Here is a 144,179-nt window from a genome sequence, read left to right as displayed (position 1 = left end):
CTGTGATCACGTTTTGTAGAGTAAACATGTCAAGGAAGTCTCTAACTAATTACGCGACTTTCGGCCGCAGAACAATCCGTTGACAGTTATGAAAATTATTATACATGCTGACGATAATAAATATTAAAATTTCAATAGCAATAGCCACAGAGACTAGGCAAAGAGTTTATAGTTTCTCAGCATTTTGCAAGGAATTCACCTTATTAGATACAATACGGTATTAAATATCAAGTACTTCACACAGGCCAAGACGTTATGGAAGTAAGAATTTCTCTATGCTCTGCGCTCTACCCTTGTTCACAATGTTTGACTTTAAGAGAGTAAGCCACAAGCAACCAAAAAAAAATATATCTTTGTGTCGCTGGCACTTATACGCAGTGGAAGCCTGGCCATTCTAGAGGCGATGTTCTTTTAATCTTACAGTAATGAAATGCAGCAATCTATATGTAGTTACGATACCCAAAAAAACTTTGAACGCGGTGGACCTACTCGAACGAAAGCATTCATTAACCATCTTCATAAACAAGGATGTTAAACGAGAAGTACCCGCCGTTACTTGTTAATGCCATTAATGAAAAATGAGCTTTTATCACGAAATCCCTGACCAACGAAGGTTTTTTTCTTTTAACTTAATTTTTCCTCTGGCCCTTTTGAAAAATTTATAAGCAATATTTAATAAATAAAAACAAAGGACGCAGATATCTCGAAAACCTCCTTTACATGTAATTGTTAGAGAAGTCAGTGCAGCATACGACTCTCTTTAAATGTCTAAGAACTCGAAAATTAATCAGTAAAGGGCTTTTATTAAAAGCAAATAAAGCATTTCCTACATAACGTGTTGGGGCGTCAATAGAATCTAGTAAGAGACTAACAGTGAAAGCTTCTAAGCGGGCATCCTTCTTCCATTCACATTTTTAAAAAGCCTTAAGAGTGATCAGTATAGAATTTCCCCTTTCTTCTCAGTGTTTTATAGAACAGAGTTGTCACGAGAACTTAGGAAATGATCACGAAAGATCATAAATGAATTTAACCGACATTTTAACAACTTCCTATCACTACTTCTACAGGATATACCTAAAGGCAACAGAGGAGAATTGAAACTTTGATATATCAGAGTTTAAAGGGTTAAACGCGCATGACAGTCAGGATCTCACTCTTTAATTTTCACTTCGTCTGCAGAATAACCTCAAAAAAGAAGACAGATAGATAAACTTTCCTTCCCATTCTTTCTTTATACTCTTATTCAGCGCGGCTCTGCTAATGTTGAGTGCCCTGCGAGTGATCGCTTATTGAGGGTTTCACTGCATATGCAATAAAGATATCAAGATATTTACGACAGTCAAACGGCTTAGCGACTTGGTGGTGCATGAGTTCCATCCCATATGGGTATCGATCGGTTCATTAATACAGTTTTAATAAAACTAGGGATGATGATATTTTGTTGTTAGGGAGCTTAAGCAACAATGACGGCCACGGCAAAGCGAATGCCACTTAAATCAGCAGTAAAATCGCGCTGCTTCAAAATTTTAGCACCCTTATTCCTCCTCGTTCAATTCTTCAAATGTTGGCAAATTTTTCTGGAGCTGAATTCGAGACTGAATCGAAGTTCAGGAGAAGAAAAAGAAGGTCGTTCTCTTGTGTTCACGTCCTGCACAAAACGTGAAATTTAGGCACTTTCAAGTCGTAGTCATGCAATGACGGCAAAGAAATGTACAAAAAAAGAGTGATGCACGTGCAAAGTTGTTGTTTTACCAATCTAGACCTAATGCTTTTTTAACGTTCTCGTTGCCATCGCCGTTTTTTTTTCTTAAGCCCCCTGGAAACACATCGCAAGCGATTCCATTCCCTTAAATGCGAAGCCCACGCACACGCTTTTGTAACTTTGTAGAGTAAAGCGCTTAGAAGCGGCTTGTCAAGTCAACCTTTTTTCTTGTAATAAATTAAAGAGTAACAAACGGTCAAGTCATGAAAACATCCATAGTTTTACATTTAACCTGATTGCAGTTTGTTTTCAAGGTTGGCTTAATAGCTTGGTAATTTGTCTCATCAACATTTGCATTAAGTCCATTTAGGGGGTAATGCAATATGTTTCAATATGTTTCACTCTTTTTTACGTGACACTGGAGCGTTTTATTTTTCATAATCTTCTATTAACTTGTAAGGAGATGTGATAGTTTCTTGACTTGCCTTCAGAAAATCCTAGACGTAATCCATGGTTAGAAATTACTTGATCACGTTTGCTTACCTTTATGAACCACAACGACTCGAGAGTTGGCATGCCAACACCTTTTCAGAATACTTAAACAAAATAAATCGTCGATAAAGTTTTCCAAGGTGACCACTTGCAATCGCGTCTATGATTTTAGTCTTTAAAACATCAGCAGCGGACGACCTGACTAGCACGCACTAAACTGTGAAAACGTTAGGCGAATATTTGAAACCTTGCATCGTAAAGTTGAAGCCGTTCTGAAACTGCCTGTCAATTAACTTTGAAACGTCAACAGTGGACAATTAAGGGCGGCAGGTGGGTTTACAAATACAGAATATGTTTATAAGAATTTAGAACTGTAAGCTTTTAGGACGTTTTGAAATTTTGTCCCGTGGTGAATTATTTTGGATATATTACACTCTTAACAGATTGCATGTGTCGAGCTCTACAGCAAGTTGATCTGGTTGATGTAAATAATGCATCACAAGAATGGAAAAGGCGCTGTCGAAACTTATGACGTCATACAAAATGGCCGTAAACCGCCTTCTTACATTTTTACTTTGTTGCAAATACAGTCGAACTTTCCTGCAATAACACCTTGGTGACGAAGATAAGACGCCGTTATTGAAGCCAGGTGGCGTTACTAAGGGAGGTAAGGAGTGTAAAGCAACGCTAAACAAGTTTGGTTGACACCAATTTTCTAAGAAAACTAGAACAGTTTTTAATTTTTGAAAATAATGACTATAGAGCGTTTCCACTTGACGTCACAGCGGCTATATTGATGTTTCAAAACATTGAAACTGAACGGCGGGCATGTTGGTGTCCGAAAACAATTCCGTGGGAGTTGAAGTCTTTTCTTATGAAAACGATTTCCTTTTCTTGCAACTTGTTTGGCATAAAAGCTGGTCACGTGACTGAAAACGCTATGTAGCATATTGATAAACATCTGTAACTCCTGTTCCAATCGAAATGAAAGACTAGAGAATGATGTGTTCGTGGTTTGCAACCACGTGATAAGGCGGCCATGTTGGGGTCATACAATTCACTACTTTAACATAGACCATAACGCACTTTGTCTATCCCCACCCGCCAAAGTTTGAATAACCATTGTTTCCAATTTCTTCTGAGTGTAACAGTCGTCTTAGCAGAAATCAAAGACAATGGTTTTGCAAAATTTGTGGGGAGGTGGGGGGAGGTGGGGCTAAACAAGGTGCATTATGGTCTATGCAAAAATGGTGAATAGAATTTTTTCTCGAACTTTGGAGATGCTTTTCGCTGCCCATACTTTGGGTGCTTGCCTTCCATTATGCGAAGTTCCACAACAGATATCTTGGAATTTCTTAAAAATGTATTTATTATGCATGAACTGAAGACTGGACTTTATGCAGACAAATTGACTCTTTTTGGATGTTTCCGGAAAGGTTTTATCGCTCATTCGTTTTGCAAATGACCCTTATACACGGCTCAATCGGATAAACGCAAGTAGACTTGCGCTAGTTCGAAAAACACGAAAACACGTGAATCGGGGTCAAACGCAATGCGGAACTCTTTTTGTAATTTCTAAGGCTTCTTTCACGAAAACAGCGGTTAAACCAAACTTGGACGACAGATTTTCTTTAAAAAATTTCGATGCTGCAATTGATCAGTGTACTATAAAATGCATAGATTTGGATAATTTTTTGCTTTGGGATTTTCTATTGTCTCGAGTTTAGCACTGAAAACATCAAATTCCCATGCAGCACGCGAGAATTGACTGTGGTTGGTTGCCCGGAGTCCGTAATCTATTCACTATCGTTTTCTCCGTTCTACGACACGAACCTCTCGTGTGTTTCGGCCTTACACACGAGGGGTTTCGTTCCCGGAGCATGCTCCAGGTTCATTTTGCACGGCCAGTACACACAAGGGTTTATACTGCGGGAGCTTGCTCCATGTTATGGTACACACGAGGGAGCAAACGAAAGATACTTGGTGTAGGATAGCTGATATTCGCCAGATGAGGGTTTGGGAACTAGTTCAAAATTATACATGGCGATGTCCTTGTGGTCCAGATCAAAACAGAAAAAGTTGATTCTTTTGATGATGATGATGATGATGATGATGATGATAATGATGATGATGATGATACTTGAAGATGAATCATCAGTAAGTAACTGAAAAAGTTGCCAGGAAAACATGTGCTCGCATGTGGCTTCTGAGAAGACGGGAGAAAGGAGCTTTTTATACTAGTTTTCGAGAAGTGTCCGTGGAAGATTCAGACGGATTTTGTGAATACATGAGAACTCCATACGCAACAGTCGACGCCATGTTGATTTTTGAGCGCGAGTCAAGGGTTCCAAAGGAATTGTGGATGAAAATATTGGCTAATTTGATTGGCTAATGTTCTACATTTGCTGTATTAATCCACGCGCAACAAAAAGTTTCAGAACACGCGAGGGAGCGTTTTCAAGTTCGCTCAATATGCCGCGGGAGCGTCTAAATATTTAACCGGTTAAATGTCGACGAGCATTTTGCAGGGTGGAAATTCTGCTCCCAAGGATAAAGTATACCTATGAAATAGTTGATACATACGGAGGAGCTTTGCCCCCGGAGCGTGCCCCTGGCACATGGAGCGCGTCCCTGGAGCATGGAGCGCGCCCCTGGAGCATGCTCTGGGAGCAAAACCCCTCGTGTGTATCCGCCTTAATTCGGAAAAAGTACTGAGGGCAACCAAGTGTTGTAATTTCTTCGCGTTCTGCATGGGAATTTGTGTTTTGTCTCATAAGGTGATATTATGGTGTCCACGTATACTGCATCAGTGTATTTATACCTTGGTGCATTTGTGTATACAACATCATTAAACAACATACCTAGGCCTTTTTCAAAGAAAAGCAGTCTCAGAAAAAATTTCGAATTTTTGATCAAAACCCCTTTGGAAAAAATGCAAAATTTTCGACTAGCTTCGACAGTGTTTAAATGACATTTTTATCGTGTAGAAAGCCTTTTTTTGTAAATCGGAACATCACAAAAATACACATCTAGCTCTTTTTCAAAGAAAAGCAGACACGATGAAACTTTAAATTTTTGCCCAAAATCATGGGTCAACCCCTTTGGAAAAATGCAAATTTTCCGACCATGTGAAAATGACCTTTTTATAGTCTAAAAAGCCTTCTATACACCATCACATTATACAAATTTTTCGACTACGTGAAAATGATACATAGACAAATGCCTTTTTCAAAGAAAAACGAACTCGAGAGAAATTTCAAATTTTTGACCAAACTTTGGAAAAATGCAAATTTCTCGACTATGTGAAAATATGACCTTTTTTTAGTCTAAAAAAAAGCCCTCTTTTACTATTAACAACATCATAAAAATACATATCTAGGCTTTGTTCAAAGAAAAGAACACTCGAAAGAAATTTCATATTTTTTACCAAAATCATGGGTTAACTCCTTTGGAAAAATGCAAATTTTTCGACTGATGTGAAAATGACATTTTTTAGTCTAATACATGTATGAATGTAGAATTGTAAAGAAAGATTTGATAATTATAAAGGAGGAACGAAAGTCTAAGCCTATTTTGGCTAGTGCACACGAACCAATGATATCATTCGTAAGAAGAGCTAAATACTAGTAACATCCATCTGGACATGATGCAGTTTGTGGTGACGTACTACGAAATAAATTTACGAAACTTTTTACTTCCTATTTCCCCACAGGAAGTTGAATGAATTTGCAATGCCCAATTATGTGACTAGTTCCAGCCTCCGGTCGGTTATAAGCTTCACGCCACCATTTTTTGAAAACTGAGAAATGCGGCAAGGATTTTGTTGCGGGTTTTGCGAAGAATGAAAGCTTGTATCGACGAATTTTGACCAAATACAAGTGAAGAAAATTATTTTGAAGGATTCTGGAGGATAAGAAGCACAATAAACGCGAAAATCGAGGTAAGAACTTCGCCGAGCTGGCTATGTACTCTCTGATGCTTTTCAAACGGGACGAATTCCTTCCTGCTTAGCTTTGTGCCTTCAAAGCCTTGCTTATTTTGATGACTTCCATCATTAAATTCGTGTTTGCTTATTTTAACCCGATATTTCGATGAAAAACTAAAAAATAAAGCGTCTTTTGAAGGTGAACGAAGCAAAGCACGAGGTGTTGAATTTCGTTATGCTAATTAGCTTTAACATCATTAGCATAATGCAACAGCGTCAGAAAATAAATTTGTAGAAAATTCCTAGTCGCTCTATATTTTCAAACGGTTTTTGGGCTGTGTTACTTAGATATTATGTATCACACAAAATAGGCATCGTTCCTGGCAAAATTACATTCTATGTTAACTTTTTAAAATAATTATGCAGAAATATGCCTTGTTTATTTTTTTGTGGACTATTATGGGTTTCAAAATAATTTTTTGGAAAGGGTATTTAAGTATATCTTTACATGGAACTGTAAATAACAGCAGAGAAAAAATTTTTTAATGGTACATGGTCAATTTGCATAGAATTAAATTATCAGCCAGCGGGCTGCAACATTGTTTTGTCATCTTAATCTCCTGTAAATAGTTTCAGTGTTCCTACTACTTAACTCGATCAATAGATTTCCAAGTTTAATGTTTGGAGTGTTATATATGTCATAACCTGTGAGATATCTAGTCAGTATGTACAGTGCGCAGAAAGGAACTACCCATGAAGCACCGGTACATGCAGAGATTCTGTGTAATGGGACACAGAAAAGTGTCTACTGTCCGTATTAAATAGTAAATTTTAGTGGTGTCTGTATTAAGCAGGTTTATTTTTAGAGGAAATCTGTATGAGCTTTTTGTTTTGACAAGTGGAACTGTTTCTTACATTCGGCTGTCCATAGAGTATGGGTTCCACTGTACTACAGTTACCCGCATTAAATTGTTACTGTAATCCTTTAATTTTGCACAAAATATTTACATGTATGACTTATTACCATTTCAACGAGGGGCTTGAAATAATAGCCAGTCAACGGACAATGCCGGACTGCTTAGGGAGTTGACCGGTCAACCTTTTGTCTTGCCGGTCATGTTGACTGGTCACATTTGATCGTATTGAAAATGAAATACTTATAATTCCCATGCTATTCAGTTGTTTTAGTTGTTACCAGTGTACGTGTAGCGAGTCACTGTGTATTGTGGAATTTTGATCTGAAATCCTGGGTGAAATGCAACTAGAACCATTGTTTGCAATTGGCACATTGAAACACATTGGGTTCACACACTTCCAGTCAACTGTTAAACATCTTTCATGCACGAGTCATCAGTAATGTGCAATGCACTTGGGAAACAAATCAAGTTGGCGGAAAATGTTTCTTTTTTTAAATTTCTTATCTAAGCTGAGTCTAAGAATTGTTCTACTAGTTAAGAGAGCGAGTGGGAAAATACTATATTTGTGTTTTTTGATTTCTTAGTCTAGAAATGCCACTGGGAAACTTTTTGATTTTTCGGTTCCATTATAATTTACAATAATGACACAGTACTGGAAACAATTTTTACCATGAAATCCTAGGGCTTGATACTAAGTAAAAGTTATAGTCTGATAATAATGAAACACATTTAATTTTCCAGAAAAAATGTCTGTACATGGCAAATTGAACAATATGATGAAGCATGCATTGTAATCCTCAGAGGCCACTGCTCCAGCATGCAAACCTGAACCAAAAGCTTGCCTTAATCAGCAGAACTGGTAGGTAACATTGCAAGATACTGCTACTAGATATGTTATCTTAAAAACAAATTTGCTGTTGATGCCTGATACTAAGCAGAATGCATGATGTAAACGTAAAACCATTCACTGTATGATAAACAGTGAAATAGACCAATTTTTGTATTTATGTATGTGTGATTTTGCTAAAAAGTGCCCGCTAAGTTTTCGCTGATGCCCATGTTCAAGCCAGTGTAGCTGGAAGAAAACCAGGGGGCTTGCCATCTTGCTAGGTGTCAGCTGAGAGCCGAGGCCCAGACCTATCCGTGGGTGGGTGGCTTCCTTGCTTTGTGTAGAAACCAGGGGGGTAGGGAGGGGAGATTTTGTCACTTTGGTTGGAGTTTTATGTCAGAAAGCAGTGCAAAGTCAGAGAAATTTTCCTGTGGCCTAGGCCAGCCAAATCAATGTGGTGAATCATAATCATAACACTACTAGCAGAGCTTGGGGGAAGTGATTGACTAGTCATAAGCCTTCATGGGTGGGGAGGGTGAGTAATGGCTCCTTGGAGTTGACCATCTAGAGACTCAGTACAGGCACCTTGTATCAAATCCAGACAGGTGTATATTGTAGTTAATTTGTTATCTCAGGTAATTTTTTTTCTTTTGTTTTTGGGTATGGTGATGTTTGCTGATAAAGTTGAAACAAAAAGGAAAATACAAATTACCTGAGAGATTAAAAATTAAAAAAGAAGCACATCATATCTATTATTGTGTAGTTCCAGAATATATCCATACACTCACGAAGGGCATGTTTACTTAAGACCCCCCACCCCCCTGGAATTACCATTATACACCATGGGGGGTGCTTGTAATAGCCCCCCACCCCCCTGGAATTGCCATTATGCACTGTAGGGGGTGCTTGTCATAGCATCCAGTCCCTGGAGTTTCCGTAAATTTAAACTTGATTGGGTAGCCCTCTGGAAAGTATATTTGTGTCAAAAATATTGTTGCACTTTATTATTGTGTGCAAAAGATAATTTTTCTGCAGCGATAAGTTGTCCAATAATCTCAAGGACTTTCTTAGCTAATAATTTATTAACCATATATAGAGGAGAGGCAATACTTTACACTACTGACTACATGAATAATGCCATTTGCAAAAGAACCAGTTACATTCAGACTTACCTGGTGAACATTCAATACTTCATTTCAGTTAGAACATGCCACTTACTTGTCACTTAAACCAAAATGTTGGCTCAGGAGAGGGGTATGCGGGCAGTTTCCCAAGAACCTTAATTGACCCAAACATTATCGAAAAAAGCAGTTAGCCCAATGTAGATAATAATAATAATAATTTACCAATTTATATAGCGCGTATTTACATGTGCTGATCAATAGCGCTTTACAATCATATATTTAAAAGAAAACGAAAATACATTACCGTGAGAATAAAATAAACTAAGTTACAAACTATAAAAATACTTCTTAAAAAGATAGGTTTTAAGTCGAGATTTAAAACTATTAAGTGATGTTGCTTGACGAAGCTCCACAGGTAGCTCATTCCAGAGTTTCGGAGCTGCTGCTGAGAATGATCTTGCTCCCAATGTTGTAAGCATCTTTCCCTTGGGATGGTCCAATAAGAGCTTACCAGTAGACCTAAGATTATATAATGAATTCGATTTTATACTAATAAGATTGCTAAGATAAGTTGGCGCTAGGCCATAAATACATTTGAAAGTCAAAAGTAAAATCTTATAGTCAATATGCAAAGAAACTGGCAGCCAGTGCAGCTCATAAAGCGCCGGTGTAATGCGAGAAAACTTTCCAATGCCAAGAATAAGTCTTGCTGCTGCATTTTGTACATGCTGTAATTTAGCGATCTGCACATTTGGTAAGCCAAACAATAAACCATTACAATAGTCAAGACGGCTGGTTATAAAAGCATGAACCAAAGTAATTAAAGAATCTCTCGACAGGTATTTCTTAATACGTCTCAAGTTATGTAAATGATAAAATGCTGCATTACAAGCCTTGTTTATATGATCAGTCATGCTTAAGTTGCTGTCAAACCACGATCCAAGGTTTCTAACACATGGGCTTGGACTGATACGATTATTGCCCACAGTTATGGAACACGAATCTAATTTATCAAGCTGTTGTCGTGTGCCAACTAACAAAAACTCCGTTTTATCATCATTGATCATCAACCGATCTTGAATCATCCATTTCCTCACCGCATCAATGCACTTTTCCATAGCTTGTATAGCATCAGCTTGAGCAGTGTTGCCGAGTGGTTTAAAACTCAGATACAGCTGCGTATCATCAGCGAAACAGTGAGCATCAGGAAGATAATGTTCCATGATCTTAAACAGCTTGGACGCATATATTATGAATAGCAAAGGCCCTAAACATGAGCCTTGGGGTACCCCGTAGTTCAATTCAAAAGGACGAGAAAGAACTCCATGTACAGAAACGCGCTGACTTCTATCAGACAAGTACGATCTTAACCAATTCAGAACAGTCCCACGTATGCCAACCTCGTCAGATAACCTCTCTAAAAGTATTCGATGATCAACAGTGTCAAAGGCAGCACTGAGATCCAATAAAATTAACATAGTGACATGTTGAGAGTTCATCTTTAACAAAATATCGTTCATCACCTTGATAAGTGCAGTTTCAGTACTATGGAATTGCCTGTAAGAAGATTGAAGCGCAGGAAAAATAGCATTTGATACCATGTGACCGTAAACTTGATTAAAAACGACTTTTTCAGTCAACTTGGATACGTATTGTAAGTTACTAACTGGTCTGTAATTTTTGTACAGCAAATCCAATCCAGGTTTCTTCAAGATAGGATTAATAAGCCCACATTTTCAATCATCCGCAAATTCTCCAGAATTTAGAGACAGGTTGATCATTTTAGTAATGACTGGTAATAGCACATCAGCACAGCTGATTACCATAGATGTTGACATCGGATCAAACATACAGCTTTTCTTCGGAGAGCAGCCAATCAACTTACTAACAGCACTTTCAGTTAAAGGGATAAAGCTGTCCAGTGTTCTAGTTGGTAGCGTTTTCACATAGTCAAAATGAGAATCGTGCAAACAATCGGCTAGCTAGTCTGTCCAGTTTGACATGGATGGCGTCAAACTTTTCAACAAAGAAGCTACCCATTTCATTGGCTAAAACCAGCTTGTCACTAGTTTGTTTAAAAGGTACTTCATGACCTTGATTTAGCAACCTCTTTAAAAAAGATAAAAGTTGATCAATGCAAACAAAATTAATGATAATACTTGTTTTGACACACCGCTTACTCACCAATTTCACTCAGAACCCCTGGAAAAAGACCTCTGTAACAAGCCCCCACTCCCTTGGAAATTGCCTCCTTTTGGAACCTCCCCCCCATCCCCTCGGAATTTCCGTTGCCCTTCCTGGGTGGGGGGGGGGGTAAGGATATTTTCTGGAACTACAAATTGCGGTTGCCATTATTAGACCATAGAGGGTGCTCATTGGCTACTGATGCAGTTACTGTACGTTAAACTCAATTCATTGTTTGTAAACATTATTTCTCCAGAATAACATTGATGTTACACATCTTTGTCTTCTTGTAGGAATAAATTAATGCTGGCAAACGGGAAATGATACATGTCCAGTTGAAAGTTGTAGAAAAACCAGATTTTAACATGTCCATATGAGAAAGCTTGACAGGAATAGAAAGAACAGTACTATCTGGTATGTTCAACCCATAAACCCCAATGAGCTTTTGCCCAAGTTAAAGGAATTTGGGGACCACACGAGGCAAAGAGAAAATTTTTTACCTTGACCTCGCACCCACACTCAATCTCCAAGTTGGATCTGCTATTGCTGTACTTATTATGCTGTGAACCCAACATGGAGCAAGTCGTAGGTAATTTGTGTGGCGGAAAACGTAGAGGGTAGAATGTGTAACCATACATATCTAATAATCTATTATCTGCCATGTACATTGTTAGCACTGTGTAGCAAATGATCGACAGACAATTATCTCTGTCCAGAGTAAAAATTCATCGAGTGCTACAAAACTCCATTAAACCCCAGTTAGCGTTACTGCTACTTTATGTATGTACCCTAATTTAATAAAAATACTAATTTACAACATGTATTTAACTTTTTGTTATCGTTTTAGGGTTTCTGTCGCTACCCCATTGTGGAAATTATACAGAAGCTGCTGTTTGTTGGCGTTCTTAACAGGGATTTCACTCTGGGCATCAGTGAGTGAGTGCTTTGAGTTTATGGGAATCCTAGTTTCTTTGTGAACTGACAAGTTTCTGAATTGGAAACTTGTGCTAACTTCTTAGTTTCTTCCTATCTCTACCACAGGTCATGGTAGCAGGCTTAGGGATTGCCAACTGCAAGTAAACTTTATTGATCATGATTCATATTTTTCTGCTTTCTTTTTTAAAGAGAAAGCGGTCCACATAACTCCAATCTAAAATCATTAACGTGGACAAGGGGAATCCTGGTTTGTTTGGGAACTGATTTTTTGTGGAAATTCGAAGGGGTGTATAGGCGTTGAAACGTATTTTGTGTAAACCGCTGACACTCAAACCGAATTTACACAAATCAGGGAACAGAGAAACGTAGGGATACCAATCTAAAATTATTAACATGGACAATGGGAATCCTGGTTTGTTTGGGACCTGATTTTTTTGTGGAAACTCGAAGGGGTGTATAGGCGTTGAAACGTATTTTGTGTAAACCGCTGACACTCAAACCAAATTTACACAATAAATCAGGAAACAGAGAAATGTAGGGATACCAATCTAAAATTATTAACATGGACAATGGGAATCCTGGTTTGTTTGGGAACTGATTTTTTTGTGGAAATTCGAAGGGGTGTATAGGCGTTGAAACGTATTTTGTGTAAACCGCTGACACTCAAACCGAATTTACACAAATCAGGGAACAGAGAAACGTACGGATACCAATCTAAAATTATTAACGTGGACAATGGGAATCCTGGTTTGTTTAGGAACTGATTTGTTTGTGGAAATTCAATGGGGTGTAAAGGCATTGAAACGTATTTGGCGTAAACTGCTGACACTCAAACTGATATTACAAAATAAATCAGGGAACAAAGAAACGTAGGGATACCAATCTAATTCATCTGGGAATTCACAAATTGGAAACTCCTGCTGGAGATATAATGACCATAAGATATCTCTCTCACTGACGTTCTTTCCAAAGCGAAAACTTATTCTAACTTTTTAGTTGCTTTTTATCTCTACAGGTAATGGTTGAGCGTATTTTCTTCCCAGATTTCTAATGCTTTTTCCTTCATTGTCTCTAGTGTTGTTACATAGTTTTAGATTGGCCACAACACTGGGCTTTGTAGGCTTTGTTTTTTATTCAGTCTTTACAGGTCAAAGCGAAGATGTACATAATCCGAGATTGAAATTATTAGGTGGAGATTTGGAATCCTGAACCCTGACTGACCACACGGCTGCTTTTGGTTGAACTGTTGTATCTTTGAGTTTTATAGTTTGGCTGGTACGAGTATATCACGTTATGAATTTCTGTTTAATATATTACACATGTAGAAAGGTCTTTTATAATATATACCTTCATGATTTCCCTTAGCAACGGCTGGCTTTCTATAAGAACCCATATCTCATTTAGATATTTTTAGAGTTGAGGCAGTTCAAAGCCGACGTTCTTTCGTGATGGTTTTTAACTTCCAACAGATTGTTTTCTCTTATTTTACCAGAATAACCTCTCATACTGAGTCATTTGCACTCTTTTCTTTTTTCTAAGAAAGCTGTTTTTCTGGCCCATTATGAATATTCTTATTTTTGGAAAAAATCATTTAAACATTCTTGTTTGCTAGGGCTTTAGTCGTGTTCTCCATTTATTGATAAGCCCCGAGTTTATGCTGTAAACTTGTTTATAAGTGAAAGTTTGTGATTAAATGGCTTGGTGGATATTTTATATACATCAGCAAACGTTACTTACACAGTAAGCAAAGTTTAGGGTCACAATCCTGTTTTCAGTTTAAGCAGAGATAATTAATCGATTTACTGATTAATTTTTTCTTTCAATTTATTTTCAAACAGTGTTTACAGTGGAAACAGGTGGGGAGCCCTAAGCCCACAGACTCCAGTAAGGAACATTTTGAATTTATGCTCATCAGTTACTGCTGCAGCTCTGAGAAACTATGTTTACACTTGTTTTCCTGACCTTGTTTGCAATGAATGTTAAGTTACTTTTCCTTTCGTACAAATTTAATCTTCTATGAGTGTACCAAATAATAGTTACTGCAACAGGCTTCTACTCTCAAGGTGGTGAAATGTATCAAATAACATTTCATTAGATTTGGAGCAAAAACCTGCCATGCTAGAACATTTTTTCTCTTAAAGAAAACAGTTTTCCCCTGCACTGTACATTTTGGAAGAATTATGCGATATCAGCCAGGACCATTGAACTGTCATTCTTACTTTAGAATTCTCCTTTTTTCAGATAAGCTCACTGTATGGTACAGATACTTATATTATTGACATTTCACCTAATCAAATGATTTGTATTGGTTAGTGTTGCTCTCTTAGGGTTGAGACAGAGCTATAACTGCTAATTTATAATTCTTTCAGCCATCGGCCAAAACAAAAGAACAAGAGTAAGAAAGTGGAAGAGGAAGATTGGGAAAACTGACAAGAACATCATGGATAAAACATCGGCAACACTGAAGCGAAGTGCATTTACAAGCCTTTAGTCAAGAAAAAGAATGGGAAAAGCTTACTCAGTAAAATGTCCATCATAAGAAGAGGCGTTTTATCTTCACTGTTAAAGGAGAAAGACCTTGGAGAGGGCAGGTCATTGGAGAGGACTACTTAATAATTTTTTTTTCTATCTAGAAAATCACCAAACACTATTTCTTGTCATATTTTCAGCACTGAGCACAATTTTGGGACTTCCAAAAATTTTTGTTTTTATAGTCAAAAAAACGATCCTTCTTTCTCTACAAAGTTATTAAGCATTTTTCTACTCTTATATTGACCAAATCCAAGAAAAGAAAAATTTGGCATTTTTTGACCGAAAGCATGGGTTAACCCCTTTGGAAAAATGCCATTTTTGGGACTTTGAAAAAATTTTTGTTTTTAAACTCAAAAAAAGTTTTTTTCCTATCTAGAACATTATTTAACCTTGTTTTTAGTCTTGTTTTGTCCAAAACCAAATATAAAAAAATTGGCATTTTTTGACCAAAAGCATGGGTTAACCCCTTTGGAAAAATGCGATATTTAAGACATTCAAAAATTTTTGTTTTTATAGTGAAAAAAAGGTTCTTTTGTATCTAGAATATTATTAAATCTTATTTCTAGTCTTATTTCAAACGAAAACAAGTAATGAAAAAATTGGCATTTTTTGACCAAAAGCATGGGTTAACCCCTTTGGAAAAATGCGATTTTTGGGACTTTCACAAATGTTTCTTTTTTTAGTTCAAAAAACGTTTCTTGTTTCTTTACAAAGTTATTAAGCATTTTTTTCTAGTCTTATTTTGACCAAATCCAAATAAATAAAAATTTGGTATTTTTTGACCAAAAGCATGGGTTAACCCCTTTGCAAAAATGCGATTTTTCAGACTTGACCCCTTTGGAAAAATACCATTTTTGGGACATTCAAAAGTTTTGTTTTTAAAGTGAAAAAAAGGTTGTTTTGTATCTAGAACATTATTAAATCTTATTTCTAGTCTTATTTCAAGCGAAAACAAATAATGAAAATATTGGCATTTTTTAACCAAAAGCATGGGTTGACCCCTTTGGAAAAATGCGACTTTTAGGACTTTCCAATTTTTTTTTTATAGCAAAAAAAAGGTTCTTTTCTTTTTAAAACATTATTAAATCTTATTTGTAGTCCTATTTTAAGCGAAAGAAATAATGAAAAAATTGGCATTTTTGGACCAAAAGCATGGGTTAACCCAAAAGTTTCTCTTCTATCTAGAACATTATTAAACTTATTTCTATTTTTGTTTTGACCAAAACCAAATAAAAAAGAATTGGCATTTTTTGACCAAAAGCATGGGTTAACCCCTTCGGAACAATGCGATTTTTAGGACACTCAAAAATGTTCGTTTTATAGTCAAAAAAAGGTTCTTTTTTATCTAGAAGGTTATTAAACCTTATTCTTAGTCTTATTTTAGGGTGAAAACAAATAATGAAAAAATTGGCATTTTTTGACCAAAAGTATGGGTTAACCCCTCTGGAAAAATGCGATTTTTAGGACGGTCAAAAATTTTGCTTTTATAGTCAAAAAAAGGTTCTTTTGTGTCTAGAAAATTTTTAAACCTTATTTCATGTCTTATTTTAAGCGAAAACAAATAATGAAAAAAATTGGCATTTTTTGACCAAAAGCATGGGTCAACCCCTTTGGAAAAATGCGATTTTTGGGACTTTCAAATATTTTTCTTTTTATAGTTCAAAAAACGTTTCTTGTTTCTCTACAAAGTTATTAAGAATTTTTTCTAGTCTTATTTTGACCAAATTTGAATAAAAATTTGGCATTTTCTGACCAAAAGTATGGGTTAACCACTTTGGAAAAATGCGATTGGGATTTTTGGGACTTTGAAAAATTTTGTTTTTATACTCAAAAAAAGTTTCTTTTCTATCTAGAACATTATTAAACCTTATTTGTCGTCTTGTTTTGACCAAAACCAAATAAAGAAAGAATTCGCATTTTTTGACCAAAAGCATGGGTTAAACCCTTTGGAAAAATGCGATATTTAGGACGTTCAAAAAGTTTTGTTTTTATATTGAAAAAGAGGTTCTTTTGTATCTAGAACATTATTAAATCTTATTTCTAGTCTTATTTTAAGCAAAAATAAATAATGAAAAAATTGGCATTTTTGAACCAAAAGATAGGGTCAACCCTTAGCACAAATGCGATTTTTTAGACTTAAAAAAAAAATTATGGTCAAAAAAAGTTTCCTTTCTATTAAGATCATTATTTAACCTTATTTCTAGTCTTATTTAAAGCAAAAACAAATAATGAAAAAATTGGCATTTTTTGACCAAAAGCATGGGTTAACCCCTTTGGAAAAATGCGATTTTTAGGACTTTCAGAAATTTTCCTTTTATAGTCAAAAACACGTTTTTTTTCTATATAGAACATTATTAAACCTTATTTCTAATCTCGTTTTGACCAAAAACAAATGAAGAAAAAATTCGCATTTTTTGACCTATAGCATGGGTAAAAATGCCATCAGTTGGGATTTTCAAAACTTTTTGTTTTTATAGCCAAAAAAACGTTTTTTGTTTATCTACAAAATTAAGCATTTTTTCTAGTCTCATTTTGACCAAATCCAAATAAAGAAAAATTTGGCTTTTTTGGACCAAAAGCATGGGTTAACCCCTTTGAAAAAATTCGATTTTTGGGACTTTCAATAATGTTGCTTTTACGCTCAAAAAAAGTTTTTTTTTTCTGTGAAGAACATTATTAAACCTTCTTTCTAGTCTTATTTTGACCAAAAAATAAAGAAACAATTGAAATTTTTTTTACCTAAACCATGGGTTAACCCCTTAGGAAAAATAGGATTTTTAGGAGTTTGAAAAATTATTTATTTATAATAAAAAAAAAGGTTTCTTTTTTTCTCTGCAAAGTTATTTAGTGTTATTTTTAGTCTTATTTTGAGCAAATGTAAAATAAAGAAAAATTTGGTATTTTTTGGCTTAAAGCATTTGTTTACCTTTTTGGAAAAATGCGATTTTTGAGACTGCAAAATTTTGTGTTTATAGTAAAAAAGGGTTTCGTTTTTCTCTACAAAGTCATAAAGTATTATTGTTTGTTTTGTTTTGACCGAAAAAAAAAAAAAAAATTTTTACTTGAGTGAATGACCCAATGTAATTAGTGTTAATGAACAATTCGTAATAAGTAATTTTTTGTTTAAGATAGACAACCGAAACAAGTTTACTTTATTCAATAAACTTCTGTTATCGTCAGGACGTGAGCTCTTTACTTTGTAGTCCAACTAGTACTCTTTACTTCGTAAACACTTGATTTGATATAAACGGCTGTTTACTATTTAAAGCCGATTTTGAGGTCTCTGAACCTCCTAAACACCTGATTTGATAAAGACAGCTGTTTACCATCTAAAATAGCCGATTTTGAGGTCTCTGAAACTCCTAAAACACCTGATTTGATATAAACAGCTGTTTACCATCTAAATTAGCCGATTTTGGAGTCTCTTAACCTCCTAAACACCTGATTTGATAAAACAGCTGTTTACCATCTAAAATAGCCGATTTTGAGGTCTCTGAAACTCCTAAACACCTGATTTGATACAAACGGCTGTTGACCATCTAAAATAGCCGATTTTGAGGTCTCTGCACCTCCTAAACAGCTGATTTGATATAAACAGCTGTTTACCATCTAAAATAGCCGATTTTGAGGTCTCTGCACCTCCTAAACAGCTGATTTGAGAAAAACTGCTGTTTACCATCTAAAATAGCCGATTTTGATGTCTCTGAAACCCCAGAACACCTGATTTGACATAAACAGCTGTTTACCATCTAAAATAGCCGATTTTGATGTCTCTGAAACTCCTAAACACCTGATTTGATAAAACAGCTGTTTACCATCTAAAATAGCCGATCTTGAGGTCTCTGGAGCTCCTAAACAGCTGATTTGAGAAAAACAGTTGTTTACCATTTAAAATAGCCGATTTTGGAGTCTCTTAACCTCCTAAACACCTGATTTGATATAAACAGCTATTTACCATCTAAAATAGCCGATTTTGAGGTGTCTGAAACTCCTAAACACCTGATTTGATATAAACAGCTGTTTACTATCTAAAATAGCCAATTTTGAAGTCTCTGGACCTCCTAAACACCTGATTTGAGAAAAACAGCTGTTTACCATCTAAAATAGCCGATTTTGGAGTCTCTTAACCTCCTAAACACCTGATTTGATATTAACAGCTGTTTACCATCTCAAATAGCCGATTTTGAGGTCTCTGAAACTCTAAACAGCTGATTTGATATAAACAGCTATTTACCATCTAAAATAGCCGATTTTGAGGTCTCTGACACTCTAAACAGCTGATTTGACATAAACAGCTATTTACCATCTAAAATAGCCGATTTTGAGGTCTCTGAAACTCAAAAGCACCTGATTTGATATAAACAGCTGTTTACCATCTAAAATAACCGATTTTGAGGTCTCTGAAACTCCTAAACACCTGATTTCAGAAAAACAGCTGTTTACCATCTAAAATAGCCGATTTTGAGATCTCTGAACCTCCGAAATACCTGATCCGATAAAAGCAGCTGATTTTGAGGTCTCTGAAACTCCTAAACAGCTGATTTGATATAAACAGCTGTTTACCATCTAAAATAGCCGATTTTGGAGTCTCTTAACCTCCTAAACACCTGATTTGATATAAACAGCTGTTGAAACTCCTAAACACCTGATTTATTACTAAAATCATGGGTTAACCCCTTTGCAAAAGTCAAATTTTGCGACTTTGTCAAAACAATATCTTTATAGCCTGGAAAGGCTTTTTAATTATATATTAAGATTACCACAAAACATCATAATAGATATAAAACAAGCCTTTTCCTTTTCTAAACATCTTTTTACAAGGCACCACATTGGGTTTTACAAAAGGGCAATCGATGATTTTGGTCAAAACATTGGAATTTTTTTTAATTACAATAGAAATCAGAGAGACTTATATGTACAATAAGATTATTTTATTGACATATTTTACAATAACTGAGTGTATAAGAGTAAAGAGGATGGAAGTGACGTAACATGTCACGCAGTGCCGGTTGTTTTGTTGTTTGTTTTTGCGTGATAAAATACATGTTATTGTAAAAAAAAATCGACCACAATTTTCCATGGCCTACACTCTTATAGACCTTGGAAATGACGCCATAAAATGTTTAAAACTTTGCAGAGAAACCACTCGCCTGTCGCTACACTTGAGTTTTGAACATTTTATGACGTCATTTCTATGGTCTTTAAGACTGTAGACCATGTAAAATTGTGGTCGATTTGTTAAATAGTATTATTGCTTGCCACTCTAGTTTACAGCAGTCTACATAATTTTAAGTAATTGCATTAAATGAAACGGAGTTGTGGAACAACACCTGGGTGAAAAACCTGCCCATACGTCCACTTGCTCCAGGAAAAAATCCCAGGCTATCTGTACCCCATTTCCATGGTCTCCTTATATAGGCTGTACCGAGTATTCTAAAACTGGTTACAGAATAGTAAGATGTCTTGAGCCAAAATAAAAAATTTTTAATAGGTATCTGTCCCTTGAGATATCATGGTTTCCAAGCATACTAAATCAGTTTAATTGCCTATTTCTATGAATAAATCAGGGGCACCCAACGACAATTTTCGGAAAATATCTGTTCTGAAGACGATTTGAGATCTAGAATTTTCTTAACATTTGTTGGAAAATTTCTTGCTTGCCTGCCTCTCCTAGGATTTTCGAACATCTAAAAATTGGTATAATTGCCCATTTTTAACGGATTTTTTACCCTTAAAAGGTCGCCTAGAATTCTCGGGAGCCTTTTTTCTGGCTGAAATTTTCGAAAAGGTAAGTTTTGATCCCTATAATTTTCGGATCACTAGACTTTCAGCTAGGAAATCCGAACAGATGAAAAATTTTTAAGGGGATGAAAATGTGCCTATGTCTACCGTTTAAATACTAAAATACGTTCAACAATGCTATGTTTAAGTGGTTTTGAACTATATTCTCGTTGGGTGCCCCTGATAAATGTACTTCAAACCATCATGGATTTCGAAATCTTCAGCAGTTCATTGTTCATACTACATGTAGTATCAGCTATGTTTGCCATTTAAGTGTTCCTATCTGAGGAATTCAGGCTCTATGACCAGATAATATACTCTGTACTCAAAAGAAAACCTCCTCCTCTGACAGCTCCTCTACAGAAGGTTGTTTCCACAAAAGAAATCCGTAAAATAGACACTTGCCTAGTTTCTCTGTCTTCGTCTCAATTATCAGGTAACTCCAATTCACAGAAAGGTGACCAGACACAGTGTGCAGTTCATTTTTATATTGAGTCAAAAAAAGGTTTCTTTTCTATCTAGAACATTATTAAACCTCATTTCTAGTCTTATTTTAAGCAAAAACAAAAAGTAAAAAAAATCTAGAACATTATTAAACCTTATTTCTAGTCTTATTTTAAGCGAAAACAAAAAATGAAAAAAATGGCATTTTTGACCAAAACCATGGGTTAACCCCTTTGTAAAAATGCGATTTTTGAGACTTTGAAATTTTTTTTTTATAGTCAAAAAACGTTTCTTTTCTATCTAGAACATTATTAAGCCTTATTTCTAGTCTTATTTTAGTCGAAAACAAATAATGAAAAAAATTGCATTTATTCACCAAAAGCATGGGTAAACCCCTTTGAAAAAATGCGATTTATGGGACTGTAAAAAATTTTTGTTGTTATAGTAAAAAAAAGGTTTCTTTTTTCTCTAAAGTGTTATTACGCACTTTTTCTAGTCTTATTTTGAACAAATCTAAATAAAAAAAAAATTTGGCATTTTTTTATCAAAAGCATGGGTTAACCCTTTTGGAAAAAAGCAATTTTTTGGGACTTTGTAAAGTTTTGTTTTTATACTCAAAAAAAGTTTCTTTTCTATCTGGAACATTCTTAAACCTTATTTCTAGTCAAATTTTACGCGATAACAAAAAATGAAAAAGTTGGCATTTTTAGACCAAAACTATGGGTTGACCCCTTTGGAAACATTCGATTTTTGAGACGTCAAAAACTTTTTTTTTTACAGTCAGAAAAAGTTTCTTTTCTATCTGGAATATTATTAAACCTTCTTTCTAGTCTTAATTTAAGCAAAAACAAATAATGGAAAATTGGTATTTATTCACCAAAAGTATGGGTTAACCCTTTTGAAAAAATGCGATTTATGGGACTGTGAAAAATTTTTGTTTTTATAGTAAAAAAAAGGTTTCTTTTTTCTCTAAAGTGTTATTACTCACTTTTTCTAGTCTTATTTTGACCAAATCTAAATAAAGAAAAATTTGGCATTTTTCATCAAAACCATGGGTTAACCCTTTTGGAAAAATGCAATTTTTTGGGACTTTGTAAAGTTTTGTTTTTATTCTCAAAAAAAGTTTCTTTTCTATCTGGAACATTCTTAAACCTTATTTCTAGTCTTATTTTAGTCGAAAACAAAGAATGAAAAAATTGCATTAATTCACCAAAAGCATGGGTTAACCCCTTTGAAAAAATGCGATTTATGGGATTCTCTAAAATGTTATTACTCACTTTTTCTAGTCTTATTTTGACCAAATCTAAATAAAGAAGAATTTGGCATTTTTTGACCAAAAGCATGGGTTAACCCCTTTGAAAAAATGCGATTTATGGGACTGTGAAAAATTTTTGTTTTTATAGTAAAAAAAGGTTTCTTTTTTCTCTAAAGTGTTATTACGCACTTTTTCTGGTCTTATTTTGACCAAATCTAAATAAAGAAAAATTTGGCATTTTTTGACCAAAAGCATGGGTTAACCCTTTTGGAAAAAAGCAATTTTTTGGGACTTTGTAAACTTTTGTTTTTCTACTCAAAAAAAGTTTCTTTTCTATCTGGAACATTCTTAAACCTTATTTCTAGTCAAATTTTAAGCGAAAACAAATAATGAAAAAATTGGCATTTTTTGACCAAAAGCATGGGTTAACCCCTTTGGAAAAATGCGATTTTTGAGACGTCAAAAACTTTTTTTTTTAAAGTCAGAAAAAGTTTCTTTTATATCTGGAATATTATTTAACCTTGTTTCTAGTCTTAATTTAAGCAAAAACAAATAATGGAAAATTGGCATTTTTTGACCAAAAGCATGGGTTAATTAACCCCTTGGGAAAAATGCGATTTACGGGACTGTCAAAAATTTTTGTTTTTATAGTAAAAAAAGGTTCCTTTTCTCTCTAAAATGTTATTACTCACTTTTTCTAGTCTTATTTTGACCAAATCTAAATAAAGAAAAATTTGGCATTTTTTGACCAAAAGCATGAGTTAACCCTTTGAAAAGTTTTGTTTTTATACTCAAAAAAAGTTTCTTTTCTATCTGGAACATTATTAAACCTTATTTCTAGTCTTATTTTAAGCAAAAACAAACAATGAAAAAATTGGCATTTTTGACCAAAAGCATGGGTTAACCCCTTTGGAAAAATGCAATTTTTGAGACTTTGAAAAATATTTTTTTTACAGTCAAAAAACGTTTCTTTTCTATCTAGAACATTATTAAACCTTATTTGTAGTCTTATTTTAGCCGAAAACAAATAATGAAAAAAATATCATTTTTTGACCAAAAGCATGGGTTAACCCCTTTGGAAAAATACGATTTTTGAAAGTTTAAACATTTTTTTTTACATTCAGAAAAAGTTTCTTTTCTATCTGGAACATTATTAAACCTTGTTTCTAGTCTTATTTTAAGCGAAAACAAATAATGAAAAAATTGGCATTTTTTGACCAAAAGCACGGGTTTACCCTTTTGGAAAACTGCCATTTTTGGGGACTTTGTAAAATTTTGTTTTTATAGTCAAAAAAAGTTTTTTTTCTATCTAGAACATTATTAAAGCTGGTTTCAAGTCTTATTTTAAGAGAAAACAAATATAATTTATGAAAAAATTGGCATTTCTTGACCAAAAGCATGGGTTAACCCCTTTGGCAAAAAGCGATTTTTGGGACTGCCAAAAATTTTTGTTTTTATCATAAAAAAGGTTTCTTTTTTGTCTCGAAAAGTTATTGAACATTTTCGCTAGTCTTACTTTGACTAAATCTAAGGACAGAAAAATGTGGCATTTTTTGACCTAAAACATGGGTTAACCCCTTTGGCAAAAAGCGATTTTTGGGACTGCCAAAAATTTTTGTTTTTATCATAAAAAAGGTTTCTTTTTTGTCTCGAAAAGTTATTGAACATTTTCGCTAGTCTTACTTTGACTAAATCTAAGGACAGAAAAATGTGGCATTTTTTGACCTAAAACATGGGTTAACTCCTTTGGAAAAATGCGATTTTTGGGACTTTGAAGAATTTTGTTTTTTTACTCAAACAAAGTTTTTTGTCTTTTTAGAACATTATTAAACCTTCTTTTAACTATTATATTGAGCAAAAACAAATAATAACAAAAATTGTATTTTTTGACTAAAAGCTGGGGTTAACCCCTTTTGAAAAATGCGATTTAGGGGAATTTAAAAAAAATTGTTTTTGTAGTCAAAAAAAGTTTCTTTTCTATCTAGAACATTACTACGCCCCATTTATGCTCTTATTTTAAACGAAAACAAAAAATGAAAAAATTAGCATTTTTTACCACAAACATGGGTTAACCCCTTTGGAAAAATGCGATTTATGGGACTGTCAAAAATGTTTGTTTTGATAGTAAAAAAAGGTTTCTTTTTTTTCTGAAACGTTATTACGCATTTTTTCTAGCCTTAGTTTGACCAACTCTAAAGAAAGAAGAATTTGGCATTGTTTTTTACCAAAAGCATGGCTTAACCCTTTCAGAAAAATGCAATGTTTGGGAGTTTGAAAAATTTTGTTTTGGTAGTGAAAAAAAGTTTGTTTTCTTTTTAAGACATTGTTAAACCTGATTTTAACTCTTTTATTTGAGGAAAAACAAATAATGAAAAAAATTCCATTTTTTACCAAAAGCATGGGTTAACCCCTTTGGGAAAATGCGATTTTTGGGAGTTTGAAAAACTTTGTTTTCATAGTCAAAAAAAGTTTCTGTTCTTTTTAAAATATTATTAAACCTTATTTTAACTCTTATTTTGAGCAAAAACAAATTATGAAAAAAATTACATTTTTTGACCAAAAGCACGGGTTAACTCCTTTGAAAAAATGTGATTTATGGGACTGCCAAAAATTTTTGTTTTCATGGTTTTCACATTTCTAGTCTTATTTTCATCAAAAAGAAAAAATGAAAAAAAAAATGGCATTTTTTTGTTCAAAAGCATGGGTTAACCCCTTTGGGAAAAAAAAAATTATGGGACTGTGGTTTTTTTTTCTATAGTCAAAAAAGGTTTCCTTTCTATCTAGAACATTCTTAAACCTTATTTCTAGTCTTATTTTAAGGAACAACAAATAATGAAAAAATTGGCATTTTTTGACCAAAAGCATGGGTTAACCCCTTTGGAAAAATGTGATTTATGGGACTGTCAAAAATTTTCGTTTTTATAGTAAAAAAGGTTTCTTTTTTCTCTAAAATGTTATTACTCACTTTTTCTAGTCTTATTTTGACCAAATTTAAATAAAGAAAAAATTTGGCAGTTTTTGACCAAAAGCATGGGTTAACCCTTTTGAAAAAATGCAATTTTTTGGGACTTTGTAAAGTTTTGTTTTGATACTCAAAAAAAGTTTCTTTTCTATCGGGAACATTATTGAACCTTATTTCTAGTCTTATTTTAAGCAAAAACAAATAATGAAAAAATTGGCATTTTTTGACCAAAAGCCAGTGGGTTAACCCCTTTGGAAAAATGCGATTTTTGAGACTTTGAAAAATATATATTTTTTAAGTCAAAAAAAGTTTCTTTTCTATCTAGAACTTATTAAACCTTTACACGCAATTTAAGTACTCCTATCTGAGGACTTCAAGCTGTATGGCCAGGAAATATACTCTGTACACCAACAAAAACCTCCTCTTCTGACAGCTGGTTTCCACAAAAGAATTCCGTATAATAGACACTTGGCTTGATTCTCTGATTATCTGATTGTCCTCATCTCAATTATCAGGTAACTCCAATTCACAGAAAGGTGACCAGACACATTGTACAGTTCATGATCTGCATTGACAAAGGCCACGCTAAAAAGAAGGAGAAAAAAACAACAATCAGTTGAAAAACAGTGACACAATGTATCACAAGAGTTGTGGTTTTGGTCACCCTTAGTATGATTTGTCCTTTTTTCCATGAAAATCATGGAGTGAAAACTACAGAGAGAAAGCTATATGAGGGAATAATCAGTTCAAAAACTAAACTAAAGTCACATGCCACTAATCCATGCTTTGTACAGGGTTTTGTACAGGGTGGATGACATAACAACAATGGCTTCTCTATTTTTTAGCTCTGCTCTTTCCCTCAAGGCAGGTCAATAGTTTCAAGACAAGATACAGGAGATAAAAGTTACCGAACAGTTATGATTTGCCCTTCTCAACTAGTAAAAAAATGAAATGGATGTTAAGTTGCACACACTTATATGACCTTCTCTGGTGCCCTCTTAATAGAGGTGTCCACTTAGTAAATGTTTATTTACTTAGAATAAGACAAGAAACATCTGAATCATACAGAGCTATTAATTTTGTCCACTAATGTTGAGTGTCTGCTTAATAGGAGACAAGTCACTTACCATCAATCTAAAGTATCTTCAAAATCAGGAGAACAATGGCAATGGCTTCTCTTTGTCATCTCTGCTTTTTTCGCAACAGCAGACAAGTAATCTTGTCCCCACATTCCTTCAAATTTGAAAGTATAAAATAAAAGATGATAACAAGTATAAAGATTAAATGTCTAAATTAACATCATTGATTTATGGCATTAAAATGTAAGTGTCAATTATCTCCATAGTCAAACGGAAGTGTGCCTCCACCAAAGTGCATTTGATTAGGAGTCTGCTGTTTGTTCACTGCTCTATAAAGTATAGTCCTCCAAAAGCTTCTGCAAGAGTAATAAGGATAGCAATAATAAATGCAGATAGCTCAAGGTACTTGCACTGACCACAATCACGACAAGAGTAGAGGAAAGTCAGCATAAGTACTGACTGACTGAGGAGGCATGTTGGGTATCCTGGATTTCTTGGAGTTGAGCGGCAGGTTCCTCTAATAGCCAGGTTCACACCACAGCAAAAAGGGCAGGCATCAGGGATGCTTTTGTAGTAAAGCACTACAAATAGGGAAGAACTGTTAGTATGAGTTGCTGGTTTCCATACTTACTGGTTTATTGCTTGGCCAGTTCTATGATTTCTGATCTCTTGTGTTATGTAGATTAAGTGACACCGGCTTCTGCCGAAACAGTTCATCGGCCACATAACACCACTACACCTTCCACAAGTTCAGCTTTCATTGGAATCTGGCCATACTCAAGCATCCAGCCACCATAAGGAATCCAACTTCATACAACTAGTGTCTTCCACAAGTTTCCAGTCAGTTATATGGAATGTATGGGGCAGGCATCAGAGATGCAGTTGTGGATTGATGATCACAGCAAGTGAAGAAGAACAGTCAGTATGAGAACTGACTGAGTGGGTGGGTTATTAAATCAGTGTTTAGGAGTTCCAAAGAGCAATCAGCATCACAATGCATCACCAAATACTTGTTTAACAAGTCACTCTTGTCATGATAGCTCAAGGTACTTGCACTGACCACAATCACAACAAGAGTAGAGGAAAGTCAGCATAAGTACTGACTGACTGAGGGGGCATGTTGGGTATCCTGGATTTCCTGAAGTTGGGTGGCACGTTCCTCTAATAGCCAGGTTCACACCATAGCAAAAAGGGCAGGCATCAGGGATGCTTTTGTACTTAAGCACTACAAATAGGGAAGAGCTGTAAGTATGAGTTGCTGGTTTCCATACTTACTGGTTTATTGCTTGGCCAGTTCTATGATTTCTGATCTCTTGTGTTATGTAGATTAAGTGACACCGGCTTCTGCCGAAACAGTTCATCGGCCACATAACACCACTACACCTTCCACAAGTTCAGCTTTCATTGGAATCTGGCCATACTCAAGCATCCAGCCACCATAAGGAATCCAACTTCATACAACTAGTGTCTTCCACAAGTTTCCAGTCAGTTATATGGAATGTATGGGGCAGGCATCAGAGATACAGTTGTGGATCGATGATCACAGCAAGTGAAGAAGAACAGTCAGTATGAGAACTGACTGAGTGGGTGGGTTATTAAATCAGGTGTTTAGGAGTTCCAGAGAGCAATCAGCATCACAATGTATCACCAAATACTTGTTTAACAAGTCACTCTTGTCATGATAGCTCAAGGTACTTGCACTGACCACAATCACAACAAGAGTAGAGGAAAGTCAGCATAAGTACTGACTGACTGAGGGGGCATGTTGGGTATCCAGGATTTCCTGAAGTTGGGTGGCACGTTCCTCTAATAGCCAGGTTCACACCACAGCAAAAAGGGCAGGCATCAGGGATGCTTTTGTAGTTAAGCACTACCAATAGGGAAGAACTGTTAGTATGAGTTGCTGGTTTCCATACTTACTGGTTTATTGCTTGGCCAGTTCTATGATTTCTGATCTCTTGTGTTATGTAGATTAAGTGACACCGGCTTCTGCCGAAACAGTTCATCGGCCACATAACACCACTACACTTTCCACAAGTTCAGTTTTCATTGGAATCTGGCCATACTCAAGCATCCAGCCACCATAAGGAATCCAACTTCATACAAGTAGTATCTTCCACAAGTATCCAGTCAGTTATATGGAATGTATGGGGCAGGCATCAGAGATGCAGCTGTGGATCCATGATCACAACAAGTGAAGAAGAACAGTCAGTGTGAGAACTGACTGAGTGGGTGGGTTATTAAATCAGGTGTTTAGGAGTTCCAAAGAGCAATCAGCATCACAATGCATCACCAAATACTTGTTTAACAAGTCACTCTTGTTATGATAGCTCAAGGTACTTGCACTGACCACAATCACAACAAGAGTAGAGGAAAGTCAGCATAAGTACTGACTGACTGAGGGGGCATGTTGGGTATCCTGGATTTCCTGAAGTTGGGTGGCACGTTCCTCTAATAGCCAGGTTCACACCATAGCAAAAAGGGCAGGCATCAGGGATGCTTTTGTAGTTAAGCACTACCAATAGGGAAGAACTGTTAGTATGAGTTGCTGGTTTCCATACTTACTGGTTTATTGGTTGGCCAGTTCTATGATACCTGATCTCTTGTGTTATGTAGATTAAGTGACACCGGCTTCTGCCGAAACAGTTCATCGGCCACATAACACCACTACACTTTCCACAAGTTCAGCTTTCATTGGAATCTGGTCATACTCAAGCATCCAGCCACCATAAGGAATCCAACTTCATACAAGTTCCACAAGTTCCAGTCAGTTATATGGAATGTATGGGGCAGGCATCAGAGATGCAGTTGTGGATCCATGATCACAACAAGTGAAGAAGACCAGTCAGTATGAGAACTGACTGAGTGGGTGTGTTATTAAATCAGGTGTTTAGAAGTTCCAGAGAGCAATCAGCATCACAATGTATCACCAAATACTCGTTTAACAAGTAACTCTTGTTATGATAAATAGCTTTTTCCAACTTTAAAACCATGTAATGTTAATTCTCAAGGAAAGGTATTACACAGTTATTAATCCAAAAAATTGAATTAAGAGTGATAATGATAGCCATAATCAAATGAAGACAGATAAATAGTCATGCAGTGACCACAATCACAAGAGGAGTAGAGAAAAAGTCAGTTTGAGTACCAACTTATTTGGGTATCCTGGGTTTGCCAGGTCCACTCCACAGCAATAAGGCCAAGCACAAGGGATGCCTTTGTAGTTGAACACTACAAATAGGGAAGAACAGTTAGTACGAGTTTCTGGTTTCCATACTTACTGGTTTATAGGTTGACCGGTTCTATGTTTGCTGATCTCTCGTGGCATGCAGATTATTAAGAGTGGGCTCTTTGAGACGATCTGAATGAGGATAAGTGGTCTGAGATCACTCGAATCATGATAGATCAAATGAATTGATCTACCATGATCCAAGTGGTCTGGGATCTCCGATCCTAGTAAATCCTTATCATCCCAAAGGTCAACCCACCCCAAGTGACACCGGTTTCTGCCGAAACAGTTCATCGGCCAAACACCACTACACCATATCCACAAGTTCAGCTTTCATTGGAATCTAGTCATACACAAGCAACCAGTGACTGTAAGGAATCCAATCTCATACAAGTAGTATCTTCCTCAAGTTTCCAGCAGATATCTGGAATGTATGGGAAAGGCATCAGGGATGCAGTTATGGAACCTGGATTCCCTGGTGTTGGGTGGCACATGCATTGAGAAGTTTGAGACTGATCCTTGACAAAGGTTCTGTCTGGATTCCTCTTAGATGATCTCTTGTTATCTTGTAGTAACAAATTTTCTTTATCACCTGTGTTAAGGGAAGTGCAGCCATGTGGTTATTTTCTTGGTGGCCAGTTCAGTGGGTTTCTTTGAGATGATCCGGATGAGGATAAGTGATCAGAGATTACTTGGATCATAGCAGATCAAATGAACTGATGACTCCACTCTGGACAAAAATTCATCCGCTCATTTGATCTACTAGGGTGCTGTTTAGTCTGGCCCTTCTCTCTTAGAGCAATCCGGCATAAATAAACTTGCCAGGAGCACAATCTCCCGCCATCATAGCTCTTAAGGTCACAAGGGCACACAAGCCTCCCCGCCACGTCAAGGCACAGCACCAGGGGAGGGAAAATCTCTTAACCCTTCTTAAATTAATGCTTTACAGCCTTCCATTCTACCTTTGGATCAAGTATTAATTTTATTGTCTGAGACTGTTTTTAAGCTGAAGTATTTCTATGTACACTATCCCATCATGTCTGATAAACATGTTAATGTCCCATAGCCTAGCAAAAAACACTCCAGGGGTTTAGAGTCTTCTCAAAATTTATGTAAACAGGCTTTGTCTCCCATAGTTTTCATCAAAGAATTCTGTAATAATTTATGGAAATTTGGGACGGTTTACCATCTTAGTCTCAATCATCAGGTAACTCCAATAATTATCAGTGAGGTGACAGAATAATGCCAAACACATAAGGCAGTTCATGAGAATTATCTCATTCCAGAAAATATTCATTACCTCCCCCACATATGGGGGCAAAGTTAAAGGGAAAAAAATTTCTTAAGGGTATGGGGTGTCCACATGAAATAAATTTTCCAGAAGGTCATATAACACTTGCCAAAATCAAACATAAACTTATGAATATTGTTGTGGTGGCGTACAAAATAACACGTTGAGGTCATAATGATTGATTCAAGATGTTTTTCTTTCACAGGTTATTCAGCTGTCAACCATTGACGGTCCACAACTATCATAAATAATATTGACCAAATCCTAACAAAAACACTCTGAGAACCACATAGATGGGTCCACATGTCAACATCATTTCATTTGGCTCTAAAAAACCTGCAACACTTTCTAATAATACTTAGAGTTTCCGCCTTTGTTATTTTCCAAATTCATAAGTTACGGAATACATGCATCAACAACTTCTTTGGACTTGAAAATCGAAGGAACCATAGATGTAGAAAATATCCTCTTTTCTCTCCTTCAAGTGAAGAATGGTTAGCGCATTTGAGAAGTTCCTTCTTGTACTGTGCCTTCATAACACTTTGAGTGTTTGTCGAATGCTCATCGATTATGTCATTGATGAGTAATTCATGCGTTCGAGTATGCACATGTCATTGGCTTGTGCCCCGAGGGTAGACCCAAGGGCCAACAGGGGAATATGCCAGGGGATAGATTGGATTCTCTGTCCCTGGGGAGGGCCTCTCTGAGGAACTCTTGCTCAATGAGATTTATTGCAAAAAGGGTTATATAAAATGAGAAGTATTACGTCCTTTAAGAACTAACTCAGTTAGAGAAAACTTTAAACAAAGCAAACCAGACCTTGAATGAGGCTACCCTTTAAAGCTCGTTCAGGAAATACTGAGTGAAGTTAACTTCACCGACAGAAACAAGGCTTTCGCAAGAAAACAAAGAAAAGAGATTTTACCATTTGTTACTACCTACAATCTTGGACAAAACTACTTGAGAAAATGTTTTCATTAATGCGCCCTACCTAACGCAACAAAAGTATTTCCAAATCAACAGCTTTGCGTAAAGAAATCCCCTTCCCCAGTTCAAAGTTGCTTCCTACAAATGCTTAGGGATCTGGCTTTCTTTTGAAGACCCAAGAACACTGCTTCCAGGGGGAGGGGGTGAGAGAAGAATCAGTCGGCTATGAAGTTTAGAAAAAATGCCCCCCAAGTATGCACTTTTCTCAACAGTTTTGTCCAAGATTGTAACTACAATACCAACAATCTGGCCACACTGAATCTCAAAATGATTCTCATGAAACACTGGGACATCATTCAACAGCAACCTAAGCTTAAACATATCTTTAACCAACCATCGATTGTCTCTTACAGGAAGGACATGTCTCAAGGACATTCTAGTTAGCGGGAAAATTCCTTCAATCTCGCAGGAATCACAAAATCAACGAAGCAGTTAAAAGAAAACTAGAACTTAGCAATTTGCACACAATCACCTTAACTGACTCCTAGAAACAGCAATCATGCATCCATTCGTTTATTACAAAACAAACAGGTCAATATATTTTCAGATCTCTTAAACCTATCACTGATCATTCTTATTACAAACGTAGAAGCTGAGGACTTGTAATTCATACGTACATGAAATACAAATGTACAATGAATAACTGTAATTTTTGAGCATCACACGGTACAGTAGATTATTTAAGGTCATCTTAAGTGGACTACGGAAAAACAATCAGTCTCTCCAAACCTGGGTGAATCTGTCTTCGGGTGTTCTTTCATTGTAGTGATTTTTGTTGAATGAAGATTTCATATTGCTTCTCCAAGACTAAGATGAAGGAGTAAAATTTTTTCCCCAAATATCACAAAAACGCCCCCTCTATCAAGTGAATCCCGGTTATGTTTTTTGTTGAGAAGCACTTGAACCAGGGGACTTTGTCTTATTAAATTCCCCCAGCCCTGGGGGAATTCCTCAACTTTGCTCCACCCATTTTACAATCCCCCTGGTTTGCCCGGGGGTCTACCCTGGGGCAAGCCGATGACATGTGCATTACTCATTGATTATCTAATGATTATCCATCGATTAGTAGTCATTCATTACCTAAAGGACGTTAACATGTACGTTACTGCAAAAAAGTTCTTTTACCCAAGTCAATGTTGTTTCGTCACTTTGAGATCTGTTACACTTTGTTTTCCATAACTGTCAAGTAAATCGATAAACTCAATAGCTAATTACAAAATTCCGCCAAAATCGACTGCTGTTGAACGTGAGTGAACTGACATTGTATGTTTCAGGCTAACAATATATTTGTTAGCAACTACTATAATTTGCAGTCTGTCCACTTTGAATCAATTTGAGAAACCATCTCTTACAACAGCTAGTTAACAACACTCAAGCTTTATACAACAGGCCACCCTAAAAACTGAGGGATTTAAGTTAAAATTCCATTTCAATGACCATACCATTCATGCAGCTAGCGCCATCTCTTCTAAACGAACTCTCTCGTTGGATGTGGCTCGAGGTTTCTTGTTCAGTTACTGGAGGTTCCACACTATCACAGTGCGGTTCAAATTCCACCCTTTCGTTACCTAAACCTATTTAACACTCAATTTCAGATGCAGTGGAGGAATACGAAGCATTTTTCCAGGCTTCGAATGGCTTCTTTCAATCTCCCGCGAACAGACAACGAGGTCATCCTTGAAGTATGTCACATCACGTGATTAGAGTAAGTCCGCTTTACTGAAACCCCACGGGCTTCCAAAGGCGAGGTTCATGGAGGGGTGGGGGGGGGGGGGAGGGAGGGATACTCCCTCATATAAGCGATAGAGTATGGTTTTTTGCGCCTGTTTGGTATTAAAACGGGTATATACTTTGCTTATTTTGGTCTGGAATCGGGCATGGTTTTCGAGGGAACTACGGGAGTGTACAACCTCGTCCCCAGGGCGCTTTTCCCTGGCTTTGGGAAAAGCGCCCTGGGGACGAGGTTGGGGAGTGTATGAACGTATTTGTCGTTTCAATTCCAAATGAATAAGAACGAAATAGAAACATGCGAATTCGAAATGGATTTGAAGCATTTTTTGTTTGCGCTCTGATCTTACAATTGATGACATATATTTCTGCCTAAAGTCCAGGTCTGAAAACAGGTCTGGATTTTAGAGATCTGGCCTGAAAACGGGTGTGGAAAATGACATTTTTTGGTCTGAAATAGGGTCAGGACTTGAGAACCGATCAATTCACCCCCACCAAGAAATTCCAGGAGTACTCCCCGGGCATTTAGTATAAAGAAATGTCTTGTCCAGATACACATGTATCGATCTCATTTATGCGATTTATATCATTTTGAAACCATTTAATATTTCTCTGACGAAGACACAGGGAAAAAGAAAAAACGTTGGGGAATCCTCCACAATATGCTTCCAACAACTCGGCCCAGTACTGACCAATTTTGGAGCGGTTGGGCGTGGGACTGGGTCAGTGTTGTATCGAATTGCACCGTGGGAGACCGTGGGAATGTTTTGGGAGAGAAAGTTTGATCCAATCTCCTGCGCAGCTGGAAACGGCCATTAAGAAAAAAGAAAAACAACAACAAAAACAAAAATTGCGTATCTTCCATTTATTACAAAATGCCGTGGAATTCTCACGCGGAAACCTCTAATTGTACTTTTCTTAAAAAGGCCAGCGTAGAAACTTTGCGTCCACAAAAACACCCTGAGGACAACGTAGAGGGGTGCACATGCATGCAACATCATTTCGTTTGGCTCTAAGAAACCTCCAACGTTTCCTATTAACACGTAGGGTCTTCGTCTTTGTTATTTTCCAAATTTTTAACAGAAATATCAACGACTTCTTTGGACTTGAAAATCGAAGAAACCGTGGATGTAGAAAATATTCTCTTTTCTCCCACTGAAGAATGCTTCGCGCGTTTGAGAAGTTCCTTCTTGTACTTTGCCTTCATAACACTTAGAGTGTTTGTCGAATGCTGGCAGAAATCTTGCACTGTCAACCTCATTTCTTTAATCAGCGTTATTTTCCCGAAAATTTTAGATGTAATTTAAAGCTTTATGAACATTAGAATTTTTCTTCAATTCCTCTCTGTATTGCGTTTTCGAATTCGAAAATGTTAGGTTTCCTTTTTCTACGAGTATAGCTTAACCTGGGGAGTGAAATGTGAAGAATTAAACTTCAGAAAATCGTTGGGAATTTATTATGAAACGGTCACCTAGAAATTTTTAGTCGTCCTCAAGTAATAGAAAAATCTAGGCAATATTTGCCTCTCCGAACAGATATTTTACAGAAATCAGTCGTTGGGTGCCCCTGTGTAATGACGGAAGCTTAATAAAGAGGAGAAATCCGATTTCGTGTGGAAACCCACGTTCAGTTTGCGAAGGCTGAGAGTTTGAAAGCAAGTTAACTCATCAGTAACGTAATTATTGAAATCAAGTGAATTCCTGCGCGTCCCTGCGTGGAACTCTACGGTAAAATATATTGCGTTCCGTTTATTCCATTGCAGATTCAGTTTGTTATATTCATGTAGTTGATAGAATGTCGCGGCTATTATCAGCTTTCGTGCAAAATGAGGGAAAATTACCTTGTTTACTTGAGAGTTTAGTTTCGATCCGGAAATGGCCTAGCCTTGCCTCGGCCGTAAGCTCTGGGAAAGGTGTCGCGGTGTATAAAGACGACTAGAACTTCAATCGATCTCCGTGCGACTCAAATTCCACAAATTTATAAACTTCGCTTGGAGAGGAATCAAGATTACATACGCAATAACAAGAAGAATACTGATCTTAATTATCAATTCCTGCGTCCTTAGAGCCTCTTGATCCTTGTGTAAAGCTCCTCCTCTTCCCCTCCCCCGCTAATGTGTGGCATAATTTTCTGGGAATTAAGATCCGGGGAGAAATGAAAGTAGTTTCGCTTTCAATTTCGGATAACAAGAACTCACAGGATTGGTTGGTAAAGTTGCTCAGCCCTAAAACAAATGAGCTGTGAAAATAGAGGTTTTAAATAGCTGCTACATGTACATAACTGCCAGTTTCCAGTGCTCGGAATCAGGAGGAAAGCTAACTTTGCCTTTTTTCGATATTTTAACTTTGCAAGGTAGGTTCTGAAAGTCTCAAAATCAAACACTCCTGATTAACTAATGATACATGCTTATATAAATCAAAGACTTCCTCACAAGGGGCAACATTCAGATCCTTTAGCGACCAACCAACTCAGTTCCTAGATGTTGGTGATGGTTTCCACGAATGCGATGAAAATTACTAGACCAGTAATTTCCTACGTAATTTTGAAGCGCTGTGGGCAAAGGGAGGGCAGAAAAGGACTGGCTTTAGTAGGGCTATCTGTTTAATTATACTACTTCAGGTAGTGAACATTTAAAAATGAGCAGACTGATTTTATAGTCTGCTGGTGAAGTAACTTGATTATAAACCTCAAATAAGACGGCAGCTTTTTTTTAGCTGAGACTATTTCAGGCTGGGCTGTTGCGATCGCAAGTTAGAAAGTTGCGATCGCAAGTTACTAAGTTGTCCCTTGAGGGTCACCGTAATTCTTTGTATCAGGGGCACCGAGAATATAGTTCAAAACCACTTAAACATAGCATTGTTGAACGTATTTTAGTATTTAAACGGTAGATATAGGCATATTTTTATCCCCTAAAAATTTTTCACTTGTTCGGATTTCCTAGCTGAAAGTCTAGTCATCCGAAAATTATAGGGATAAAAACTTACCTTTTCGAAAATTTCAGCCAGAAAAAAGGCTCCCGAAAATTCTAGGTGACCTTTTTACGGTAAAAATCCGTTAAAAATGGGCAATTATACCATTTTTGGGAGGTTCGAAAATCCTAGGAGAGGCATGAAAGCAAGAAATTTAACCACAAATGTTCCGAAAATTCTAGATCTCAGATCGTCTTCCGAAAATTGTCGTTGGGTGCCCCTGTTTGTATATCAACTAATTTGTTTCGATTTTGTGTATCCTTGAAAAAAAAAACGTAGAAGCCCTTGATTTTCATTTTTGCCATTAAACGCGTAGTCAGCCGGTCCAAAAACAATCTGAAACACCATTTGACGTTGAAATTGAAAATGCAAATATATTTCCTAAATAATAATGGACAGCCGTGGAAGTAGAATGCTGGAAACTTTAATATGAAGTAGAAATCCTGATTCGTGTGGAAAGCCACGTTCCGTTTGCGTAGCTCCTAACAGTTTGAAAGTAAGTTAGCTAGTCAATTGAAGCAAAAAGGGGTTTCCCCGAATTTTTGAGATAAGATAACTTATCTCAAAAATAAAATCCCCGAATTTTCGAGATAAGTTATCTTATCTCAAAAATTCGGGGAAACTTTTTGCTTCAATGACTGGCTAACTTGCTTTCAAACTGTTAGTCGGAAATTCCTTCCCGGAACTCTACGGTAAAATAGATTGCATTCTTTGATGAAAATCGAGTTTGTATCTTTCATGGTCTTTCATGTATTTGATAGAATGTTAGCTATTTAATATGAGTTTGTGAAAAAAATGTGGCAAAGATATATGTTGTTTACTTGAGAACGTAGTTTCGATCCGGAAATGGCCTTGCCCCGGTAAAGTTCTGGAAAGAGCAACTATTTAGGCTATATTTACACCATAGCGGACAGCTCTTGCGCCGGGAATTAAAACCATACCGGATTGGACTTCTCTTCTCACGTAATTACGGTGATTTGGGGGTGATTTCTATAGCGGAGCAAAGCTACACCGGGCCGCTCTCGAAAGTGGAGCGCCACGTATCAGACAGGTTCAACACATTTTACCGGTGTAGTTTGGAAGTTTGGACAGGTATTTGGAGGAGCGAGGACTGGAACCGACTGGGACGGAAGATATATTTAGGAGTGAGGACTGGGATTTTTTTTTTAAGTTCCATTTTCGATAGCTTGCGAACCGCAGACGTATTTCCGGTCGCTGCTTTCCTCGCTCCGAAAAATAATAACAAAAAGATAATAAAAATATTTTTCGGAGGAAGAAAAGCGACGACCGGAAATACGTCTGCGGTTCGCAGGCTACATTTCCGATGGCTTCTATTCTCGGCTTGAACTGTCACGCAATGAAAAATAAAAATGCAAACCAATCAAGACAGAAGGACTAGAATCTGGGAAATGAAAAAAGATAAATATACAAAACCGTTGCCAAGAATGAGGTCTGTGAAATATTTCAAATGCGAGATATTGGGAAAAACGGTTTACCTAAATTTATAAAGCTTTGTATGGAGTCGCCATGTCTGAGTCCCTTTCAGGGACACCAGTATGGCCGCCGGATACCAACAGAAACATCTGTTTTCGAGTTTTCCTACTAATGCGTGAATTCTTCGCTTGAGGAACTCATAAGGGTTACAGTAATATTTATTCTGAGACAAGGAATGTTTAGATTGCAAATTCTCCCAAAATCGGTAATGTTTTAACCCACATAAGAGCTTTCCCGGCCGCCAGCTAAATGCCGTGTCACGCAAAAGCCTGGAAATTCAAGCGTCCTCTCTCCCAAAACGAAGAACCCTCTCGAACCAAAAATATGTTTATGTAAAGATGTTTAGGTTCTGTAATACCTCGTGAAAGTAGACACTCGGAAGAATCGAAAGTTTCTTAGTTTGATTTTTGGTGACGTCACGTGCAACCCAAGTTTACACCCCCATAAGAAGGTATGTATGGCGAGAAACTTGACGCGAGCTGCGAACTTTCAAAGTTTATCGACATTCGCTAATGCTGATTATCGTGCTTGCTGAATGGGCGAAGACACGGAAATTAGGAGAAGCATAACAAGATCATGCATAAAGTAATGTAACAAAAGACCAGGCAAGATACAGATACAAACAAAAGCAAAAACGCTGGGCCATATTGTACCACATTGAGAACAGCTGTAAGCTCTCGGGTGTTAAATCAACAAACATTGTAATAGTAAGTAACTTGCCTTAGTACTCTATTTCTCTCAAGATGGTCTTTGTGAAGCTCCCGGTGAAGCTTTGCTCGCTGGTTCACCGCACATTTGTCCTCTCGCCAAACAGTTCGCTAAGCTTTGAACTCGACGTCGAAAGTCTCAAAGTTCCTATTTTCGTCGTCCGAGTCTTCTTTATCCTTATCCGAAATCTAGACCTTCAAAAAGTCGTGTGTTGCATTAAACAGAAGGAAATATTAATATGAAAAGCTCTACAGTGAAAAGGGAAGCTGCAAAAATAAAAAAAAAAAGGCTTGAGGGAAACACGCAACTCCTTCTGGGTTACTGGGTTAATAATTAACAGTGTTCGTTTTTCTGCATGGACCACCGAAGGCGAAATCTCTATACTGGGCGCATTTTGCCCTTTTCTTAAATCCCAATCAAATATTACAATTTCAAAATTACACAATGAAATAAATATTTAAACTTACGAACAATTTGTAAAAAATAATAATAATATATAAGAAAAAAGAATAAATTGGGATGTCTTTTCTGAAAAATATTGCAGTCTGTTACTTCTGTAATGGCAGTCTTTTCGAGCACGAAGCGCTCCTTTATGTAGAAATGCAGATCGGGGAGTGGCGCAAAGTCCAGATAATTCTTCCCGTCTTCATAACTGCTTCGGCCTGTTCCTCGAATGTTTCAGGTTTTAAATGGGTTGTTACTCTAGCAAAAATTCTGCAAATAGCAGTTTTCATCCACTGAGAGGTATTTTTGATAAATCTTTTTTTAGGCAGAAGTTCGGCGATCTCCTCTTCGCACAACGCTAAAATCTTCCTTCATTTCTTCAGCTCTGCCAAAACACCTGAGGTAACGCGCCTTCTGCCGGCTGCCCTTTTTTCTGTTGTTATTTGTACAACTGACGTCAATTGTATTGATATTGGCTACCATCTTCCAAATTTGGTCAGGGTAGCCGGATATGAAGAATTAGGTGGGTTATTTAGGCTTACCATAGACGGAGAAATTTAAATGAAAAATAATTCTGAATATATACGATAGAATGATAACAAGAGATTTGTGTTAACAGGTTCTTCAATCATGGCCTGCAGTGACGACGTCTTAAGGTACAATAGTTATGGACAAGAGTATAAAGTTCCCAGGAGACGTGTGCTCAACCTTTCTGAACTTAAAAGAGGCGATCACATTGCTTTCTATCGGCTCCAAGGTGTTTATTGTCATCACGCTATAGTAAAACATGTCGATGAAGAAAGCGGTGAAATCAAAACTATCGAGTACAACAGAACTCCTTCAGGAAAATTTCAGGTGATGGAAAAAACGCACCGATTTCAAGAAGTTACTGTATACCTGATGCTACACGAAAGTTTCGATCGCGATCTTGTTCTCTGGAGAGCGCAAAGTAAGATTGGAGAGGAACAATACAACCTAGTTACCAATAACTGTGAACACTTTGCCATGTGGTGTATCACAGGAAGATCATCGTGCGACCAAATTAACAAAGGCTTAGAGATGGTCAACGAAGAGGTCGGACAACGGCTTGTAAGTAAAGCAGCTACCCGAGCGGAGGCAAAAATTGCAGCCTATAGCGCATCACACACAGGACGAGTAATTATGAGAACAGGGATGACCCAATCGATGGCACAAAACGGGCTTACCACGATGGCTTCGGATGCTGGAACTGGAGTTGGAGGAATTCTAGCTGGAGGAGCACTTGCTGCGGCTTTTGAGGGTGTGTCAATGGCATATGATATTGGAAAAGTACAAGGCGATTTGAAGACAGGAAGAATCGACCAAAAAGGATACGACAAAACTGTGAAGAAGAGAGTTGTGATTGGCGCCAGCCGCGTAGCAGGGTCTACTATTGGAATGGCCGCCGGGCAAGCTCTCATTCCTGTTCCAGCTGTGGGAGGTGCTATAGGAGGTTTGGCAGGAGCACTTGTAGGACGATTTCTGGGAAATCTTACCGGAAATAAAGTTTATGACAACGACTGTGAAGATGGTGTTGATTATTATGAAGCCGAAGACACGTAAAAAATCAGCGAAGAGGAACTTGGTGGTGATGGTGCTGATTATTATTTTTATTATGCCAATGACACTGACGAAGATAACGAAGTTGCTCTTGTGGGTGATGGTCTTATTATGGTGATTACTTTGCCGACGACACTTATTATTACTATTATTACTATTATTACTATTATTCTACTGACGACACTGACGGTTATGGTAACTATAGCTACTACAGGTAATTAAGAAATAGTTGGTTGGCTAAAAAACATTCCGACGACAGTTAAAATTGGACAAGGCCGTAGGCTGAGTCCAATGAATAAATTAATAGACAAGGCCTTACGCTGAGTTCACATGATTACGTTAGAAAGTCAAACAAAATCGCTAACTTGCGGGAAAGTTAAAATCAAATTCGCTCAACTTTTGCATACTGGTAGACTTTACTACGAATATGAACGCAAAATATTTTTTTCTGACTCGAAATATCTCTTTGTTTCTGAGAGAAACGACGAAAATCGTTGTTCGTTCATGCGTTTATTTCCCAAGTTTCAACCAAGGCTCAACCAAGGTCTTGTCTTTCTTATTTTAATTCCTTTTCTCAGAGCTGCATATTATTTTCATTTTAGCTCACTGCAAGTTATTGCAGGATTTCTCGTCTGAAATCTCCGACATGCTCTTCGTCACTAGTTTTTGCAAAGATAGTGCGCAGGCGCTAATTTGCAGACAAACAACCCAAAGACCTCAGCGCCCCATGGGGTTGCGTGCGCACCCATCGCATCAACAAAAAATTTTGGAAGTTAGAAGATTTTTTGTTTTATTGTTTTTGCGTTTTCCCTTGGCTTTGATAACAAGAAAACAGCATTTGCTGTCATAACAAGTAAGTAAGAAGGTAAGTGTAAGTAAAAAAAATGTAATAAGTTTTTGACACCAAAATACTTTTAAGTCTTTTCAGCTTTTTAGCTTGTCTCATAGAACGACATCCATAGCCATAGCAAGAGTATTTGCCGCACTAGACTCTACAAAATGGTTCAGTGATATTCCCGGCACAGCCGCGCTGTTGGGGCGGTTTTGAAAACTACGTTTGAATGATCCAATTCGGCAACATGGCTTAAGAATTCTTCGATGAAGGATTCTTGCATCGGCTGTTGTTTATAATTATGACATCTTGGGTTTAAAGGTTTAAATAGGTTTAAAGGCTTGCTTATAGTGGAAAGTACACCTAGCTTATCCAGCGAGTTTACAGGCACTCCACTTAAACACTAGAATTAAACAAGTAATAAGTAATACTAAGTAGTACTAAGTATGAGTATCACTCTACTTAATACTTGGTTGTATGGTTCAGATGATGTTTAGGAAACATCGAAAACGAAGTATTCGGCACCATTTTCTGATCTAATGTAACCATTTGCAGTTAAGGAAAGATAGACTTGTAGAAAGCTTATAATTAAGCCTAAAAGTAAGCTCGCTTATTAGAAAACTGATTGTTTCGTTGGGAAAGTGTGTTTTCAGAGTAGCTGAAACTCAAGAATAAACCGTGTGTCACAGCCAACGAACGCCAGCTCTTTGATCTTTACTCCTCACATAGTATGCACCCTCACATCAGAAGTCCTGTGCGCTAAATTAGACTATCAAAGCATTGTTGCGCCACTCTCGGCGTTCAACTCCCAACTATTTTCATTCTGGCCAAATGAAAATAAACCAACAAATGTTTCTATGCTGGAAAAAAGTGCCAGTCTGTCGCACCCTTGTCGCAAAGTGCTCCATGCGTTCGCTGCATCAATTGCGGGTTCCAGAAACCACGGACCTCGGTCCTTTCGCAGAGACTTCTGGTACTGTTTTTTAGGGAAAACATTGTCCAATAGCTGACCGGCGCGTCCCCAGTAACTATCCCAGAAACAATTGCGGGACGCATTTTGGCTCCAGTTTCCTTCTCGTATTCCCGTTCCGCGCGGCTGAATTCCGCAGCATTTACCGAAAGCACGCTGTTTTTCACATCCGTAATAGCCGGTGGGCCAACTGCGTCCTCGTCGTTGTCTTGTTCTGCGTCCATGTCACACACTGATATCAGTAAATCGTCCAGCAGGCCTTCTATTTTACTCATTTGTCGCAGCCCAAAGTGAAGCCATCGTACTTTCGCTGGCGGAGGGGAAGGGTGATCAAAAAGGTGGAGGGGCCTCTCCAGAACCGTGAGGTCGCTTTTTCGACGGTAACCCCAGTCGAAAGGAAAAAAGCAGTCGCGTTTTTTTTGTCATCCATCATCCAAGCAAAAACTAAAATTGGAAAAAGAAACGCCGATAAAGGGAGAGAAAAGGCGACAGGCATATCCCGTCAAAGGAAAAGCGGGAAGAGGTCCGATGATACATAAATACAGCAGTTAAGTTGCGTCTCAAATACGAAGAACTTTCACGCGCGTTAAATCTTTCTCCTTCAGTTCAAATACACGAAATGTCATATCATCGTTTCACAATAGACATTTTATAAACATCAATGTGGTAAACACATATCTAAACTAAATTAAGTAAAATAAATACTCACTTATACTCCCAATGGTGTCGTCTCTTGACAACCATCATATTATTCCCTTCTGGTGACGTCACTGTCCTTCCAACTTTTTACATTCGCCGCCTCTTTGTGTGGTCAGATGAATGACGCCAGCAATTCCCGCCTTCTTATTGTCCTTGTCCAAAGTTTGCAATTCCTGCTTGTTGGTCATATCCGAAACGAGGTTGCTGGGTCAAAACTAGCGTATAGGACTACTTATTCGAGAGAATGACACCACGGGAACATAACAATGAAGTTTTCACGCAAACATCACGCGCACGTGCCGTGACAACCTCGTTCCCAGTCCCAAACGGAGGAATGGAGGTTGGGAGGGGGAAGGGTTATAAATATTGTAGCGGGGAAATATTTCATTTGTGGGAGGAATTTTGATCGAATCTCCTCGATAACCTTGGAACAACCATTTAATAAAAGCGAGAAAAAATAGCGTTACTTCCATTTGTTACAAAATGCCGCACTCAACAAAATGCGTACGTTTTCACTAAATTCACCAACCCTTGTTACAAAGTGCGATGTTATAGCAAAATGCCTCAAATACTCACGCCGAAACGCACAGAATGGACAATATTGTTACTGACTCATTTTTCAATTTTATTTTCCTTAAGAAAGAGAGGGTTCAAGTAGCTTAGCGGCACGCAACTACACAGTGTATCTTAAAATGGGCCGAATCTTAACAAAAATACACTACGAACAACCTGGAAGAGTCAACATGCCAACATCATGTCATTTGGCTTTTAATACCTGATATATTTAACATTTAGAGTCTTCGTCTTTGTTATTTTCCAAATTTATAACGGAAATGTCAACGACTTCTTTGGACTTAAAAGCTGAAGAAACTGTGGATGTAGAAAATATCCTGTTTTCTCTCATTGAAGAATGCTTCGCGCGTTTGAGAAGTTCCTTCTTGTACTTTGCCTTCATAACACTTAGAGTGTTTGTCGAATGCTGGCAGAAATCTTGCACTGTCAACCTCATTTCTTTAATCATCTTTTCTTTGTGAACTGATAAACCTGTATGAAGTATCAGAGGCATTTCTCATTATAAGAATTAAGTTATTCAAAAGAGGGTCACGAGTCTATCATAAACCGTTGCAGGCGATTGTAGATCGCAAGTAGTGATGATCATGATGATAATGATGATGATGATGATGATGATGATGATGATGATGATGGTGACGATGGTGACGATGATAATGATGATGATGTTGGAGATGATAGTCGTGTATTATCAGATTGAAATACTCGCGGCTTCGCCTCGCGTTTTTAAACCTGATAATACGCTCCTGCTCGTTTTTTAAACAGTACAAAACAAAGGATATACACGAGCGAGCACCAATTGTATCTCGTCCCCCCGCCTTGCTCCGCTAGTTTCCTACGCGTGCGCCCTCACTTCTCGCGCTGTATCCCAAATGGAGAACTTTCTTGCAGGCTACATGTAGGTTGCATTTCGCTTCGATCAAAGGCAATGAACCGCCTCACCTTTATTCTGATCAACTTTTGCTTTCTGTCGTATCCTCCTCACAGCGTCAAAACAAAGACCCAAAACCACAGCCGCTATGGTGCATGTAGCGCTTATGAGCAGCGTGTTACGGAAAAGATCGGTACCGCTATCAAATAAACCAGTTGAGATTTCCTGAACGACTTGTTTATCGGACACACCTGATCCCTGGCAAAGAAAGAGATACGTTATACAGTCAAATCCCGTTAATACGGACACTGAGGGGGTCATAGATCCGTATTAATAGGGTGTCTGTATTAAGGGAAAATGTAAGGGTCTCTCACCCCAGGAACAAAGCAAACTGTCTGTAATATTAGGGCCATTTATACGAGGAAAAATAAGAGGCGTCTTAAATAAGACGCGAACTTCCCGTATAAACGGCACATTTCGTCTAAAATAAGACGCGTCTTATTTTAGAACAGCCCTTAACACCTGTTCTTAGATAAGACGCGTCTTAGCTAAGACGAGAATGACTTCGTATAAATGACCTTCGCGTCTTACATAAGACGCGAACGCATGGTACGCATGCGTTTATTTTTGGCGGGAAAATTTTCGTGCCTTGTTGGTTGCCGTTGCTACGGGCAACATTCACATGAAAACGAGTCAAGAACAGAAATAAGACGCGAACCATTTATACGAGCTGTTCTCGTCTTAGATAAGACATGCTCGTATAAATGGTACAGTTCGCGTCTTTTTTAAGACGCGTCTTATTTTTCCTCGTATAAATGGCCCTAATGAGGAGTAAATGGAAAATGTAAATAAAAATATCATATTATCCACTCCCCTCAAGTCTTTTAGGGATAATTTACAACACTGGTTGGGGGACTTTGCCAGACTGCTTAAGGTGCAGTGTACAAGTAATGAAGGAATGAGTAAATGATTCCCCCATACATGAGTGTGAAAGTGAGATAGACCACCACACCGGGCACTAAGTGCCGTATTAAGCGGGTGCCCATAAAGCAGGGTGTGACTGTTTGGTGAAGAATCGAAGGTGTCGCAAATTACTTATTTACAGGGGTTGACTGTAGATTATGAATAAGTCTTAATAAGGGTCCGTTTTGACGAAATCCAAATCTGGATTCTTAAATCCAAAAACGGATTTTGCCTTTTTGCTTCTAAAGGAACAGTATTCTAAAGGCCAAAAATGACTTTAGATCCAATAAAATCCACAACCGAGTGGATTCATAATAAGGGATCGTTTAAGGCAGAAAGGATCAAGACAAAGAAATGGTAAGACTCACCTCAATAGGCTTAACCAATTCTTTCACCCGCGAGAAAATCTCCGCTCGATGAGAGCGCATGTAACCGTAGAAACAATGACGTAGACGCATGGAGTCTCTGCCAATGACTACACCGTACGCTGTTTTATGGTCAATAATCTGCGCAATTCTAAATGAAGGATTGGCGAAGAGTTCTCTGTGGGTTGCGCCAGCGTATGTATCTATCAGCACGCCGACTACTTCTCTGTTGGAAAGAGCATCGGCTAGTTCCTTGATGGTGTTATAATGTTTGTCTAAAGATATACATAAAAAACATACGTTACGTATGTGATGCAGGAACTTGGGCGCAAGCACCTATAAACCAGCCACTATAACCACTAGCACAGCTGGCGCTTCTCGTTGTTAACTCCTTTGAATAGGAAGCTTAGAAGCATTGACGGCGGCGACAGCAGCGAAAACGTCACTTCTAAAATGAACTCGCGTTTTTTTCAAAATTTGCCGCTGGAGTTGACTTCTTGGGCACTGCACTCAAGTTTAGAAAGAGAGAAAATTTCGTCTTCGCTTGTTTACGTCCTCCATAAAAAGTGAAATTCGCAACTTGCACATCTACCATAATGCACCTTATTTGTCCACCAAATTTTTGCAAAAGCATTGTTTTCAATTTCTCTTCGGAAGGCTGTAATACCCAGGAGAAATGAAAAACTAAGGTTATGCAAAATTTTGGGGTCAAACAAGGGATATTATGGGAGATGTGCAAGTGGTAAATTAGGGGTTTTCACGTCGTAGTCGTTCAGTGAGAGCAAAGAAATGTACAAAAAAATGTCACGCACCCTGATAAAAACATCAAACGCTTCCCTCACCTTTGTTCATAATCGCATTTCTCCTGATTCCGAGATTGTACTCGGGTGAACCTTGAATTGCTCCAATCTAAAAACCGACAAAATAAATGATGATGTAAAAAAGTTTCCAACAAAAAGGGACACTTTGTCCTAAAAGGCCGTTTTCACGTTTTAAAAGGACTATCTCCATTAAAAATGGAAAAAAAGGTAGCCTTTGCTTTCGCTAATATGCCACAAAAGATATTGTACTGCTGTTTATAACATAGCTGCAGGAAACGACAATAACAAAAGAGTTAACAGTGGTTTTGGGGGTGGGGATGGGCTCCGCATTGTCTTGTTTTCCTGTTTGTGTCTCGACTTTTTTTGTCGCCGATTGCATGTTGATACAGACATCGGGAAAACGTTTAGCCTGCGAAAACATCCGTTTCTCCCCCCTCTTCGCCGCTGGGGACGTTTCGCGCGGAGGAACGTCTGTGACTCAGCGACAGAAATTCCATACTGATGACGCAAATCAATGTTTACTTAATAAATCCGATAGTCATGGGGTTTAAACTGTAAATTTCTTCAATTTTAGGTTTCTCCTGGACGATTTTGGTAAGTGTTGTGTTCATCTGCGAACGAGCTCCAGCAAAACTCAAATGCTTGTTCTAGAGAAGACTATATTCCACAAATATTGACTGTTTTGTTAGAGATTCATCGCATTTACATTTGACCTTTGTGGCCTTTTGTCTTTTGTCTGTTATTCGTAAACAATAGCTAAAACAATGTAACTACTCCGTCGACCAATCAGGGCTTCTGACCGGATTCTGGACATATTTTACGTCATCAGTATGGAATTTCTGTCGCTGAGTCGCAGACGTACGCGTTCCTCCGCGCGAAACGTCCCCAGCGGCGACGAGCGGGGAGAAACGGATGTTTTCGCAGGGTAGAAAACGTTATATACTGACAGCTTCTGGTGTAACTTCGATGTCCGACTTCAATGCTGTGAGTTCCATCCTGAAGCTAAAATAGTTGTCCGGGACACAAGAACACGCAGGTAATACTCGGCATGAACCGGTCTACTATGAAAAGCCCTCGTAGCGATTTCAGTTAGACATCAACAGAGTTAAGTTACATGTATGCAGTGGAACCTCGATTAAACAAACTTGTATAATTATAACGAAGTCCTCGGTATAAAAAACAATTTTCTTTACCCCAGTAATAGTAAAATAGATGAAAAAGAACCTCGATATAACGAATCCACCTTATAGGGAGCATGTTTTGCCGGTCCCTTGGCACTTCGTTGAGGTTCCACTGTATATACTTTATTATCAAAAACTGAATCACAGGATAATACAATTCTAGAGCTCTGATTGGCTTAGCCATCATGGTATATGAGCCATTATACCATGCTCTCAAAATATGGTAACTCTACGCGTCTGCTCAAAATTAAAAACAAGCTGAAAATCGGTTGTTTTTACAAATAAAGTAGGGAAGAATTCTCAATATTTTGTGGGCGTTTTTAATAAAACAATTACTCCACTCACGGTTGTTGGATATGAGATGATTTTTGCCAACTCATATCCAACGCTCACTCGTGGAATAATGACTGTTAACTGTGATAAAGCACCACCGAAACCGTGTGATTCGGCTGGCATCTTTACCTTAGATCCATATATCTGAACCCCAGAAGTCTCTGTGATCGAGGTCAATGCTGTTGTTAGTGCACCAGTCATCAGCGAGCCAACCACGAGTCCTATGAGTACCCAGACAGTGGCGAAAGCGCGCCCAATGTTACCTGCTGGGCAGCGGTCACCATAGCTATAAGCACAAAGAACATTTTTAGCCATCATGTTTATGATATTTGATTGGTAGTTGACAGTTAGATAGATAGTTTCATGCCAAAGCGTTCGTAGTCTTCAAAGAAAGTAAGTAAAGTTTTTATGCGGGAAGATATAAAATAATATCAGTGTGTCACGCATAAAAAAAACATTAAAAGGCTTACCCTAGTGTTGTCATGGAAACATAGGCCCACCAGAGTCCTTCCCAAGTTCCACGGAGAAATGACCCTGGAAAGTGTTCGGTGTTTGATTGTGAGTCCTGTCAATGAATGAATAAATGAATAAATAAATAGATATATGCATGAATAAATGAATAAATACATAAATGAAGAAAGAAACAAACAAACAAACAAAGGAAATAATGAAATTTCTTAGACGGATGAGCTGTCTTTGTTAGAACATAAGTAAGTTGACTTGCTAAATTTGTTATGAGAAGTGTTTAGGAATAATAGCAATGCAAGATCAGAGAGTAGACCGCTACTGACAACGTTACTAGCATTTGGGGTTTAATAAGTTGTCAAGGACGATACGATGAGATTGATCATTGCAGCACAGCCGAATCGCTAACAAAGGCCACATGGTTTATAACGACCACTGGTTATTATCCCGACAGATACCTACATTCAATATTTTTTAAACCCCTCTACAGTAAGAAACCAACCCTCACCCCCAACAACAGCTAGGTACCTCTTCACTATGATGGACTTTCTGGAAAGGTCCGACTGTGGGACCTTTAGTAGCGGTAACTTAAGGCCACTTGAGGAAAACTTGCTTCAAAAGTTATACAATTTAAGGCGACTTAAGGTTCCAGAGTAGGGCTTTGTTTATCACAATTTGCACACAGATAAAAACATGAAGGCACGTACCAGCACCCAAATGAAGAAACCAGCAATATAAGCCATGATAAAGGGTATCAGCACAATAGGCCAGCAAGCAAAAAGAGCCGAAACCATGGTATCTTTTACATTAGAATTGTCTGTATACACGATAAACACCACGCCCGCTGATTCCACGAAAGGCGAATACCCAAGACCTCCCTTGTAACTGTCTTGTAACTTGTAGCCTATTACAGGGAATGAGAAGTCCGTCTGGCTGTCAATGTTTTTTCTAAATTGCTCGATGGTTGTCTGCTGGGCTGCCTGGTTATTTCCGTTCAGCCTGAAATCTAACCTTGATCTGTTGAGTTAAATGATATAATTACACGTTAATTTCCTTCCTGGTGAAATAATTCCCATTCAAGTCCTTAGAGAGTTTTTTTTATTTTAAACACATCAACATCTCAGACAGAAGCGATTTCATAGAGGTGCTGATGGCTGTCGAGATTAATGCTTGGGGAATCCTCCTGAGAAAAGACTCGCCGGTGAAGGCACACGATACGTCGGCAAAGTATCGGCCGACTATCGACCAATTATCGACCGAATATTGACCGATAGACTGTAGCCAAGTGTTGCCAACATATCGGTGGATACTCGACAGGCTCTCGACCGATATCCGACCAACTCTCGACCGACACTTGGCCGATACTCGGTCGACTCTCGACCGACATAGTGACCGATATGTCGATCGACTGTCGATCGAGATATCTGTCGATACATCGATCGACACCCCTCGAAAGATACATGACCCCATCCCAGACCTAACCAACCTAACCTGCCAAGTGTGATGTAAAAATGAATGACGCGATACAAATAGATTAAATACATGTTTTACGCTTATCGTTGGCCTCAGGTGATAACACTTACCGAGACCTTGATTATTTCGGATATCACAAAAATTGAATCTAATAATTGTCTCATTAGAAATTGTTTTAAAGAAAATCATGCCAAACACACCGTCACACGGAACACAGTTTGACGTTGATCCAGAAAATCGTACATTGGCGGGCGCGCAGATTAGTCAGTTCTCTACAGGAAGTTGGAAATGGCCTATTAAGCTTTCTGCAATCCAAAGGTTTGCTTGAGAAAAGGTTCCAAAGCGTTTTGTATTAGGCAGCAAAAATAACAACAAAATAAAGCCCGATTACCTGTTATGTTCCTGACACCACCCACAGCACTGATCCACGACGTGGGTCAACAGCTTAGGGATTATTAAACCAGAAGAATAACCAGACGTGAGGTTTCCGAAATTCAAGTTCACGTAAGGCGGATAATTTCTCCAGTTCGTTGTCAAATGCGAACGACATCGGCATGTCTCTGTAAAACAGATAAGAGTTTGTTTGTTAAGCTGATGGTTAGACACTGTGTTAGTCCGTTGAGGTGACCATCCTGAACAAGGGTGTTAAGGGAAAGTGTTGCAGAATGATGCTCTATTTGGAAAAAATAACTGAAGATGGTCCTTCGAACTGGATATGGGACGGCAACTTGTGGTAGGCAATGTTGTTGCCACCACGAAGCACAGTAACATAATCTGTGAAGTAATTAAGAGTTTTACGCCTGATGGAACGCTTGAATGTCACAAAGGTTTTCTCATCTATACCTAAAGACACCGTGCTGTAGTTGGTGCACTTGACGTTCAACCTGATGATTCGTGGTGCATAAAGCACTGTAGCCGGCGACCAAAGTCTTCATTTGGGAGGAATCGCGAGAAGTCACGCGGAGTCGGGGTTTGCCCGGGGGATATTGAAGTTTCGAACTGATCGGCGTATGACTCACCTCCAAACGTGATACCCTCGGGCCCAGGTCCCTTCTTAGTTCTCGCGGCCACAGTTATCTTATAAACCGCAAGAGGTTCGAGGTCCTGTAACGTCATAGAAGTAATTGATCGTCCAACATCTTCACTGATAAGATCACCCTCCGCTGTTAAGTCGCCAATCTTTACGGCTTGGTAGGTCACACGATACCCCGCTAAAAAACCGTGAAGGAATTCAGTAGGAACAGGTTCCCAGGAAATGGGTATTGTTGTTAAACTTGTGTGATTTTGAGCTTCAATGTTGGGTGGTGGTTGACTGGGAACTGTGAATGAAACAATGGATGGTCAGGACAGATTTTGACGTGAAATACAGCTATTTTGAAAGCAGGTTGAACAACACGTTTACACGTTTTTTTAGGGTGTAATCCTATCACGCAAATTTTAACTGTCCCCGGTTTGTAGTATCATAGACCACGCTCCTTGATCTACCCTACCACCCCAGTATAGTTGGGCACGATCTGCATGAGAACGCAGGCCACATCTGCCTAGTTTCAAACCGAGAGGGGCTGGGTACGAGTCGGTTTATTATGGGCTAAATAACACTAGACCCCCATAGGCAGAAAGAGCACATCGAGGTTACGAAAAATATGAAGTTTGGTGTCGATCGGGCCATTATTGAACAGGACAAAGCGATTCAAAACCTTGAAAATTTATAAGAGATGTTTGGATTGCGGGACACACCGTCCGACGTCTATATATTTCTTGGTAAATTTTGGAGTTTTTGGATGGCTGTATCTCGTTCAATATGAGCCTGATAAACACCAAACTTGAGAATGTTGCTAATTTCAATGTGCTCTTATCGATTACATGGGTCTCGTGTTGTTTACCCCATAATAAACGGACTTGTACCCAGCCCCTCTCGATTGAAACGACCCCTGACGAAGAGAAGCATTCCTCTTACCGTCCTCTTCCGTCATAACAGTCTGCGAGGCAAAATTACCAGGTCCAACGCGCGTGAAAGCCCAAACACGAATCTTATAAACGGAGGCCTTCTGAAGCGACTTAAGCTTAAAAGAAAAGTCATATTCTCCCAGAGTGATCACAGCGCTGGTGCCATTCGTCAAAGATGAGTACTTTAGTGCGTATCCTTGAATGATGCCATTTCGGTGGTCCGGGGGCACTTCATCCCAATGAATCAATAGGCTTTGAGAATCAAGAATGACGATACCGAGTTTGGAAGGTGGAGCTGTTGGAACTGCAACAACAAAACACAGGTCCATTAACTAAGTTGGTAGAAGGCCCGGGGCAGGGAGGGGGGTACTTGGATTAACTTATACGACCCCATCCAGCGGCACATCCCCATTAGCCCTTTATAAGGAAGTACCCCCTCCCGGATAGAAGGTAGGTCATTCGAGAAGAGGATGGAACCAAGATCCTCTAAAACCAGGGTAAATCTTACTCAAATCTGTTCTGATTTCTGATCACAGCGCCACTTCAGGAAGACAAAGAAATCATCTCTTCAGACAGAAAACATGTCCAACCAAGTCGCCAGAAATACGCTGCTTTATGTCATAGACAGACTGAAACCTCTTTGGTAGTTCTTTCAATTGGTACTATTTGTTTTTCAGCATGACATTTAAATTTTGACTTTGGCCACCTTTGGCAGTAAAGAGGTCAAAGGAGGCAAAGAATAACCCATATTCCTGTTTAGAACGACCAAGGAACGTAGAATCGTTGTAGCGATCCACCTCCAGTCCCACTGGGGGCATATCGTACCTACTCTTGAGCTTATGTGGTAGTCGTAAATCACTGACATACATAATAAAATTTGAAATCTCTCTCTCTTACCCCATTCCCATGTTTTTACATACAAAGGATCGGTGAAGTTTCCGTCTTCAGTAGCAAATGCTGCAACTCTTACAGCGTAAGTTGTGAATGGCTTTAAACCAGTTAACAGTGTTTGGATGTCATTTTTACCAGCTTCAAAGTTGCTGACAAGATCAGGTTGATCGACACGGTAATATTTAATGCGGTACCCTTGAAGAAATGGCTCATCTTGCAAAGAGACTGGGCTCCAGGTCACTTGAATCGTCGTGGCGCTTGTGGCCTGAGCAGTAGCGTTCACCGGCGTTTTATCAGGGGCTAGAAAAGATAAATCACTACACCGATCAGTCAATTCACCAGATAAAGTAATAAACAACTTTAATATGGTGGGTACCCCAATTCAAGTCCTCCTCGCTGTCTTTCCTATCCATCAACTCCTTAAAACATCCGCGGGGAAATGTCAGGGCGTGAAGCTCAGCTCAGCCTCTAGATTGTATTTTGCGCTGAGTTCTTAACCATCACAGGTTTTCCATCTCTTACCAACGCAAAATCTTTACAGGGAACCCAACTGGGTTTTGAGAGTCCTTTCTCGCTACTTGTGAGAATTGCCTGTTAGAACTTACCGTAAATCCTCTATTACGCCCCCCTTTCAAATAAGCCCGCTCCCTCTAATAAGTCCCCCCCCCCTTTTCAGGGAAAAAGAGTTTATAAGCCATCTCCTGTATTAGGCCCCCTTCCCTCCCCTAGTTATTCTTCACTAATAAATGAGAGACTGTATTAATCAATCCCGACTGTAAAACTTCGTGTGGACTGATCCGGGATGGTTTATTTACCAACTGGAAGTTCGGATTTGATTCTGGTCCTCGGCTGCATGACCTCCAACCTTCTTGTTCTTGAGCTTCTCCACTTTGTATTCTAGTTCGTTATGGAGAACTGACACCATCGTCTTTTCTAAATTAAATAAGCCCCCCTCTCTCTTAAGCCCCCCCCCCCCCCCCCCTCAAATGGGCCTGAAGTAAATAAGTCCTCCGGCCTCCGGGGGGCTTAATAGAGGATTTACGGTACGTTAAATCCTCTTGATTTTTTACGTCCTTCATTCTTAAAATAGCAAATGCATCAAGCATGGACATGAACAATTTAAAAAGAATGCACTTTCAAGCGACACAAACTGAGCGAGAAAACAAGCGCCGAGCGGTTCTAGTTAGAGTGAAGATATCCCGAGCAAAATCACGAAATTTAAACTTGAATCTGAAAACTTTCCAAGTAAATTCGTGGAAATTTTCTTTGCCTTCAATTTGATGTTTGCACACGTCGAGACGCCCAGGTACTAGATTCAGCGTTCTTTATCAGTGGAACTGGATTCCAATCGTTAGTGGAATCCGGGTTCCAAAGTCCAGGATTCCAGATTCCCTTACTTGGGCCGAAAAAAGAAAACGTTTCTAAACAAGAGAAACAAGAATTCTGAATTGGCCTTCAAATAACTGGGCCAAGGCATATAGGACTGTTAGCCGACAGAAATTTAAACATGAAGTCACAAGAAACGTACCTCCAGCACTTGTGGTTGTATTTATCCATGAGCTCCAAGGGCCAGGTCCTTTTCTGGTGAAGGCGCGCACTTTAAGAGAGTAGTTAGAAAAAATTACAAGCCCCTCAAAGACCGCTGTGCGAGTAGGAGCTTGAACGGTCATTTGCTCGTTGTAGCCATAGGCACCGTAGATAAAAGCCTCGTATTTCCGAATGACACCATTCCGAAGTTCTTCCGATACTGGAAGCCAATCGAGGTTTATGCTCGTGGTGCTGAAGGAAGTCCCGGTTACGTTGATTGGAGGTCCTTCGGGGACTATTGTGAAGCAAACATAAATATCAGGGCCCAGTTGTTCGAAAGGTGGATAGCCCTATCCACTGGGTAAATTACTATCCAGTGGATAGCCCAATTGGTTTTCGCAATACTTATCCGCTGGATAGTGATTTATCCGGTGGATAGCGCTATCCAACTTTTGAACAACCGGGGCGAGTAGTATAGTGGGTAAAACTTGAACCTGGTAAAGTAGTCACGTCTTCATTGGGTCTGTGTCTTATCCACTACATTATCTGGTACAGACATCATTTAGTAAGTCCTGACAATCTTTTGTTAGTGGGACGAACAAGCAGTAGGTCAATAAGACAGACAGTCATTTAGTCTTTGAGATGGGAGTCATTGAGGAGCTTAAGCAACGACGACGGCTACGGCAACGAAAACGACTAAAAAGGAATAGGTTTTGATGAGCAAAACAACGACTTTTTTGTACATTTCTTGGCCATCACAGCAAGACTACGACGTTGAACTTCCAAACTTCGCGTTTTTTTGAGGACATGAACACGACACAACTACTTAATTTTTTTTCCTTAACTTCCATACAGTCTCCAGAAATATTGCTAGCGTATGACGAATTGAACGAGATGGAATAAGTGCGATAAAGGTTCAAGCAGCGCGACTTCACTTTTTAAGTGTCGTTTTTGTAGCCATCGCCGTCGTTGTTGCCGTCGACAGTGATGACGAAATTGGAACTGAGACAGTAGCACAAGCAGTTCATTTGAAAAGTTAAAAAGAGGGTCATCAAGTCAAAGTGACAGAAAGTCATTTTCACAAAACGTTTGTTGTACGGTTTGGCAAAAACCAGAAATTTCACAATTTCTCTGCTGTAGTCAGGCCTTTAGTCTGCTAGCCTATTACTCTAGATCTGTTGTTTTATTAAGTTAAAGATAGCTATGTATGACTATAAATAATGTTTGCTCATAAGTTGCACGAATTATGATTGTCACCAAAGAATGTCTTTATAAAGGTTACTACAAGGCAACTGTTGAATGTACAGAAATGTTAGGATGATAAATGACCAAGTCAAATATAAAGTACGTAATATATCAAGCATGAGACGCAGTGTCTCATCACCAGATGAAACACTGAGAAGAGTGTTGAAAATACGACGCGCAGCGGAGTATTTTGACGAACTTCGAGGTTTTTCATCTGGTGATGAAACACTGTGTCAAATGCTTGATATTACTTCTCAAACAAAATGATTTTAGAAGGAGAAATTAAGGATGCAAAAAATGCGCAGTTTTTCATCTGATTTCCAAACACTCATTAAACATTGTTTTCTTTTGTATTTTCTTTATGAAGTATTAATGAGTTTGAGAAATATTGACCAAGTCCTGGCGGCTGGTAATCAAGTGTCAATGAAATGCATTGTGACTCTTACCTCCCTCATCTGTCCAACTCTGTGTTTCACTAAAATTTCCTGCCCCAGTGCGTGTATATCCCGCCACGGATATATTATACAAGGTATACACCTCTAGATTTGTGATATTTCTATACGTACTCAAGTCGTGTTTTATTTCTATGAAGTTCAGGACGTCTGGAGCAATCGCTTTTATGTAGCGCACGACATAACCGAGTAAGATACCAGGTATCGTAGACTGGGATATGCTTTGCCACGTGACCAGGATGCTTGTGACGCTGCTGTTGAACGCGGTCACTTGAAACGGAGGAGCCCTGGGTACTAAAAATATATGTGAAAGTGGGCAAAAAAAACAAATAAACCATTTAACAGGTGCTCAGTAAAGTATACCGTGAACTCACCCGTGAGGCAAACAAGTTGGAAATGCTGACCCTGTACACAAAAAATATGCGTTATTGACCGAGCGTGAAGTCAAGATGGTTGAATGTTGCCCGAGGCGAAGATGAGGTCAATAAAAAGGCGAAAAAAAAAACCGAGGAGAATTTCCAGCTATCTTGGACAAACAAGCTTGGTCAATAAAGGATATTATTTCATAGACAAAAAGGCAACTTTTTCTTGCGGGACCAACGCGGGCAATCTCGGGCGGGCAAGATGGGCAAGTAGCCAATCAAAACACAGGATTCACTTCACCTTGACCGCTCGAGCATTCGTCCAAATAATAGAGCAATTTATAGCCTCTGCCACTATGCCAGAAATTTGTATCAGGGACAACCGTCCTAAGATATCTCGTAAGTACTACTTCTTAACACTAATGCCATACTGGCCGTAAAATTATTAACCTTGGGATAAATCTTAGCTCAGGCTAGACTTGCTACAAGTCAACCTCTCATTAGATCTTAAAAGTGAGCGAAGCGTGCTTCAATGCATGAGGTCGCGCAGCGACCGAGCAAACGACGAAGTCTCGAGGTCGACTTGTTTCGCCAGATCTCAGTGGATTTGAATCATATTATAAATTCACGCGGCAAAAAATGATTGACATATGCTGAGTCGGAAGCGGCGTGAAATATCACTCACTGTTCTATTGGCCAATTGTCATGACGTCACCGGTTGAATTTTCGACCGGTGAATTTCGCGCCAAATAGGTATGGAAAGACCTTTAAAATGGCATAACCAACTAGGGAAAAAAATAAAGGACTTTTAGAAAGTCTAAGCTCAGGGCAAGCCTTAGATATCAGATCCGGGTCCCGTTGTCCTTCTATACCCACACTGAACGTATTTATGTTTATTTTCTAGACACGAGTGTTTTTTTCTGGAAAATATAACACTCGTAAAATTAATAAAAACTACATCCGGGAACCGAGTGGTTTATTTTCCATAATCTCACACATGAGTTTATCGATGACGTAATTTCGGTACTTTCCCTCTATTATTTTATCAATGTCTTTTTGTCTATATAATAAAAAGAACATTACACGGCGACATGAAGATATGAACTTTATTTTCTCGTGACAAAAACAATATTTTACTCACTCGCTGTGCTCGTTCGTAAAATATTGTTTTGCCACTCGAAAATAGAATTCATACCTTCGCGCCACCGTGTAATATTCTCTCTATATATTTATTTATTTATTTCAACAGCCATCATAAGTAAAACCCTACCTCCCTCATCCGTAGAGACGTTGACCACTTCACTATAAGGACCTAAATCCACTGTGTAAAACGACACTTGTATAGAAAACACGGTGTATTCATCCAAACCCGTCAATTCGAACTTGAAAACGCTGCTGTTTGTTGGCGCTGATCTTCGTCGTCTGCTGTGCTGTCGGTGAGCGGCGCACGTCCGAACGGCTGTATTTGCATCAGCAGCTTTTGAGTAGGTAAAGCAGAATTTTCGGATAATGCCATTTAGTTTTGCCGGGGAAGATGCCTGAAATTCAACCATGATCGATGTGGAGCTTGTGTTGTACGCGGTCAGGTTTGTAGGAGCAATATCTGGGGCTGTGGAAGTTCAAATTTATGCGAATTATGCAAAGACGTTTGTAAAATATATGGTACGAATAAACTAAGAACGCACAAAACCACGATAAGCGGCCGAAGGAAACAATACAAAGGTACAATACACACTGTCCCAGGCTTTAACTACAAGGCATTGCGATTGACATAGAGGGTTAAACCTATAGCCCAATAAATCGCAATGCTTTTATGTCACCATCTAAAGCACTCGTTCTTCTTTGTCGTAAGTGCGCAGTGTAAGACGTCATTGGGTTTCACAGGTCTAAAGTACCTTGTAAGAACCAAGTTTGGCGGGGTGCTTATTTCATTTAGTTAAACAGCACTGCTAACAAAGGAAAAGGAAGAAATATAATGGAGACGTAGTAATGTACTTTTGGATACTGTACACATTATCCGCAAACAATTTCTGCAGAGTGATCTCCATACATTTCCTTAAAGAACAGGTGAAGTTATGAATAAATGATCAAAGCATTTTTTTTCTTTGTTGATCAATTTATTAGTTGTTAGAACCTTTCCTCATAATTGCGCAGTGATATTGTTGGGAGAAAGTTGATGTTGGTGACCCTTGAGGCTTAGAGGGTTAAAAAAACAATTTACGGTAGAAGGCTTACCGTAAATCATCTATTAAGCCCCCGTGGGGCTTATTAATTTCAAGACCATTTGAGAGGGGTGGGGCTTAACAGAAATGGGGGGCTTATTTATGAGGGAGGGCTAATTTAATTTAGAAAAGACGATGGTATCAGTTCTCCAAAAAGAACTAGAATACAAAATGGATAAGCTCAAGTGCAAGAAGTGGGAGGTCATGCAGCCAAAACAAATCCGAACTTTCAGTTGGTAAATAAACCATCCCGGATCAGTCCACACGAAGTTAAACAGTCGTGATTGATTAATACAGTCTATTTACTAGTGAAGAATTATTAGGGGAGGGGAGGGGGGCTTTATAGAAAGGGGGCTTATAAATATTCTTCCCCTGAAAAGGTGGGGGGAAGGATTATTAGAGGAAGGGGGCTTAACTGAGATGGGGGTGGGGGGGAACTTAATAGAGGATTTACGGTAAATGTGTTCAGCCTTGTACACTTACCATCTTCATTCGTGCGAATAATGGTGGCAGAGGTGAAGTTTGATTGGCCCTTGCTGTTGACCGCTGCTCCCATGATCACGTGTTCAGTGTATTTTGACAAATTGCCCACCGTAGCATTCAGCACATCTCCATCGAATATCAGCACTCTGGTGTACCCTGTAAGCACTTCTGTTATATTGAATACATAGTGGATAATATTCCCCAGGCGCAGCGGTTCGGGAACTGAGCTCCACTGGATGTGTATGCTTGCCGAGCTCAAGTTGTAAACGGTGACGTTTAAGGGGCCACTTTGAGGGACTAAAAAGAGTAAACAATAAACAACAAACTAAAAAGTAAACAAACAATCCCGTTCAATAGAGGGTTTTCACCTGAGGTCACCGCGGCCATATTGGTGTCACAAAACAATGAAACGGCGGCCATGTTGGTGTCCCAAGCCAATCCTGTGGGAGTTGAACTCTTTTCTTATGCAAACGCTTTCTTTTGTTCCAATAAATTTGCATAGAGGCTGGCCACGTGAGTGAAAACACTCTATAAAGTTCTAGCTAAAAATGGCGGCGAGGTAACCTCCCAGAGTCATAGTCCGACGACCGTGAAATCACGTGTTACAGAAAGTTTTCACATGACGTCACGGCGGTAATGTCCACCCTGCTCGGCATAGAGCCTCCAGTAGTTTAGTGATTAGAGCGTCCGAACTAGAACTCGGAGGGTCGTGAGTTCGATTCTCACCTGGAGCTGGGAATTTTTTCTGAGCTTTCTGGTCTTAGAATTCTTCTTCCTCCAAATTATATTGTTGTTCTAAAACAACGAAACGGCCGCCATGTTCGTGTTACCAAACCAGTCCTGTGGGAGTTGAACTCTTTTCTTTTGTAAATGTTAAAATAAATTTGGATAGATGCTGGCCACATATGAGTGAAAACAATCTATAAGATGCTGGTTTCTTGAAAGCGATAATGTGCTCTTCAAATACAAATATAATTCTTTGTATTCCCGTTTGGAGCTTTCTTTTAGACATCCTAATGCAGTGCTTATGGTTAATGGTTTATCTTCACTCTTTTTTGGATTTTATGTCGCTATTTGCAGCTGGAATTGTTTCTTGATTGTTTCCTTTTAATAAGCGGTATTTTAAAAAGCTAGTATATCGAATAACGGGAAAAAAGATAAAAAGGGCTTTTTTGTACTATTTAAAGAAGCAAATAAATAAAGATGACAACAATACTGAAACGGACAAAGAACAGAAAAGAATGAAATCTTTGAAGATAGTTCAAAGAACGATAATTTGAAACAAGGCGAAACGAAACTATAAGAAGATGCCAACGAAAGGAGCTCAAGAGAAGTCACGCAAAAGATCATCATAAAAACAACAAGAACAACAACTAAGATTGATCAACCGCGTGGCTCGGATGACCACATAAAATGGCAGTCCCGTCTCCAGTAGGAGACGTTAACCGTTTAAGCCCCAATATCCACACACAAATTCTCCAAACTGATCTCTGTATATTTCCATAAAGAATGAGTTGAGAGAATTTGACAAGAGATAAAAGCATTTTCTCTTAGGTGATCATTTTATTAATTCTCATAACCCAGTCTCTTGACATTGTACGGATAAAATTGGGAGAAAATTGATGTTGGTCACAATTGGAACTTAAAGGGTTAATATAGCGTCCGCCCAATTAGTTCTTTAGTGCTAAATACACTGACACTCAAATAAAAGTGCATTTATCTTTACTCACCATCCGCATCAGTAAAGCAAAAGATCCTTTCACTAAAGTTGCTCCTTCCTGCCCCATTCAACGCAGCCACTTGAATCTCGTACTCGGTGAAAATTCTCAGTCCTTCCTTAGTAGTGTTGAGGGAGCTGTTACACACAAGACTGTCTCTCCACTCTTCTGAGTTGTTTTCACGAGGTCTTATACGCACCTTATAACCGCGTATGAAACTGTTACTCATTCCTTGCGTGGAGGGTGTTTCCCAAAGTATTGCCAAACTTGTTGAGCTTGCATTATGGCAGTTAACGTTTGTTGGCGGGAAGCTTGGTGCTATGGACAAAGCAACGAGAAAAGTGATTAAAAAGGTTCAGGAGACATAGCCTAGAAATAGCTACCCTTATTGTAAGGTATACTCTCTTAAGAGGACCTGGGAGAAAATCGGTCCCAGTTAATCTTGCTACTAAGAGATTCCTAAAGGCCGGTGTTGATATCACTATTTGTCGATCAACCTGTGAATGCATGCAGGCCTGATCTGACCTTAAAGGAAAAGATAGAAAAATAGAAAGTGGCGTTATGACAGTTGCCAGTCAGACTGGTCGCTACTTCTCAGTGTTTCCATCAATTTTCCGTTAATCTTTCTGTAGGCAGAAGGTGAGCCGGACAAAGCAACGAGAAAAGTGATTAAAAAGGTTCAGGAGACATAGCCTAGAAATAGCTACCCTTATTGTAAGGTATACTCTCTTAAGAGGACCTGGGAGAAAATCGGTCCCAGTTAATCTTGCTAATAAGAGATTCCTAAAGGCCGGTGTTGATATCACTATTTGTCGATCAACCTATGAATGCATGCAGGCCTGATCTGTCCTTAAAGGAAAAGATAGAAAAATACAAAGTGGCGTTATGACAGTTGCCAGTCAGACTGGTCGCTACTTCTCAGTGTTTCCGTCAATTTTCCGTTAATCTTTCTGTCGGCAGAAGGTGAGCCTCTACCCCCCCAGCCCCTTCTCCAAAGCTTCATATTTTTTTACAAAGGCAAAGCATTCACTACTCGCAGAAATAACTATCTATTCTATCTGCTAATATTAACAATCATCGACCATGAATTAAAAAGAGCATCTTTCTTTTAGAAATGATGAGCAAAAATTTCGGCTATTCTTGTTTTCTACCACTTCAGTGGAAATCCTGCGAAATGAATTTTACCTTGTTCCAGGGTCGTAAAGTATTGAACTTCGCTTGAATTTCCCAATTTATTTCGCGAATATAGTCTTACGGAGTACTTGTACGTGGTATAGGAGGGAAGATTACAGATCTCGACTTCACTGGTGAGGTTGCAAGTCATATGCGTTGCATTGGATTCTCCAACCACTGCATATGACACTTGGTAACCTCGTATCGCTTCACCTAACTGCTCCACTGGAAAAGGGTCCCACTTGATTCTGACGCAAGAGGTTGTTACATTTACTACAGAAACGTTTGTAGGTGGGGCATCTATAAAAAAAAAGAGAGTTCATGACTAGTTGGAAACAGAGTTACAGAACAACAAGTAAACGTCACCTGAGGCCAGTCAACCTTCAGCCTCGTTCTCAGTCATCCTTGGCGAATTCGGGTACGACGTCACCCACGACTATCGAGTACGGTTCCAAGCCTCTTCCGCGCACTAGGATAGCGCGAATTGGCTTGAGGACGAGGCTGGTCAACCTTTAATGTCCACCTTAAAAAAGTGTTCACTTTGTAAAGAGTTTGATAACGGACAAACAATTGATGCTCTGCAGAGACTTGTTAACCCTTTAAGCCCTAAGAGTGATCAGCATCAAATTTCTCCTTGCAATGTCAATGCTTTGTAAACCAGAGTTTTTATGAGAATTACGGACGTCATCACACAAAATGAATTTTCTTGATATTTTATCAACCTCTCCTCACTACTTCTGTAGGAAATGAATAGGGGCAACAAACGAGAATTCAAATTTTGATCTTAGGGTTTAAAGGGTTAACCGCTGATGTCCACCCTAGAGAGGAATATTAACTTTACAGACCGTTTTGTGAGAGACAAACATGTGATACTTATCTGACATCGTTGATCGGCTGTTTATCAGCTCCCTTTTATAGGGCTCTAGAAACTACAAAACATTCAGTCTTTCCAAAAAATAACTGCTCTCTTCTGGCTCCCTTGCGTTGTCAAACTCTCCCCAGACCCTTCGTATGACCAGCCAAAAAAAAGGTTGTTTATTAATCTAAGGGTTTCGTTACAGATAAATAGTAAAATCAAGTTTTCCATGGAGTTGCAGAACGTGTTCATGATGTAATAGAAACGTTCCTTGCACATGAAGATGGAATCCCGCTTTACTAACACTCCGTTTACACGACCTTTTTATAGAGAGAAGTGTGACGTCAAGTTACCATGGTAGCAAAATTTCTAGATCTCAACAAACCATGGTTCTGCAAATATGCCTGAAAAAAAAACCGTGTCTTCACCCCACTATCCAACGGGGGTGAGGGAGGGTGGGCGGCGAAGAGACGACTGACACTTTGGACTGTTCCTTACCTAGGGTAGTGGTGACTGTAATGGTTTCACTCTCCTTCCCTACTCCAGCAATAGTGTAAGCAGCGACAGATATGTTGTATGTTCCCAATGATTTTAATTCTGTTATGTAGGCGAAATTCTGCACCGCATTGATAGTGATGATATTAACCTCCGCACTTCCCGCAGGTCTGATAAGTACCTTGTAGCCCTGGAATACCTCCCACTGGGTAGCAGAAAGGCTGGGATCTTGCCATGCGATATCAATACCCGTATCAGTCACGCGGGTAACGCTAAGGTTTTGCGGAGGCTCAGATGGTACTGAAATAAAGTAGAACCGATGATGTGAGTCACGGTACTACTAGCCTGCAGAACAGGCATTACCCTTTCGCGTTTTTCATGTTCGCTTATCCGCAAGAGTAAAGGCAAACGGGGCAACGTAAGGTCCCTATCACTTTAGAAAAAATAATACTTGACCGTTTTGAAGTTCATCCGCCCGGTTAGCTCAGTTGGATAAGCGCCGGTCTGCCGTGCGGGAGGGCGCGTGTACAAACCCCGGCCGGACTAACTCTAAGGGTCTTAAAATAACTGAGAAGAATGTGCTGTCTTTGTTGCGACATCTACAAATGGTTAGACATTCTTTGGTCTTCTTGGATAAGGACTAAAAATCATAGACCTCGTCTCATAGCTCTTTCACTAGCCTGATTCTTGTGGGACGTAAAAGAACCCTCCCCGCTGTTCGTAAAGAGTAGGGGGCGTAGATCCCGGTGGTGCGGTACAACCTTTCACGGGCTGGGTGAATAATCGACAGGTTGATATCAATTGGGACGTAAGTCCTGTTTCATACCTTGTCACCGTGTTGAGTCACCGTAGCAAATTTCAATTAACTTGCCCGGTGTATGCAATTAATGAGCCAGGAACTGAACAGCTAGGAAATTCATTTTGGTATTTTTTCATTTTGTTCTTATGAAATTATGGTGGGGCGGGGGGGGGGGGGGGGGGGGTTGGTCAAGCTTATACTAGGCGGGAGAAATCTCCGGCCCCAGGGTTATTCGTGTCAGGCCTGTCAATGGTTTAAGTTCATATCTGAGTTCCTTACCAAATTGTGCTGTCAGTTCAATTAACTGAAGAGGCATGTTATAAAGATATCCTGTTCTAGAAACAGTGTTATTCAGATCTTCGATAAGGCTGAAGTTATTTACATTGTATTCAATGTCGAAGCCTGCTATCACACTTCCAAAACTAAGAAAGAAAGAAAAGAAACGTCAACAACACATGATTATGAAAAATACAGCGAAAACGTAGGAAACACAAAAAGGAGAGAGAGATTTATAAAGATATAGGCGAATACTTGTTTACATTTTTTGCTCATCAACATATGCTTGTTATTATTTGATAAAGCAAATAAAAATAAAATCTCTAAATAATGAAAGGGCTCAACAAATTCAGTTATCTCTGAAAATTTGAGCCCGATATACCGAATAGATTCGAACAAAATCTCTTAAAAACCCCCCAAACTTTACAAAGAATGTATGAGCTCATTAACGTTTTTGCCACCCAGCAATTTCGCAGCTTTTGATTGCTTATATTTCCTTTGTTATTGACTGCAAAGAGCTGAAAATTGCACAAACTACTCAAATTAACCAGTTCTTTCAACTTTTGAACCTAAATAGACCTATTCGGCTAACTCAATGTTGTACCCAATTCAACCCCTTTAGGAATAAATCGTTTTGTTTCAGGAATTTCCATATCATTTAAATGTGAATGCCACATTATAATGCAAATACAATACACAAAGAATCTTATCCCCCGGAGATTTGAATTGGGTACAACATTGAGTTAGCTGAATAGGTCTATTGTACATATGGCGACGTCGGCTATGGGTTATCCTGTATGCTAATGAGCAAAAATGAACATTGACGTCACCAAGGATTCGCCTATAGGTTGCTGTAATTTGTTTTTTCATTGAATGCAATTTGATGAAAAGGACTATCATAACTCGTCACACCATCTATAAGAGAAAAAAGAGAGCAACAAAAATCCGCAAAAAAATGTTATCATTCATTAGGGAAAAATTAAAGAGGGCAATAAAAATAAACAAAAGCTACTAGCTGCTGTTCATAAACAGAAGATCTGCGACGAAAAGGAAGGTGGAGGTGAATGATTGAACATCACGTTTACTAACCTAAAGGTAGGCGTACCAACAGAAACATTAACGCCAGGATAAGGTGTATAAAAACTTGTCACCTATCATGATACAAGAAAAAAAATCGTTTATAATGTCTCGACCTAAAAATGTAAATTATTTCCAGCAGCGTAGCCAGCTTTTCGACTAGTTCTAGGCCTGGCTGAATTTCATTTTTACATACCCCGAAAACTGAACGCATGACTAGTACGCACTGACCTCACCAACCCTTTGAGCTCTTAAGCTTTTTAGCTCACCCTAACAAAGCATAATTTATTACAAGCTGTAGAGTGATGAAACCAAAAATTGTAGGCCCGGGCCTACAGGTCTATGGGCTAGCTACGCCCCTGATTTTCACATAAATAGACACGCATGATAAAAGGTATGCTCGGCCCCACTGTTTCTGTAATAAAATCTGGTTAATGGTGAGGCAAGTATAATCCTCTCTTAAAAATTATACTTGCGTTTTAAAAACAAGTTCCAAATTCCAAAATTTCACCTCAGCTATAACATACTCCTCCCCCGACGGGCTGACTCCTAACTCCCTTCCCCTCCCCCAGAGTCTGTACGGTCAGCGTTCGGTCGTACGCTGACGACATAACCACATAACCAAATTTTGAGGGATGGATAGATCAACAAATTTTCTTAACAAGGGGCTTCGCTCGCGCGCGCTTCGCATCAAGCAGCTTATGCATAAGGCCATATACACAATATATGGATAGAGTTTCTTGTCGGTATGCTATGAACACCTATCCGATATGTGACTCTCCACTTAAGAGATCGGCGCGGCGCAGCTTCGCTCCGTTACAGAAATCGCGCCAAAATCACCGTTGTTATGTGTGAACAGAAGTCCAATCCAGCTCGGTTTTCGCGCATGCGCAGAAGCTACTATCCGGCAAAGTGTGAACATGCAGTTTCAGTGAAAATTTTCTGCACCCATTCCGTGTGTCCCCAGGATTTTTTTGTGCTCTCGCTGAGTTTCATCGTCACTCTGCCTTTGGCTGATTTATCCGCGATTTCGCCCATTAAAATCGCACCTAATCTTAATCAACAGGGTTCTGAGTGGCCGCGATGCTTGTACCCACCCGACAACTACTCAAGTACTCAGTTCTTCCAGACATTCAAAGAGAAGTACAGCATTATGGCAAAATCTTTTAGTTCGTAGCTTAAGTCCACTTACATTGCTGATAATATCGTTTGCAAGCGCATTGTGTCTTGACGTTCCTGGAATGAGCAGATTGTCATGCCAGCCATATTGCTCTACCCGCACCTTACAATGAACCTTGAACGGGAACATATCTGAAGCAAAAATAGCAATACTTTACACCACATAGAAACAATATGTCGTGGTTATGAATAAAGGAAAACACTCTCAGAGCGTGTTTCTTTGACCGAATGAAAAATACACAGATAGGATGTCATTTAAGACACGCAAAAAAAAAAACAGGATCAGATTCAGCATCAGAGTGCTTTAGACATCAGAAGATTGTATCTTCGGAGGAGTTTGAACACTGGTAAGCAGTTATCTGTACGGTACTGTTACATCCTCAGTTATTTAGAAAATGAAATGTTGAAGCTCAACTCTGGCTTTAGTCATTTCTGAGAGTGAGAAGTTTTCAAACTAAATGGGAAAGGCAACAAAGAGAATGCAGTATAAACGTCAGAATACTGTATGTTCGCAGATGAACGAAGCTCCTTTAACAGTGATTTATTTAGAAAACGAAATATTGAATATAAGTCAGACAATGACTTCTGCACAGTGCGAGTGAGAAGTTTTCAGACAAAAAGGGGAATGTGCATTTGCAAACTTACTCATGTGAATCATGGATAATTCGCCGATTTTTTTATCAGACAGCGCGAAGTTCCATATGGCTACTTCAGCGAAGGTCGCCCGAGCAAACACACCAAATCCAGCTCCCAAGGAAACAGACGATGATACAAACTGTGGTGCAACCAGGCTGCTACACCCCTCGTCTCTAAGGAAATCCGCCAGTTTCTCTCCGTTTTTGTGTATTGTAAGAATACGTGGATTAACTGCCGCGTCGAAGGAAATTACAAGATATGACCAGATCTTCGCAGGCACGATAATTTTTTTGAGACAATATGTCGCTGAGCGCTGTATGCGAATAATCAAGGCGTCATTGCTCTCCTGATAGAGTATAAATGAACCAAAAGAGTTAAAAAGAAATTGTCTTTGGTCATCTGCTCTGTTCCAATACTTGAGCCACAAGGCCACCGTGAAACCAGAGCAAGTTTTGGAGGCGTTAATGTTAACTGTTGCACACGAAACACCGGGGCGATCTAGAAGTTGAATTTCACCGCTAACTCCATCTGTCAAAAGGCCACTCATAATTTGTACACCGCCAATCGATCGACCCCAGGTATTCGTCTTCACATCTTCGACGTTGTCCACCGATTCCAATGGCCAGAGATGGGAACAGTCCTCGAAGAATTTGTCTAAAGTAAAGATTAAATATAATTCAATGCAATGAAAACACCAACACACCAACTATCGTTGACTCACCTTAGTTGTCATAAATTAATGTTTTACGTACGATTGTGAATTGCAAGGAATTCAGCTTAAAAAACGTTGTCGAGTTCTCCAAATGCAGGCTTGTTCTATTCCTAGCTTAACGGTAAAAAAGTGCTTGAGTTGCCATGGCAACTAGCCCTGAATCTAAACAAATAATAGTCCTTGTAGTCTGTGGAAAAACATTACTTGGCCTAGGAACAGACTATTTCCCAGACTATTGTTTTGTTTTCGAAACGATAACAGGTAACCTTACTAAGCTTCTTGCACACAAAATGGTTTCCGTGACGGTAGCCTGAGATAAGGTGCAATTTTAGCAGCTGCCATACATTCTCTCTTACGTGGTATTTCATTTACGGAGCCAAACGAAAATAGAGCCGGTTCTCAGGTTACCGAATAGGTGTGTAGGCGACAAAATTTAACAATCAATGACACAGAATTAAACTAGAAAAATGCATCCATTTTCAGCGGATTTCATCGACTTACAGAGTTGACATTGTAGAGGAGCATGATTTTCCACGCTACAACGACAACCGCCCCTAACTTCATCACAGTAGTGTTTGAATGGACACGGCCGCTGACACAGAGATGCTGCGAATAATAAATAAACAATGAGATAAATAACAGTAAAAGGATGGTCGCTCTTTTATACGCACCCTTATTAGAACGTATTAACGAACGCATGTTGCATCAGCAAAGGGAGTCAAGCAACCATGATAGCAACGGCAACGAGAGGAGTCCCACAGAACAGTTGTAGTCTACCAAGAACTCTGTTAGAGTGGTTTTCGTTTGAGTGTCGTAAAACCAAAACCAAAGTAATTACTCTGGCCAATCACATAGGACACAGACAATACATTGAACCAATCAAAACTCGAAGTAATTACATGTGGCTGACGCAAAGCGCGGGAAAATGCATGCGAGCGCGTCACAATTGGCTTTGGTTTTACTTCTGATTGGATGAAAAGGTGGCGCGAATCTTTTAAGCCAATCGCATCGTGTAGAAAGTGCAAAACCAATTACTTTTCGACACTCAAATGAAAACCGCTCTACAAAGGGAAAACAAGGCCCAAATACAAAACAAATGTTCAGATTAAATAGCATCAAATTAAACGGATCGGGTTTCTATTTTATTCTTGTACTTGTTCTTTATAATTTAAATGGTCACAGGCGGGTGTGCAAAGAGAAGAGGGCCAAAAATTAAGACCTGTGGGACTCCTCTCGTTGCCCATCAAATAGATTAACGAGAAACACAACTCTGCTGCCTTGCACCCAGGCATGTAAGTGAACATTTCATAGGATCGAGGGCTGGCTTGGGATCGCTTTTCGAATCCCGCATGGCAGCGTGGGAAGACAAAGAACCCGACGCTCTCATCTCCATCTTCCCATAATCCTCTGCATTAACCGAATAAAGCATGAACCTCATTTGTTCTCGTACCCACCGGGTACAAAAAAGTGACAAAGTGTGATCCAAACACCATCGCTTAAAACGCACAACGGAGCATATGTACTGTGTTCACGGGCCTACCTCCAGGTGCCTTGAACAAGACTTCTATGTTACTAACAGTGAAATTCGACTCCCCGGCCAATATTGTTGTCAGGTCCGAGCCTAAAGCACTGTTACTGTCTCTATAAGATGTGGAATGGTGACTAGTGCCTTCCTTCATGTTACCGTCGACGCCTATTTGAAAATCAAACGGAGCTTCACCAAAGGTGGGACCGGTGGATGGAGAGCTAAATATTGCATTAGAGGATGAACCTTGCGCGACTTTCTTCTTGAAAAGGGAGCCTTGCGAGGTGTTATTCAGAGAAAAGATGAACGCCTTGCTATCCATTTTGTAACTTCTCGAGGAACCTAAAATATATTAAACTTAGATATTAAACTTATGAAGGCAAATGTTTTCAACAGTTATTAACACAATTAAAAAGTAAAAAAAAAAACATTAGGCATTGAAAAAAATAAACAAAGCAAAGAAAAAACAAGAACAAAATCAAAATCATCAGTCGTTTCACCGCCAATGAAAAAGAAAAAATGTTGCTAAAGATTATGGAGTGCCTTCTATCAAACACCATCTAACGCTCTCTCCCCATGGAAGGTTGCTTATGATGTCATGTCGTCCTTCTGCGTCGAACGCAAAGTATAAAGTTTTGTACCTAAAACTTCTCGAGTTGCAGGAAAAAAAGAGTTTTAACAAGCGCGACGGCAAAAGCAAGGAGAACGGAACGGCAACAACAAAAAGGTTAATACAAATTTTATGTCTTTAGATTGGTACATTTTTCTTTTCTTCTGCCAAATATAAACTTCAAATTACCCAGTTCCAGGCTTGGTGGTGATGGTGTAGTCGCAAATTATTTAAAGGCGAGTTTTCCTTGCTCCCCGTGAACTTGAAATCCGCGACTAAAAATTCACACTCTGGACATTGAAGCCCATTATTCAAACAAGCAAAAGTGGAACATGAACAACTTGAACATAATTCAGTATATTTTGAATTACTCTTTTAAGTGACAGTATTCCTGGTATAGTTTTCAGGTGGTCACGTGACCTCATACTTACATGAAGACGGCTCCAAGACTTTAACCTGGCCATCAACTTTCTCCTTCAAATTAATCCACTGAAACAAATTTCCTAGGCCTTGTCCACAGTTTCGATCAATAGAAGCTACCTCCGCATCGGAAAGATAATAATTCCACACATTTAACGACGTGATTCGTCCAATAAAGGCAAAAGTTACGTCCGACGAATATGGCCGACTTCCTATGTGTAAGGTTCCAGGCGGGATAGTTCCATTCGAAAAAAGTGGCTCTTTTCCTTCTCCCTGCAAGATAGCGTCCTTGTAAATCGCCCAGTCTCCCTTGCTACTTTTCCACCTGACAGTAAATTGATGCCAGTAACCATCCATTACACTTAAAGAAGCGCTTAGTGTCCTAAAGAATTTAGTAAAAGCGTGTTAGAACTCGAAAATGTAAAACAATTTGCAAAGGTTGTAGCCATTAAATGTAAAAATATACATATAGAAGTTGATCACTGGTTGTTTCCTCTCACAGATTGAGTTATTCGTTCTTTCAGGGAATGTTCAAAAAATATCCAAACAACGACATGCTGTAGGACGGTACAAACAGAAAAATAGGCAAACAAGCAACGAAACAAACAAGCCAATAAGCAAGGCCAAGCGCAGGCCAGTTGCGACAGTTTCTATACCTTTTAAAAAATGCATTTTAAATGATTGGATCACTCTGCCCCCACTTTAAATAAAATTTCTTCATAGTTATCAATGCCTTTGAGCTTAAAAGAACGTATTCTTACTCGCAAATGGAATCACTATAAAGCTTGAAACAGAGTTTCGGTGATTGTCCATTGTTAACTAGTTTGAAGTTCATGAAGACTGTTTCGTTTCCAAGGCTGAACAATATGGGCTTGCCGCTTTTATTTGTGCTCTTCATCCACAACGACACCGTGAATTCTGAGAGGCTTTCTGTTAAGTTGTCTTGGATGTGATCATCAGGGTTTCCTCGCGTGAAATAAGCATCATAGTTTGAACGCGCCTGACCTAGGAGTAAAGACAGTTCAGTAACATTTTTGCCACGGTCTTTCTTAAGAAATGACAGGTCCTAGGACCTGGAGAGTTCTTAAGATTATAAGGCTCGGTTTATAACCTCTCCCGGGAAGGAGAGTCAGTGAAGCGCAGCGTGAAGTTGTACGCACGAGAAGAAAAGTTAGATTTTCAAAGGTGCTCCAAACAAGGGGAGTCTGGAGGGATGCATCGAGACCAAGCCCTAGGGCCTCGGAAATGCCATTTCCTGTGTTTTCCTACCCTGCGAGTAAGCTCTCCGGGGCCTTCTGGCGCCAGGGCGGGAAAAGGAAGGAGAGCTTGCAACTACGTCTCTGGAATTGGAATATCTGCATTGAAAAAGTCGACGCGAAATGCTCATTGGCGAAAATGACATAAGTAATGATGTCATTACCCTTGGCGTGTGTTTTTCAATGTTTGTTTACATTCGCTTTCTAATGCGCGACATTACATTATACATTACAACAGAACTAGCAGCTATAATCCAAGGCAGTCGTACATACATGATGATGGCTGTAGAAGTTTGACTTCGCCGCGTAAATTTTCTCTGGCTATAATCTTGTACCACTGAAATATATTTCCCAGCCTTGATCTACAGTTCTGAACCAACGAGGCAATTTCTACCTTCGAAAACTTGTAATTCCACATGTTAAAGGAGGTCATTCGTCCCTTAAACGAGTCTGTTGTGCCGCCGCCCTTCATTTGATGAAGGTTTTGTCCAATAAAAAGATCTCCTGAAATACTTTGATTAGACCAATCAGGTCTGGTAAACTCTGTAATAAATACGCCATCTAAGTACATTTGGCACTTTCTGTCTAATAACTCCCACACAATTGCGAGGTGATGCCAAGAGCCATCTAAGGGATTCTGATCCATATGAAGTTTATAGCTGTGAAAGAATTCAGTAAAAAAAGCCATTCTTAAACTAGACCAAAACCTGAAGCCCAGGAGGGAAGGAAGGAAGGAAGGAAGGATGGAAGGAAGGAAGGGGTAACGTTCGTTCCCAGTGGGTACTAGAATTCCCTTTTGTGAGTTTGAATCAAATTAATCGTCGCCTCTAAGAGTCACCAGTTCCAAACACAAAAAGAAAGGAAAGAAATTTCCTGACTAACTGACGCTGACTTATAAGGACAAATTCATTTGTGTCGTCAGTAACGTTAGAAAGCTGGTTTACTAACTTAGACCAAACGCCACTAATTGTAGTCACCAGGTACCGGCACCGTACAAAGGACTTATTGAAGGACTCAAGAAAACCTAACTACGAGAGAATGTTTGTTTCATCGTGTATTTAAACTCGAATAGGATTATTCCTGGAGAAACTGTTTCGATCAAAAACTACAAAAAGGCGGGTTATTTTTATGAGAAAATTCACATACTCCCAATTTGGACCATCTGCCTGCCAATATGAAACTGCAGCTGAAATTCCATAACCAGTATTAGTTGCATCCTCCACGTTAAACTGCAACATGGCATCAGTTGTCGAACCAAATGTAAAGAGTGTTACCTTAGTAGAGGCAGAGTTCTTTATCCACATTGCCGCAGTGAGAGTACTTACAAGAGATGACCAGTGTTTTGTTGCATAATCGCCTACGTTTTGTCGTTCGAAAGACAATTCATAGGATCCCTTGGAAGTATCTGAAAAAAAAGAACATAATTATTTTTTTTGGCCTCTCTCCTCGTCTCTAAAGACGTTTCGCAGGAGACACGTCTACGATTCGGCCCACAAAATTACATGCTGATGACGTGAATCGATGATTAGATCATTAATCTGGTAGTCATGGGGGCTTCATTATCATTAAGTTTTAAGTTCTTCTGTGAACGAGCGGCAGCAAAACTCAAATGCTTCTTGTAAAGAAGAAAATACTCCAAAAGTAATGACTGTAGTAGATTCATGGCGTTAGATTTTTGTGACCTTCCGTCTTTTGTCTGTCATTTGACAACAATAGCCCATCAGCGCTTGTTGACCAGATTCCGGACAAATCTAAGTCATCATCATGGAGGTTTGGGGCCGGATCACAGACGTCTCGTCGCGAAACTTCTATAGACGCGAGGAGTGAGGGAAGACGGCTTTACTCACAGCCAACAGCCGCACTATATGCACCTGTTTAATGTAAAGAAAACGCTTTAAGTGAAGCCGACGGCCATAGTTACCTGCCCAGCTATTCTCTGTAAATCCACCAAAGACGTAATTGTCTTTTCTGACAATGGTGAGGGTGGGGGCCATGTTGTCGCAGAGTTCATGAAATGAGGAAACATTCCAGCCATGGCGGAGGGCGACATAACATGGGATCCACAATGATGAGTCGTAGCCTTCTTCAATCAGCATCCTACTCAGATGCTGATGATGAACACTGTCCCTTTGCAAAATGGAAGAAGTTATTGCTGTTGGAAAGTAATGATAATAAACAATTGATAAGACAATATCGCTCAGCTTGACAGTCATTCGACACAGACCATTCGCCACGTGCATGTAATACTGCTCGTTCAAACATGTTACAACACCTGACCAACAACTTAAAAAGTGAATTCGCGTTCATTGAAACCGTTCATGGCGATTTTCTCAACTCGCTTACTTTTTCAAATATAGGCGAACTCTCCCGGAGTTGAATCCCTAAAAAATATCCAACTTCAAAAAGAGAAAGAGAAATTCGTCGTCCTTTCCTTACGTTCTCGATTATTGTGAAATTAGGCACGGACCTTTTTACCGATACGGCGGCCATATTGAATTAATTCGATTTAAGGAGTCATAGGTTACCCTGTGGGCATGAGCACGTTTCGTTTTTTTTTTTATTTTCGAGCGCTTTTCGGGACATTTTTTCTTAAAGTTTTCTTAGAATAAGATTCTAATGGGGAAAAAGATCCTTGTGCCGTGTTTGGATGAAATAATGATCGCCTTTTTCCCGAGAAATATACAGTGAAAGTCCATATTTCTAATACTAAACTAGAAAAAGGCGATCATTATTACATCCAAACATCGCACAAGGATCTTTTTTCCCATTAGAATCTTATTCTAAGAAAACTTTAAGAAAAAATGTCCCGAAAAGCGCTCGAAAATAAAAAAAACGAAATGTGCTCATGCCCCCTGGGCATCCTATAATACTCCTTAAATCGAATTAATTCAATATGGCCGACGTATCGGTAAAAAGGTCTATTCACGTCATAGTTGTGCAGTGACGGAAAAGAAATGTTCAAAAAAAGTGTACTGCACGTGCAAAGTTGTTGTTATTGCCACCCTTTTACCAAATTCTCTTGAACCCGCTGCACTGCTTTCTGTGTAATAAGGCTATTGCTAATAATTCTTCCCTTCATGGCTACTGATCAACCGTCAGGACCCTCTTTGAATAACAGAAAGTGTACAGAAGGTTGGCCTTACCCACTCCGGGGCTATGAGGTGAGGCATGTGAAGGAACCAGAGTGCACCTTTCCTGAGTGAAGGCAATCTGATCAATAGCAATATCGCCATAGTAACCATAACCTTTCCTTGCTTCAAAAAATACCTAAAAATAACAATCTCATAAGACACTCATTGAACTTGTGTGCACAAGGGGTTCGGCAATTTATATCATACCGGTTATTTTTCTCTTCACCTGGGTAATCTTAGCAAAGAGCGTGTTTAAGCAGTTAAACCTTTTTTTTCAGTCTCAAATATGGCCTGTAGCTGGCAAAAACAGGAAGAAAAGAACCGGTCACCTTACAAGGTATAATTGGCTTCTCTACGCTTTTCTATCAATGAAACCCAAGGATCCAAGTCTTATGAACAAATACGTAAAAATTCGCACTTGTAGGTGTTACGTTATAGTTAAAGATTTTGGCCAGTTTTTGGCTGTATTCTGAACCTCATGGTTTTAATATTATTTTAATTTTCTTCAACAAACTCGTTATCATACCAAAATTTAACTATGGATAAAATTGGGAACACAACATGCACGCACCCATACACTGCACCTTGAAGAAACGGGTTTACCTCGTAATGCAGATCGGTAATTTCAACAGGGATACGAGCCTCCTTCCAAGTGCTATTCTGGTCTCCAAAAAGCCTCCACAACATCCTGTCTTGTCCGTGAAGGTCTCTGAAATAGACGTTGAGCCTTCCAATATGCACACCCCACATGCGATAATAAAATTTAACACACGTGTATGAGGAAGATATTTTCAGAGGGATGACAAGTCGATCGGCGTGCTCACGATATTCCGTCGACTTCCAGGAAACATAAATATCATGCCCTGGAAGAAAAACAAAATGTGATAACTTTAATAGCTGTGATCAAAACATTGTGTGACACGAAAGAAACATGCCTCAGAGGGTATTTCTTCCCACACCTCCCCTAAGCCAACATTTTGCCCTAAGGAAGAACTAAGTGTTAATTTTGGTTTAGGGGAGGGGTAGGTGGGCAGTTTCCCAGAAACGTAAAGTGATCCTTAATCGTCCGTGCGAGATTGTAGTCGCCTGAGACGACCGGACGACTGCGGATATGGATCCCTCTAGATTGGAAATATATAGTGTAATCACGAGTACCTCCTCCAGGACCATCATCACAGAGCCTAGTCCCCTCTATTACAGTGCAGCCGCGGGCTAATTGCCAGTTACTGGAATTCGCTAGAAATGAAGTCCAGTTCCTCGAGTTATCGTCAAAGGTAAGAAACACTGCAAAACACAAACAAAAGGGCAACTGTAACATGATGAATCGAGATCCAGATCTAAATTAATGGCCATTCGCATTTCAAATTTTAGCATGAGACACACTACGGAGCATTTTCAGATAACGTCGGCGGCCATATAGAGTGTTTTCACTCACGTGGACAGCATCTATACAAATTTATTGGAAGAAAAGAAAGCGTTTGCATAAGAAAGGAACTCAATTCCCAAAGGATTTGTTTGGAACACCAACATGGCCGCCGTTTCATTGTTTTGGGACACTAATATGGCTGCCGTGACGTCATGTGAAAACACTGGTGTTCCAAAACAATTTTTTTGGTGTTCCAAAAAAATGAAACGGCGGTGTTGGTGCACCAAGAAAATCCTGTGGGAGTTGAACTCTTTTCTTATGCACGTTTTTTTGTGCATTAAATTTGTATGGCTGTTGGCCACGAGAGTAAAAAACGCTTTATGGAATTTCGATGTAAATTTTGTGAAAGTCGTTTGCCCTTAAAATCACGAATCCCTCCCTCATGGGCTATTGACTCAGAGCAGAGCCCATTCGAACTCGAGGGATAATTGCTAATTATCGCGACTACTTTCTGTAAGTAGCAGCATGTGTGAAATAACTTGTACCTTCTGAGTTCCGATCAATCGTCTCCTTGTCCAACGACATGCTCCAAACAGAAACGTCATCAATCGAAACTGATTTTCCCCAATGTCCGCAGTATTTCTCTGACTCAATCACAGTGAAGAATGGACCATCATTCAATGCATTTAACTGAGATGGACTGGAGTCAGAAGCCACCAGGTCGCCATTGACATAAAACTTGAGCCCGACGTCAGCCCTCCATGTCACGGCGGCGTTGAACCATTCGTTAAGAATGAGTGGATGACGTATTTCCCAAACCATGGAGTCCTTGGCAACGATTAAGTAGTACATACCACGGCGAATTTTGAAGTATAAACCGGGTACATTTGGAAACAAATCTACATCAAAGATTTACAGTCCAGATTAGCTGAAGAATTAATACTACATTGTGGCAAGGTTCAAAAGCTTAGGCTGTGGTTGCATTGAGCTACGTGAAACAGATGACCAAGCAAAACGAAGCTCTCGTAATAGACTCCCTCTGTTGCTTTACCATGCGACCACTTTCCGAGGTGGTCGCTCACGAAAGCTTCGACTGTACTATAGGCCATTTCACAGTGTTCTTTGTGTGTTTTCATTACATACTGGAGTGTACGAAAGGATGACTAGCCAAGATTCTATTAATTCAAACAGTACCTGACGAATCGCGTTTTCCATATAATTCTAACCGAATCCTGCAGTGATTGTTACATTCGATCAAATGAACGCGAATAAACCTTCCTCTGATTGGTGGTTGCAGCCAGTTTGTGACGGTCATTCCTGGGTCAGAGTTTGCAGATAACCCCTAGACAAAACAGTCACGTGATTTGAAACAGAAATGCATGTGATATAATCAACATAACTGCAATTGCAAATTTTAAGGATCGCCTCCAGCTAATGCTCCTCGTAGACTAGGAGATACAGGTAATTACACCCGAAAAAAGGGAGGCACTCAACAAAAGCTCTGCCCCGAGGCCCAACCCTTCACCCATTGATACACCATTTATGACAGGAAAGGTATTCTTTTTGTACACCTTCCATTGATAAATGGTACCCATTTCACATAATTACAAAAGAATACTGCACCATTTTTTGACTGCTGTGACTGGTTCGTCTTCTTAATTTGAATAAATCGATAAAACAGGGAGGTTTCTTGTCATTTTCCTCAGCCACAAGACGCCTTTGTTCGTAGTACTTTAATCAAAAGCCTTATCAAAAATGGAAATGAAAAATTTCCGTACTCTTTCATATACTTAAACTTGTGAAACTTCTACCCATTCATACACCTGAAACCTCAAAAAGGATGCCCTTCTTGCGGAGCCCTCCCACCCCCCCCTCCCCCTCCCCGTACGGTGCAGGTCATTATAGGGAGTTATTCCCCTGAGGCCTGAAACCAAGCGGTGTTTTTCAATTTCCTTTGATTTCAACTTGCAAGGAAACGTTTGACACAGTTGTGCGGTGGTAAAAAGGAGTATAAAGGAAGCTCTGCCCTATATGTTATAACCATGGGCCCCAAGTAGTGGTAAGGGCTGCCCAGGGAATACCCAATTAGTAGGCAGGATTTGAATCATGTGATCTAAGTGCACCAATCCGACCAATAAGCCCCTGTATCATGATCCCTTGTGTATTGTAGTCCTAGGGGGCGGAAGCGCACTTCATATGAACCTATTTATTTCTGAGGTCGTTTACCTTTTCACCACGGCTGTTCCTATAGAACGTCCAGTCATGACCATTCGTGCTGTATGACACTTCATATACTTTGGTATACTGTTCAGGTGCCGTCCTTCCTTGGGTTGCGATACAGGTTACCTCCTTTTCTTCCTCTAAATCCACCTACAAAACATCCTGTCATCTCAGAGAAACTCACAGCGTCACCATGGAAACATTGGAAGTTTTGTTAACAATGATTTAGCGATAATTTTTTCTGCAAAGACTTATTTGAGGTTCAACTGTATATGAAACACGAGACGCAGTGTTTTATCAGATATTAAAAAAAGGAGTAATATATCAAATACGAGAAGGAGATTTACACCTGAAGAGAGTAGACAATTCGCAATGGAATGGCAAAGGGAGCAAGACACCTAATACTGATGTCCACATTAGAGGTATGTCTATCTTACAGACAGTTAAGTTACAGTTAGATAGTTAAAATCGGTTGAGACTCTCCAGAGAAAACAGTGCTTCTGATTGGTGATGGTGCTGCAAGGGAAATTTGCATCAGTCAATCGGAAACACCGCCCAGGTTGGGGTAGTGACACGTCATCAGTATGGAATTTCTGCGCTCGTTCCTCAGACGTCATTACGCGGAGAAACAAGTGGTGGAGTCGCAAAATGTCGGCTGTTTTCTCAGGCTAGTCTGAGACCAGCTTACCACTGATGGCCTTCCTACAAAGAGAGTAGACCGTATGCAAGAGATATGCTTAAGTTATCTACCTGAAACCAATTTCCATCGAATCCATATTGGGGATGTTTATAAGGACCCCAAGCACGCGATGATGAAGTTTGGTCGAGGCGCCCAAGGGGGGGCCAGTTATATTCGCTTGCATCAGGATCAATTAACGCGTAAGCGGAGAGACGTTCATCAGGAATGGTATCATCTCCAACCCCGTAAGCTTGCGAACAACCTAAGAGAAACAAATTGAACTTGTTTATTGTGGAAAATTATACAGTACCTCTCTGTAAAAGAAAAAAGAACACCTTTATACCATGTCCGCCTTGTAAAGAAACTTCTTTTTAACACTTTATAAAGGTGTGGGACACGACTATAGCTGAAACGCACATGGTGGTGGTTAGAGTGAAGGGTAGATCAAACACCAAATATTTGAATAATATAATTCGAGAAAAATTACGTTCATCAGTATAATAATGAACATCTACCAATGGTCCCGCTTATGAGTTCTAAGAAAACGGTCGAGCGTTTATAAGCCAATGCGCTTCGATAACGCTGATACTGGCATTAGGGAAGACAGGAAACTTGTCATATTTGAATCTCGTAAGCCACTTAGTAAGATCGCCAATCTCAGTGACAGGAAATTTCGTCGGGGAAACATTAAATTATCTTTTGCCATACCTTACGTTATTAATCAACAAGTCTAGTATACTTAACGTTGTGCTGCCTCCCCCTCCCCCCCCCCCCCCCACCCAACACCTCTCCAATGACCAATTTAGTCTTAACTTTATAGCAGTCTATTAGCTTTCTTAGGAGACAGCGAGTGAAGCATACGATCCCGTGCTCGCGGTGAAGAGAGAGACGGGACTATACAGGTTGAAAGCGTATACACAAAATATCACAGGCAAGCAATTTCAAACTCTTACCGTCTCTCCACCCGAGAAAAATCACCTGCACTAAACTAACTTATTAAAACGGTTAACACAATGATTGCCACGTGGTTTTTCGCTTCTACATGGGCAGCCTACCTGCCTTAGTTCCCTTTCGTTAGCATTCATCGTTGAGTTATTTGGTGTTGCGTAATGTAGTGTTACGTAGTATCAATTCTTAACTATAAATGAACTCAATTTTAAAAAATATATGAATGAATGAATGAATGAACAAACGAACGAACGAAGTCAAGCACGAACACACGAACACACGAACGAACTTACGAACGAACGAGAGAAGGCAAGAATGAATGCCGGGGATAAAATCTAGATAGAAAACAAGTAACTGGAAACAAACCTGCATCATAAACATATAATTCCGTTTTCATACATTTTACTCCGAGGCCAACTTCAAGACGAACCTTAACAGCTTCAAAAGGAGGGAAGAATGCTTCTGTCAGTATATCCCCGTTTTCATCGATATTCTGACGATTAAAGCGAACAATCTGAAAAAAAAAAGGAACATTCAGTAGATGCGACGCATTTCGGTTAAAATTGCCACTGCCGCCGTGTCGTTGACAAAGGCAGTCTGGGGACGAAAGGAATGAGACTTAGACGCCGCCTGGTTGCCTCAAATAGATGTGGAGACTGGAGGGAAACAACACTCAAAATTGAAGGCAAGGCTGAAGGGCGGGTAATTTTTCCGAATATTTCGGTTAGGCAAAACTACTATTTATCAGGGGCTAGAAAAGCTAAATGAGCATAGAATAAACGGTTACAATGTTAAAATAATACAAAATTAAAAAGAAAATGCGATTGGTGGTGAAAGACAATAGACGGAAACTTATATATATACTATAAAAATAAAAGTAGGTTAAGTTTCGTCTCGTCTGTTCATTGCCTTTGAAACAAAAAATCCTTCGCGGACTTTACGGATACCATCCCTGTGTGAATTAAGTTCTAAGGGAATGAGTTATATGTCCCTGATTGAATGGCCTGGCGGAGTGAAGTTGTCTGAAACGGCAGTAGGTTGATAAAGGTGATGGTGATTTAAGGCTTCTTCTATAGCGCGTCTGTGCTGTGAAGCGGAAACGGTCGGGTATCCCGGGACAGGCCGGCTCTAGCCTTTTCGGATAAGGACGGCGCCGTCCCTCAGTGGAAGCTTTGTAGTTTCATATCATAACCTGAATAAATAATATCGTGAAGCTACCTGTGGGCTTACAAGTATTGCGTTGTTGTATTTCTTAGCCAATAAAGTTTGTTGTTGTTGTTTTACAGATATAAATTCCGCCAAGAATGTTCGTCTCCAGCATTGGATCTATTTAGGTTTCCGTGAGAAATTGCCCACCTACCCCTCCCCTAAGTCAACATTATCACTTACTTCTCGCTTAGGGCAAAATGTTGGCTTAGGGGAGGGGTAGGTAGCCGTTTCCCAGAGACCTAAATTGATCCAATGCCTGTATGTTTCAAGCGTCTTAAGTCCAACGAAACAAGGAGCCCATTCAATTATTTTCCACTACTACTTAAAAGGGAGATTCATAATTTCCGCGTAAGTTCAAAATATGAAAAAAAAAAAAAAAAACGTTGACTTTCTACTTTTACTTATTTATTACTTTAAGAAGCACAATATGGTATGGTAAAACACTATGAAATGACAAAAATGAATTTAGAAATGAATGAAAACACAAAACAACAAATAGATAGATCTAGATAGTCACATTTACGTTACCCTAACTGCTTTCTCACTTAGGGCAAAGTTTTGGGACAGGGGACGAGTAGGTGGTTGGGTAGTTTCCCAGAATCTTACACTGTTCTATAATACCTTCGAAAATGACATTCCATTCACGACCTTGCTGTATGTTATCCAGTTTTCTCCAGCCTCAGTTTTTTCGTATCTTACTGTCAAACTTTCTACGTTAAAACTGGCGCTGTCCCCATCAAACGTTTGTTGGATAGCAACGTGCGTCAATGTGTATTGTTTTCCCAATAACACTTGTAGCCATGAATTAGGGTCTCCAACCTCGGAACACCAAAATGATGCGGCTTTCAGCCTCGCGTGGTGTGCAAAAATATTACCATTTAAAGTGGTTGAACTGCTCAACTGGACGTCAGTTATGGCGCCGTTCTCAAGTCCTACAGGTTTGTGAGGCACTGTGTGAAAAAAAAAATAAACAAACAAACAAAAACGAAAACAATTACCTTATACCTCTTACTAAACTTTATCTGGCACGTTTGGGCTATAAATCAACGGGAAAGACAAGGATCCATAACCTACTTTAAGGATTGAGACAACGAAGTTAGTAAGATATTAATCTATTATCTCTCTGAACGTAATCGGGCGGGCGGAAAAGAAAGCGTTTAAATTTAGTGAGCCGTACAAAAGAGTAACTGAGGGATATAACATAAATGATTAAATCACAGTTATAATTATTACTCGAACCAATATAGGCCACGAGTTAAATATTGATCTCTGTCATTTACACAATATCTCTTGATTTAGTTGCGCTTATTGGGCGATTTGAGTCCACGGGCACAAATAACCTTGTATTGTTAATTGAATCATCAAAAGTTAACTTTGCGAGGTACTTGGAAAATCTCCTTGACCACATGCTACTCTTTTAAGGAAATACAGTAAACACCCGCTAATAAGAAACTGAAGATTAAGAACCTCGTGGCGGAAATTTGCCACTTTAATATCCCAAAATACAAGAACCTGTTTAGCAAAGCAAGATCAAGCAGGTTCTTATATGTGGGTTACAGTTAAACTTATTATCATTAACACTTTAACAAAGGAGTGTAACTTTGAATTATAACTTTAAGTATAATAATAACATACTGTACTAAACTGTATATAAATTCGGTAATCAATTTTGTTGGGGATATAATACAATTGTGAATAAAGAAAAAATTTATTTATTTTTCTGGTAATCAACAATCTATTAGCTTCTTCATAACAATTACGAACCTAATATGGAACCTACTTAGTCTAAATCGCTAATACGTAGCCCAAAATACAAGGACCTATTTCGTCAGACTTCAAAAAAACTAGGTTCTTATTAGGCGGTGGTTTACTGTAAAGTTGTCTTGACAGTGAAACTACTTTACGAGGTTTGGTACAATTAATAAGAATATCGATCAGGTAAGAGTCCATTCTTTTCCAACGTGACGCGCGGGGGGGGTGGGGGGCGGACTGGTATCCCTAAATATCATAGCCGGAGATAGTGTACACTCACCTTGGTAATAGAACACTTCAACCTCGTCCGGGTAAAAATGAGGAGATCCAGTGAAAAAATCTCGAGCTTTGGAGGGGGACCAAGAAATATTCGAAAGATTAAATGAGGCTCCCAAATTACTAAAACCCTTAAGTCTGCCAGAGGCATCTTGAAAGAGCTCGAGGTCCCGCTGTCCAAAGCTAGGGCCTAACGTTGGATCTGTTCTTGCGGACGTCTTGTTGTGCTGCACAGGGAAAAGGCGTGGTGACTCGCTCGCCGGGCTAAACAAGCTAAAAAGAAATCCTTCATGCTGGTTTCCAATGTCCGCTGGTAATCCTAGTAGAACATAAAGTAAGAAAAGACAGTCTTTAATCTATTGTTCTAGATCTAATTTAAATCTTTTAAAAATCCTTTACAAAAGCATACTTTTCCCAACTTTGTTAGTTGGTCTGTTTGCTTATAATAGGCTATTAGGGATGTGCCTCTGGTATTGACTACAGTGGGGTTGCGTTTTCAACAGTCAGGTACTAGAATAGGACCGCTCAATCTTAACACATCGGCATTATTAAAAATTGAACAAAAAAGGGTTCGGATAATTTACAACGGCATAAAAATGAGTAAATATGATGGGGTTTGACCTGAAAGGTTACAGAATACAGTATAAGACCTGTCCTTAAACAAGCAGCAGGTTAAGCAAAGTACTGCAGAAGGGAAGTCCTACGGAAACTTACCACCCCAACTCTGCTCCACAAACCCTCCAAACACGTATTTTCCAACTTGAACTATGGTCAAAGAAGGACCTTTGTAGTCACAACTGGAGTGGAACTCTTCCGTTCTCCAGGATGATTGCTGGGCGAAGTAGCATCGTTTCCAATTTGCTCTTTCTCGGATGAAAAATGGAAATGCCGTGCGCAGAAATTCTATGCTTGCAAAATCATCCTGAAGTATGTCAGAGGTCATGGCTCGTAGGTAAAAATTAAAAGATGATACACGTTACAATAATTAGAAATGGTTATTATCCTCACTGATGTAATTAACACCAACATCACCACAACCTTCATCATCATCATCATCATCATCATCATCACCATCACCCTTACCACCACCACCACCATCATCATCTTCATCATCATCATCATTCTTCTTCACATCACCATTACCTAGCACCATCATGAGGAAGATTTAGAATCACCTTTCCGGCAAAAAACGGAAAAAGTAAGTTACTATCGTCAACAACACGCATTTTTAATCAGATATCCAAGCACGCATCATTACTGCGCTTTTCACAAACATGCGAACTCTAAAGTTAAAAAGCCGCCTTCACAATTACGTTTTTCGCTGCCGTCAATCATAATTACGATCACAAGCAACGAACCTTGAAACACACAAACATACGAAATGGATCGAAATCCACCAATCACAAATCACAAACCATGACCTTTTGAACCCGTTAAAGTAAAGTTTTGTTTCCTAAGAGGTCCGTTAAGATGATTGACGGCAGCGAAAAACGCAATTGTGAAGGTGTCTTTTGAACTTCAGAATTCGCAAGTTTGTGAAAAGCGCAGTAACCCTTGTCTCTGAATTTTTAATCATTTATCAACTTGAAAGGCATTACCAGCTTGCTTCATGGAAAACGAGACAGTGACTCCTTTTTCACCGCTGAGCTCAGAAGAAGTGAAATCAGTTACAAAGTTCCCTTCTTCTTCTTCCTCCATTACAAGAGATGGTCGGATATCAGCAATTCTCGCCCCCGTTAAGATGGCCATTTTTTGGTTCAGGTTGTCTAAACTTTCCGTTGTGGATGATCCGTCAAACGTCCAGTGGTATTTTTCTAAAACGTAAAGGAAAAATCCGTAGAATGACGCATTACTGAAAGGAAAGTAACGTATGCTTGCCTGGAAAAGAAATTGGTAAGCCAAACCTCTGCTTTTTCTTTCAGTTCAGGAAATGGTACTGACTCAGGGAAAGGCTAATAGTTTGCACGCAAGAAGTATAATGTGCTGTAGTCTTTGGAGTATAATGTAGGAAACATCTGGAAGAAATGATGGATGGATGGATGGAAGTAAGGAAGGAAGAATGCGTTGTTGGGTGGGTGGATGGATGGATGGATGGATGGATGGATGGATGGATGGATGGATGGATGGATGGATGGATGGATGGATGGATGGATGGATGGAAAAATGGGTAGATGAATGGATTGATGGATGGATGGAACTGCTTGGAAACTAAAATTTCGAGGACGTTTTTGGACTTTTTACATTTAGGGCATGAATTTTTCGTCATTTCAGGCCATTGAACCTAAAAATGAGCCTAGCTAGCTGTAAAAAGGGGCAATACGGAGGCAATACGTCCTAGCCGGCATGATCACATGCTGTTTACGGAAAATTCCCTCATTCATGTCAGGAAATTCTGTATTTTAAAGCCTCCCCTAGGGCATGACTCAGCAATTGAGGACATTTCTGCGACGTTTTCAACGTTGGTTAGCATGCAAGGATTTTTCCCATGCCTATCGTCAATGATTTGCTCACTGGTAATAGAGGGGGTGGCCCCAGAGTGGTTTTGCATTGAAATTGGCATGCAACAGAATTTCGCATGCCCTGTAAGCATAATTTGAGGTTCCGTGACCTTCTCACCCAGGCCGCGAGAAGCTTAGGTTCTAGTAATAAGTAATTCATACCCAGCAAAATCTCCGGCATGCCGGGCATGCCAAATTTCCTGGCATGCCCGGCATGCCAAATTCTCTGGCTTGCCGGGCGTGCCATAATCTGGGTCATGCCGGGCATGCCAAAATCGGTCTCTGGCATGCTCTCAACGCACAGGTTATAATTCCTTGAATCTACAGATATTTTAAGCCTGGCTAAAAAAAAAAAACTAAACAGATCACAGTGCTTATCGTTTGATGTACGGTTTATAGGTCATTTACACGATGAAGTCATTGCTATTCCTCTCATTTTTATAGATTTGGTTGTCCCAGCGAAGTTTAAATAACAAAAGCTCTAATTTTCACAAGAAAGTAAAACCCTGAGGGATTCTGCCGTAGTAATAAAACAGCGTCATCGTGGAGATGACCTGTTGGGGGATTGTAAAAACGGCCTCACCCCTTTTAATGAGTCTTAAATAGGATTCCCATTTCACATTGCGAATAAAATGAAATTGAGTGAAATCATTAAAAATAGAGACAGAGACTATTTTCATTGCATAATAAAATGCATCTATGTTCCATGAAAGCTTTTAAAAATACAAGGTTATAGGATATCTTTCAACGTTCATTACATTACAAACTGCGCTAAGCTCCAAAATCACTGTCCATTTTTCAGTAAATTATGATGTTCGACAATGCAATGTGCTTGAATATAACGTTGCAATTACAAATCTCTCTAACGCAATTTTCCCTACGTTAGAAAAGCTGTTTTTGTCTTGTTTCATATTTTGATAAGGAGTCTGAGTTCCTCTTTCTTGTTTTGTAGGCTTGCCAGGGATTATAGTTTATGTGTCATTACCAGAGTCTGTGTTCTTTGTTTTTAACTCAAAATAAGTCAGTAATAACTGACAGTATCAAAGAATTGCTCTCTAGAAAAGTAATGATCTCCTCGTCATGTCTGGAAGTTACCTGTAACAAAAAAGAAATGGAATGTTAACACATGCAAGGGCAATAAGACAAAATGAAATAGAACGTGTAGAGCTCAGCTTCTCTTAACATATTTTCATACTGGCTTGTTGAGTCTGTTAAAGGTCGCAACTAATTGTCTGATGCTAATTTCACAAGAGTGTGCAATTGAGCTAATAAATGCATGGTAAATAAAGTGAAAAAACGTGGTTTCACATTAGCCAATTTACATTGCGTTGTTCGATGATGTTTACACGCTCTTCTATTGCGAAATAAACCTTTGCATTTGGGTTTGCAAGTCAAGATTATCCCGAGTTTGACTGACACTCGAACAACAGTTTCATTTTTAAGCAGGTAAGGTGTAGACCCATATAAAGCAGGAATATGTAAAGGAAACTCATCGAAAACTTTTTCGCATCTTTGTGGCGATATTCTCTCATGGCCCGTCAACTGATTACTGGGGGTTGTGAAGAAAAAATACATTAGGACTAAAGGTTAAAGCCTGTCCTGTTACATAGTTTTGCATGTTACCTAGAGTTCTAATAAATAGGTCATAAAATAGGATTTAACGAGAGCGAATTTGTTTCTCAATCGGTGTATAAAAAAAGTGAAGCTATCAAATGAGAAGTTTATAAAGTATCAAAATTATTAAATTAAAAGCTCAAATAATTAGGAAAATTCCTATACGAAAATAATGCTAGAGACATTAAATTGATCAGATAAAATTCTCAGAAAATATGTCGAATAAAAGCCTCATTGCTTGCTTTTGTTTTTGCGTAAAGGTAGCCAAGTTGAAAAAGCGACTAAATCTTAGTTTTTTACGTTGAACATGTTTATTAGCTTAGTTTTCGTCCGTTTTAAAAGTTTTATAATAACCCAATCATAATTTTCGGGTTAAAATAGTACAAAGTCATTTCAAAAACTATGTTTATTTAAAGAAGAGCCGGCAAACGTGAACATTTTGTAATTCAGAAATCGGACCCAGCCAGGTTATTTAAGCTTAGAATTTTTTGTATTTTAGCGTCCTATAAATTTACCAGAATCGCCTCTCAAAGGCTTACTGTAGTAAAGCATTTTGTAGTACACTCGTAGACAAGCAATGTAAGGCATAAGAGGTTGGTTGGATAAGACATCCAAAAGAAAAATTAGTTTTGTGGACCTAAACGCACATTCACAGACTGCTTATTGAGTTGTTTACAACTTTGCATTGGCACCTGCAGCATGTTCATTTATTTTAAAGCGAAATCCAAATCTGATTTTGGCATTTGATTTACGGATATTTTATTTTGTCTCCAAAAGTGATTGGTTTCTATATTTTTGAAGTTTTCTCTAGTCTTCTTAACAGCAGAAGAAGATTACAAGACGTAGAAACAGAAACAATCCGAAGTGAACGAGTTGAAAACCACTTATGCCTGAGAGTCCTTAGGCATGCTGAACAGCAAGATAAACTGAATGCCAAAAGGATAATTCACGGGATTTGTTCGATATTCAGGCTTTTTCTTTGCCAAATTAATACTAAATTTGTACTTACAGTCTCTCGCAGAATCCATTTCTTGTCCAGCATTCACCAACATCTCAACCATGCACCGCAGGAAAAAAAAAAAGACAAACAAGTGCGAAGAGACATGACGACATCGTGACGCCACCACTGCCACGCTACGACAAACTAAATTCATCGTCATCCGAAAACACTTCTGCGGAAATTCGGCCGATTTCGTGCGAGCTCGGGGTATCTTCGGATGGAGCAGATGACGTTGCTGAAAGGACTATCGTCAGCAAGGAGTAAAACAGTTTGCAAAATTCGTATAGCCGACAAGAAGCGCACTGAAAACCTAAGCAAAATCTCTCTGAGAAGGCAGTCCAAACTCACCAAATCAGAACGTCTTTGCAGTATTAACGTCGTACTCTCGTACTGACTTGAACGTCCTGGTAAGCTTAATTTTCACCAGTCTTTAAATGCTGTTGACCGAGAAACATTCCGACACGATAGAACTTAAGCATGGATATAAAGTTTATACTGACGGAGAAGATTTGTTATCTTATTGTTTAAAACGCTTTTCCGCGCTCAAATTTAAATCTGGACCCAGAAATGTCAGTATCGCTTTGAAATAAAAGGATTAATTGATCTGTAATTGTAAGTGAAGTATTCTATTTTATGCATGAATAATGTTGTTTTGTTGTGCTTTTTATTTATAAATCCAGGCTTCTGTCTTCAGTTTTGCCAGTCGATCCCGTGACATACATTGTGACAAACATAACTTTTTTTGTTATAATCTGCATTTATTGCCAGGCATGAAACCTGTAACTTCAAGCTCCCTAAGATATATTTGGCCGATTATGTTATTCTCAGGATATGATGCTGGAGCGAACATTAAAATCAGTCACGCTGGGCATGCCAATTTCATACCCGGCATGCCGAGCATGGCAAACCCAACTGGCTGCACGATCTGCATGCCCGGCATGCCAAACAAGACGAGCAAAAACTGGGAATGAATTATCAACCCGGCGAGAGATCTGGGACCTAAGTTTAGCTAAGTCAATTTTGGGCTGCGAGGGCATGAACCCATTTTTTCCATGCCTATGACATGTAATTTCTAAGTACCAATGTTCCCTTGAATTTTGTCATGCCTAAATATATAAAATTTTCCCTCTCTCATTAATCCTCAGACTGAATGCAATTTTTACGCTCGCTAGGCATGTTCAACTGAAAATCATGCCCATACCCTCATTCAAAGCAAAATGCTATCAAATTTTAGTTTCCAAGCCGTTATGGACAGGTGGCAAGACGTGTGGACGGACGGATTGATAGATAAATTTCCTTTAAAGAGGCACTAAAATTCATATTCTGTACCTTTTGGAGAGACAGATGAATATGCCGACAGTTGCACATTACCATGAGCCATAGCAGCGAACAAACTCCAGTGAAGAACGTTACCCGCTTCCGTTTGGTATCCACTCGCGAGACTTTGAATTGAAGCAGTTGTTATAACTTTGTCCCACATACTCATGGAAGTGATTTGCCCCTCAAACTGATTGTTTAATCCTTCGACATTACCAACCCATATTGTCCCTCCACCTTGGAAAGTAAACCCCGTAGCAAATGCCTGTTGATTTGCGATATTACTACCATCGACGTAAATACTGGTAGCTCCTCCTTGAATAACGTCGTTCTGTGTCCAGGTAACACACATATGGTACCAGTGGTCGAAACCCAGTGCATCATTAGCGTTGAACGCATGCGCCGCATTACTAAAAATGGACAGAGCGATTTACTTATTAAGCCCCGTGCGAACGGACGCAACAATGTCGCCCAACAACTCCCAACATTGCTGGATGTTACATGATGCGTCTGTTTGCACACCCTGTTGCATGTTGTTGGAAGTTGCTGGGTAAAGTTTGAAACCGGTCAAACTTTTGAACCAACAACTCCCAACATTTTATTGGTTGCGTGATCGCCGAGGCGTAGCGCAACAATGTTGCATCCGTTTGTACAGCTCTCCAAACATTGTTATGCACGTGCATTACACATGGTCTCCAAGGTCTTATGGGTTGTATCCTTCCCACGATGCACTGCAGGTTCCAACATTTTTATGAGTTGTTGCATTCGTTTGCACACCACTGCTAACATGACCGCATTAACTCCCAACATTGATGGCCCGTTTGCACCCTTAAGATTAACATCTCACAAGAGTGGTCAGGGCGCACTTTGCCGGCATTTCGAAGTTCACTAGTTCGGGTTTTGCTTTGACTGGTTAAGGAAGTCCGCCCTAATTGATCAGTTTAACAAACTACTACAAAAATTGAATAGAAAAATGTCGGAATATGTAATATAAAACAAAACTAGGATCCCTTTCCAATACTCGAAAGAACTGTAAAAAATAGCAAAGAAATCAAGGTGGTACGTTAAAAACGTAATTCTTATTTCAACCCAGGTGGCATCGTAGCAACCTTGTGGATGTCAGACCTGTCCAAAAGCGGTCGTGATCTGGTGTGACTGAGTGGATAAATTGCATAATGATGTGAAATTCTGTTTTGTTTTCTACTTGTGTAAGGGAGGGGACTATAAATTACTAACAAAATTGACATTACAGAAAGTTCATGATTACCCAGGTTGAACAAGCTGCAGCTCCACTGCATTGCTATCGTAGTGTATGCTGAAGAAATGTCCGTTTGCAGCAATGTATCGAAGAAAGCTCATCCCGTTTCCATGTGATGGCAGTTGAAATCTAAGCCAGAGACACACGGAGAAAGCAGCGAAGTCAGTTAAGATGTTTTCCCAGTACACATAACCAGTCGAACGTGGTGGAAACTTTAGGTCAAAGTCGCCGGAAAAACCTGATGAAAAACGGGCAGATGTGACGATATCAATTAGTAAAAGTAAATCTTGATTTCTGTTAGAAGTGAACTTAGCTTCTTTAGCTAGTCTACAGGCACCTTACTAAAATTTCTTAAAGCAGAAAATACACAGACAGAGAAAATAACAGGATAAACTGGCAAGAGGGAGCCAGACGGAGAGACAGAAACGGCAGACAGAGTAGAACTCGAGCCCTCGTCCTTACGATTACAAATTCCAGACGCTGACGCTGTCTGTCCAACAGTACCCTGGGAAAATTAGTGCTTTTTAGTTTAAAGAAGCTTTTATTAAAATGAGAACACATTACAGTTCCAAAAGTTAGAACCATCTTGTGCAGCATAAACAACAGTAACACTGGAAAGTCTGGAAAGTACTGCTCTCAGTGAGTAGCTTTCAGTTGAATGGTCACATCATAGGATTTCATCCACAGACTCAAAAGTTAGAACCACCTTGTACAGCACAATAAACAGTATCACAGAAAGCACTGCTAAATAGCTTTCGTTTGAATGGTCATACCATAGGATTTCACCCACAGACTCAAAAGTAGAGCTTTCATTCGAGTGTTCACTCCAAAGGATTTTGATCACACTCCTGAAGTTAGAGATCTCTTAAACGTCTCTGGGATTTCTCTTACCAACTGTTCTTCTTATTTTCATTTCAGTCTTGACGATACTCTGCGATAGTTGCGAAGGAAAGCCAACCCACTTTATTGAGGCACTGTTAAGCGAAGCGTTCTCACCACATGGCGTCGTAAACCACCACCCACCATTTTGCAATAGTACGCAACTGTCTTTATCTGAAGTTGCAAAACTAGAACCGTTATGCAAATCGAAACTGTTTGGAATATTTCCGGAAAACTCTCCCAGCGACAGCTTGTAAAAAGCATCTTCGTCTGCGACATGGAAGTTACAGTAAATAGCATAGCCTTTGCTTCCATCAGAGGCTTCTAGTTGAATCAAGAGTTCTGTGTTCTTGCTTGTCAAGGCGTAGATATTGTCATTACCTAGCCACATCTCTGACTGGTTGTTTACTTCGCCAAAACCTGAGAGAACGACGAAACCATCAAAAACAAAAACTGGTTTTACAAAATGCAATAAACTCGCTACGATAACTGTCTTGAATAAAGTTCAAACAATGAATGGGATCAGTAGCATCTTCCTAACCGAGCCAGGATCTCCGAAAAATTGGCTTTGACTGTCTCAAACAGTTTTGTCTAAACCTCTAATCACCTGCGCAATGTTACCAAACTATTTGCCCGAGAGCGGGCCCTCTACCCGGAGTTTAAGAAGGGGCAGGGGGGGGGGGGGGGGAGTTGGGGGGATGGCGAAGCGCTCGCTCTTTTTTTCTCCAACACCGGCCTCCAAAAGTGGGAGGCGACTACGTGCGATTCGTCTCCTTATATCAAATTACTTACAGTACCCCTATTTATGCTTCACTTTTCTTCTACAAATGTAATGGTGAATGACAAGCCTCGTGAATATAAGAAAATGGCGTTTGTCCAGTCAGTGACGCATGTGATTCAGGAACCATCTGGTTACTTGATGAGATGCTTTACAACTGAGGACACTCAAGGTATCCAAGAACATTAAGTCAGGTTCATATGGCATGTGCCCAGAAAATACGGGGGTTGTTTTCAATGTTTTCCGAGAAGGAGCCGAAGGAGACATGGAGATCCAAGGTGGGGAAAAAGTAAGAGGTTTGAAGACAACTTTATGAAAGTAAAACTAAGAGAGCGGTTACAATTCGTGAGTGACATTGCACGTTTACTCTCTTAGGTCATACATTTTGCAATATTGCCCGCTCAGAAAACTTTCTGTTAATTGTCATATGAACTCGATTCAACCAATAAGAGCGCGCACTGTTAGGCCATACAACAAAAATGTACCTGCTTTATATTCACTCCAACTCTTCTTAAAATTTGTGACATCGTTTCCTCCTCTTCTCTGGATCACTGTCCAACCTCCGCCATGCGTGTCGTGATCGCAGAACACTTGAAACTCTACCTCGTTTAGAGGATTTATTGTGTAGACACCACTAGCTCTGTTTCCAGTTAAAAGCAATTCCCTGCAGTCACCTTGGAAGAAAATAGGGAGCTTTAGCATCGACGACGGCGACAGCAGCGAAAAAGCCACTTTTAAAATGAATTTGTGTTTCTTCGAACTTTGTAGCGTTTATTCCAATGCGCCGAAAATGTCAAATGCGGGCGAATTTCTCTGGAGTTGATTTCTTGTGGACCGCACTCAATTTGGAAAGAGAGAAAATTTCGTCTTCCCTTGTTTACGTCGTCCATAAACGTGAAATTAAGCATTTTCACGTCGTAGTCGTGCAGTGACGGCAAAGAAATGTACAAAGAAGCGTGATGCACGTGCAAACTTGTTGTTTTGCTTAACAAACCTATTGCTTTTTTGACATTCTCGTTGCCGTCACCGTCACCGTCGTCTTTGCTAAAGCTCCCTAATGACTAAATACGCATCGTTACATTTCAAAGAGGTACTCAGGGGATTGTATTTTGAGGAAGTGCACTTCAGATTGCATTTCCTTGGACAGTTTTTTTCCTACTTTTCAGAACTTATATTTCGTAGAAGCGCTTTGGAGCAATAAAGCTTGTTTTTCACCAGCAAAGCAAGCAAAACGCAAGCACGAGGGCATGCACAAGAGTTTTAGGGACTTTAAGATCCGAGGACGGAACCGGCGGCGAAAACGTCCCTGAAGAGGTGAATTCGCGTTCTTTCAATCTTCGGCGGGATTATTCCAACTCACTAACTTTGTCAAATTTGGGCCACCTCTCCCGGGGTTGAATTCCTAAGAACCATATCCAAGTTCAGAAAGAAAAATGAACTTCGTCGTGGCTAGTTCTACCCTCTATAGAGCGTGAAATTAGGCGTTTTCACGTCGTACTCGTGCAGTGACAGCAGAGAAATGTGCAAAAATTGAGCTGAGCGTGCAAAGATTTTGTTTTGGTTATTAAAATTAATACTCTTTTGACGTTCTTTTTTGTGCGCTTGTGTTTGTGTCGCCAACAGGCTTCAGCCACACTTTTTATCAAACATGACACAGTATTTCATCTGATATCCAAACACCTGGAAGTGGGAGAGAAAATCCCAGCTTTTAACTTTTAGTTCGTTGTACCTGTTATCGTTGAAAAACCGTTTAGTGCGATAAACGTACCTTGGTAATCAGTATTCAATATCCAAAAATCACAGAAGCGATTCATAAATATTTATCAAGTCTGATAATTTGGATTTTTTGGCTAAAGCCGCGAGCTGCTACGGCAATCAGACGGGCGCAAATGAATATAAATTCATTCTTCCATTTTGTCGATTATATTTTCTAAAAAACATCAAACACCAGAAAGAGTCTTTTTGAGGATTTCTTACCATCGCAGATTGGTTTAGAGATTTATTTATTTATTTTTTCGAGAAAACATTTCAACAATACCTGGTAGCCAGGGAGTCGTTTGTGTACACTGACCAATCCCCCGGCATGACATTTCTCGGTACTTATTTGTTGGCGTTTCTAGGGGTGATACACGAGACCAAGTCCAATCCGTGTAGGTACAAGATGGCGACCGGCCTAAGACATTAAATCAACAACAACGAATTAACAGGAGAAAAAAAGAAGAGTTTTTTAGGGATCCATAAAAGGACAGTGAATGTTACACTGTTGTACGGTATAGACTGAAGCATCAGAAAAAAATAAGAGTTTTTGTACTAACAAGATGACACATTGATATATCTAAAAGTTGATGGAACTCTGAAAGCGTTTTACAGAGAGTTTTCTTGGATTTCTTTAAGATCGCATTTAAAGGCATCAAAATTATCTGGTTTTCGCCGTTTACATAGGTTAATAGTCAACAAAAACCACAGGTAGCCCAAGTTCGAAATATGAGCATAGGCGAACATCGATCGGCATTGTTGCGTAACATTCGAAATATAAGGATTTGTATGGGATAAAAACCTATCGTTTCGGTAACCTACGAAAATGAAAGGATTTCAATAAAAAAAAACAGTTTACCTTCCTTAAAATGTGTGTTGCGTCTCTCCTGTGTGGTCCACGGGCCGATTTATGGCCGTTTTATGGGTTTTTATGTAAACGGTTTTCTCTCTATACAAAGGTTTACCAAGGTTGGGCACTCCAGCGAAGCCGCCCGACTGATCCACCGACGGAAAACGGCCGTAAATTCGCGCCAACTTTTTCCTTCGGTGGATCAGTCGGGCCGCTTCGCTGGAGTGCCCAACCTTTGTAAACCTTTATATAGAGAGAAAACCGTTCACATAATATCCCATAAAACGGCCATAAATCGGCCCGTGGACCACACAAGAGAGACGCAACACACATTTTAAGTAAGGTAAGCATTTTTTTGTTGAAATCCTTTCATTTTCGTAGGTTACAGAAACGATAGGTTTTTTTCCCATATAAATCCTTATATTTTGAATGTTACGCAACAATGCCGATGTTCGCCGATGCTCATATTTCGAGCTTGGGCCACCTGTGTAAAAACAAAGGAACAAAAACGAAGACAACAAAGATGACGACGACATTTGTTCTTACCCATAAGTTTTCCGATATCCTCGGCACCCAGACTCCTTCCAAATATAAACAGATCGCTGAGATATCCGTGAAAGTAAAAATGCTTGTTTTGATCAGGGTCGTAGTACCTACCAATTTCTAACAACCCCGTTTTGTTTTCCCAAGGATAACTGCTATTCCCCGTGGGGGAGATTTTAAATCCATTGATAAAAAAGAAAAGTTCCGTGTTTCGGACAAACGACACAGCCACGTGGACCCATTGTCTTTCTACGACTTTACCCGCGGTATAAATATACAACGCGTTCGAAACCCAATAAGCTAACTGCAACTGGTTGTTAGTATTAACGCCGAAAATAAATCCAGGAATCTGTAGATCATTTTGAACTATTCCCCTATGGTGTGGGTCAGAAGGAACTAGTTCTATCCAGCAGGCAATGGTGAAGGAAGAACCGAGGGTAATATTGTCAGCTGTCGCATAAGCTCGAGTTTCATCCAAGTAAAGCGAGTTGTGTCCATCAAGACGGCCTTCCAAGAAACTAGCGCTGTATTTCAGGCTAAAAGTAAGGCAAAGTACCATTACATTAGTCATACAAGAGTTAAATGTGATTTCAAAGTACCCGTTTTAGTTGTTTCTATAAAGTATTATTGGAATACCACTTTTAAATTCAATTTTCATCCATGCAGATTGAATTCGCTAAACAACATTCTTAGCCTGCGAAAGGCAGGCGTTTCTCCTCGCTCATCGCCGCCGAGGAACGTTTCGCGAAACGTCCCTCAGCTGCGAAGAGCGAGGAGAAACGTCTGCCGTTCACAGGCTACAACATTCTCGTCTAAGATCTTGATTTCGAATTTTCGGATATCGTTTTCATGGTAATATCCACCAAAATCTATTTTTTAACCTAGATCATGTCAAACTTCAACCTAAGACTACAATAAAGTGGTGAAAAATTGGTTTCGATCCCATATGGGGAAGGCATAATTTCTTTTAAGATGATTGAAAATATACGAATGGCACTTTTCATTCCCAGGGTGAAAGATATAGTCTTACAATAAGGTGGTGCAAACGTTTGGGTCTGCAGATGAAATGTATGGGGTTACCATTCGAATGAAACCTCTTCAACAGAACTTGTCTTTCACTTGGTAATATTTGTTTTTCAGCATTTTACATAACAAAGTTTAAAAATTTTGTCGAATTTGTCCGGACTCTGGCTACTTCTAGAAATGAAAAGGGGTAAACATGGAGGTTAAGCATACCAACAAGGATTATCACGAACGTATAAGAGAAAACCTAAAAAAGGAAAATTCTTTTTACATGAGAAAATTTGCCCAAGTCAGTATCAAAAGGTATTAATATAACTTACATCAACTTATCGCTGTCATCTTTGCCGTCAAGACTAAGGTGTACCAAGAGATCTTCTGGCAAATCATAGTCTAAACAAACAAAAAATTAACAATAACCACGCAATAACCATTGACCAAATACAATACCAAGTTCTTATAATTGTTTTCTATTTTTTTGTATTTTGTATTTTCCTTTCTTACTCTCTGTCCATTGTTTATTTATTTTATTTATTTATTTACTTATTTAATTTATTTTCTGTCACTCGATTCTTGCAATCGCTTGTTTAAGGTATCTTTAAATATACGATTATTTTTCATTCCGGAGCCCAGTGCCAACCTTAACTTTGAAGCTATTTGCTTAGCTTTAGCAAATTTCTCTCGTTTGACCGCGATGAATCTTCTAATACCCAACTGACGATTAAGCGTATTTATAAGTAAAAATATTTTGGAATTATTTAAATTACCCGTACGAGGACAAGTCCCTCCATCAACCACAGTTATTTCATGAACATCCTCTTTAAACATCGGCCAAGACACCCAATCTCCGCGTTCTACTCCACATTTAGATGACAGCACAGCTAAGAGAGGATGCTCCAAGACCCGAGGCCACGCATTTATATGCCCCAGCTGACCTGAATACAGTTCATTATGATCTCTTCCAACTCCTGCAGTAAAAGTCTTATCTGAAGGTATTTGAATTCCGGTTTTGAAACCTACGCCCTCTTGAATGAGTCTCCCCTCATAGTAGACCTTGAAACTACCGTCCTCGGTCTGCCAGGAAACGCAGATTCCATGCCAGTTGTTGTCAGCAATACCAGGCAAGAGTGCCAGTGTTCTATAATGAGAAAAGTACAAAGAGATTTATTTAACAAAGGAGTGGTCAAACGCTACAACGCAAACGATTACCAGTAGAAGGAAACTTAAAAGAATCTGGATATTTACAGTACGACTACTATATTCGAAGACGCGTTATTCACACCTTCTTTCAATGTTTTTGGTGGTTATTTTCATGGGTAACTCAATTTGTTGATTGTTAGCTCCTTGAATTCGCCACTTCAGAAACGAGGAGAGAACTGGGCCAAGGTAACTTTCGCAAAGACTTCTGGGAATGTTTCTAGGGACTTGAAAAGGGCGATTTAGACGGCATGATTTTTGCTTACGACTATCGTACGCAACTAGCCTGCGTCATGACTTCACCACAGATTGTGTCGTGTAAATTAGACACACGACATTCGTGCGACATGCAGGTGGATTTCGTAAGTGAAAATTGTGCGCGTGTGGATGGTCGAAAGTCATGAAGTATGTTACTCGCGCACGATAGTCGCAAGCAAAAATCGTACCGTCTAAATCGGCCTTAAAGAATATTGGCCGGCAGGAACCATACGATTCGACAACGGCGACGCCAATGACAGCATCGCTGAAAAATAGACCTCACGTCCTTTGAAACTTTTTCGCCGTTATACCAAGTCACCCAGTTACTTGAAAGTTGGGAAATTAGGTTGGAACTGAAGAGAGGGAACCGCGTCGGAATTCAGAAAGAGATCGTAAAATTTATCACTTTGCCGGTGCCGTTCTCAAGTCAACTCAAAATTCTGTAATTTCACGTCGTGAAGAGTTGTTATTTTGCTTATAAAACCTATTGTGTGTTAGACCTTCCTGTTGCCGTTGCCGTCGTAAGATCCCTATTAGGGGCCTTAAGATCCCATGCACAACGGCGACGGCAACGAGAACTTCAAAAAAGCAATAGATTTGATTAGCAAAACAACCATTTTGCACGTGCATCACGCTTTTTTGTACATTTCTTTGCCGCCATTGCACGACTACGACGTGAAACTACCTAATTTCAAGTTTTACAGGGGAAGTACTCAAGCGACAACGTAATTTCCTCTCTCTTTCTGAACTTGGATATGGTTCTTAGGAATTCAACTTTAAGAGGGTTCGACTACATTGGAAGTAATCGCGATGAAGATTAAAAGAACGCGAATTCACTTTTTTAGAGGCGTTTTGTCTGCCGTCGTCGTCGCCGTCGCCGTCGTAAGGTCCCTTTTGCTCAGTTGAGCGGCGCGTTTCCAATAACGATCCCAGAAATACTTGCGAGACGCATTCCGGCTCCAGTTCCCTTCAGGTTTCCAAAAGGTGAATACTATTGCGCCTTTTAAACCCTAAGATCAAAATTTGAATTCTCAATTGTTGCTCCTATTCATTTCCTACAGAAGTGGTGGGGAGAAGTTGATAAAATATCAAGCAAATTCATCTTGTGTGATTGTCCGTAATTCTCATGACCACTCTGTTTTGCAAAGCATTAAAGCATATTACTAGGAGAAATTTGATGCTGATCACTCTTAGGGCTTAAAGTGTTAATTATGCGGAATTACCTTTGTTCATCAAGGAGAGTAAGTGTAAGGTTCTCACTGCCATAATCAACGGATAAGGAAATGAGATTGTCAACATTTTCATCTGAATAGCGTAGAAGGCCAAAAGGGCCTACATCATAGGTTTTAACCCAAACACATATCGTGAACGCTTCAATGTCTTCTTCACCAGCAACTGTCACTTTCGAGACGTGTGAGGAATGTTTCGTAATAAAGTTTAGGTAAAAATCATGGTCTACAAAATAATGAAGGTCGCAGGGTTAGTCTACAAACGTGTATGGCTAAAATAATCAAGACATAAGATTGCTCTCGTTTACTCTTTACAACAGCGGAAGCCCTCGTAAGCGGACACACTCGGAAGGCAAAAAAGGGGTAATGGGTTCATGATAACCGTCACAAATATAGAGAAATTAAGTGACCACTAAGCCCAAGAATGTTAATGTAATTGCTGTAGTTACTGTAGTTGGTGTAGTTAGTGTAGTTGGTATAGTAGCTGTGGTTGCTGTAGCTGGTGTAGTTGCTGTAGTTGGTGTAGTTAATGTAGTTGGTGTCATTGCTGTAGTTGATGCAGTTACTGTAGTTGCTGTAGTTGGTGTAGTTGCTGTAGTTGGTGTAGTTAGTGTAGTTGCTGTAGTTGGTGTAGTTGATGTAGTTATTGTAGTTGCTGTAGTTGCTGTAGCTGGTGAAGTAGCTGTAGTTGGTGTCCACAGCTACTACACCAGCTACACCAACTACACTAACTGCATCAACTACACCAACTACAGCAACAACACTAACTACACTAACTACAGCAACTACACTAACAACACCAACTACAGCTACTACACCAACTACAGCAACTACAGTAACCACAGCTACTATATTAACTACACTAACTACACCAACTACAGTAACTACAGCAATTACATTAACATTCTCATAGTGGGCTTAGTGGTCACTTAATGCCTCTTTATTCGTGACGGTTATCATGAACCCATTACCAAAAAAGGTGTTCGTAACTGGAGATGGCCGCTTACGAGAATGGTTCTTATTCGTCATTTGTACATCTCCAACAATACACATTATTTTTGTTTAATAATAAATAATAATAAAAATCTTAGAACAGGAAGCTCACATCACCAAGAGTGATGTTTATTGAGGCCCTGTTTCGCTTGGTACATGTAAAAAGGCCATGCAAGGCGAAACGAGCGCGACCACGTGAGAGAAATTGCGTGCATGAAACCTAGTAATTTGGGCCGGATCTCAGGTTTTGATTAAACAAATAGGACCGCAGCGAGGCGGACGTCCGATTTTGTTTAATCTCTCGTGTGACCGAATTGGACTCTGCCTATTCCTAATAATCTAATAACGACAACTGTAAACATAACAAACACAAGTTTGCGCTCAAGTTCATCTGTTGAAATTTGTTAAGGATCAACCAAAGAATTCATATGAAATCACCAGCCAATACACAAAAAGAAATGGAACGTATTTCTAAGTTTTATAGTTAGGTGTAACAATTCACAAAAAAGCTACCGAGTAGTTTTTTCCTCTTGCACTATTTAATTTTTTGTAGATACTGGATAGTTCTCACTTTTGAGTCTGTGGACGAAATCTTGCGGTGCGACCATTATTATGCTGTACAAGGTGGTTCTAACTTTAAATCTGTGAATGAAATCCTATGATGTGACCATTCAAATGAAAGCTACTGAACAGTACTTTCCTGTGGTACTGTTTATTATTCTGTACAAGGTGGTTCTAACTTTTAAATCAGTAGATGAAATCCTACAGTGTAACCTTTCAAATAAAAGCTACTGAGCAGTACTTCTCTGTGGTACTGCTTATTATGGTGTAAATGGTGTTTTCATCTTTTGAGATTTTGGACAAAATCATACAGTATGACCAATCAAATGAAACCCCTTTATTTTGCAGTATGAAACTCGAAATTTTTCTTGAACTTCAAGGGGTACAAAATCTACGTTTAAAATTGAACCGTGCCCGATTAAAGTTCATCGAATGTTTTCTTTCTGGGGAGCTGAGGAAGGTGGCGCTAGAGAAACAATGGTCACCAACGAATGACAAAAAAAACAGTTGTCAGATATTTGGTTTACTGCATACATCTCAATGCCCAGTGACAGTCAATACCACAAACCATGAAGACGTTTTCTCTCTGGCCCCACATAAATGTACTTAAGTGTCACCTCATCTTTTCGTGACCTATTCTTTTCAAATAATTTGAGAATCTTTAATTTCCACGTGCATAACAGTGACCAGCTGAGTTTCTGTAACTTGTAACTTGGGGCCCGTTTAAGGAAAGTCCAGGTAACTTTTCGGGCGCGAAATAAAATATTCAAATTATAAAAAATCTAAAGAATAAAAAAACAGTCCATTTTGTTTTGTTAACTGATAGTTTTATCACATTAGCTGTAAAACGTTTCTGTGTCCCCATAAATACAAACAGATCCAAAAGCTCGATCTTAAATGTAAACAAAAACAGCCTTCCGGGCCTTTATCGGAACTTTCGAGAAACAGGCCCCAGGACAGATAGATGCGGAACAGTTTGGTGGGCGAAAGTCTGGGTAATAGGTATGATTTCGATTCCACTTATCTTAGAACGTTCTTCAGTTTTAACAAGCCGTTGACCAACAACTTTGTAATTATGTGTTTGAGCCCTCCTCTAGAGAGGTAATTGCAAAAGGCCAAAAATCTACAGACGTCTCAGTCGGTTATCTTAGTGATTTCCGAAAAATTTATAAAGCCGTAGGCGGCCATCAATGAGTAACTGGAGCAAGCAATTAAACAATGTCAACCCGAGTAAAATTACAAATAAGGAAAATATGCGCCAGTGCAACTTTGGAAAAGAATGCTTTGGGATAACATTTACAGCATAAAAAAAGCTGTTTTATCATTATCATCATAGAAAACACTTTTTTACCAACACGGGAAGAAAAATTAAATTTCAATAACAAAAACAAAAAATAACCATACCTTTGCACAAGATTTCCTCCGCAGGCGAATTCCCTAATAAAACAAAAAGAAAAACCTACAAAAGATATGAAAACGTTAGTCGTACAACAGACAAATATTGTTCATAAAGATAAAAAGAATCAAAATCTATCAAACTTACCCCTAAAATCACAGTTTTGGAGGTCACGCAGACGCTCCAATTATTCATGTTATTCTTATCGACAACAAAGTGTATTCGTCGCGGAGAGTTGTTGATGTTCGCTTCGCTGTTTGATTACGCCACCATACTAAAAACAAGAGTATACTAGAAACAAAAGTATGCTAAGGTTTTTAAGTGAGACTGATTTCTTAAAAACAGACTTGCCGGATTTCACGGAAATCGTTTTCTGGTACTCAAAACACCTGCGAGAAAATGGGGATTGGCAATTTACGATATTTATGGATAAAGTAATAATCGAAACAGCGTGCGACTGACGTGTTTGTTGATATATAACGGTCTATGAGCGCACTAACATTGGTTAACTTAGTCACTGATCAATGTGAATAAGTATTCGCTGACGTTTCTCTATTGTAAACAGTGTAAGGTAAACTCCGTCATTATAAATGCAAAAGGCTTATTTGGTTAATAAAATTGTCCAAAATGAAATTTGAGAACTTATCGTGATTTTCTCCAGACATTCAGAAAAATTGTTTTTTCGACAATCAAAATTATATAAAATAAGGGAAAAGATTGTTAATTAATGTGTTTCATCTTTGCAATCAAAAGATGAAGTAAAACTCAGAATCGGTATTGCCATTCTGGTCAGGTTTACAGTTGACTTTACCTTTACTACACACTTTACTTGAGTCTACATAAAATGAATTAAAAGACAAAGAGATAAAATTAAAAGTAAACACATAAAACTTTATTTATCCTCAGATAAAAATAAATAAATAAATAAATAAACAAATAAACAAACAAAACGTTATTTAGCCTCTTCAGTGTTTATATTAGCTCAAAACAAGAGCCGAGCAAATTTCTGAAACCAGAAAATCACGAAAACAAGGAACGTAAACACAGTTACAAGACTGAGAAAAACTGCTAATAAACAAGACCAGTGAGCTTCTAGCGATAGCGCGCGGAAAGGACTGGGCCCGACGTCCGGTGCTCTATTTGACTATTGGATCTGTGCGCGCCGTCTTCACCGTCGTGGCGTTGTACTTGTTCAATCTTTTTAACAGTAATTAAATTTAATAGTAATGTACAAGTACAAACAGACACTGACTAAAACTGATTCTGTTTACAAGTACTGGTGTCTTTTGACATGCAGAGAGTCCCGACCTAGTCGGTTAAATAACAGTGTATTTATTGTCAGTTCCCATCATAACTTTCAAGTGTCACCCTCTCTAAATACAGTCACCACTGTGTGGAATTTAATAAAATAAATATCTATCTTATGATTTAAATCTACACAACGTTCTGTTTGGTCAATAATCGTAATCTTCTCCCATAGGGTGAAAAGCGAACATTTAGTTCACGATTCAATCGGCAACAAAATTAGTTGACATCCCCTCCATGCAATGTTTTGCCGCTGTTCAGGCTACCTGTGGAAAACAAAAACACCCCAACTTTGAATGGGGGGAGGGGGGAGGGGTGTAGATTGTTTTGTTCTCCGAAGTTACCCTATTTGAGGACAACAATTGTTACTGAATTAAATAAAAAGACGCTATTTTAATCCAACGATCTGAGATTTGATCGAAAATTCCATTCTAAGGACCTATGGGAAGACTGAAATAACGACTATCTTCATTTATTAAAAAAGTGAAAATTTTAAACAATTTTCCATCTTGGTGGCTACGTCCTTAGGGCCAGCATAAAATGAAGAATTTATTTCAAAATCTACTTTGCTCTGACTTGCATACGTCACTTTCTACTCTGAAGTGACTAAATATGGAAGACTTTTAGTACACAGTTACACTATTCTGTTAAACCGGTTCATTTTTAAAGTCGGCTAGCTGTTCTTGTACAAATATTGTTATTTAATTCAAGTATTAAGAACAAACGCTGTCATCTGAGGTTACAAAACGATTTCTCGATGAGCAGCTTGAAGGTCACTGAACGAGACGTTCCCGTCAGTTCCTGGATTTATTGTTTAAGCATTGTTAAACGATGTCCAGTTCACTGCATTTTCACGTATTTCTCCTTCCAAGTGCCTACAAAAATATTCTTGCTACACTGCCCACAACAGGTTAAGTTGTTCAGCCTTTGACGCATGGAAATGTACAGTTGACTAAATGAGCCAAAAATCCCAGCTTCGTAATAGATTAAAGGCCTGTTTACATGGAGTGGGGGACCCCGGTCTAGAGGGGTTGGTTTCTTTTGTTTTCACGCTCTGAGAAACACAAAACAAAAGAAACCTACCCCAGTAAACCGGGGTCCCCCATTCTATGTAAACAGGGTCTAAGACTACTGAGGGGTGAGTTAAAGAGTGACAAACGGAGGTGGTGAACATTTGCTGGAAGCTGGACGAACAATGCCGTGGGTGCCGTGCGATGATGTTGTCTACAAGAACTCGAAGTGGGTGAAAAAGGCCATCACTTCCTTGCCTTAAAAACTAATTAGGACCAAACAGTTGCAAGACGCGCGTGCTAAGCCATTTTAGCCCAAGACATGATTTCGTTGCAGGTGTCCTTGTGGGTGCCAAAGGCCTTTTCACATGCATCAACACACTGAAGTTGGACCCCTGCCTTCGTTAGAATGAGTGGCATTTTCGCAGAGGAGACTTCCTGCAAGAAATGCACCTGATGGAACAGATTATCTGCAGAAGACCAATTCTGGCGTGGTCTTACAGCCGCGGAGAACTCTCTCGTACATTGGGAAAAAGAGAGTTCAGATGATTTGATGGGGGAAATTATTTAAGTTCCTTTAACACAACGATTACAGTTATTTAACAATTAATGAATGAGGCTGAGTATCTTATGAAGAATTATGGAGATCGAGGAGGGTGTTATCCGTCGAGGCCGTAGGCCGAGGCGGATAACACCCTCCGAGATCTCCATAATTCTTCATAAGATACGAAAGCCGAATTCAATAATTGTTTTATTATTCATTCAAAATTATTCCTAGTTTAAAAACATGGCTAAAACATGCTTACCTCCATCGATCCATCGATGTCAAGTTCATCTTCCATAGTGCACCTTTAGGTTTGTCCAGCTCCGCAAATATATTCTCCACATAGCAGATGTCGTCCTTCGAGTTGTCTTCTTGCTGTTCTTGTCATGTTTTTAGCTATTTTTCCGCCTAGTTCTTACTCTTGAAACGAGTGAAATGTCTGCCATTTTTCAAGTTCACAATCAAAACAACTCAACCTCGTCCCCAGGTCTTCTCGGTTAACGGTGCCTTAACCTGCGAAAACGCTGCATTTTTGACGTCATTTCCTCGTTAAACACAAAATTCTTCCAAATTTGGTCATCAGTAACTAGTTATGGTGAATTAAACGCGTACTTTTAGCCAATCAGAATCGGGAAAATATTTTGAATGAATAATAATAGCAATTATTGGTTATCCGCATCGGCCTCCAGCGTCGGCGGATAGCACTCTCCTCGATCTACATAATTATTCAGATCATACTCAGCCTCACATAAAGAGTGGTCTTTCTTGACTTTCTTACCAAAACGTGCTAATTCTCCCGCCATTTTCTATCAAAACGACTGAACTAATGCAACCTCGTCCCCCGGGCTTCTCGGATGCCACGTCTTTTTCTGGCGATAGCCTGTAGCATTGACGCCATTTTATCGTGGAATTTTGCAAACGTCTTCCAAACTTGGTCGACGCTCGCTGGTTATCAAGAATTAGCTAGGGGATTTCGGTCAATAAGAGAGGGAGAATATTTTTAATGAATAATAATATCTAGCTGTTTTTTTGAAAACGAACCTGAGAAAATTTGCAGCGATTTAAGTGAAAAGGGGCCAAAAGGTAGGTTTTTGCGCCCGACAAGCTCGAACATCACACTTGCGAAGGAAAAGGAAAAGAAAAAAGAAAGAGCGAAAGGGAAGAAAGGAGGAGAAGAGAAAAAAAAACAAGGGTTGCACTCTTAGTTTTTATAATGGCTACTTTGGCGGTAACGGCTGAAAAAATCCGGCTAGATATATATAATAATATATCTAACACTATTGTAAAAACAAGTGTGTAACTTGTTCTAGTTCTATATCATGGGGCGCGTGGGTCGGGTTGCAAAAAACATATTGAGATTAAGGGAACTATTTCAAAACAAGAGCCCTCTTATCTTGAGAAGGTTTTATGCAACCTGCCCAGGCCATGACATATGAAAATAAGTTTTGGATTAAACTCAAACTCACATTTCCTTGACTCTAACAAAGCAGTATCCCGCTGGGTAATGGTCCATTTCCGAGTTCTAAAAAACTCTAACTTTCGAAACGAGGCTAAGTGTAAAATTTTCTTGTGAAAATGAGTTTTATTTGCACGAGAATAAAAAAAATATTTTAAGATCAATGCCTTCGCACTTAGCCTCAGAGGCTTGGAGCAACTCGGAAATGGCCTTTTCTTATACAAACGACGTAATTATAGTCACGCAAACAGCTTTGGTCTGGGTCATTTTATGTCTGTTCCCTTACCTTAACCAACTGTTTAAATTCATTGTACTATGGTTGCCGACCATGAGGTTAACCTTGCAATCATCCGCATGAACATTTACTCTCACGACGGAACCTGCGCAAAAAATGCAGGCACTCATATCAAATAACTTCTCCTACAAATGTAAAATACAATGTAATTACGCAGAAGATGAATAAATTCACCAATTGTTATTGTTCGATAAAACTTACCTTGTTCCCAGATTGTCTGCTTGTTAGGCGTTTCAAAGGGCAAGGGACAGAGAGAAATTAAGGCGCACGAAACTCGATGGACGCGTTAGAACATCCTTTCTCGCGCGCCTATCGCCGTCCGCGGGTGTTACACTGGACGAAAAAATGGATTTACTAGGGTAGCCAAATTACAGCAAATGTGTAGCAAATACCACATTTGCACAATTTTGCGCAAGAGCAAAGACTGATATTGCACTAGATTTGCTATCCGTAGCAATGACGGTAAATGCCACATTTGCACAACATTTACATCTTGGTGCAAAGATAATGGGCAGCCATGGATTTGAGGGTCATTTGCAGATGGTTCAAATGTGTAGGCAAATATGTTTCTTTGAACTATATTTGCACATTACGCAAATGATAGCGCAAATCTGCTGTTTTGCACAGCTTTTGCTTTAGATGTAAAAGCATGTAAACCTGTTATTTTCAGAACTTTTACGCGGCTTTGCAAATGTGAGCGAAGTATCTAATTTGAACAATGTTTGCTTGGGTTATCTTGGGTGATCAAATTTTCATAATTAAACCAGATTGCTTTGAATAGCAAATGTAACTAAACTCTTTGTATTAAACATGTTTGCTCACGAAGCAAATGTTAGCAAACCTAAACTTTGAACAAATTTTCTAGGGTGTGCAAATTTGATCAAACACAGAATTTTGCTTGTAGCGGCAAATGTGGTCAAAAGTCAAGTTTTGAACAAAGTTGCTTAAGCAGCAAATCTGATCAAACTGTTACTATTGTACAATTTTTCGCTCAGGTAGCAAATGTAATCAAATTCTGACTTTAATTTGGTTGGCAAATGTCATCAAACCCATAAAATTGAGCATGTTTTCTCAAGTAGCAAATGCAACTTCGAAGGTTTAAACGAGTTTGCTTGGGTTGTAGCAAATGCGATAAAATTTTTAAATTATTTTTAATTATAACATGGCTCACTTCAGGTTCCTAACAAGTGGCCATAATTAATCTTGAAGTTTATAGCTTCAAACTTTAAAGTTACGGAAAGAAATTCTAGCAGTGATCTCCCATTAATGTTCAAATGATTTATTCCATAAACCAAAGTAGCTTACAAAAAAAAAAAAAAAAAAAAAAAAAAAAAAAAAAAGTAGCTTACACATTATAACAGACTTTACAAACTACAGTATACAGCTGTACATACAGCTCTTCATATTAATTCCCAATTTTACAGTTCGTTGATGTTTACTTGTCTCCACTCTATGCTCTATCACATCATTACTAACTATTAATATTATAAGGAAATTGTTCTTCATCTAAATGTGTAAGATATTCTACATACAGCTGTAGGTGTTTCAGAGTTGCCTCAAACCTATTTCAGTTGTTTAGGTTTTTGCAACTCAGAAACAGGTTAAAAATCCTTTTACCCTTAGCTTGGACCAATATTTACTTATGACAAGACTATTTCTTACTTAAACTTTTGCATCTAAGGACAAAATCCTGTTCCAACTCAATGTAACCCTCAAGACACCCATTTTAATAAATAATTAGTATTTTTGTATTAATTGCTATTTACAGATTAAACAAAATTTGATTCTGGTGGCATTTTTTTCTTTAGGCTCTATGAGAATGAAAGGCCTAATTCTTGCTACCAGTTTCCAATTTTTGCTGGTATAACAACTGGGTTATAGCATTTAGCAAACTAAGAAATAGTTTAGGTACATGTAGCTATTCAAATTCAGATCAGACTTCTTTAACTTCATTTTTGTTGCTAATGGTTCCTGTATAGTATTGGATATGCTCTTAGAGGAAGTACCAGCCGGAGCTTCTAGTACTTGCCCTGTTCTAAGAAAATTGAGGGTCATTAAAGTAATGACCAGCTGTAAGTATTCCACAGCATGTCAACGTTACCATTGTCACTGTAGTTGGTCCCAATGAAAGAAGCTAATAATTATTTTAAATTCAGTATACACGTACAAGTAGTACAAAAGGTTGACCTGGCTAGCCTGCAAAATAACTACACGGCTGTCTCTCAATACTCTTTTTCTTGAGTCATGTTGCAATCCTTTGCAAAATTCCATACTAAATCATGACAAAAAGCAGGATGTGCCTAAATTTGTGTTGTTTTTTGTTCAAGCAGGTCAGTTGCAATTGCTGTAATCGGTACACATGTACTGTGAAGTGGTGCCTGCAGAACTCAAATGCCTGCAGATAAGCAAATAGATTTAAAAGAAACATTTGTACATTAATTGGCCTTTTTAACCTGCTGACTGGTACATTACTTGCAAACAATAGCCAAAGGATTCTAATGAAAAATTTATCACATCAACCAATTTGATCTACCTGCCACCAGAATTCTCAGGACAAATCAACACCATCAGGATTTGTACTGTTTACACAGATTTATCTTTTTCTAAAAAACAGTGTCATAAACAGAGAGTGATTAAAGGATAACTGTATTTGCAGAGCTACATGTACATGTACCTGTAAGTATGACCAGTCATAAATAATCTGGAATTTTTTTAAGAGCATTGGATTAACTTATATTTCCTTATCACAAAGCAAATTCAGGAGCATTATCTGGTGCCTCCTGCTCTGAGGAGAAGCCATTCCTCCTTCCTATTGTCATTGAGTAATGACCGGATTACATGTGACTGTTTCAATTTTACTTTACTGTTCATCTAGGCAAAGAGGTTTTTACAAGCTAAGTTGTTGACTCCTCCATGCTAGAGGCCTCCTGCAAAGCACTTTTCTCGGATTTGTCATCTCCTTGGTTGTATTGCCTTGCTCTGAAGACATGTACTCCACATTATACAAGCTTTGAACTTACAACAATCCTTCTTCGAAATAGAGGTTGACTGGAAAAGGGTTGTCTCTTTAGCTTTTTCTGCAACAAACAGAAATTATACATAATTGAGACCATCAATATTGAAACTAAAGCTGTAGATGGTTGTCATGAAAAATACTATTGTCCTTTTCTGTCTAAATATTCTAGCCTTTTATAGCATAAAGGTTGCTATTAGATATTACATGTATTATTACTGGCTGCAGTCACAGTAGGTGACTAAACTTACTTATTTCCTGAGTTAACTGATATCAAAATTAACTAGTTTAAACAAATTGCTGGCTCGTAACTTTCATGTCTCAAATCTAACCCCAACCGGTCATCATAATTCTGATTACACTGTACCTGTTAAAACTAAGACCTTCTTTGAGCAAAAAACAAAATGAAAAAATGAATGTGAGAAACCCTTTTGTAACAAGACAATTGACTCCAGGTAAATCATTGTATTAATTTTATAGTGAGTGTCCCACTACATCACTACCATAACAACATTGTTGACATATTACTTAAAACTTCATGGACCTGCTTCTTCTGCAATATTGCCATCACTTACAGTGTATCTTGGGAACAAAAGTTTAATTATACTATAATTGCCTCATATGAGGGAATCCAAGATAGTTTTAGATTCTGGATTCCACGCTGCGGATTCCGGAACCTTTTTCAGTGGATTACTTGGTTTCTGGATTCCAATTGTTTGACCTGTATTTCAGGTTTCAAAGCTCAGAATTTAGGATTCCACAACAAAAATTGCCCAAATTCTGGATTTCATAAGCAAAAATTTCCCGGATTCCAGAATCCCTTATCGGATGAATTTCAGGCTATTACATGGGGTGATCATAAAAAAAAAAAAATCAGTGAAAGCAGGGTACCATGATCTTAATTCTAGCTACCCCTTGTTTTCAGCACCATGGCAGTCACTGGCTTTACTCCCCTTTTAAATTTTGGAAAAGCCTTTGGAGAAAGTAGGCACTAGAGGATAAGGTTATTTTTGGCCTTAGTGGGGAATTAACACTTGCTTCAATTCTTATTAAATTTCCAATACCATTTATCTGAAGAGAACAACCAAATAAAAGATTACAGTATTTTTTAAAACAACAGGACAAATAAAGTTTCAGGAGTAGGCCAGGGGTGAGTCCTTGTTGATTACTGAATATTGGGAATGCAAATGTAGGTATTCTCAAATAGCATCATTAATGGCTTAACAGTAACAATGAACTTTCTTATACTTACTGAGCATTTCTTTTACTCCCGATTAGTTGCTCCCTCAGCATTTGTTTGTCCTTGCATTTCTCCTGCCTCTTCTTAGTTTTACAATGTCTGCTAACAGCATCTATGTACTAAGTACTAACGGCTGCTTTTCTTGGATCCACTCGTTACTACTTGATCGTCGCCGAGGGAGCTATCTAGATGTCTTTCATGGTGGATAAGTACAATTTCCTTTTCGTCGAACGGTCTATAAGTATGCAGTTCCCTCGAGGTCGAGCGATTATTTTATAAGTTCTTTGAGGACACATTCGTGCGATAAATTCGAACAAATAAGACTGGCCGATTCCTCCATACTCGACAGTCAACCCCACAGAGAAGGAAAATTCGAAAACTCTTGATAAATATGGCGTTAAACGTATGAAGTAAAAGCTGATGGCAAATCGATGGCAATGGAACGTGGTAACGGTCGACGAAATTTGGATTTCAATTGTTGTGCCTCGTTCTCGAACGCTTATGCAGACTGTCGCTGACCAGCACCATTGAGGCGCAAGTGCTTGGGAAATCGGGCGCGCGGTCTTTTGACGATTTGGCGGGAGGAAGAGATTGCCTATGTTGGTGGATTTTTTCTAAAGGATATTCGAAATTTAAAAGGTAAAGTCGATGTATTTTGCTTTGTATATCGTGCTTCTACTGCCACATCTATGTTATAACCGGGAATAAACTACATTTGCATCCATACATGAATGTGCACGCGTGTCGCGTGCGTATGATAGTGATCCAGCTGAAAAAAGCCTTGTTGAAAAATTTAAGTGGTGTTAAGTCAGCAAAATATGTAGTTATGCAATGTTAAAATGCTAATTTATTGGTATTTGGCAGAAGTAGCTCAATATTAATTGCTTGAGTAATTTATACTTCCTCTGGCGCTATATTGACATATTGAGCGTAATACCCGTACATGTACCAGTGATTTTGACAGGGGTAGGGTGGGGCCTTTATTTTATATGCGTTACTGTCATTTTTTTCTGTTTTGTTTTGTCATGTTTTCATATACAAGGTTGTTTTGTTTATAATAATTTATGATGATACAGCTGTACAATGTAAGCTGAGTCCAAAGGTCAAAAATGCTAAAATGTGCCACATGTGTATTTATAATGTCCTTAAAGATAATGGCAACACAAATAACACAATTCATTTAATTTCACAATATTTTCAATAAAGGTAGAATTACCAGTTATTTTTAGTGGGTTTAGTGACTTTTTTTGTACATTTGTTTCAGATTTTTCCTTGAGTGGTACAGGAGTTATTTCCAATGTTCTTGAAATTGAGTTGCATCACCTGAACTCTCCAAAAGATAAAGAGATCAATGAAATACAGGTTCAACATGGGGAAGCTGTTTGTGGTCTGTGCATGAAGAAATGCTACAGGGGTATTCCAGTGGGTGTCAATTTATTTACAGTAATCATTTTTCCTCTTCACAAGATAACAGAAGTGAAGGTTATATACTGAATGCTCCCATCCATCAATACCCCATCTGTTTGGGGTAAATGTCACAAAAAAGAAACCTCACGTGTACTTCCTTGTGTTATATTTTTAGCATCTTTACAATATTATTTTTCTTGCACTTTGTGCCGTGCCCTGCTAAGTAAATCCATGTCCCTTTCACAGTGTTCTGCAGGGAACATAATGTACTGAAATTGTGTGAAGCTATAGAAAAATTGCACTCGTAGAGGTTTCGCCACAGAGATATAAAGAGTGACAACATTATTCTTACAGAGGTAAACAATATGTACCACCCAATGCTCACTGATTTGCGAAAGGCTATCTTGCTATCGGATGCCCTTTCAAAACAGCAGTCCATGACTGCTCACTAGCACTGACATATAGATTCAGAAATATGCCTCAGATATTATGTTTTCACTTGGCATTAATAAGTCATGGCAAAAGTTAGTGGCAAAGTGAAAGTAGAAAGTCATTTTGTGGAAGGGCAAAGAAAATGCCTTCAGACAGATCCAAAGTTGAGATTTACTGTTTCATGTCTTCTGTCACTGCTCAAAACAAATTTTTTACTGGAACCTTTTTTCTGTCAAGCAATTATAGAATATCGTATTCCTATTTAAAAAGGAAAATCAAAAAGTTATCTTACTGTGTGAATTCCTATACTAAATAAATCTATGAAAATTTGACTCATTTAGTGAAAAGGGTATAAAAATATTGAAGATGTAAACCCCGTTGGTCTAAGAAGTTTAGGTTTACATGAAGAAATGCACCATGTTAATGTTGTTGAGTGAAGGCTGATATAAATCTCGCCAGTCTGTTTGAGCAGTTTAAAAAGACAAATCATATTGAACTCAAAATCAGGGTTGTAAAGAGCAGCAAAGAAATTATTCGTTCATGTCTGTGCTGAGTTTCTATTCACAAAATATATGAAATACAAAGCAATTTCACCATTTGTTGTAGTATTGGCTGTTGGGCTTTCAAAATGTGGTTATTTTTAGGAGGCTCACCATCAAGATAGCGGTAAGAACAAAATTGTCAGTTTTGATGTGAAGTTTCTTGAATAAATGGCCATGAGGAAATTGTGTACAAGTGAATAATCTCAACCCTGACTTTGAAATGCACAGAACTTTTTTTTTTGGACCAAATTTAAGGTACTGTGGGTGGCCTTGTTATTGTTAGCTTTTTAATAATAATATTATGATGTAGAAAAAATACAGTAAATTAATGATCTGACTACTGGACCTTTGTCCAGTAGATTTGTTGTGGTGTATTTACTTTATGTAAAGGGGAGGTAGTGTGGGCCCTCTGTAACTATATACAACAGTTACTGTGTCATTTTGAATTTTTAGTTTTAGTAATTGGAGATCCCTGCCCATTGTGCGACCCTAGGCTTTACTATTATCAAATGACAGAAGAGGAATGCAACACATGCCCAGGTTATGTACCATTGACTCACTTCGAAGTGGTTATGTGATTTAGAATTGGACCCTAAAAGAGACCGGGGCCCAGTTGTTCCAAAGACCGATTAGCACTAACCCAGGGTTAGATTTTAACCCCGCGTTTCTTTTTTCTTTTAATCAAAAGCATTTTGTCAGATAATTTTCTCTTTTCTTTTTTAAGTATCAAATCACCAAATTGTACGCAAAAGGAATTATTCAAATGAATTTGTTTTTAAAACTTTTATATCTGAATTTATATTTCGTACTAACCTTGGGTTATCTTAACCCAGCTTTGAACAACCCAGCCTGGAAGGATAAATGCTGCATGTTAATTTGTTTCACCGCCTTAGTTTTTTCTTTATAGCTTTAAACTTTTCATGATCCAAGGCCAACTCAGAGCTCCTGTAACCCAATAGTGGTCTGTTCATTTTTTATGGGGGGGGGGGGGGGAGGCTTTGTCGGGTGGGATTTGACCGATAGCTCCTGTATATGAAGACCCTCTCTTCATCAGAATTTTTTTTGGGAAGCCACAACCCCGCTCCTTGTATCCCAAGATCAAATAACCAGGATTCAGGTGAATTTTAGTCAGCAAAAATGCTATGACTTTTTGGGATTGAACGGGTAGTACTTAATGAACAGTAAAATTCAAAATCAACATTACAATCAGTGAAACTCAAACTCAGGGTTGCAAACAACGGAGTAAGAAAAATTAGCCTTTCATAAATTTGTTGGCTGAGTTAATGTTCAAATAAAATTGTGAGCAGTTTCACCATATTTTGTTGTAGTATTGGCTGTTGGGTTTTCAAAATGTGGTCATTTTTAGGAAGCCTACCATCGAGATGCGGTCATCTCTAGGTGGGCAGTCAAAACTACAACAAATACCGGTTAAAGTTAAATTGTTGGTTTTAATTTGAATTAAGTTTGTTGGTTAAATGACCATGAGGAAATTGTGTACAAGTGAATAATCACAACCCTGAGTTTGAAATCCACAAAACTTTTTATTTTGGACCAAATTTGATTTTTTAGTATAATGTACAAGAAATAGAGTAAATGATCTGACTACTGGACCTTTGTCCAGTAGATTTGTTTAGTGTATTACTTGTATAATAAAGGGCAGGTAGTGTGGGCCCTCGATCTGTACGGTATAGAACAGTTACTGTATGATTTTGAATTTCTAGTTTTAGTACTCGGACATCCTTGCCCGTTGTACGACCCTAGGCTTTATTATTATCAAATGACGGAAGAGGAATGCAACACATTCCCAGGTTGTGTATCATTGACTCACTTCAAAGTGGTTATGTGATTTAGAATTATTGGACCCTAAAAAAGACCGGGGCCCAGTTGTTCCAAAGACCGATTAGCACTGACCCAGGGTTAGATTTTAACCCGCGTTTTTTTTTCCTTTTAATCAAAAGCATTTTGTCAGATAATTTGTTCTTTTCTTTTTTACGTATCCAGTCACCAAATTGTAGACAAAAGGAATTCAAATCAATTTGTTTTTGAAACTTTCATATCTGAGTTCATATTTCGTATAAACCTTGGGTTATCTTAACCCAGCTTTGAACAACCAAGCCTGGAAGGATAAATGCTGCATGTTAATTTGTTTCACCGCCTTAGTTTTTTCTTTATAGCTTTAAACTTTTCATGATCCAAGGCCAACTCAGAGCTCCTGTAACCCAATAGGGGTCTGTTCATTTTTTATGGGGAGTGGGGGGGGGAGGCTTTGTCGGGTGGGATTTGACCGATAGCTCCTGTATATGAAGACCCTCTCTTCATCAGAATTTTTTTGGGAAGCCACAACCCCGCTCCTTGTATCCCAAGATCAAATAACCAGGATTCAGGTGGATTTTAGCCAGCAAAAATGTTATGACTTTTTTGGATTGAATGGGTAGCACTTAATGAACAGTAAAAGTCAAAATCAACAAAAAAATCAGTGAAACCCAAACTCAGGGTTGCAAACAACAGAGTAAGAAAAATTAGCCTTTCATAAATTTGTTGGCTGAGTTAATGTTCAAATAAAATTGTGAGCAGTTTCACCATATTTTGTTGTAGTATTGGCTGTTGGGTTTTCAAAATGTGGTCATTTTTAGGAAGCCTACCATCGAGATGCGGTCATCTCTAGGTGGGCAGTCAAAACTACAACAAATACCGGTTAAAGTTAAATTGTTGGTTTTAATTTGAATTAAGTTTGTTGGTTAAATGACCATGAGGAAATTGTGTACAAGTGAATAATCACAACCCTGAGTTTGAAATCCACAAAACTTTTTATTTTGGACCAAATTTGATTCGTTCTGTAAAAAGACTAACAGAAGAAATTTGTGACTGTAAAATTGTCAAAAAAAGTAGCTGGTTTCTGATTACTTTATATTAAAATGACAGTGCATATAAAACAGTTAACAGGAAAGATGCATGTAGGGGGTTGGACCTCTGGGCAGAGGCTCACAGCGTGTACAAAATTTTATTGTAACAATGTAATGTTACAGTTGAGATTGGAAATTTACTTTAGTCACAAAACGAATCAAACATATAGGAAATGTCACATGCACATCACCTTTGACTGTCAGCAAATGTTATGCAGTTCACTATATTTGCTCCCTCTGCAAATATGGATAATTATAATACAAATGTTCAAATTTATGATACAGCCAAATGTGTAGAAATTTATTGTTTTTGCTCTCAAGGCAAATACGAGTAAACCACATGCAAAAGTGTTCTTTTGGTATCCTGGAAAAACAAGAGCAAACACCAGTGCAAATTAGGGGTTTTACAATATTTTTGCCTGCATTTGAAGTACAGTGAAAACTGTCATTTTTGCAAAGGATGTAAATTTGAGTAAATTGGTGGAAATGTTGAAGATTTGCCCATGCTGCAAATATGTATCAAAATTGTATCAAACCATTACATTTACTTGACTTTTGCGTATCAATACCTATCTAGCAAATATATGTATTTGCCCACACTTTAGCTGACAGCGCAAATGTAATGCAAATTTGGAGCTCCAAATTTACCACATATTTGCACCTTTCGCAAACATTAGTAAATCCGTTTTTTCGTCCAGTGTACACCTTCCATGGACCATCAAGTTTGAGGGGATGGGCCATTGGAAAAGTAAAGGGAGAGGACTGAAATAAATCCATACACGAAAAAATACACGTGAAAAAAAATTCATACAGCCTGAACAGGCAGAAAAAGATACATACAAGCTAAGAAGAAGAAACAACATGCACACCAGGTAAACCAAAAAAAATAAATAAAATTACTCGCAGGGTTGAATTGACCTCCCCACACCTCTCCCTTCTGTTTTCTAATGGTCCTTTCCTAAGAAGAAATCTATGACTTACCATCGACGGATTCGTCTACATTAGTGCCATCTGATTGGACGTCAGTCTCTCCTCTCTCCAACTTAAGAAGGTAAGTCTTCACATGATGATGTCCACGTCTCTCTGCTACTTGCAGCGGTGTTTCGTTGAGCTTTGTCAAAATGAAAATACATTTCACCAAAGATCCGGGAAATTTGGCACTCGATTTTCAATAAGAACAATTTGTGTTGTTGTTGTGTCATTAGGATACATCGCACATTATCCTGAATAAACATAGTTCATATTGACTTTTCGTGTCATTGGAGTAATCTGCTGATCAGTAACAAGATTTGTACTAGGCAAACAACAAGGTTGAAGATTCCAAAGTTGTACTTCTAATCAGCGACCTCGTACTTGCACCCAAATCTGAATGCCACTATAATTGTTTTCAGCCATAGTCGCAGTGTCGTCGTAAGTGTTTGGTTTAAAGAGGGAGTTAAAGATACCGAAACAGCGAGGGCGGGTGAAAACGTCACTTAAAAAGTGTCTTCACGTTCTTTGAGACTTAAGCGCGATTATCCCAACTTACTCAGTTGAACTCTCCTGGATCAAATGGGAGGAGATTTATCCACTGGATAGAGGAAGAGAAATTTGTTTGTTCATGTTCTCCATAAAGCGCAAAATAAGACAATTTCACGTCATAGTCGTGCAGTGACGGCAACGAAATGTATCAAAAGGAGTGCTCCACGTGAAAAGACGTTGTTTCGCTCATCTAAACTTGTCCGAAGCTAGTGGATTTTGCTGCTTTGGCTAGGGAATTTAGTTCTTTGTTTGCCCGAAGGGCAAGTGAAGTTTTTTCGGGAATTCAACAGAAATTCTTCCCACGCGTTTTCCAAAATTGTATACCTTGCGCAACGGTGTTACACTGAACCAAAGCGATATTAGTAGCAATGTTACTTTGTAGGAAGTGTAAGCTAATTGCGGGCGACCAGAGGAGCCCTCAATCCAAATCTCAAGTTTGCTATTACGCATGAGTGGCAGGTATGTAGACGGCATTCGTATAGCCTTCACTAAGAATGAATGGCAATCGCATGCATAAAACGCAATCTGATCAAGGGCGTTTGGACCTTCTATCACGTAAAACTTGCTCTATCTCGCCCACATATATACTCCCTAACCTTTGATCATAATTAGCTTGTAAATACTTGAAGGCTGGTCTAGGCAACACAATAAAAGAATCACAAGCAAACACTTACGTTGCTTTGTTTGCTGTAGTCAGCGGGGCTGTAAGGATTTCTAACCAATGCCTTGACAGCCCCGAGATTGCCTTTCTCCGCAGCTAAATGTAGTGGTGTGTAGCCAAACTGCAAAAAACAAATACCATTTTAGTTTATTTAACACATATCATACCACAGACAAAAAAACAAGGCTTAAGGTAGAATAAAACATACATAGTCAACTAAATTTGCGTCAGCTCCATTCTTTAACAGCATGTCCAAAAGATCATCATCTCCACCAATTTCATATACTACGAAGTGAAGAGGGGTCCTTTGATTTATCTAGGGAGATAAAATACTATTAGACAGATTACCTAAAACATAAGCAAAATGTGCCTGAAAGATGGAAAAACTTCCACGAGAAAAAAAAGTTCGGCAAATGTTCCGTCGGAACATTCCGCTTGCGCCATCTAAAATTTTTAGGAAATTTATAAATTAGGAAAGTACATCTGAGGAAAATTGGTAAAACGTGCCGATAAGTAAGCCAATAGTCAATCCAAGATGGACGTAAAAATTTGAGAGAGCTGAACATGAAGGCAGGTACCAGCAGACAGCCTAGAGATAGCCCTAACAGAGGGTGGGTGACTGGTGGGGGGTGGGGATAGAAGGCTTTTAAGGTGATTCCCTAGTTTTGCACTGCGCATCTCTTACTGCGCATAACAAGATGGCTGCCGTAAAAAAGAGCATGTGAAGTAATATTATTAAAATGAAGTTGACTGAAGAGAAACGCTATTGGAATTTTTGCTTGCTGTTGTTTGTTGCCGCGGTGAGACTCAATGTGTTGGGAATGTGCATAACGTAAGCAGTACGCGTGTTGCTGAGTTCGACCTCCTCTCGGAGAACCTCTATAGTGGATGTTTAACTTGTGCTTACTCACTTTGATTTTCATTTAAACACTTTCTTTATCACATTCTGTCCTAAATGTGATATTTCGATATAAAACGAATGTTTTAATTCTTTCTTCCTCCTTTCAAATACATTCTATTTAGAAACTTGCCCCAGTCCTCTCTCAAAAATCGGAGAAAATGCGTTTGGTGCGCACTTTCTGCAGCCTTACCGCAAAAACGAGTACGGTGACCCCCATTTTTTATTTCATGATTTTAATAAGGACAGTGCTTCCTTTCGATGAGAAAAAAATTGGCACAAATCTATGTTCAGTTTTTTGGCAATTTTACTAAATTGTACGGATTGAGCCATCACGGGTCGAAAAGCGCGCGTCCAATTTAATTCTACATTGGAGCGTAAAGTAAAAACAAGGGCATTAAAAGGCATTTTTCTGGTACGTAAGTGGATAAACAATACATTAAAGTCAAATTCTGTGTGATGTCACATGCATCATCGAAAAAATCTCTCCTTTTTGTCTAGGTTTTCGCTGCCCGCGGTTTTTGTAAAAGGGTCCTAAATAGCCGTGTTTGTCAGCATTGTGACGTCAAAACGAGCACGGTGACCCCCACTTTTTATTACTTTTTTATCATCTTCTTGACTTGTTACATCAGTGTACCAAGTTTTAGCTAAAATCTATGTTAGGTTCTTTTACTATGGAATCACCTTAACACATCTATCGCAAAGTAAAGGAAACTGGATGACTGGGTGTGACTATTTCTTCAGAGTTTCTAACAGGCATTATCAGGGATGTCACTAAGAGCCTGCAGCCGAAAATGGAACCTCAGCGGACCAGTCAATATCACCAAGGTTAAATTCTCCTGATGCTATTATGTTAGGGTGATGATTAGAGGATTCGAAGACACAATTAAAGGAATCTGAAAATTGTTCCAAAACATCTTGGGGAGAATTTGGTGGTCTGTAACAAGATGCTAGGTGGGGAGTTTTACATTTACCGATCTTAACTGATGACCAGAGGATTTCGCAATCTTTTCTATAGTTAGGCTTTTCCTCGCAAATGATTTCAGACTAAATCGACTGGAACACACCTCCCACATTAGGATTTCGGTCCTTTCTGGACACGGAATAGGTGGGCGGAAAGACTGAATAGGTCGGCACTCAGTCAAGCTTTGATTCACAGCCGAGGATGATATCAGGTTTGTGAAAGTCAAGAAGAACTTGAAATTCGGAGAAACGAGATGGACCCTTGAGGCCGTTGCAATTGATGATCATCCCCTTTAAGCCAGAAGATACCTTGGTATCTTGGGAAGCTAGGAGCTGACAGGTAGACAGGTTGCTGTTTGGTGATGGTGTTGGTTGGACATGGACGGTGTTAATGTTATCCGAATGATTCATTCAGAATACTCGTGTCAGCATCTGAAGAAGGATCCAAACCGGGGCTGGGATTTCTAATGTCAGAAAAAGGCAGATTCTTTGAAGTTGTAATTACACACACAGGGCAGCTCCATGGGAAGCTGACAGTCAAGGAGACAAGTTTGGTGTATTCAGCAGATGTTACTTTACCGACATTTGATGTGACACCAGCAGAGACAAACATCGCATTGAATCTCTTGATGGTCAGCAGACTGAACACAAGTTTTTATTACAGTTAGGAGCTGGACCAGGATTGGCAGAAATGTCGCCTCAAGAAAGAAGCCTTATCAGCCGGAACCCAGCAACTGAGTTGGGATAGTAGGCCAAACTTGAGGCTAAAAACGTCGTGCGACGGTGTGCAAGAAACCCAAGAAGGTGGCAGAAGTTGACTCGAATTCTGAGAAGAGTGACCACACTACCGCGAAAACCGTGGATAACGGTTTAAAACGTAGATTACTTCAATCCTTTTTCCTTAAGATGGTGCAGTGAATCGTTTGGATGCGGAGAGCAGACATAAGAAAGCAGAAATACAATGTAAAGAACGCAGCTCAGGAAAACACAGCGAAAACACATCCAGTCGCCATGACACCTTAATCTTATCAATGTCAAATTGAATGCAAACTTAACGATGTCAAATTGAAAGGAAAACAAACAATAGGGTTTCCCCGAAAACCGAAAAGATAAATGCCTCTTAAGTAAACAGACTAAACAAAACCACACGGATTGATTCTAATTACATTAACTACCTCATACCCGAGTTAGGAAAAAGAAATTGAAATTATAAACCAAGGATTCTGTAGGCAACTAACTCACTGACTATGCAGACGACATATAAAAGGCTAAGCCGATTCGAGCACTGCACTACACTGCAGCGCAGTCGATCAGACTGTACGAAATGTTGAACTGCCAAATACAATAGGTCTAACCTGTATTTTCTTCATTTAAGAAAGTATAACGCTTAAGATTTTTCTTCGAAATTATTGACACTTTCGACGCGATACAGCTCAATCGCGCATAAAATCAATGGAAAATTATTTAAAGTTTACCACCGTCATGAATGAAGAACGAAAGAGCAATGATGCGACGCGATGGAACGATGGAGTTGGACTGTCTGTGTGCTGGATAAGATTTCCTTGCACTCTCGTGTTTGTTTTTACGTAGGTAAGAGTGAGGCGTAATGCCGCGGCAAATAATAACTACAGAAAACTTATTTATAAAGTTTCTCACCTTACTATTGGGTTCCCTGAAATTTACTGGCGCGCCCTTTTTTAGTAGTGTTTTAATTATTGATATACGGTCGACGCCGCGATCAATTTTTTTGTTTTTTAACGCGTCCCAAAGCCTTCTCCCCTTGTCTTGTACATCTCCATCATCATCGCCATCATTTCTAGTAGCCATAGTTTTTCCAATTCCAGGACGACCAACATCAAGTGTCTTCTGTTTTTCAGCACCAAAAATATCTCCTGGTAGTGTTTGTTGCGAGTTTTCTCTGGTTTTGGGATACTCTTCTAGTCTTTCACCCTCATCTGAATGAAATAAAGGATCCCTATCAGTTCGTTCGGCTTTCCTTGGGACTTGTTCGTCTGTTGGCTTATTCGAACTCAGATAACATTTATGAAATTCCTGGTCCTCCGTAAAGGCTCTGAAGCTTACTTTTCTCGCACAACATAACAACATATACAGGGACTCGATAAACACAAGAAGTGCAAACGTTCCAGTTACAACGATCACGGCATTAGCCCAGACGGTCTTCTTAGCTCCTCGTTGATTATGACATTCGTATGACGTTTGCGTTTCGGTTTCGTTACGAGACGCACTGGCCGTAATATCTGAAAACCTCCCGTCTCTGGTTAAGTTACAGTTAAAGTTCGAGGGAAAGTTGAGAGGGTAAAGTAATTTGGTCTGCAGAACGAGAAAAAATATTCCAAGAAGAAATCTGGCGAAAAGTTGCGAACAATACGCTTTGAAAAGCTTTTTCCGGGAACTTTGCGCTAAATCCGCGTTTCTAGGGTTGTTTTCAAGTTCCTCAACTTTCGACTTCACCGCTTGTGAGTATATTCCACAAACACTTGCAGTCACAAGGAAGTTAATAATCACGAATCCATAAACAGGGAATTTGTTGTATTGTTTATCGTACTCTTCGTAACACTTTCCACGAATGAGTTCCTTGTCGTCACTTGAGCCACAACGGAAGTCTGTCGGTTCGCTGTTTTCAATGTCGAGAAAGATTGGAGATAGGATAATTCCGAGCAAAATCCAAAATACATTTGCCACATAACTGAACCAGTGGAGTGTTTTAGGAGCAAGCAAATCTTTGAGACCTTCCATGTTGTATGCCTCTACATTTCTGGCTTATGAGCTCTAAATGCTTGCATTTAGCCAAAAGCGGGGGGCGGAGGGGTGGAAGAGACGAGGTCTGGGACCCAGAAACTACGATCTCACAATTTGCGAAGCGGTCACCCTGCGTTGTGGTCAGTGGATAGTTGCAGTATTTTTCCCGCAGTAAATCAATCTCGTACCCAGAGTCTTCAGGCATTTTGATCAGCGGGGCAACGCCGGGAAGACTCTGGGGACATTAAATCGGAAAGCACTAGATAACATCGACCTAAACCAGATGAGTAAAACCTGTGATAGACTCAGCTCTATTGCACTGAACGACGCGGCTTAAGGTGGCTCGATATAGTTTTTCAAGGTCAATACCTCCCAAGTTTGAGCGTGAACTACGTCGCCATAAGTAAGTAAAATAACGGCTACAATTCGCTAATATTTTGACAGAAATTTTGTCTTTAAAAGTGAGAGTCTATGATTATTCAGGGATATTGTCTCAAGGTTTCATTTTCACGTGAACAGCAGTAACTAACAATGCATTTGACATATGCAAAAATGCTAGCTATTGTTGTGCACGAAAATATGAATTTTGGAGACGATACCCATGAATAATGAGAGGCTATCACTTGTAAACACAAAACTCTTGACAAAATATTAGCGAATTCAAGCCCTTATTTTACTGCCTTACAATATATCAATAATCTTGAAACTAAGAGGTCATATAATAAGACGGTTAGTCTCAAGACTCTTAAATTTTCTAAAAAATTTATCGACCGGTTAAAAAATTATTCGCTGATTTGTTAAAGTAGACCGAAATGTTTACATTACTGCTAAAAAGAGTGCCTTGATACATAGTAATCAAATCCTTGTTTCTAGCAATCGGCTAGAGGTATCTCCATGATCGATCTTTCACACACATTTTTAAAAAGATTGAAACTACTATGAGGTGAAATTGCATGTCAAAAGCGCTTCGTTTAGTACAGATAACAGTCGAACATCACGATTGTCCATTTTTTACCGTATTTCTAACCATAAAAACTTCTTTCCAAAATATTTCGATAACGCTATTATAGATTTCGCTTAAACTTCACGAACATCGAGGCGGCTATTGTAGGAAAAAGCTCCAGTAAACGATTTTGGAAGAACAGTTCCCAGTGCCGAGAAATACTGCTGCAAGTAAAATAGGTAATGGCGTCATTTCGTTGCTATGATAACTCCGATGTCATTGCAACCCTGATTATAACAGATTTTCGTCTTTATCTAATACAACTGTGGTGTCAATTTTTCCAAATCTTTGCTTATGGCGACGTAGTTTACGCTCAAACGTGGGAGCTATGCACTCTAAAAAAATGTATCGAGCCACCTTAAGGTCTTTCCGAGGAATGCTGGTTTCGGTCGATGTTATTTAGTGTCGACAAGTCACGAAATGCTATTTAACATCGACCGAACCCTAACGGGAACTCGGATGCGGCTCCGAAAAAACCTAAATAGATTAAATATATCCCGCGAGAGTGCGAATCCCATCCCAGTTTTATTGCTGTCATTAGAGTTTCAAACAGTAGTTTTCCAGCTTTTTGACTTTCACCGAAGAAAGTTTAAGAAGTTCACAATCAAAAAAAGTTCTGCTTCCACAATCACGTGCCAACATTCAACTTGACAAGGTAACCTGGTTTAAACTAGTTTAACCTGGTTAATTTTTATCAGCGGCCGGACTCAATTTAGACTTTCACTTCATTCAATTTTGGGGCGGTTTTTTGTTTTTGTTTTCGCTCGCTTCGGTCGCTCATAACGCTCGCCTAAGAGTGACTGACAAAAATTGACCCCGTATTACTGATAAAAAGAGGTCGAATTCTTAAATGTCGTGACTCAATAATGTTAGTATAGGTAATAGCATGATTTGTAGTGATATTTGGCATAAATACCACAAGTGATATTTCAAAATCGTTATGCTTAATTTCACGAGCCGCCAGGCGAGTGAAATTTGAGACAATTTTGAAATATCACAAGTGGTATTTATGCCAAATATCACATACAAATCATGCTATTATTTGTTTATACTACTGCCCGCGAAAGGTTTGTAATTTTCACATGTAGGTATTTCAAATTAAGCTGAAATACCACTGCTCTGAGCCAATCAAATTGCAGAAATTTCTCACGTAGTAGTATAAAGAAAGAAATCTGAACTTGGAGCGAAAGAAGTAATTTCGAAACTGTCGTGCTTGCGTGCATGGTAAAGCCAAAATTTGGACCATTCTTCTCACGCGTAGACGGTGATGATCGACTGATTGATAAGGTTAACCTGAGTTAAACTCCCGGGGAGGGGGGAGGGGGTACTCCCTATGATGGCCTATACGGGGAGCCTCCGCCTGAAAGGGGTACTTTTTTATGATTCAGGTATATGAAAGGGTAGGGATTTTACTTGTTGAAGTATATAAATGGGTAGGAAAATCTATCACTTGGGTCTGCGAAAGGGCCAAATCGGGCTAACAGATACATTTTATGCCTTTATAAAGTCGAGGAAACGTTTTATGTTTGTGATTGATTCCTATTTAAACGACAGTGCATTTACAGTAGTTAAAAGGGTTATAAAGTTCTAAACAAGGTATGTGAAAGGGGTACCATTTGTCAATAGAAGGTATACGAAAGGGGTACCTATTCCGTGAAAAATGGTATATAAAAGGGTAAGGGATTGGATCTCGGGGCGAAGCCTCCCCGTACAAAACTTTGTTGAGTAACCCCCAGGGTTAAACTACCTCGCGAGGTGGAGTAAAAAAACTAAAGATAAGATAAAAGGAATAAAAATCTATCAAACTTACCTGTGAAATGAAAGTTCTGGTGATTTTCCACACTCTCCCGATAACAAGGGTATTCGTTGCGGAGAGTTGTCGAAGAAGTTCTCTTCCAGTCGCTGTTTGATTATGCCATCACACAATAAACGTAACACACTGTTTCTTAAAGTCAGATTTGCTGAATTTCACGGAAAGCGTTTTCTGGTACTCGAAACACCACCAGGAAAAATAGAGATTGGCAATTTACGATATTTATGGATAAAGTAGCAATCGACCCAGCGTGCGACTGACTTATTTGTTTATATATAACGGTCTATCAGCGCACTAGGATTGGTTAACTTGGTCACTAATCAACGTCAATAAGCAGTTACGGACGTTTCTAATCTACTGTGTAAACAGTGTAAAGTAAACTCCGCCATTATAAATGCAGAAGGCTTATTTGTTCAGCAAAATTATCCGAAATGAAATCTGTAACTTATCGAGGCATTTTCCAGATATTCAGGGAAATTTCCTTTTCCACAATCAGAATTATATAAATTACTGAAAAAGAAGATTAATTTCTATGTGCCTTCATTGCAATCACAAGAGGGAGCAACTTCACATTCGGTAGCTTGAGAATTGTCATTCTGGTCAAGTTTAAACTTGAATTTTGTTTTTGGAACAAATGACTTCGCCTTAACTACACACTTGGCATAAGTCATCACAAAATAAACTAAAAACAAAATTATAAAATTAAAATTAAACACAAAACTTTATTTGTCCTCAGATAAAAATAAATAAATAAAACGTTATTTAGCCTCTTCAGTGTTTATTAACTCAAAACAGGAGCCGAGCAAATTTCTGAAACCAGAAAATCGAGAACAAAAGGAAACTATAAACATTTAAAAGACTGTTTTGTAATCCAGTAACTCATATTACGATTTTTCTCTCAGGGCAAACTGCTAATAGACAAATTTAACAAAGAAAACGCAGCTTGTCGTGATAGCGCGCAGAAAAAGACTGAACCCGACTTCCGGTGTTTGATTTGCCTTTCTACCCTTGGTCAGTCAAGTCGCTTTTACGATCTGCGCGCGTCTTCTTCACCGTCGTGGCGTTGTCTTTGCCAAATCTGTTTAAAAGCAATGCAACAAAAAAGTACAAACAGACACTGACTAAAACCTTTTTCTACTTGTATGTTGGGCAAGGTATCTTTTTACATGCAAAAAGTACATTATTGAACAGACGATATCCGAACTAGTCGGCTAAATTACCGTGTGGAATTTAATAAAATAAATATCTATCTTATAATTTATATCTACAACGTTCTGTTTGGTTCATAATAATAATTTTCACCCATGGAGTAAATAAATATAGCGAACATTTAGTTTAAACTACAACCGGCGACAAAATTACAGATGTAGTTCAGACACTAAGAGCCTCTCTGGCGTTTTTGACCAACCTAAAGTAAAAATTTTATTATAAAATCTACTTTGCTCTGACTCGTATACGTCACTTTCTATCCTGCAGTGACTAAATATAACACACTTTTAGTTCACAAATATTTTGTTAAACTAGCCCCTTGTTTAAGTCGGCTGTTCTCGTCTAAATATTGTTATTTTAAGCAGTCACCTGAGGTCAGGGTTCGTACTCTTTTGAGTTCTTCAAATGCCATGACCTTTCATGACTTTTTTTATGACCTTAGGTTTCGCTGTCATTTTCAAAAACTTCCAAAACTTTACTGGCTTTAGCATATTTTTTGACCTTAAACAGTTCAACTGACACAAACTGTGGTATCCAGAAAAATTCGTGCCGCTCGTGCCGTATAATTACTCCTCTTCATCTTACGCTATCCCTGCTTTGTCATCTCCAGTAACTAATCTACCACACAAAACCTTAATTTTCCATGGCTGTCAAGGACCAACAGTTGAAATTCCATGACTTTCCAGGACTTGAACATGAAATTCTTAGATTTCATGACTTTCCAGGATTTCCATGGCCTGTACGGACCCTGTGAGGTTACAAAAGGATTTCTCGATAAGCAGTTTGAAGGCCACTGAACTAAAAGTTCCCGTCGCCCAATGTAAGGGAATCCAAGACACGTTTGGATTCTGGATTCCAGATTCCAGGTACTCGATTCTGGATTCTTTCTCAGTGGGACTTGGATTCCGGATTTCAATCGTTGAAGGGATTCCGGATTCCTTGAGTTGTATTCCGGATTCCAAAGTCCAGGATTCCAGACTCCAGTGGTAAAAATTTCCCGGATTCCGGAATCTCAATTTCCTTACACGAGGCGATTCCTGAATTTTTAATATTTGTTGAATGATGTGAAGTTCAGTGCATTTGCACGTATTTCTTCTGACAAGTACTTATAAAAACATTCTTGCTACACTGTCCACAACAGGTTCAGTTTTTCAGCCTTGACGCACGGAAAACTGAGCAAAAATCCAAGCTTCGTGATAGACTAGGACTGCGAAGAGGGGAGATAAAGAGTGACAAACGGAGGCGGAGAAAATTTTCAGGAATCAGGACTCACATAATTGATGTTGTTTACAAGAACTCGAAGTGGGTGAAAGAGGCCATGACTTCCTGGCCTTGAAAACAAATTAGGGCCAAACAGTTGTAAGACGCGCGTGCCGAGCCATTTTACCCTAAGACATGATTGCGTTGCAGATGTCTTTGTGGGTGCAATAGACCTCTTCACACCAACACACTGAAGTTAGACCCCTGCCTTCGTTAGAATGGGTGGCATTTTCGAAGAAGAAACTTCCTGCAAGAAATGCACCTGATGTAACACGTTATCTGCAGAAGACCAATTCTGGCGTGCTCTTACAGCCGCCGAGAACTCTCTCGAACAGTCGAAAGAAAAAAGAGTTCAGATGATTTGAAGGGGAAAATTATTTAAATAAGTTCTTTTATTGTAACGATTACAATTATTTAACAATCATTTAATGAGGCTGAGTACCATCTGAAGAATTATGGAGATCGAGGAGGGTGTTTACGATTCAATAATCTGGCAATTTGCCGCACGATTGTCGTCATTTTTCACATAACGCAAAACTCTGCCAAATTTGGTCGACAGTAGCTGGTTATGATGAATTGTGCGTGGGATTTTATCCAATCAGAAACGGAGATATATTTTGAATGAATAATAATAGCAATTATTGAATGAGGCTGCGTATGATATGAATAATTATGCAGATACAGGAGAGTGTTATCCGCCAAAGCCGAAGGCTGATGCGGATAAGCCTCTTCGAGGGTGGTCTTTCTTCCAAAGATGCCTGAAATTTTCCGCCATTTTCTTTCAGAACTACTGAACTAACTTAAGCTCGTCCCCAGAGTTTCTCGGCTGCCGTGCCTTTTTCTGGCGATAGCCTTTACCACTGATGCCATTTAATCACGGAATTTTGCAAACGCCTTCTAAACTTAGTCGACGCCAGCTGGATATGAATAATTAGCTAGGGGATTTCGGCCAATAAGAGGCGGAGAAATATTTTGAATTTTTTGAACACGAACCTGACAAAATCTGCAGCGATTTGACTTAAAAAGGGCCAAAGCTTGGAAATCACTCATGCGAAAGAAAAAGAAAGGAGAAAAAGAAAGAGCGAGGAGGAAGAAAGGAGGAGAAGAGAAAAAAGCAATTCCTGCACTCTTAGTTGTTATCATGGCTACTTTGGAGGTAACGTCTTAAAAAATCCGGCTAGATATATATAATAATATATCTAAAACTATAGAGAAACGAACAAATGTAAGTGTGTAACTTGTTTCAGTTCTATATCATGGAGCGTGGTCACGACATATGAAAACAAGCTTTGAATTAAACTCAAACACATCTCCATGACTCTAACAAAGCGCTGCCCCGCTGGGTAATAGTGCATTTTTGAGTTCTAAAATACTCTAACTTTCAAAACGAGTGCAAAATTTTCTTGTGAAAATGAGTTTTATTTGCACGAGAATAAAAAATATATTTCAAGATCAATGGCTTCGCACTTAGCCTCAGAGGCTTGGAGCAACGCAGAAATGGCCTTTTCTTACGCAAACGACGTGATTATAGTCACGCAAATAGCTTTGGTCTGGGCAGGGTGCAAAGAAAGTCAGTTTTACAGTCAGCCATTTGGGCAAGCTGTAGCTAGCATGTACCAGCCCACAAGTCATTTCAACTGGCGCCAAAACCTATTTTGATTTGCAGGATTGATTACAATCCTTCTGTAATTTGAATTTCCCCCCAAAACAGCACTTGCCTGTCGGGTAAGTTAAGAACAAAAATCACTAGCCCGATAGCAAAATCCACTTGCCCTGGGCTATCGGACCCGACTTTCTTTGCACGCTGCTGGGTCATTTTATGTCTACTCCCTTACCTTAACTAACTGTTTAAATTCATTGTATTATAGTTGCCGACCATGAGGTTAACCCTGCGGTCATCTGCATGAAAATTTACGCTCAAGACGGAACCTGCGCAAAAAAAAGCAGTCACTCATATCAAATAACGTCTCCTACTAAAGGTAAAATACAATGTATACGTAATTACGCAGAAGGTGTGAAATAAATTCACAAATTATTACTGTTTGATAAAACTTATCTTGTTCCCAGATTGTCTGCTTGGTAGGCAGTTCATGGGGCAAGGGACAGGGAGAAATTTAGCCTGCGAAACCATCCGTTTCTCCTCGCTCTTCGCCGCTGGGGACGTTTCTCATGTTTTTCTTGTCTAGTTCACTTAGTATCCAGGATTCCTGTTTTGAGGGGTGTATTTCCATGGACCATTAACTTTGAGGGGTTGGACCATTGGAAAAGTAAAGGGAGAGGACTAAAAAAAATCCATACATGAAAAATTCACATGAAAAAAAAATCATACAGCCGGAAAAGGCAGAAAAAAAAATACATACGAGCTGAGAAGAAGTAAAAAGGTGTACACAAGGCAAACCAAAATATAACAAGTTAAGTTTACACGCAAGGTCGAATTGACTCCCCACACCTCCCCCTTCTTTTTTGTTATGGTCCGTTCCTAAGAAGAAATCTACGACTTACCATTGACGGATATGTCTACATCAGTGCCATCTGATTGGACGTCACTCACTCCTCCCGCCAACCTAAGAAGGTAAGTCTTAACATGATGATGTCCACGTCTCTCTGCCACTTGCTGGGCTGTTTCATCGTTCTTTGTCAAAATGAAAATACATTTCACCAAAGACCCAGGAAATTTGGCACTTCAGAACATTTTATGTTATAGTTGTGTCATTAGGATACATCCCGCATAATCCTTAATAAACATAATCCATACTGATTGTCTCGTGTCATTGAAGTAAACTGCTAATCAGTAACAAGAAAGAGAAGTGTACTAGGCAAACAATAAGGTTGAAAGTTCCAAAGTTGTACTTCTACTCAGCGACCTCTACTTGCACCCAAATCTGAATGTCACCATAATCGCTTTTAGCCATAGTTGTAGTGTCGTGTTAAGTGCTTGGTGAAAAGAGGGCGTTAACGATACCACAAAGGCTACGGCAGTGAAAACGTCCCTTAAAAAGTGTCTTCACGTTCTTTGAGAGTTAAGCGCGATTATCCCAACTTACTCAGTGTGACAAATGTAGGTGAACTCTCCTGGCTTTGGTTGTTCAAATGGATGAAGATTTATCCACTGGATAGCGTTATCCTCGATACAGTCCTCTATGGCTGATGTAGCAATAATTAAATTTCGACCCTGCTCACAATAGAACCTCCAGTAGCTCAGTGGTTGGGGCGTTTGGACGGGTGTTTGGACATTCTATCACGTGAAACTTGCTCTACCTCGCCCGATGGACACTCCCTAACCTTTGTTGGAAGTGTAAGCTAATTGCAGGCGACCAGAGGAGCCCGCAATCAAAATCTCAAGGTTGCTATTACGCATGAGTGGCAGGTATGTAGCCGGTATTCTTATAGACTTCACTAAGAATAAATGGCAATAGCAAGCATAAAACGCAAACTGATCACTGTTTTTGCCCACATGTACACTCCCTAACCTTTGGTTATAATTAGTTTGTAAATACTTGAAGGCTGGTCTAGACAACACAATAAAAGAATCACAAGGAAACACTCACTTTGTTTTGTTTGCTGTAGTCAGCGGGGCTGTAAGGATTTCTAACCAATGCCTTGACAGCCGAGAGATTGTTTTTCTCCGCAGCTAAATGTAATGGCGTGTGGCCAAACTGCAAAACAAATACTACTTTAGTTTATTCAACACACACCAAAAGATAGCATTCTTGATAGACAAACTAAAAATCCACTTCTTCCACCTTGAATGAGCCAAAAATACTAGAAGTGACAAGAGACAGGGGACATAACAACTTTTAACAGTTTGCGAATATCTCAACCACTGCATTGAAAGTAAATGTAAGAGAAAAGCAGGAAAGATATACCCAGGTAAAGAGAAACCCTAAGGGAGACAGCACCCATTAGGCGAAAAAATTACCGACGATAGATCAGGAAAGGATGGTCAATGGTTACTCCCTGCAATGTCTCAGTTTGTTACAGTCAGAGATGACTGTGATTGGTGGGCGATAGTTTTTTCTCAGTCTGTTTGTGATCCTTAAATTTGATTGAATCCACAGTCTCTTCCCTTACAAATCATAACAGGGACCTTACGAAACAAGAACGTTAACGTTCCTGACATCAAAATGGCAACTGGAACTTGATTATTTCCCTCTTTCAGTTCTCTGACTCAACAAATTCATACAGCGGGTGTTAAAACAAAGGTATTCAGATTGGTCGTTTGAGACAGAAGCATTCCTTCAAGCGAGATAATAAACCTCCAGTTGCTAATCATGGCTTCTGGGATGTCAACGTTACTTACTGACCGTGAACCGTGAACACTTGAAATATCTCAGCAATGTTTATTGTGTTATGACTATATCACAGCAAAGATCTGGACACGGAAACTGGCCACAAAAACACAAAGTAATTAACGTTCTTGCTTCTCAATGCGGTTTAGTTTTCTCACACCTGATTGGCTTTGTTCTTGCAAGACAATAACATTCCAGAAATATTTTTGGTGTTTTTTCCCGGTTTCATTGTAAGTCTTACCCTCACCTGAGGCATTTTTATGACACATTAGCAAATTTGAGGTGGTCTTGGGGAAAAACAAAATTCCCAAGCATCTGGAATTTTTCTGACAAAAAACAAGGCTTAAGGTAGAAAAAAACATACATAGTCAACTAAATTTGCATTAGCTCCATTCTCTAACAGCATGTCCAAAAGATCGTCATCTCCACCAATGTCATATACTACGAAGTGTAGAGGGGTCCTCTCATTTTTCTAGGGAGATAACATACAATAAGACAGATTACTTAAAACATAACACACGCCATCTAAAAATGTTAGGATATTTAGGCAAGTACATCCGAGGGAAATCAATAAAAAGTGCCGCTAAGTAATCCAAGGTAGATGTAAAAATTTGAGGGGGCTGAACATGAGGGTAGGTACCAGCAGACAGCCTAGAGATCACCACATAGCCCTAACAGAGGGTGGGTGACTGGCAGCTGACAGTTAAAATTAGGGGGGAGGGGTGGGGATGGGAGGCTTTTAACACATTTATGGCAAAGTAAAGGAAGCTGGATGACTGGGTGTGACTAATTCTTCAGGGTTTCTAACAGGCATTATCATGATCAGGGATGTTGATAAGAGCCTGCTGCCGGCTAATTTCACTTGCTGAAAAAGAGAAAATTGCTCAGCAAACACATGGGGTAAATTTGAAGGTACATTCGCGTAAAAAAACTGGCTTGACTAATAAAAAAGCTTGCCTAGCTTTTCCGAAGCAACATCCCTGGAGAATTATAGTATAGTTGTTATGAACCTTTCACTTATTTTCCCTATTTGCCTGTGGTTGTTCTGCAACATGTTGCTCTCAATAAAACTGATAACATGACCATCAGACACTTTACTTAATTAATTCTCAGTGTCTTTCAAAATAAAATTTTAAAAAATGCCCAAAATGTGCTTAAATAAGATCTTCTCATTGGGGGGGAAGAGAATGTTTTGGGCCCACAAAAATATATTGGTACACCTGGTTCTGGTGTCCTTGCCATATCTGACAAAGCTAATAAATAAAATTCAATAAAATAAAAGTTTTGCACAGAGATTTTAAGAATGTGACATTGGATGAGCATCAGGCACGTATTTATATTAGCCTGCCCATACCATGTGATTCAACGGACAGAGGGTTGGAAGTCATACATAGCCAAAATGGGTATGTGCTGGAATTTGGTTTTGATCTAGGAAAGAAAGAGCATAGCAACAGTTTCTCGTTAACAGGACCTCCAGGGTAGCGTAGGGAATATTTGGAATGAAGTCTGAATGAATGAATAAATGATAACTTTATTTATACATGGTTAAAAACATCAGTCTAACATAGAAAATTAATTAAAAATTCTCAAAAGCTGTTTTTCATATTTGCCGTGTGGGAGTACTGATCAGAAAACCATCTATGGGAACTTCTCTTAAAGAGACCTAAGGAATTTGATGTACGTATTTCCTCAGGAAGATTGCTCCATAGAAGAGGGCCACTGTAACTAAATCTACACTTCAGGTAATCGGTTCTTGGTTTTGGGAGCATAAATTTTTTCTTCGTGTTGCGAAAATAGTAATGCGGTGTTCTTGACGCAAACAAATTACAGAGATAAGCTGGGGCGAGATTATTAATGCACTTCTACATGAAATAAGCCTTTTGTTTAACCCTTCTAACTCTGATAGCACAATTTTGAAGTTTTTGAAGTTTCTCACTAAGCTGTTGGGTCAAGCCATCCCACAGCACTACAATAATCAAAGTGTGGCTCAATAAGACCTTTGTTTATTTTAATTGCACTGTGCATTGAAACAAATGGCCTGACCCACTTAAGAGCAGCCATACCAGAGGATACTGTTTTAGAGATTTCATGAATGAGGGCCTTCCACAAGAGATTTTCATTGATGATAAGCCAGAGGGATTTGCTTTGATTGCTTTGGTTTATTGGGACGTCGTCTATATGAATGTTCATTGTCTACTAGCTTTGAGCCAGCGATCAATATATTTCAGGTCACTAAAGTCTGGTTATTTTAAGGCTCAGGATGGCACACATCTACCCACAAATTTCAATATTTCCCCACTCCGTAGTTACAGCAACAGGTGAGAGCATGCAGCAAATTGAAATGACTGGACTTTGATCGTCTACCACGGAAGGATAACTTCCTAAACATTTATTTGCCTTCTGTCAACCAGTGTCTGTCACGCGCACGAGACACCTTTGAACTTTTCCATGTGCGGCCATTAAATTTATTGCCTCAGTGTATTACATGTAGTTCTGACTGCATATTAACAAAAATACTGTTAAATCTGAACTTAAAACTCAACCTTACTTGCGGCCATCAATTACCTCAGTGTATTACATGTAGTTCTGACTGCATATTAACAAAAATACTGTTAAATCTGAACTTAAAACTCAACCTTGCTCAAAAAGAAAGCGAAATACGTCAAATGGAAAGCGAAATAAACAATAGGGTTTCCCGTAAAACCGAAAGGCTAAATCCCTCTTAAGTAAACAGACTAAACAAAACCACACGGATTGATTCTAATTATATTTACTACCTCATACCTGAGTTAGGAAAAAGAAATTGAAATTATAAACCGAGAATCATTAACCACCTCATACCTGAGTTAGGAAAAAGAAATCGAACTTGCAAACCGAGAATTCTGTAGGCAACTCACAGACTATGCAGTGGACGACTAAAAGCTAAGTCGAATTGAGCACTGCATATTTTTTTTGCAGCGAAGGGAATGTTGAATTACCAAATACAATCGGTCTTATCTGTATTTTCTTCATTTACGAAAGTATTACGCTTAAGATTTTGATTCGAAATAACAGACATTTTCGGTACAATACAATTCAATCGCGCGTAAAATCCATGGCAAATTTAAATTAAAGTTTACCACTGTCATGAATGAACAGCGACACGCGATGGAACGAGAGAGTAGGAATCTATATACTCTCTGTGCGCTGGATAAGATTTCCTTGCACTCTCTTGTATCTTTCAGTTTTCGTAGGTAAAAGTGAGGTGTAATGCCGCGGCAAAAAAATAACTACAGGAACCTTATTTATAAAGTTTTCTCACCTGTCTATCGGGTTCCCTGAAATTTGCCGGAGCACCATTTTGTAGCAGTTCTCGGATTATTGATTTTCGTTCGACGCGACCGATTTTTTTGTTTTTTAACGCGTCCCAAAGCCTTCTGCCTTTGTCTTCTACATCTCCATCATTTCTACCAGCCATCGGAACAAACTAAGGAGGCATTAAGGCAGAAACCCTTGGTAAAAACAAGCATATGGAGATCGGAGAAGCGACGTTTGTAAACACAGGGTCGCGCGGCGGCTCCCGCTAAAAATAGACGGAGGAAGAAGACTGGTAACGAAATAAAAATCACGTGAACAAACCTGTGACTTTAAGGCATAAAATTTGAAATTCCTTTCTGAAAATTCCTTTTATTTGTTTTTTAGAAAGTTCCAAAACAAATTAAGAATATAAGAGTCATATAAACAGACAAAAGAAGTGGTCCTCTGCGCCAGTCATTTGCAATCATGAACGAACTGATTTCAGAAAGAAATAACGAAAATATATAGCAGAACTGAAGTTAAAAGAGGAACTTTAATAAAGTCGGAGTAATTTGCCATAAACTTGACAATGTACTGCCAATGCTCTATTCTCCAGATTCTCATTTTTTGACGGAAGACTTAGAAAGCTCAGGCTGACAAGTTGTCACAAAATGTGGGGAAGGAACGTGTGACGCGTGACAAAGCCCAATGAACTTCTGAGTGCGAGGCTACCTTGTGTTTAAGGCGCGGGAACCGCTACTGGTGCGGAGTGCGAGTCAACCCATTCGGGTTTCTTGTTGCATATACGATTTTTTACTTGGTGTCACATCAGTGTGGACTACTCCCGGCCCGAGAGAGTATGTGCTAATCTGTGAGAAAACAAGCTTTTGTTCTTCTAATATATAGCTGGCTGGTTTTTTCCCCCAGCTAGGTGGATAATCAAATGCCGACACTCTCTTTTTCGGCTTACAGAGTTTAAATCTATTACAGATCACAAACCATTAAAGTATGTTAAATTTACATTTAGTGCCAGAAAAAATACGTATGGCAAGGAGACTAATTACATCCACAATTACACTGCTATTACAACCTGTTGAACCACAATAAGAGTAAGTTCTCCAGTAGGGGCCACAATAATTTCGTGTTGTTTATTCCGGACCCTTATAAACTGGAGCTTATTTTGCGGGTCTAATTCTCGCACCGCGGAATGGGCCATTTCTATGAGGTTCCCATACAGCAACGCGTAGTTTTTAGTGGTTGTGATGTCCATATTTGTTCTGAGTGCTTGTCCCTCCCGATTTGTCAACATCAAAGCCACTACATTAGGGTGGGCCTGGATCCGCCTAAGAATCTTATCAACTTCTGTCTTGGAAACAGACGACAGGAAGGAGGTGACGTCAGAATCTTCCATTACTCTAAAATGTTTTCTGAAAACGTAAATAAGAAATAAGCTGATGCACAAGAACGTGATCAGTCACGGGAAATTAGGCGCTACTGTAATCGTATCATAATACTGAGGAATTCTTCAACTGCAGGCCTCGCAAAAGGGTGATTTGCGTACGATTGCGCGTTTCGCTCCCAAGAAAAAATGAAGGGAGATTAATTCTGTTTGACAAATACTTAACATTCTCGTTATTAGGATCGGAGAAGAATCTGTTAAAAATAATCTTCCCTTATCTAGATGTGAGATAGTAGAGAAATTTCAAGGAATGTAGAACGAAAATCAAGGTGTTTTTCAAAACTTTCCCAGTTTTCGTCGACTCAATAACACGTTGTTACACAACTTGAGCAGTGTTAAGTATCATCTAGATCTTGATTATTTCTATAGGTATGGATTATTCGCGGAAAAAAAATTAATGATAACAAATCGTTTTGGAACAGTGAGAAAATAAAACACGGGTGCGAGTTCGTCGTAATTTTTATGTTTTTTTTTTCTCGCACGTAATTGTAGATGCATCATTATACTGACAGTTGTAACTAATCTGAGCGGACAGGGCGTTTATAAGTACGTACACTGTATATTAATTTTACCGGGTTAATTTGTGCTTTAATGCTCTTTGGTTATCGACTTCAAATTAACTGTTCCCCTTCTTAAAATCATTTCTTTTCAATTGTATCAAGATCCTCTCTACAAGGCTCTTGATTGTAAACAAAATGTTTCCACAATCCTCATAGATGAACTGATATTTTCGAATCTGCCACAAGTTTCAATTTGTGTGACTGAAACTAATTATGAAATGTATTATTTTCAATAATTCCAGCTCTTAAAACTATGAAAGGTTTATTTCAGCTCTTATAGTTATATATGCGGTTTTTTTTAAGGATTTTTCATGATGCCTTCGGAAATGTGGCCACCGAATAGACAGCCGCAACTTAAACTAGTAAATGAAGACTGAAGAATTATGTTACTTTGAAATTGTCCATGTATTTATCAAGAAAAGGTAAAATAGCTGGAAGGTTCTGGTCTAACAGACAGTGAAACACTTTCTTTTTTTGGAGAAGGGAAAATATGTGCATGTTTTCTTACCTTGATCCTCTTCCAAAGGTCCTAAAGGAAGCCAAAGGCGGAAAGATTAAAGAACTAGTAATATCGAGTTCAAACGAGACAGAACAACATAAGCTGATTCAAATTTATATGGCAGGTGCCATAATTCATGTTTATTTTATGTCCAGCGTAGAGACGACAATTACAGAGTCTTAATTTACAACAGCATCTCAATTTTACATCACATGACAATCGGCTACCTTTAATTATGATCCTCCCCAAACGAAATTGTTTAGTACACATAAATACCACAGCTTATTTGTGCTTGGATAACGAAGAAAAATAAGTAAACATGAGACAAGCGTTTCTTACAGTCTGCTTATTCAATGTGCTTTTATAAATGAATACCAAAGTTAGAAAAGCTTTATTAAATCTTAATTCTACATATCCTTGTTCACGCAGTCTTTGGTTGAAGAAATGAATTCTAAAATCATAATATACGTTTAAGCACTGCTTATACAAAACGTTTAGTTATCACACCTCATAGAGGAGGGAGGAAATAGATAGTTAGAGAGAATTTAGGATCACTAACTGTCCTTTTATAACAAGAGTTTTTGAAAAACCGGTTCTGCGTATAAAAGGATAATTCACGGCGGAAAGAAAAAAAGGATATCATTCAATACATATTATGGTAAATACATAACCAACCATTTAAAGGAATAAGTAAAATATAGAACGATACGGAATTTCTATTCAAGGACGTTTTTACAGAAATTAATGATATTTTTATCACCCACAATATTACAAAGATCTGCACTTTGCAAAGAAGTGCAAAAACGGCGTGACCTATTTTTACCAGCCAGCAGGGCTTACTTTTCCGTTTCTAAAGGAGGATTAATCACGTAATTAAGCATGTGTTACTAAAACCTTGCGTGAAACGCTCGTTAAGATAATACAGACACGCAACACCTCGCAAATCTCTTTGTGAAAAGGGGATACCCGAGTAAACTAATAACCTTCTAAGTAATTACCATCAAAATCATTACCACAATCGATATCATTCATAATTATCATAATGAAACAATACAAACAGTCATTTACAATTTTCTTTAAGTACAGCATGAAAAGTTTTGTCTTGAACTTTATCTATATAATTTCTGTTCCTCCCTTTATCTGTCCCATGGAAGGTAATGCTGTTCCGGAATCGGAAATAGGAAATCGGAAATCGCGAGCTTTGGAATTCGTAATTTGATTGGAGTTCCACTGTCAAGAAATCCAGAATGTACAGTCTCTCTTGGATTACCTTACATACCGGGCGAAGTAATTTTTCACATACTTAGCACGTCTATTATTATCCAATTTATTGGACACTTACAACTTAACTTGCTAAGATTTTTTTAGTTTTGTTCTGTATCTTTTTCTGAGTTATACGCAAGCAATAGCTTTCGAACTACCGCGGTCGAGTATTCGACATCAACGATTTAGTCTGCTGAATCTAAGTTATCAATATGTGAACATCCCACCGTATAAATGTTAGAGGGACCAACTCTGGAACGAAGAAACTCTTGAACATCCGCAGAAAGAGCCTGATGTGTTTTACAGTCCTTCCCTCTATCGTCTTCCCATGAATCTGCTTCACCCCTTAATTTCCTCAAACGCACAAGTTCGCTGACGTGCCTCGCTTTCAAGACAGCAGCTACTTGGCGCATGCGCAGGAAGAAATCCTCTGTCATAATTCGCATCTCTTTCAAGAATATTAAATTGTCCTCCGCATCATTTGAATCTGAAACCACAACGAATAAAAAGACGATTATCAAACACTTTATAATAGGTCACTTCGGAGTTACAAATACTCTCACGTTGAAAACGAGGCCGACTTCAAAACCTTTCTTGTGAAGATGAAATTTATTTGCATGAGAGTGAAGAATCTTTTTTTAAAAAATCAATAGCTCGGCACTTAGCCTCGCCTTGAAACAGAGGCTTGGAGCAACTCTGAGATGGAACATTGGAACAATTTTGTAAAAGCGACTTTTTTTGATATTGACATTGAGGTATCAGGTATTGTATGAAGAAAGTCTTAGAATCGCTAAATCAAGAAAAAAAAGTTACCTTCGCTCTTAACTCTGCTGCTGCCTTTACAACAGTGCCATATTTCCCAAATTACACCAGCAATCACTGCAGTGGCAAGGGCATAACTACAATACAGTAATGTGGTTTTGAATAGGGGGCTCGATATGTCGAACAGACCCGTCGATACCTCAAGGGCCAAATCTTTACCAGGCTGAAGAAAATAAAATTAACATCATAGTGGATACTAATTAGTAGGTATGTCTAAAATGAATAAACGTTAAATTATTTTAAACAAACGATTTAAACTGATTACTAAGGGCCTATTTACATGGAGGTGGCGGACCCCAGATAGGTGAGGAAACATGGGGCGGGTTACCCCACATATCATGTAAACGTGATCAAATTAAAATGTGAGATTATATGGACAGGCGGGTTTTCCACCTAAGCTGGTTACCTCACCTACTTGGGGTCCCCCACCTCCACCGTAACAGGCCCTAAAATTAGCTGTCCTGCGGTTGTATAGAGAATCTTTTTGACAAGAAGTTCTAAACGGAAAAAAAGGCAAAAATAATTGTCTAAAAAAATTTTTTTTAGGTAGGCTGCTATTCATCATCATCATCATCATCATCATCATCATCATCATCATCATCATTCTCACCCTCATCGTCATCACCACCATCATCAGTTACCTTGATAGAATCTATGTTTCCTTCAATCTTTTCGAAGATGTCCCTTATGTTCTTCTTCTTAAACATATTGAAACACTTCTGCAATACACCAGATTCAGCGCCCAGGACTACTCCATGAGTGGAAGAGTAGTCAAATATCTCATGTATTTCTAAGTGATCGGCGTCTTCAAATAGAGCTTTCTCACTGCCAATTGCGTACGTGTCGAATAGCGCATGCTTCACTTTCCCAGTCTCCAAAGCTGAGAAAACTTCACGGAACGAGGCGTACGAAGCTGAAAGTAATCATTCGGAATATTAAGAAAATATTGAGAATTAGAATCTTCTTCATTTAGTAGTACAATACAAAGCAAGAAGCCTGTTTATGCCTACGATAAGTTGGTAGCGGCCTTGCAATGTCTTGTCCGATCGAAGCATGCCAGAACAACAAACGATGGAGTATTTATAATAGCTCTTAAGTCGTTTATTTCTGTTGATTTATCACGCTATCTACAAAATCCATACACCACATACTAAAAATTACCATTATCCATTTTAAAGTTCTTTCGCCATCCAAACCGATACTCCGGAGTATGCTGTACGGCAGCAACCTTGAAAGTAAGACGTAATATATAGATTTAGCCAAGGCTAAAAGGGAAAATTTCGTATGATGTTTTATCTTTCTGTACACCTGAGCCCGCGATACAGTCTTGTGACACTGGTCAGCGGGTAGCCTATTTTCACAGCTGTCAATTGACCATAATACGGATGTCCAATATCAAGTAAACACAGACTGTGTATGGGTTGGACTCCAAGCTAGTAACTGTGACATTTCACACTTGCTAACACGAAGGGATAGAGGTACTGACGGACGATTTTGTCACAATCAAAATTTCTTGGATGCGTAGAAAACTAAATCTTATTACCCATCGTGTACTGCTGCTTCGCGCGCGAGAGAGCTCCGTTATAATGAAACTTGAAAAGGCTATATTGCTAACAACAGTTTACTCTTCTCTTTTCTTCTTTAGGTTGTTTGTTTTGTTTTCCCAGTGTAGATCGTGTGATAACTTTCCAGAGAACTATTTCTTTTAAATTTTGTCTTATTCACGTGCATATAATTTATACGTCGCATAATTTATGAAAAGAAAAGAGGATGAATTCGCCTGAGACCTTTATTGGGAAAACAGAATGTACAAGCTAGAGTGGTGTATTGTAAAAAAAAAAATGAATAAAGGCGCGTAAAAACATTTTCATACTTAAAAAAGACAACGTTATAAAGTGGAAATATCTGTGGCAGTTTGCAAAGTAAAATCTGGCGCTGAACAAAAACGAATGTTCAGCCTTAATGACCAAAGATCACCAACTGAAGTAACGAGAAAACAGGAGCGTTAGTAGAATAAGGAAGTATTTACCTTGTTGCCAAATGCAGAGACGTCCAAGTTGACAATGAATACAGTTAATGCTGTAGTAATTGACCCATTCAGGATTCCGATAACCACTAGTCCCATAAGGATCCAGAACACAGAAAACAATCTGCCAGAATACGTTACCGGAGCTCTATCTCCATAACTGAAATAATAAAGGAAAAGTTCAATAGCTACTTGACTGACCACACAGAAATTCGGTATCTTCAGAACATTTTCAAGGTTCGTGTGGAGTTTTGCAAACCTCGAAACGCTTATTTCCGTGTTAGTTTGCCGTCCTGTAGAGTATTTTTTTGCTTTTGGGTAATGGGCAAGGGTTCAGGTGAGTCATCTTGTAACTAAATCATAAACCAAGACCAGCATGCAACTATTCTGAGCAAGCAAAACGTTAAAGCTACGTGTCAGGGGTGGACAAACTAGATTTCAAGTTTTGTTCAAGCCCTGCTTTTCTCTCTCTTTTACTTTCCAAAGTTTAATTCTCCATCTTTGACACTGACTCGTCCCCGGTCGTCTCTTATTATCTGTAGGCGATCATGGAACTGTCGCGGTAGACTACATGATTTCGGCATCTCGGCGAAGGGGAAGATGAGAAGGATAGAGGGAAAAGAAAGAGAGTCTCATCTTTTCCCTCCTTCCCATCTCCCCCTCCCCGCGCGCATCTTCCACCCGCATCCCTCGTTAACATTTAATTAGAAGACAAAAGAGACTACTGGGGACGAGTCAGCCTTTGACACCTTCTCCCTGCATATCGGCCCTGCAATCTATCAGTAGATTTATTCTGAGCGACTAAATACATACCCAACTGTAGTAGCTGAGATATACGACCACCACATGCCTTCTCCAGTACCCCGTATGAAGGATGACTTGAACTGTTCGGCATTTTCGTTTCTCTCCTACAAGTCATTTAACATCATATTCTCAGGCCTTGTCCCAACGTATCCGGAAATTTTTTAAAACGAAGATTTTTTTCCTCCAAAAAAAAAATAAAAAGCGTGCACTAACAGTGTATTCAAA

General features: G+C 38.9%; 6 protein-coding genes and 1 pseudogene across 7 annotated transcripts in view; all 7 read right to left on the bottom strand.

Moving 5' to 3' along the window:
• LOC140925018 (phosphatidylinositol phosphatase PTPRQ-like) overlaps positions 1-2,278 on the bottom strand; it is a 19,138-nt gene extending 16,860 nt beyond the window's left edge. The window contains exon 1 of the mRNA XM_073374979.1: positions 2,246-2,278. Coding sequence (XP_073231080.1) covers positions 2,246-2,278 — 33 coding nt within the window. The remainder of the gene's footprint in view (positions 1-2,245) is intronic.
• Positions 2,279-43,464: 41,186 nt separating this feature from the next.
• LOC140924155 (uncharacterized) lies at positions 43,465-85,261 on the bottom strand. Its single transcript, XM_073374183.1, has 41 exons — positions 85,174-85,261; positions 84,290-84,520; positions 83,580-83,894; positions 82,169-82,497; positions 80,705-80,852; positions 79,462-79,652; positions 78,718-78,861; positions 77,686-77,833; positions 77,037-77,390; positions 76,281-76,409; positions 75,729-75,988; positions 75,138-75,261; positions 73,916-74,146; positions 73,141-73,399; positions 72,268-72,653; positions 71,500-71,743; positions 70,750-71,120; positions 69,724-70,050; positions 68,685-68,789; positions 67,481-68,125; positions 66,849-66,967; positions 65,669-65,730; positions 64,583-64,725; positions 63,508-63,804; positions 62,166-62,453; positions 60,993-61,298; positions 59,263-59,559; positions 57,828-58,166; positions 56,190-56,489; positions 54,500-54,793; positions 52,978-53,271; positions 52,091-52,384; positions 51,153-51,452; positions 50,525-50,693; positions 49,368-49,677; positions 48,666-48,760; positions 48,325-48,481; positions 46,703-46,769; positions 45,864-46,135; positions 44,604-44,790; positions 43,465-44,135 (listed from the first exon to the last, which is right to left on the bottom strand). The coding sequence occupies exons 1-41, from the start codon at positions 85,184-85,186 to the stop codon at positions 43,876-43,878; spliced, it is 9,804 nt and encodes a 3,267-aa protein (XP_073230284.1). The 5' UTR covers positions 85,187-85,261; the 3' UTR covers positions 43,465-43,875.
• On the bottom strand, positions 85,212-100,800 carry LOC140925017 (uncharacterized). The gene is made up of 12 exons (XM_073374978.1): positions 100,743-100,800; positions 99,766-99,997; positions 97,855-98,225; positions 97,411-97,480; positions 96,071-96,603; positions 94,958-95,092; positions 93,405-93,593; positions 92,154-92,561; positions 91,272-91,500; positions 90,017-90,414; positions 85,277-85,389; positions 85,212-85,217 (listed from the first exon to the last, which is right to left on the bottom strand). The coding sequence occupies exons 1-12, from the start codon at positions 100,798-100,800 to the stop codon at positions 85,212-85,214; spliced, it is 2,742 nt and encodes a 913-aa protein (XP_073231079.1).
• A 2,791-nt stretch (positions 100,801-103,591) lies between these two features.
• Positions 103,592-123,691, bottom strand: LOC140924157 (uncharacterized). Of its 2 annotated transcripts, none has more exons than XM_073374185.1 (6): positions 122,568-123,691; positions 119,259-119,366; positions 119,064-119,171; positions 117,850-117,979; positions 107,323-107,416; positions 103,592-105,474 (listed from the first exon to the last, which is right to left on the bottom strand). In XM_073374185.1, the coding sequence occupies exons 1-6, from the start codon at positions 123,666-123,668 to the stop codon at positions 105,441-105,443; spliced, it is 1,575 nt and encodes a 524-aa protein (XP_073230286.1). In that variant the 5' UTR covers positions 123,669-123,691; the 3' UTR covers positions 103,592-105,440. The 2 variants fall into 2 exon arrangements, with proteins under 2 accessions (XP_073230286.1, XP_073230287.1); XM_073374186.1 differs by having other exon boundaries at positions 103,592-104,292.
• Positions 123,692-127,333: 3,642 nt separating this feature from the next.
• LOC140924158 (NF-kappa-B inhibitor alpha-like) lies at positions 127,334-136,794 on the bottom strand. Its single transcript, XM_073374188.1, has 6 exons — positions 136,547-136,794; positions 133,610-133,717; positions 132,505-132,612; positions 131,459-131,588; positions 130,792-130,885; positions 127,334-128,444 (listed from the first exon to the last, which is right to left on the bottom strand). Exons 1-5 carry the CDS (start codon positions 136,700-136,702, stop codon positions 130,797-130,799), a joined length of 591 nt encoding a protein of 196 aa, XP_073230289.1. The 5' UTR covers positions 136,703-136,794; the 3' UTR covers positions 127,334-128,444; positions 130,792-130,796.
• A 799-nt stretch (positions 136,795-137,593) lies between these two features.
• On the bottom strand, positions 137,594-137,932 carry LOC140925015 (dynein light chain roadblock-type 2 pseudogene; annotated as a pseudogene).
• A 2,531-nt stretch (positions 137,933-140,463) lies between these two features.
• On the bottom strand, positions 140,464-142,179 carry LOC140925014 (uncharacterized). The gene is made up of 4 exons (XM_073374976.1): positions 142,104-142,179; positions 141,766-142,037; positions 141,116-141,287; positions 140,464-140,789 (listed from the first exon to the last, which is right to left on the bottom strand). Exons 1-4 carry the CDS (start codon positions 142,177-142,179, stop codon positions 140,488-140,490), a joined length of 822 nt encoding a protein of 273 aa, XP_073231077.1. The 3' UTR covers positions 140,464-140,487.
• Positions 142,180-144,179: the final 2,000 nt, after the last annotated feature.

Source organism: Porites lutea, chromosome 14 (genome assembly GCF_958299795.1).
Source record: "Porites lutea chromosome 14, jaPorLute2.1, whole genome shotgun sequence".
Taxonomy (NCBI): domain Eukaryota; kingdom Metazoa; phylum Cnidaria; class Anthozoa; order Scleractinia; family Poritidae; genus Porites; species Porites lutea.
Note: the sequence above shows the minus strand (reverse complement) of the source record. Positions and strands in the feature narration are given on the sequence as shown.

Excerpts from the sequence above, each read along its gene's own strand:
- LOC140924155 (XM_073374183.1), bottom strand. Across the intron at positions 73,400-73,915 it reads TACAGAGAATAGCTGGGCAG|ATACTTCCAAGGGATCCTAT; the intron begins GTAACTATGGCC and ends CTTTTTTTTCAG. Across the intron at positions 51,453-52,090 it reads TGTTATGACGGAAGAGGACG|TTCCCAGTCAACCACCACCC; the intron begins GTAAGAGGAATG and ends TTTCATTCACAG.
- LOC140925017 (XM_073374978.1), bottom strand. The coding sequence starts at position 100,800 with ATGACGAATAAGAACCATTCTCGTAAGCGGCCATCTCCAGTTACGAAC. Across the intron at positions 93,594-94,957 it reads AACGACTCCCTGGCTACCAG|GTGACTGCAGGGAATTGCTT; the intron begins GTATTGTTGAAA and ends TTTTCTTCCAAG. Across the intron at positions 91,501-92,153 it reads GAAAATAAGAAGAACAGTTG|GTTTTTCCGGCGACTTTGAC; the intron begins GTAAGAGAAATC and ends GTTTTTCATCAG.
- LOC140924157 (XM_073374185.1), bottom strand. The coding sequence starts at position 123,668 with ATGGAAGGTCTCAAAGATTTGCTTGCTCCTAAAACACTCCACTGGTTC. Across the intron at positions 119,367-122,567 it reads TCAGGGAACCCAATAGTAAG|ATAAATCAAAGGACCCCTCT; the intron begins GTGAGAAACTTT and ends TTATCTCCCTAG. Across the intron at positions 119,172-119,258 it reads ACGCAAATTTAGTTGACTAT|TTTGGCTACACACCACTACA; the intron begins GTATGTTTTATT and ends TGTTTTTTGCAG.
- LOC140924158 (XM_073374188.1), bottom strand. The coding sequence starts at position 136,702 with ATGGCTGGTAGAAATGATGGAGATGTAGAAGACAAAGGCAGAAGGCTT. Across the intron at positions 133,718-136,546 it reads TCAGGGAACCCGATAGACAG|AAAAATGAGAGGACCCCTCT; the intron begins GTGAGAAAACTT and ends TTATCTCCCTAG. Across the intron at positions 131,589-132,504 it reads ACTACAGCAAACAAAACAAA|AACGATGAAACAGCCCAGCA; the intron begins GTGAGTGTTTCC and ends ATTTTGACAAAG.
- LOC140925014 (XM_073374976.1), bottom strand. The coding sequence starts at position 142,179 with ATGCTTCGATCGGACAAGACATTGCAAGGCCGCTACCAACTTATCGTA. Across the intron at positions 142,038-142,103 it reads CAGGCTTCTTGCTTTGTATT|CTTCGTACGCCTCGTTCCGT; the intron begins GTACTACTAAAT and ends GATTACTTTCAG. Across the intron at positions 140,790-141,115 it reads CAGCAGAGTTAAGAGCGAAG|ATTCAAATGATGCGGAGGAC; the intron begins GTAACTTTTTTT and ends TTGTGGTTTCAG.